General features: G+C 37.5%; 11 protein-coding genes, 9 long non-coding RNA genes and 24 other non-coding genes across 44 annotated transcripts; 32 read left to right on the top strand and 12 right to left on the bottom strand.

Annotated features, from left to right (window-relative positions):
- Positions 1-4949: 4949 nt before the first annotated feature.
- On the bottom strand, positions 4950-5023 carry Trnan-guu. Its single transcript has one exon. It is a non-coding gene; the product is annotated as a tRNA-Asn (tRNA).
- A 1232-nt stretch (positions 5024-6255) lies between these two features.
- Trnak-cuu lies at positions 6256-6328 on the top strand. The gene has a single exon. It is a non-coding gene; the product is annotated as a tRNA-Lys (tRNA).
- Positions 6329-7094: 766 nt separating this feature from the next.
- LOC124193994 lies at positions 7095-30194 on the top strand. The gene is made up of 3 exons (XM_046587998.1): positions 7095-7387; positions 29711-29809; positions 29877-30194. The coding sequence occupies exons 1-3, from the start codon at positions 7238-7240 to the stop codon at positions 30192-30194; spliced, it is 567 nt and encodes a 188-aa protein (XP_046443954.1). The 5' UTR covers positions 7095-7237.
- Trnan-guu lies at positions 20730-20803 on the bottom strand. Its single transcript has one exon. It is a non-coding gene; the product is annotated as a tRNA-Asn (tRNA).
- Trnak-cuu lies at positions 22165-22237 on the top strand. The gene has a single exon. It is a non-coding gene; the product is annotated as a tRNA-Lys (tRNA).
- Positions 27121-27194, bottom strand: Trnan-guu. The gene has a single exon. It is a non-coding gene; the product is annotated as a tRNA-Asn (tRNA).
- Positions 28498-28570, top strand: Trnak-cuu. The gene has a single exon. It is a non-coding gene; the product is annotated as a tRNA-Lys (tRNA).
- Positions 30195-30468: 274 nt separating the features above from the next.
- On the top strand, positions 30469-31068 carry LOC124194006. Its single transcript, XR_006874558.1, has 3 exons — positions 30469-30565; positions 30633-30741; positions 30807-31068. It is a non-coding gene; the product is annotated as an uncharacterized LOC124194006 (long non-coding RNA).
- Positions 31069-31625: 557 nt separating this feature from the next.
- On the top strand, positions 31626-32001 carry LOC124194022. The gene is made up of 3 exons (XR_006874565.1): positions 31626-31700; positions 31759-31916; positions 31978-32001. It is a non-coding gene; the product is annotated as an uncharacterized LOC124194022 (long non-coding RNA).
- Positions 32002-33450: 1449 nt separating this feature from the next.
- On the bottom strand, positions 33451-33524 carry Trnan-guu. Its single transcript has one exon. It is a non-coding gene; the product is annotated as a tRNA-Asn (tRNA).
- A 1303-nt stretch (positions 33525-34827) lies between these two features.
- Trnak-cuu lies at positions 34828-34900 on the top strand. The gene has a single exon. It is a non-coding gene; the product is annotated as a tRNA-Lys (tRNA).
- Positions 34901-35689: 789 nt separating this feature from the next.
- On the top strand, positions 35690-36524 carry LOC124193986. The gene is made up of 3 exons (XM_046587972.1): positions 35690-35977; positions 36041-36139; positions 36207-36524. The coding sequence occupies exons 1-3, from the start codon at positions 35750-35752 to the stop codon at positions 36522-36524; spliced, it is 645 nt and encodes a 214-aa protein (XP_046443928.1). The 5' UTR covers positions 35690-35749.
- A 274-nt stretch (positions 36525-36798) lies between these two features.
- Positions 36799-37392, top strand: LOC124194024. Its single transcript, XR_006874566.1, has 3 exons — positions 36799-36895; positions 36963-37071; positions 37137-37392. It is a non-coding gene; the product is annotated as an uncharacterized LOC124194024 (long non-coding RNA).
- A 570-nt stretch (positions 37393-37962) lies between these two features.
- LOC124194025 lies at positions 37963-38331 on the top strand. The gene is made up of 3 exons (XR_006874567.1): positions 37963-38030; positions 38089-38246; positions 38308-38331. It is a non-coding gene; the product is annotated as an uncharacterized LOC124194025 (long non-coding RNA).
- A 1449-nt stretch (positions 38332-39780) lies between these two features.
- On the bottom strand, positions 39781-39854 carry Trnan-auu. Its single transcript has one exon. It is a non-coding gene; the product is annotated as a tRNA-Asn (tRNA).
- Positions 39855-41136: 1282 nt separating this feature from the next.
- On the top strand, positions 41137-41209 carry Trnak-cuu. The gene has a single exon. It is a non-coding gene; the product is annotated as a tRNA-Lys (tRNA).
- Positions 41210-45901: 4692 nt separating this feature from the next.
- Positions 45902-45978, top strand: Trnak-cuu. Its single transcript has one exon. It is a non-coding gene; the product is annotated as a tRNA-Lys (tRNA).
- Positions 45979-46758: 780 nt separating this feature from the next.
- On the top strand, positions 46759-47528 carry LOC124193984. Its single transcript, XM_046587971.1, has 3 exons — positions 46759-47050; positions 47114-47212; positions 47283-47528. The coding sequence occupies exons 1-3, from the start codon at positions 46823-46825 to the stop codon at positions 47526-47528; spliced, it is 573 nt and encodes a 190-aa protein (XP_046443927.1). The 5' UTR covers positions 46759-46822.
- A 323-nt stretch (positions 47529-47851) lies between these two features.
- Positions 47852-48468, top strand: LOC124193672. Its single transcript, XR_006874392.1, has 3 exons — positions 47852-47971; positions 48039-48147; positions 48213-48468. It is a non-coding gene; the product is annotated as an uncharacterized LOC124193672 (long non-coding RNA).
- A 518-nt stretch (positions 48469-48986) lies between these two features.
- Positions 48987-49408, top strand: LOC124193673. The gene is made up of 3 exons (XR_006874393.1): positions 48987-49107; positions 49166-49323; positions 49385-49408. It is a non-coding gene; the product is annotated as an uncharacterized LOC124193673 (long non-coding RNA).
- A 2076-nt stretch (positions 49409-51484) lies between these two features.
- Trnav-aac lies at positions 51485-51557 on the top strand. The gene has a single exon. It is a non-coding gene; the product is annotated as a tRNA-Val (tRNA).
- Positions 51558-57197: 5640 nt separating this feature from the next.
- Trnan-guu lies at positions 57198-57271 on the bottom strand. The gene has a single exon. It is a non-coding gene; the product is annotated as a tRNA-Asn (tRNA).
- Positions 57272-58589: 1318 nt separating this feature from the next.
- On the top strand, positions 58590-58663 carry Trnak-cuu. Its single transcript has one exon. It is a non-coding gene; the product is annotated as a tRNA-Lys (tRNA).
- Positions 58664-59450: 787 nt separating this feature from the next.
- Positions 59451-60275, top strand: LOC124193983. Its single transcript, XM_046587970.1, has 4 exons — positions 59451-59740; positions 59804-59902; positions 59970-60130; positions 60272-60275. The coding sequence occupies exons 1-4, from the start codon at positions 59513-59515 to the stop codon at positions 60273-60275; spliced, it is 492 nt and encodes a 163-aa protein (XP_046443926.1). The 5' UTR covers positions 59451-59512.
- A 177-nt stretch (positions 60276-60452) lies between these two features.
- On the top strand, positions 60453-61249 carry LOC124193939. The gene is made up of 3 exons (XR_006874545.1): positions 60453-60660; positions 60728-60836; positions 60902-61249. It is a non-coding gene; the product is annotated as an uncharacterized LOC124193939 (long non-coding RNA).
- Positions 61250-61701: 452 nt separating this feature from the next.
- LOC124194031 lies at positions 61702-62096 on the top strand. The gene is made up of 3 exons (XR_006874568.1): positions 61702-61795; positions 61854-62011; positions 62073-62096. It is a non-coding gene; the product is annotated as an uncharacterized LOC124194031 (long non-coding RNA).
- Positions 62097-63546: 1450 nt separating this feature from the next.
- On the bottom strand, positions 63547-63620 carry Trnan-guu. Its single transcript has one exon. It is a non-coding gene; the product is annotated as a tRNA-Asn (tRNA).
- A 1307-nt stretch (positions 63621-64927) lies between these two features.
- Positions 64928-65000, top strand: Trnak-cuu. Its single transcript has one exon. It is a non-coding gene; the product is annotated as a tRNA-Lys (tRNA).
- A 783-nt stretch (positions 65001-65783) lies between these two features.
- On the top strand, positions 65784-66553 carry LOC124193982. The gene is made up of 3 exons (XM_046587969.1): positions 65784-66078; positions 66142-66240; positions 66308-66553. The coding sequence occupies exons 1-3, from the start codon at positions 65851-65853 to the stop codon at positions 66551-66553; spliced, it is 573 nt and encodes a 190-aa protein (XP_046443925.1). The 5' UTR covers positions 65784-65850.
- A 1506-nt stretch (positions 66554-68059) lies between these two features.
- LOC124193752 lies at positions 68060-68435 on the top strand. Its single transcript, XR_006874442.1, has 3 exons — positions 68060-68134; positions 68193-68350; positions 68412-68435. It is a non-coding gene; the product is annotated as an uncharacterized LOC124193752 (long non-coding RNA).
- A 2660-nt stretch (positions 68436-71095) lies between these two features.
- On the bottom strand, positions 71096-71169 carry Trnan-guu. Its single transcript has one exon. It is a non-coding gene; the product is annotated as a tRNA-Asn (tRNA).
- Positions 71170-71963: 794 nt separating this feature from the next.
- LOC124193981 lies at positions 71964-72737 on the top strand. The gene is made up of 3 exons (XM_046587968.1): positions 71964-72262; positions 72326-72424; positions 72492-72737. The coding sequence occupies exons 1-3, from the start codon at positions 72035-72037 to the stop codon at positions 72735-72737; spliced, it is 573 nt and encodes a 190-aa protein (XP_046443924.1). The 5' UTR covers positions 71964-72034.
- A 1216-nt stretch (positions 72738-73953) lies between these two features.
- LOC124193980 lies at positions 73954-74805 on the top strand. The gene is made up of 4 exons (XM_046587967.1): positions 73954-74050; positions 74109-74266; positions 74328-74565; positions 74630-74805. Exons 2-4 carry the CDS (start codon positions 74111-74113, stop codon positions 74803-74805), a joined length of 570 nt encoding a protein of 189 aa, XP_046443923.1. The 5' UTR covers positions 73954-74050; positions 74109-74110.
- A 1453-nt stretch (positions 74806-76258) lies between these two features.
- On the top strand, positions 76259-76331 carry Trnak-cuu. Its single transcript has one exon. It is a non-coding gene; the product is annotated as a tRNA-Lys (tRNA).
- A 936-nt stretch (positions 76332-77267) lies between these two features.
- Positions 77268-78032, bottom strand: LOC124193979. Its single transcript, XM_046587966.1, has one exon. The coding sequence runs from the start codon at positions 78030-78032 to the stop codon at positions 77268-77270; it is 765 nt and encodes a 254-aa protein (XP_046443922.1).
- A 305-nt stretch (positions 78033-78337) lies between these two features.
- On the bottom strand, positions 78338-80317 carry LOC124193978. The gene has a single exon (XM_046587964.1). The coding sequence runs from the start codon at positions 80315-80317 to the stop codon at positions 78338-78340; it is 1980 nt and encodes a 659-aa protein (XP_046443920.1).
- A 573-nt stretch (positions 80318-80890) lies between these two features.
- On the top strand, positions 80891-80963 carry Trnak-uuu. Its single transcript has one exon. It is a non-coding gene; the product is annotated as a tRNA-Lys (tRNA).
- Positions 80964-88280: 7317 nt separating this feature from the next.
- On the top strand, positions 88281-90627 carry LOC124193579. Its single transcript, XM_046587479.1, has 5 exons — positions 88281-89315; positions 89532-89678; positions 89737-89894; positions 89955-90192; positions 90257-90627. The coding sequence occupies exons 3-5, from the start codon at positions 89739-89741 to the stop codon at positions 90427-90429; spliced, it is 567 nt and encodes a 188-aa protein (XP_046443435.1). The 5' UTR covers positions 88281-89315; positions 89532-89678; positions 89737-89738; the 3' UTR covers positions 90430-90627.
- Positions 90628-92050: 1423 nt separating this feature from the next.
- Trnav-aac lies at positions 92051-92123 on the top strand. Its single transcript has one exon. It is a non-coding gene; the product is annotated as a tRNA-Val (tRNA).
- A 513-nt stretch (positions 92124-92636) lies between these two features.
- Trnan-guu lies at positions 92637-92710 on the bottom strand. Its single transcript has one exon. It is a non-coding gene; the product is annotated as a tRNA-Asn (tRNA).
- Positions 92711-94026: 1316 nt separating this feature from the next.
- On the top strand, positions 94027-94099 carry Trnak-cuu. Its single transcript has one exon. It is a non-coding gene; the product is annotated as a tRNA-Lys (tRNA).
- Positions 94100-110052: 15953 nt separating this feature from the next.
- Trnan-auu lies at positions 110053-110126 on the bottom strand. The gene has a single exon. It is a non-coding gene; the product is annotated as a tRNA-Asn (tRNA).
- A 384-nt stretch (positions 110127-110510) lies between these two features.
- Trnak-cuu lies at positions 110511-110583 on the top strand. The gene has a single exon. It is a non-coding gene; the product is annotated as a tRNA-Lys (tRNA).
- Positions 110584-111358: 775 nt separating this feature from the next.
- LOC124193976 lies at positions 111359-112197 on the top strand. The gene is made up of 4 exons (XM_046587963.1): positions 111359-111662; positions 111726-111824; positions 111892-112115; positions 112194-112197. The coding sequence occupies exons 1-4, from the start codon at positions 111435-111437 to the stop codon at positions 112195-112197; spliced, it is 555 nt and encodes a 184-aa protein (XP_046443919.1). The 5' UTR covers positions 111359-111434.
- Positions 112198-122418: the final 10221 nt, after the last annotated feature.

The following is a 122418-nucleotide window of genomic DNA, read 5'->3' as shown; positions in this document are numbered from 1 at the left end:
TGTGACTTCCAAGGGCCAACCAATATGTAATAGACAGGTAGACCAACAAAAATGGGAAGATAAGGCTTTAAAAACTCCCCAAAAAAGCTTCCCGGTTTAGGGAGTTGACGAATCGAGCAAATCAGAATTTTCCTCTTTCAAGAGATCCTTTTGCTGGGCATTGTGGTGCAAAAACGGTTTTTATTGGATATAAATTAAACAAAAGGCGTGATAACTTGTAGCTTCTCCACCGAAAACTATTCATAGGGAAATTAAGAATATTTTTAGAAGAATAGCCCTTTTGAATTTTTACAACATTTTAGCTGCCAGTCTCTGCATTTGCATGAAAAGTATAACCTGTTTTTATGTGTATTGGCGTTTAGGATATAGCATTGCTTATCCAATTTCTGGTATCTGATATTTTCGAATATTTCCGTGAAATGAACGGAGAAAAGAAGAGAAAGAAAGAGGGACAGGGAAAACCAGCCTGTATATACTTCCATGACAGCTTTAATTATGGAATCGTGTTCTAGAAAATTATAACTGTATTTTTACATTATTATTTTGTCATTTTATTGTTGCATATAATATATTATCAATCATAAGGAATGCTTTCACTATTGTATTTCGTGGGGAAAAGAAATCTAGTGTACATGAAAATTAATATCAAATTAAAAAACACAACAAGTTCCTCTAAAACTAATTCGCATTCCTTATGTTTAATTATACTTTTAACGAGTCCCCAGTCAAATCCGGGGAACTTTTGTCCTGCGTAAAGTCGGACTGTTTTGCTATTCGCTTTTCTGTAGCTTAATCATCTGTCCGTAATAGATTTTATCGTGGGAATCTGCCCAGTGACTACCTTATTGAAGATTTCGTCATCACTGCGATGCTATAGACATCTGGTTGTGATGCTGGTTGTTGCGTCATCAAAGATTGCGTCATCACGGCGACGACATCTGATGGTGATTTGTTTTGGCATGTTTGGGCAAGTTCCATATATAATAAAAGCTTTTGGGGGAGGAGCCTGTGTTGACACATTATCCGTGACAGACACAGGCTCCTCCCCCAAAAGCTTGTTCTTTTATTATATTTGGATAAACGTTCCCATGTTTAAAATCTGAACCGTTAAAATAATTTTTTATTAATTTTTTAAAACTAATGAACACGACGTGATTTGAACACGCAACCTTCTGATCTGGAGTCAGACGCACTACCGTTGCGCCACGCAGTCATACACATATGATAGCAGATCAAATGGATAAAACAAATTTTAGGGGTGGGAAATGTCAAATCGTATTTTTAAAAAAACATTTTTCTTTTATTTCCAGTGAACTCGTACTAATCCTCAACTCATCGCTAAAAAACAGAGAATATAACCAAGAGCTTGTATCACATTTTCCATGTGAATTTTTCTCAAAACTGTTGATCAAAAGCGGTAAATACCATCGTAAATTGGGTAGGGGAGAGTGGGACGATCTGGCGTTCGGGTCGGTAGGCTCAATTGATTTCTTGATGCGTTAGAATTGCAATAAAATATTTAAAAAATTAGGAGATGTAGATGTTAGTAATGCGCATCTTAAAACCAAATTTCATGGTAGTACGACGAATGGTTAAGGAATGAAAAGTAAAATCAATTTTTCATCTTAAAATTGGGTCGTCCTACTTTGACTTTCGAATCAAGTATCGGCTTTCCCGATTACTTTAAAATTATAAAATAATATGGAAAATACTCTTCGTTATCTCTTCTTTAAGCCTGTTTAGTTTGTTTAATATTCACAATAGTTTAAATAAGAGATATTCAATAATATACTAAGACCCCTTTGTTGGGAGCGCATCGGCCACACAGTGTCGGGGCTTTTTGCTCACATAAAATTGCATATGATAGCAGTAAAATTATTTGTGTTCGACTTTTTTCGTGTTTTTAGTCAACTAACATACTTATTTTTTAATTGATATTCCGTTGGGGAGTTGCATTATTGTTTTTTTTTTTAAATTTTAAGTTTCTACTGTCAGTCAACGGTTTTTCCGTAAGAAATACAGGGGCCGAGACACCCTGGTGGTGTGAGCAAGTGAGCAAGTATCTGGGGCGGGTTTGCTCTCTTTTTTTTTTTTTAAATCGGCAATAACCTAGTCTTAATTTATTTAGATCGGATTGAAAAAATCACCATTTAGAGCAGGAAGGATTCTCTTTGGATCTAAATCCGTTAGAAAATAATGGAATGGAAGCTAAGAGAAAAAAGAGTGAGCCAGTCGCCCCACTCTCCCCTATACGAGCCTAAACAGATGAGTTTTGAGTTTGACTCGAAAGATTTAACGAAGGGTTTTCCATGGATGAAATTTTTTGATGAGGGAGATACGACCCATATGTTGCAAGTATAGGGAGCAGGGAGCTGCGTGTGGAACCCCCGATTCCATAAATATCTTGTTTTGTTTGATCCCTTTTTGCTGATCGTGAACGAGTGATGATCTGCGATCAAGATCAAGAACCAGATAGAAATTCTGTGGTCCATTTTGATCAACGTTGGTGAAGATATGCAGTAGTATTAGTAGTAAAGTAGTAAGTAGTAATTAAATCTATTTTGAGTTAAGAAATTATTGCAGAATTTAAGGATTAATTCCTTCTCACAGTGTAACTGAAGGCACGTCCATCAGGAATTTTTCATTTTTTTTAAAGAAAATTGAACAATAAACGAAAAAAGAAAATGCATTTGTGAAGTTTTTTATTTTCTTAATAATGTAATTTCAGACAGTGATAAGTCAGAAATCTCATAGGGAGATTACGACATTTTGGAAGATCTTAATGACGAAGTTTGTGTTTACATTTAAATTGGTGATCTAATTGAAAAAAAAATCAAAAGAGCAAGAAACATGACGTTGGATTCTTTCGAGGAATAGAACATTGCACTCACTAATAAAATGTATTGTGATGTACGATTGGAGAATCTTTTGAAAATTCACCAATTTCTCTTTCGAAAATGTTAAGGTCAAGAGAATGCTAAAGACAATTTTTCTTCATTTTTAAGAATGTCTATGGCCTTAGTGAAGCTCCCATGATTCTAAAATATATATTACAACATAAAACCTTCTTTTGCTTTGTTTAATTTTCCAATGTTTTAATGAAGAAAGTTTGTTGTTAACTTTTCGTTTTTATATTCAATATAGCGTCGTAGAATGAGTTCTAGAGAGTAGCATATTGTACTGTAAGGCGTTTTCGATGAGCACAAAGTCGCGCTAACTTTGAAGAACGATTCAAGATATTTGGGCCGGTCAAGTTTATTGACTACAAAAGTCAAAAGAATATATGTAATTTTCATTTACGACTCAGTGAAACTATACTGTGGAAAAAATAGGCTAAATGAAAGAAATAATATTTGTCTAGACTGTCTTTTACTTGTATATACTTGTTTCTGTCTCATAGTACGCGTCATCAGGAATTAATATATTCTCGCCTGACCAATGCTTCAGTTGAGTTTCAAAAGCAAGGGATGGTAATAAAACGGGTCGAGAAAACAGTGAAATTATTAGATCGGTCGAAGTCAGACACAGTTATAAAAACTAGAATTTTATTGCAAGGGTATCGCAGTACAACACGAAATAGATTCTCAGCATGTCCTTAATAAAGCCCCTTGGGCACCTTCGTCATTTAAAGTTAGCTTAAGTTTAGTTGAATACAGTGTTAAGAACTTTAGGAAATGTTTCATTTTCAGAAAGTCCTGTAATGAAAGAATGGCCTATTACCATCACGGCCTACATACTGGCTATATATCCCTCTGTAGCCGAATGGATCCAGCCTTTCCAATCCCCTTTCTCTGACTCATCATAGCCAGGACCGAAAGTAGTAAAATGTTCCACTTTACAAAGCTTGTTTCCACCGTTTAAAACTTACAATTCAGTCTAGTTACTATTGTTTACTTAGAAAATGGTGCCATCTATGTTTTAAATGTTGAAATGCTGAAAATTTTTTCAAACCGACGTTTACTTTTTAAAAAGCAAATAAAAGATAAGAATGTCACATTGGTTCATGTTTAAAGCATAAAAACGATGCAAACCATCGTTCGTTACATTTGCCATAATGTAAATCTACCAGTTTTAGCTTGGATAATGATTAATTCATCATTACTGACCATTTTCATTTTCCACGATTCCTATTGGTTGAAAAAAAATCCCATCGTCAATAAAACTAGGTAGATGACATTGGAATAGAACATAAATGTAAGCCTGGCTAGCTCAGTCGGAAGAACATGGGACTCTTAATCTTAGAGTCGAGGGTTCGAGCCCCCCGATGGGCGTTACATATTTGCAAATATTGTAGATTTAATTTAGATGTTGGGAGACCATCGTTATTATTTTGTAGCTATTTCAGAAAAATTGTTTATTGGCATGAAGTTTCCATAGTGTAGTGGTTATCACGTCGGCTTAACACGCTGAAGGACCTCAGTTTGATCCTTGGTGGAAACGGGTAAGTATTTTTTTAGAAAGACTATCAATCAGATGCATATTTTGCAATTTTGCAAAGGCCATATTCCTTGTGAATCAAATCTACAATCTGACAATCTGAAAATATTCGCAATGCTGTATCCGGAAGAATTCAACAGACAAGGGGGATCAATGGCGACTGCGGTTGTTGTGCAGGTGATATAGCCCTTAAGAGACTTTCTTCTTTAGCCAATCGACAATGCCCTTTGGTTTTAGGAATGTGGGAAATGACTTGCGCTGGATGGGGAAGAAGTCCATAAACATCAGCAAAGGGGAATCTATGATAGATTACACCTGAACCTGGAACAGTAGCTCCACAAGAAAATGAACATGATGCGTGTGCACCCTACGCTGCAAATGTTCAGTAGATTCAACAATCATCAGCTAAAGAAGCCATATCGTGAGTGTGCACTCTACAATGCAAGCTTTAGTCGGGTATAAAGTCATGAGAATAAGAGTTTAAAATAGAGCAATAGATTTCAATCACCATGAGCCCCTGGGTGGGATCGAACAACCAGCCTTCCGGTTAACAGCCGAACGCGCTAGTCGATTGCGCTACAGAGGCATGCTAATTGGCTAACGACACCCATTAGGAAAGCAAAAAATACATTTTTGTGCAGCTGCTGTGCTGTGCTGTGCTGTTCTTCTTGTTTCTATTTCATAAACATCACGGATGATTTTATGAATTCATTGATTCAATTAACTTTTAATGGTGTATTGGACATTGATTCACATATCCTGTAAGAATAAATCGCTTTGAATAAGCGAAACAGTAAAGATATCAAATTCAAATTCATTGAAGTGGTGTTTCCCAGCTCATCAAAGCAGTATTTTTGATTTTTCTTCAACGCCAATGCAAGATATGACTTATAAGGAGTTATCTTGTCAATTATTCATGTGTGAGCGAAAAAGAAATGAACAACTATATTTTTACCTAAAAAGTATCATTTTTGGAAATTTACTTCAACTCCGTAGGTTGACTAGTCTGCTAAGAACTATCAATAATAGCTAAATAACGATAGCCGAGAATCGAACTCGGGTCATTTGCTTGGAAGGCAACTATGCTTACCACTATACCACCATCACTTGATATAAGTGAACGTCATCACTTTCGTATTGTCACATCTTTTTAAATTACAAAAAATCGACCAGTATTACCACTTAGTGACCTTGTATAGTGGTACATTAAGCATTCTCTATCACTATATCAAAGCAACCTCTCTAATTATGTTGCAAAGCGAGCACATCATATGTACCTAAATTCCTTTTCCCTACTGATGTGGCATATATTAAAACTCTTTTCTCCACTGGCTCGCGTCACTGGCTCATTGCACTGGAAGAAGGAAGAAATCCATAAACACCATAGGGGAATCTATGATAGCAGCCGAACGCGCAAGCCAATTGCGACACAGATGCATGCTGATTGGCTAACGACACCCATTAGGAAAGAAAACATTACATTTTTACTAAGGCCAACACTAATAAAATCTTGCAGTTGACTTCCGGTATGCCATAGTGAAGAGGCTATCACGTCGTCTTCACAAGCTGAAAATCCTCAGTTCGTTCCTAGGTGGAAGCATCAGAAACGCTATGGGAATAAATAATATCCGAGGAAAAGAAAACAAAAAATATTAATAGTAGTGTATCTCATCTAGACGATTAGAAGTATAAGGCAACTGTGAACTCCCCACAAAGAACCAAACAATAATCATAAAACTTCGTTCACGGCTAGTGGACAGTACAAAATGTGGCCAATTAAAACTTGATTGATAACATTGGAATAAACCCTAAATTCAGGCTTGGCTAGCTCAGTCGGTAGAGCATGAGACTCTTAATCTCAGGGTCGGGGGTTCGAGCCCCCTGTTGGGCGTTACATATTTGCAAATATTGTAGATTTAATTTAGATGTTAGGAGACCATCGTTAGTATTTTGTACAAATTTCAGAAAAATTCAGTGTTGACAGTAAGTTTCCATAGTTTCGGTCTAACACGCTCAAGGACCTCAGTTCGATTCTAGGTGGAAACAGATGAGTATTTTTTAGAAAGACTGTCAATCAGATGCATATTCTGCATTTTTGCAAGGGCCATATTCCTTCCCGTACGAAAATGCTCGCTGCCCAAATTAGCTACCAGCTATCTACTAGCTAGTCCTAGATAGGGGAGTTTTTAGTTAGATCAGTTTAGCTATCCCTATCTAGAATTACCTTAACATATGTAAGCTAGAGCTATTTTAAGTATGAAATTGGATAGCTTATAGTTGTTTAGCCGCTTCATTACTTCGTTTAGCTTAGATATGTGAGTTGTGCAAACACAGTTATGTTATAGCAGAGAAAAAGCTAATCATATTTCGATTTTCCATATACGAAAATTTTAGCCGATTGGCAACTGACCGTTAGCTATCGTGATGTATCTATATATTTTTATTTGGTCGAGTGAATAATATATACACATACATAGTTGATAATAGAAACTTAGGTCTTTATAATCATCGTAGACGGATATTTTTATATAAAATTTAAAAAAAAGAAAGAAAGAAAGAATTTTAAATATTTGAAGGGACTTACTAACAACCTTTTTATATATATACGCCCTTATAACCTGGCACCATTGTTTGAAATGTGAAACAGCACATAAATCTCGTCTGCAAATTTTTTCACTTTCATATGTCATCATCTAATATTTGAGTTTTTTAAAGCGTGAATACGTCTAAAAGAAATGCCTGTGACACCGGTCTTTTACATAAGAAAACCGTTAAAAGACGAATAAAAAATGAATTGTTAATGGAGGAAAAAGTAAAAGAGTTAAGAGTGATTGCAGCAAATGAGTTGTTGCAGTCAAATTGTGACGCCCTTGCCAGCCCACCAACACATTTGCTAGCGTCATCGTCGGTGATTCGGTCTCCACAACCTTCAACAAGTTCAAACTCTGAGGTAATTATCATTAAATGAGAAAACGGATTTCCAATAATAATCACTGATAATCATATGCTGCAGTCCTTCAAAAACCTATTTTACCAAAATAGAGATGGTAATCCAGTGTCTCAAGTGGTTCAATTAAACCATGGGGAGGTTTTCAGTGAAGACACAAGTGAGGCATTATACATTTTGCACAAAGTTTATTTTAAAGTATAATAAATATGGTTTTTACTTTTCGAAATAGATTGAAAATTATTATTCGGCAGTCAATGCCAGCAACATCGAACCTCAGCAACATCAAGCATACTCAGCATACTTCAAGATCAATATGACAGTTATTCTGACGATTCTGCTATTTCTGATACTCAAGATGATGAGGTTTTTACTTGCAAATCACTCACTCATCATCAGTCTGTGTACTGTGTGTTTGTTTCAAATATGTGGTCAATTAAAATGTTTCGAGGACTACAGAAATACATGTATCGAAGATTTTTTCCATGAAATATATCTTTCTTCCATATTTTTTCTACTTGACTTGACTTATTATGAATTGACAGATGATTTTAAATACTGAAAAAAACACACATTTTCACCACAGTTTTACATGTTGATTTATTAGTTTACACTTGGCAACATCTATGATGGTGTGATCTTTTTCCCGCCCAAGTCTTACAGCATTCGTAAGTCAAGCACGACGAATCCTGTCCAAGACCTTATGTGCTTTTTTAGTCATATTAAGCAATTTGTTTCAAAGATGACCAACAATAGTTCAAAACAACCCTTCTGGACTTTATATTCTGGTCACTGCTTCTGATGGAGTTTTTATAACATCTCCTAGTTCGTTTTTCAGACCGAAACTTCCTTTACCAATAAGTGAAACTAAAGAAGACTGTGAAACTCTGCTTAATTCCTGGATAGCAAGTAAAAAGGCGGTTGCCTTTAGGTAAATGTTAGAAGTATTGTTACAGTAACTGATTCTTTAAAACATCAACCCCTTTCTTCAAACATAGATGGAATTCTACCTCCAAGACGGAGTGGAACCTTTTTAGTTATTCGAAGGATTTCACTGATGGTGATAGAAGCACATTTTTAAGTCTGGTGTTGTAAACTGCTTTTCTGGTATGACATTTACATCAACAATTTCCTACTCTTTACTATTGTTTGGTTTTTGTCACAATTTACAGAGAGTTCGAAAGAAATTTCAGCTGAAAGGAACAAGCTTCTACTAGAACTTCATGGCAAAGAGTTGTTGAAGACAACTGTAGGAAAAAGAACAAACAGTTATCCAACATCAAAGTGTCCCACACCAGGAATAATGAAAAGTCCAAGACAGTCTGTTAACGTTCCTTCTGTTCAACAATCAAAAGAGGTTTCTGCAGTCAAACAGAAAACAGTGCCTGTCAAGTCAAAATCAACTTCTCTGGCTAAACCAAAGGCAGCAGTTCCCTCGGCAGTTCCATTCCAACAAAAGGCTATTGAATCACTGGTGCCAGAAAAACAGGGTAAAAAAAGAAAATCAGAATACCCTGAAAGTTCTGGTAAATTTGATCCACTTTAATTATCTGCCAAAATAATTTTACATTCTCACTTGATTGTTTAATAGACTCAAACTTCTGAAGAAGAAAAGGAAAAGGATGATGACTTTTTTGGAAGTATACACTCAACTTCATCACAATCAAGGCAGGTAGCAGATGTGTCTCCTAGTAATGAACATCAAAAAGAAACAAAGGTTCATAAGGATCAAGTTCAAGATCAAGATCAAGATTTTCATCATAAGTGAGAAAGAAAACTCGAGTGATCTGCCTTCTGGTAGTGACAATGTTCCAAATCTTGATTGCAAAGATATTATTATTGAAGAACTAAAAAAAGTAAGTGCGTTATTATATTTATTTTTGTCATGACAATTCCTTTCTATTCACTTAACAATTTCCTTCCTTGTGATTTATTCAGGAAAATGAATCATTGAGGGAAAAAAATCGGGTTTTAGAAGAAAAGGTTACTGACTTCAATACCATTGCATCTAAAGAATTTGAAAATATCGAGCTAAGAGAAAAAATTGAAGGTTTGGAGAAAGAAGAGCCGATAGTTCTTGTCCGAGGTATAATTTATATATTTTCAAATTTAGCGTGTGAATAAATGACCTGATATATTTATAGAGATGAAGGAAACACTTGAGGGAATGAAAATTCTCGTTGAGATCATATCATCACCAGCAGTGCACAGTCAACTAAATGTACAACCTCCAGGTTTTGGTGTTCCATCGCAATATTTAAGTAGTCCATCGTCAAGTTCTTGCCACATCGGTGCAAAATTGGTAATAGATTAAAAAAAAATAGTAAAAGGGCTTTATTTCTTAAATGCTTATTGTTAGTGTAGGTAAAACTATGGGGAGAAGTTTTCATCTGCGAATCTGTGCCTAAAAAAGTGAAAACAATCTTGAAGTCTAGTGGTCAGACAGAGTTTTCTCGGAATCGCGCAGTTACTGTCATCTTGGAAAATTTATTTTCACCTGAGCAACTGGCAAATATGTCACTGTCAGGCAGAAAAAGTCCAGGAATTCCTGACGCTATTCCAAAACCGAAAATTCCGGACAAAACCAAGAGGCTATTCACAGTAAGAAACCAAACAAGTTTATAGAGATTTACGATGTATTATAAATAACAATTTTATTTATTAGATTTCATGCAAGCAGCATGGGGCGAGGCATTTTCAATCGAGGATGAAAAAGGGAGCGTTACGACTATGGCTGTTCTATCAACCACCCAAATCGATAAGGCAATTGGAGCAAGGTTATTGGCCTGTCACACCCACCTAAAAAAGAAGAAAAATCCACAATCTCAGGAAGACCATGAATAGAAGATATCGCCTCTCACCAGTCTCGAAATCTTCTTTACTATTTTGTTTTTTATTTTTCACGATTTGTTTTTGTGTTACTCTGTTAAAATGTTATCTATTACATTTTAAGAGAGTATGTGCTGCTGTGTTTTTAAACATGCCTTGTTAAACATCAAACATCTGTTCAGATGTTTGATGAAAATACAAAGACTGCGCCGTCGTATAATCCTTGCCATTCAGGATGTTCACGAAAATTAACATCTAATCCATACTACAAGAATAAAATATACGGCAAAATTAAAAGCTTAGCAAAAAAAATTAAATTGAAAGTACTTGGGACTGAGAATAATTTGATGCCATTTTCCATGCACGAGGTGTTACAATATTTTTGAAAGACAGGCAGATGTGACTTGTGATGATGAAGAAAATCAGAGTGTGCTGGTGTGAATATGCAATATGGGCAATAGCTATCAGCAATGCGTGCACATTTTTGTCGTTCATTCCTAAATATCTTCCAAGAGCAAATAATGTAATTATCAAATTGTTTTGTTACAAGTAATCGATACGTAATCGATTGGTAAAGTATTTTTCGTAAACAAAACAACTTGTTTTTCTTTTTCAATTGCATAAATTTAGGTAAAAGACTCAAGCAATAAATTATATCTGAAATACCTAATACTCCAAAATAATGTTATTTATTAATTAGTCAGGATGTATACTGATTCGGAAATTGAAAATATCTTAATTGCTGGTGGATATTCATGCCGACACAGAAAACGGCCTTTAAAAGATTTAGGGCCAAGTTACTAATCTAAACTCAAACGGAAGGCCAATGAATTCATGGCTCTCTGGGTATCAAAAGGAGTTCCTACAAAAAATTGGAATATTATTAAAAATTGCAAGGATTTAGTGAAAAAATATGGTCTCTATAAAGCAATTTCCGACAGGAATGTCACCCAGAGTGCTGCAGAATTAGTGAGTCAATCAGTACAAGTTATCTAGTCACTTATTTAGCATCTCACCATCGATCTCTTGCAGTTGACTCTTCCCGAAGATGAGAATGAAGTAGAATCCCACCAGAACACACCAATACTAGATTGGACAGACTCAGTAAGATGCAACTTGCATATTGTTTTGAACCCGTATTAAATTCTCACATTCAATTATATTCAAAAGGTTCGCGAGCCAACCATTGAAAACGATGTACAAGACTCTGAAACTGACTCTGAAACTGGGGAAAACGATTTAAGTCCAATTAATGGTACTCAGTCGTATCAAAAACGAAATCTGCCTCTGCTTGCCTTATTGCAACATTTTGCAGTTTATACAAATCAAAATCATAGCGACATGACATATCTCTTGATGCTATTGAAACTATATGAACCAGAAGAAAACTATTCTACATTACCAAATACAGCTAAAGAATTAATAAAAATTGATGGATTTGATTGGCCATCAAATGACCAACAACAATCATCCCCAAAACTGCCTCCAGCAAGTCCGGTCGGCGATGACAAATATTTACATTTCGGTTTAGAAAGCGCTCTTAGCGGAACATCTCCTGGCATCGTATACCGCGATGCTGATTTGTTTCAATTTGTCAACGTATATGTTGATGAACCAGCATCTGCTGATCATGAAAAGAGTACGTTTTATTGTATTGCCTAAAATATTCTTGCTCCTAATAATACAATTAATTTTTTATTATTGCCAGATTGAAGCATTTGACCCACTTTTTACAGCAAACTTAGCCCAAAAACCATTATTAACTAAAAATCGTAGCCCAGTTCTGGAACATGATTTGCCTCACTATGAAGTAGATGTCTTTATTGATGAATAAAAACCATTTCGGGCCAAAGATGCTGCTTTCGTCACTCCTATACTTGGGAGAATTCATTCCATTCGACCGAACTCGGAATCTAATGAAGGTACAAGAGAACTTGAAGAGACATCTCCCTTTATTATTGGATTTTATTGTGGCGAAGGCAAGCCCAATGATATTGATAGTTTTCTAAACCCAACAATCGACGAATTTATTCGTCTTTCTCCTGAAACTGAAGAATCTAGTTTGCAAAGCAAACGATTCTTCACTGCCTCCCTTCGTTGCGTTATTTCCGACACCCCAATGCACTCTTATCTGAAGCAGTCTAAAGGGCACTCGGGATACTGGGCTTGCGATCGTTGTATTCAAAAGGGTGAAAAATTCGGCGATAGTAAAGTAATCGTAATGCGGAATGTTAATGCTCCCCTGCGAAATGACGTTGATTTCCTAAGCTATCACGTGAATGATTTTTCTGATGATGACCATCTTGATCCCAATCTTATTAGTCGTTTCGTTCGCCTTAATTTCCCCATGGTAACAGGATTTGTCATAGACCCCATGCATACAATGATTGAAGGAGCCTTTGGTCGTAGATTAGTTGGGTTTGCTTCCGTGCCAAGTGAAGGGAAATTAAACAAGACGGAACTAGCTGAGGTTAATACTCGAATCGCTGTTTACAAATCTTGGAAGGTAAATGATTTTGACAGGCACGTGGAGAACTTGAGTGGTTGTGGCAACTATAAAATGCATGTTAAGAGGCAATTTCTGTTCTACCACCTTTACCCGGTATTTGAAGGGATTCTACCTGGTTTTGACCTTGACCACATCATGATGCTTCAATTTTCAATGTTACTCTTGGGATCTTTTGAGTCTCAACCAGTTCCTCAATCGAATACTATTAAGGCTCAACAGATTTTAAATATGTATGCCGTAGGAGGTAGGACTATCAGAAAGGGATATCCCTTGTCGCTTTGTGAGCCCCCAAATTAATCACATAACCCAGGATGTCGCCAAGTACAAATGCGGCGTGGAGAAAATAAGCGCATTTCAATACGAAAGTTTTCTATTTTTTTTTTCGTAGGGCGTTAAGAAGCGGAAATTTGCCAATAGAACAGATTCGTAACAGGCTAGTAGAAAAAATGAAATATCAGCTTCCAACAACTGCTTCGGGCGTAATAATTGACAAAAAAGTTCGGCTTCTGTTGGAAGCTAAAAGAAGGTGAAATGCATGTACCCCCATTCAATATCTTCACAAAGGTGGAAAATGTCCCAAAAAGTTAGTTTTTTTTTAATTTTAACCGAATAAATTAATTAACCGAAAACCAGACAATGTGTGTGCAATGTCTAATGGTGAAATTATAGTATGTACAGATTTCTTGCATGATGATATCAATTATTCACGCTCAGTAATCTTTGGTCGAAAATTTCTTTGTTTATAACCTGTATTGTGAAACCCTACCTCTCCTCTGACAACGGTATTTATCTTGTTTCAAATCTGTCCGAATTTATTGAAAAGTGGCAAATAACCAGTGTTACTGCTAAAATCCAAGTGTTCCCGCGAAGACCTCAGGGTAAACCAAATCTTGGAGATGAAAATCAAGAGTGGCATTAAGGCATACAATAAAAAAAAATAATTTACTTTTTATGTGTTTTTAAACATGTTTAAATGTACACATGAATAAGTAATAAAATTTGTTTGAATTGATTTGTTTTCTGTTTGGATAGTATAGTGCATAACTACTATCTTTTTCATACATGAAACGAGTGTGTGCGCTGAGAAACGGTCGAAGAAAAACAGTAAAGTAGTTTTGTCTTGGAAAATACGCGGGAAAGCATTCTAAGTTGGCATTTTTGAAATCTATATAATGTACATGTTTTACAAAGACGAGAGGGCTAAGGTGCATCTGCATTTCTGTAGTTAATGGAAAAACCAAAGTAGAGTTAGTAAAATTAGTCATATGTATCGGTGTAGTGGTTAGTGCACAGCGTTTCTGCTTCCCAAACAAAATTTTTTTTTGTCAAAAACCGTTGAACAAGCTGCCCATCTAACAATAATCGGCGGTTGCGAAGGTTACTATCAGTTACTTCGTAAGAAGCGTACCTCAACTTATAAGTTGCGCTTTCCGTTACGCATGGTATAAGTAGCGCTAAGTAGCCCTCTTTTGAACGAGTGTATGTTAATATCTTAAAGTATTTATTACCACATTTGCCATTAAACTTTCAAAATTTTATTCGTCTTTTTCACATCAATAAAAACGCAAAAGTGAACGGTTTCCCAACAGTTAAAATATTCATTTTTTTCCTATTTTTTTCCAAACTAAATGGTTCTTGGACAGAAAGATTCTGCTCGGGCGCGTGGTGTTAACCAACAGCTAACTAAAACGGAGCTTATATGGATGTTAACCCACCGCTTACTTTGAACCTATTTCTATGAAATAAAATATTTCCTTGATTACAAAGTAATTGGAATTACGTGCATTAGTGAATGAAATAGAAAAATGTAGTGAAGTGAGTTTCAAAAGCTATGTTTTTGAAAAGGGTACATTTTGCTTTACATATCATTGCATTCGTGCGAGCCTGATAGAACAATTATGTTTAAATAGACAAAATTGGATGGGCAAGTATAAGACAAGCATTAACTCTTTAGTTCCCGGTAGGGTTCTCTAACCGCTACCCAGATAGCACACTGCAGTCCCATAGACGTCCGAAATACGTCACTTTGAGACGTCTGAGATGTACTTGGCACATAGCAGATTCCCAAGTTTACATTCCAAGGACGTCTTTTACGTATGGCCAATGTCCGCTTCGACGAGATCTCATAGCGATCCTTATCCCGTCCCATTGGATGGACTTTAGACGTACTTGGTACGGAAAAAGGATCTCAAGATGTCATGAATAATAAATCTTTTTCTGGACTCTGAATTTCGTTCCTTTTTTCTTTCCTCTTCTTTTTCTTATGAGTGTTTGCTGTGCCGACAATTTTTCACGAACGCTGATCCGGATATCCGGTTCGGACGACAAGTTTATTTGTCAAAGTATGCAAAGGGTTACCGGAAACACTACATAAATCTACAGCGTACTAACAGCATTGTTGTAGAAATATGAATCCTGGACAGGGGATCGAACCCGGATCGTCGTGGTGAGAAGCCAGTACTATACAGATGGGCCACGAATTCATGTATATAAATTCGAAGATAAAGGTAATAATAAGATTTTAGAATCAAACTTTGCCGCGAAATGACAAAGACAGTTTCTCCGAAATTTTCTAAGTGTCGAGAAGGAGCCAAAAAATAAAAACGGGACGCATCAGAGACTTCTACGAGAGGGAGTAAAAAATGACGTATCCGACAAGATGAAAAATGAGTAACGTATTCAAATAAGGGCTCGCAATGGGACATCTTAGAGATTCCCCTGTGCCCACCGCACCAGCCGCACGGCTTTGGTCCCGCCTTGGGACAAAAATTCCTATCTGGGTATTCAATTACCGCCTACAAAATCTTGCACAAGATGCTCTTGAGTCTCATTTAGCTGGCTTTTAAAAACTCCGGAAGAATATAGAATTAAAGAAATTATTTGAAAAGGAGGTGCTACTAATGTTCATGATGCATTCACGTGATCAACAAAATCTATAATCGATACTTTTTAACAACATATAAGATAAACTTGTTTTCACTTACGTAGATCGTTACAGCATACGTTTTGATTTCCGGCTGTGACTTCCAAGGGCCAACCAATATGTAATAGACAGGTAGACCAACAAAAATGGGAAGATAAGGCTTTAAAAACTCCCCCAAAAAGCTTCCCGGTTTAGGGAGTTGACGAATCGAGCAAATCAGAATTTTCCTCTTTCAAGAGATCCTTTTGCTGGGCATTGTGGTGCAAAAACGGTTTTTATTGGATATAAATTAAACAAAAGGCGTGATAACTTGTAGCTTCTCCACCGAAAACTATTCATAGGGAAATTAAGAATATTTTTAGAAGAATAGCCCTTTTGAATTTTTACAACATTTTAGCTGCCAGTCTCTGCATTTGCATGAAAAGTATAACCTGTTTTTATGTGTATTGGCGTTTAGGATATAGCATTGCTTATCCAATTTCTGGTATCTGATATTTTCGAATATTTCCGTGAAATGAACGGAGAAAAGAAGAGAAAGAAAGAGGGACAGGGAAAACCAGCCTGTATATACTTCCATGACAGCTTTAATTATGGAATCGTGTTCTAGAAAATTATAACTGTATTTTTACATTATTATTTTGTCATTTTATTGTTGCATATAATATATTATCAATCATAAGGAATGCTTTCACTATTGTATTTCGTGGGGAAAAGAAATCTAGTGTACATGAAAATTAATATCAAATTAAAAAACACAACAAGTTCCTCTAAAACTAATTCGCATTCCTTATGTTTAATTATACTTTTAACGAGTCCCCAGTCAAATCCGGGGAACTTTTGTCCTGCGTAAAGTCGGACTGTTTTGCTATTCGCTTTTCTGTAGCTTAATCATCTGTCCGTAATAGATTTTATCGTGGGAATCTGCCCAGTGACTACCTTATTGAAGATTTCGTCATCACTGCGATGCTATAGACATCTGGTTGTGATGCTGGTTGTTGCGTCATCAAAGATTGCGTCATCACGGCGACGACATCTGATGGTGATTTGTTTTGGCATGTTTGGGCAAGTTCCATATATAATAAAAGCTTTTGGGGGAGGAGCCTGTGTTGACACATTATCCGTGACAGACACAGGCTCCTCCCCCAAAAGCTTGTTCTTTTATTATATTTGGATAAACGTTCCCATGTTTAAAATCTGAACCGTTAAAATAATTTTTTATTAATTTTTTAAAACTAATGAACACGACGTGATTTGAACACGCAACCTTCTGATCTGGAGTCAGACGCGCTACCGTTGCGCCACGCAGTCATACACATATGATAGCAGATCAAATGGATAAAACAAATTTTAGGGGTGGGAAATGTCAAATCGTATTTTTAAAAAACATTTTTCTTTTATTTCCAGTGAACTCGTACTAATCCTCAACTCATCGCTAAAGAACAGAGAATATAACCAAGAGCTTGTATCACATTTTCCATGTGAATTTTTCTCAAAACTGTTGATCAAAAGCGGTAAATACCATCGTAAATTGGGTAGGGGAGAGTGGGACGATCTGGCGTTCGGGTCGGTAGGCTCAATTGATTTCTTGATGCGTTAGAATTGCAATAAAATATTCAAAAAATTAGGAGATGTAGATGTTAGTAATGCGCATCTTAAAACCAAATTTCATGGTAGTACGACGAATGGTTAAGGAATGAAAAGTAAAATCAATTTTTCATCTTAAAATTGGGTCGTCCTACTTTGACTTTCGAATCAAGTATCGGCTTTCCCGATTACTTTAAAATTATAAAATAATATGGAAAATACTCTTCGTTATCTCTTCTTTAAGCCTGTTTAGTTTGTTTAATATTCACAATAGTTTAAATAAGAGATATTCAATAATATACTAAGACCCCTTTGTTGGGAGCGCATCGGCCACACAGTGTCGGGGCTTTTTGCTCACATAAAATTGCATATGATAGCAGTAAAATTATTTGTGTTCGACTTTTTTCGTGTTTTTAGTCAACTAACATACTTATTTAAGCTTTTTAATTGATATTCCGTTGGGGAGTTACATTATTGTTTTTTTTTTTTTAATTTTAAGTTTCTACTGTCAGTCAACGGGTTTTCCGTAAGAAATACAGGGGCCGAGACACCCTGGTGGTGTGAGCAAGTGAGCAAGTATCTGGGGCGGGTTTGCTCTCTTTTTTTTTTTTAAATCGGCAATAACCTAGTCTTAATTTATTTAGATCGGATTGAAAAAATCACCATTTAGAGCAGGAAGGATTCTCTTTGGATCTAAATACGTTAGAAAATAATGGAATGGAAGCTAAGAGAAAAAAGAGTGAGCCAGTCGCCCCACTCTCCCCTATACGAGTCTAAACAGATGAGTTTTGAGTTTGACTCGAAAGATTTAACGAAGGGTTTTCCATGGATGAAATTTTTTGATGAGGGAGATACGACCCATATGTTGCAAGTATAGGGAGCAGGGAGCTGCGTGTGGAACCCCCGATTCCATAAATATCTTGTTTTGTTTGATCCCTTTTTGCTGATCGTGAACGAGTGATGATCTGCGATCAAGATCAAGAACCAGATAGAACTTCTGTGGTCCATTTTGATCAACGTTGGTGAAGATATGCAGTAGTAGTAGTAGTAAAGTAGTAAGTAGTAATTAAATCTATTTTGAGTTAAGAAATTATTGCTGAATTTAAGGATTAATTCCTTCTCACAGTGTAACTGAAGGCACGTCCATCAGGAATTTTTCATTTTTTTTAAAGAAAATTGAACAATTAACGAAAAAAGAAAATGCATTTGTGAAGTTTTTTATTTTCTCAATAATGTAATTTCAGCCAGTGATAAGTCAGAAATCTCATAGGGAGATTACGACATTTTGGAAGATCTTAATGACGAAGTTTGTGTTTACATTTAAATTGGTGATCTAATTGAAAAAAAATCAAAAGAGCAAGAAACATGACGTTGGATTCTTTCGAGGAATAGAACATTGCACTCACTAATAAAATGTATTGTGATGTACGATTGGAGAATCTTTTGAAAATTCACCAATTTCTCTTTCGAAAATGTTAAGGTCAAGAGAATGATAAAGACTATTTTTCTTCATTTTTAAGAATGTCTACGGCCTTAGTGAAGCTCCCATGATTCTAAAATATATATTACAACATAAAACCTTCTTTTGCTTTGTTTAATTTTCCAATGTTTTAATGAAGAAAGTTTGTTGTTAACTTTTCGTTTTTATATTCAATATAGCGACGTAGAATGAGTTCTAGAGAGTAGCATATTGTACTGTAACTTACGTCATCGAAAACGCCTTACAGTCTGTAAGGCGTTTTCGATGAGCACAAAGTCGCGCTAACTTTGAAGAACGATTCAAGATATTTGGGCCGGTCAAGTTTATTGACTACAAAAGTCAAAAGAATATATGTAATTTTCATTTACGACTCAGTGAAACTATACCGTGGAAAAAATAGGCTAAATGAAAGAAATAATATTTGTCTAGACTGTCTTTTACTTGTATATACTTGTTTCTGTCTCATAGTACGCGTCATCAGGAATTAATATATTCTCGCCTGACCAATGCTTCAGTTGAGTTTCAAAAGCAAGGGATGGTAATAAAACGGGTCGAGAAAACAGTGAAATTATTAGATCGGTCGAAGTCAGACACAGTTATAAAAACTAGAATTTTATTGCAAGGGTATCGCAGTACAACACGAAATAGATTCTCAGCATGTCCTTAATAGAGCCCCTTGGGCACCTTCGTCATTTAAAGTTAGCTTAAGTTTAGTTGAATACAGTGTTAAGAACTTTAGGAAATGTTTCATTTTCAGAAAGTCCTGTAATGAAAGAATGGCCTATTACCATCACGGCCTACATACTGGCTATATATCCCTCTGTAGCCGAATGGATCCAGCCTTTCCAATCCCCTTTCTCTGACTCATCATAGCCAGGACCGAAAGTAGTAAAATGTTCCACTTTCCAAAGCTTGTTTCCACCGTTTGAAACTTACAATTCAGTCTAGTTACTATTGTTTACTTAGAAAATGGTACCATCTATGTTTGAAATGTTGAAATGCTGAAAATTTTTTCAAAATGTCCGACGTTTACTTTTTAAAAAGCAAATAAAAGATATGAATGTCACATTGGTTCATGTTTAAAGCATAAAAACGATGCAAACCATCGTTCGTTACATTTGCCATAATGTAAATCTACCAGTTTTAGCTTGGATAATGATAATTCATCATTACTGACCATTTTTATTTTCCACGATTCCTATTGGTTGAAAAAAAAATCCCATCGTCAATAAAACTTGGTTGATGGCATTGGAATAGAACATATATGTAAGCCTGGCTAGTTCAGTCGGAAGAACATGGGACTCTTAATCTTAGAGTCGGGGGTTCGAGCCCCCCGATGGGCGTTACATATTTGCAAATATTGTAGATTTAATTAAGATGTTGGGAGACCATCGTTATTATTTTGTAGTCATTTCAGAAAAATTCTTTATTGGCATGAAGTTTCCATAGTGCGGTGGTTCTCACATCGGCCTAACACGCTGAAGGACCTCAGTTTGATCCTGGTTGGAAACGGGGAAGTATTTTTTTAGAAAGACTATCAATCAGATGCATATTTTTCATTTTTGCAAAGGCCATATTCCTTGTGAATGAAATTTACACTCTGACAATCTGAAAAATTCGCAATGCTGTATCCGGAAGAAGTCAACAGACAGGGGGGATCAATGGCGACTGCGGTTGTTGTGCAGGTGATATAGCCCTTAAGAGACTTTCTTCTTTAGCCAATCGACATTGCCCTTTGGTTTTAGGAATGTGGGAAATGACTTGCGCTGGATGGGGAAGAAGTCCATAAACATCAGCAGAGGGGAATCAATGATAGATTACACCTGAACCTGGAACAGTAGCTCCACAAGAAAATGAACATGATGCGTGTGCACCCTACGCTGTAAATGTTCAGTAGATTCAACAATCATCAGCTAAAGAAGCCATATCGTGAGTGTGCACTCTACAATGCAAGCTTTAGTCGGGTATAAAGTCATGAGAAGAAGAGTTTAAAATAGAGCAATAGATTTCATTCACCATGCGCCCCTGGGTGGGATGAAACCACCAGCCTTCCGGTTAACAGCCGAACGCGCTAGCCAATTGCGCCACAGAGGCATGCTAATTGGCTAACGACAACCATTAGGAAAGCAAAAAATACATTTTTGTGCAGCTGCTGTGCTGTGCTGTGCTGTGCTGTGCTGTTCTTCTTGTTTGTATTTCATAAACATCACGGATGTTTTTATGAATTCATTGATTCAATTAACTTTTAATGGTGTATTGGACATTGATTCACATATCCTGTAAGAATAAATCGCTTTGAATAAGCGAAACAGTAAATATATCAAATTCAAATTCATTGAAGTGGTGTTTCCCAGCTCATCAGTATTTTTGATTTTTCTTCAACGCCAATGCAAGATATGACTTATAAGGAGTTATCTTGTCAATTATTCATGTGTGAGCGAAAAAGAAATGAACAACTATATTTTTACCTAAAAAGTATCATTTTTGAAAATTGACTTCAACTCCGTAGGTTGACTTGTCTGCTAAGAACTATCAATAATAGCAAAATAACGATACCCGAGAATCGAACTCGGGTCAATTGCTTGGAAGGCAACTATGCTTACCACTATACCACCATCACTTGATAAAAGTGAACGTCATCACTTTCGTATTGTCACATCTTTTTAAATTACTGAAAATCGACCAGTATTACCACTTAGTGACCTTGTTTAGTGGTACATTAAGCATTCTCTATCACTATATCAAAGCAACCTCTCTAATTATGTTGCAAAGCGATGATCATGTAAATTCAGATAACGATATGGTTGTCAGGAGTTGACGCCTTAGACCGCTCGGCCATCCTGACCACATCATATGTACCTAAATTCCTTTTCCCTACTGATGTGGCATATATTAAAACTCTTTTCTGCACTGGCTCGCGTCACTGGCTCATTGCACTGGAAGAGGGAAGAAATCCATAAACACCAGAGGGGAATCTATGATAGCAGCCGAACGCGCAAGCCAATTGCGACCCAGATGCATGCTGATTGACTAACGACACCCATTAGGAAAGCAAACATTACGTTTTTACTAATACCAAAAATAATAAAATCTTGCAGTTGACTTCCGGTATGCCATAGTGTAGAGGTTATCACGTCGTCTTCGTAAGCTGAAAATCCTCAGTTCGTTCCTAGGTGGAAGCATCAGAAAAGCTATGGGAATAAATAATATCCGAGGAAAAGTAAAAATAAAATATTAATAGTAGCGTATCTCATCTAGACGATTAGAAGTATAAGGCAACTGTGAACTCGCCACAAAGAACCAAATAATCATCATAAAACTTCGTTCACGGCTAGTGGACAGTACAAAATATGGTCAATTAAAACTTGATTGATAACATTGGAATAGAGTGTAATATCAGGCCTGGCTAGCAATTAAAACTTGATTGATAACATTGGAATAGAGTGTAATATCAGGCCTGGCTAGCTCAGTCGGTAGAGCATGAGACTCTTAATCCCAGGGTCGGGGGTTCGAGCCCCCCGTTGGGCGTTACATATTTGCAAATATTGTAGATTTACTTTAGATGTTGGGAGACCATCGTTAGTATTTTGTAGTCATTTCAGAAAAATTCAGTGTTGACAGTAAGTTTCCATAGTTTAGTGGTTATCACGTCGGTCTATCACGCTCAAGGACCTCAGTTCGATCCTAATTGGAAACAGATAAGTAGTTTTTAGAAAGACTGTCAATCAGATGCATATTCTGCATTTTTGCAAAGGCCATTTTCCTTCCCGTACGAAAATTCTCGCTGCCCAAAATAGCTACCAGCTATCTACTAGCTAGTCCTAGACAGGGGAGTTTTTAGTTAGATAAGTTTAGCTTTCCCTATCTAGAATTAACTCAACATATGTAAGCTAGAGCTATTTTAAGTATGAAATTGGATAGCTTATAGTTGTTTAGCCGCTTCATTACTTCGTTTAGCTTAGATATGTGAGTTGTGCAAACACAGTTATGTTATAGCAGAGAAAAAGCTAATAATATTTCGATTTTCCATATACGAAAATTTTAGCCGATTGGCAACTGACCGTTAGCTATCGTGATGTATCTATATATTTTTATTTGGTTGAGTGAATAATATATACACATACATAGTTGATAATATAAACTTATGTCTTTATAATCATCGTAGACGGATATTTTTATATAAAATTTAAAAAAAAAGAAAGAAAGAAAGAATTTTAAATATTTGAAGGGACTTACTAACAACCTTTTTATATATATACGCCCTAATAATAAGCTTGGCAACATTGTTTGAAATGTCAAACAGCACATAAATCTCGTCTGCAAATTTTTTCACTTTCATATGTCATTATCCAATATTTGAGTTTTTTAAAGCGTGAATATGTCTAAAAGAAATGCCTGTGACACCGGTCTTTTACATAAGAAAACCGTTAAAAGACGAATAAAAAATGAATTGTTAATGGAGAAAAAAGTAAAAGAGTTAAGAGTGATTGCAGCAAATGAGTTGTTGCAGTCAAATTGTGACGCCCTTGCCAGCCCACCAACACATTTGCTAGCGTCATCGTCGGTGATTCGGTCTTTACAACCTTCAACAAGTTCAAACTCTGAGGTAATTATCATTAAATGAGAAAACGGATTTCCAATAATAATCACTGATAATCATATGCTGCAGTCTGTCAAAAACCTATTTTACCAAAATAGAGATGGTAATCCAGTGTCTCAAGTGGTTCAATTAAACCATGGGGAGGTTTTCAGTGAAGACACAAGCGAGGTATTATACATTTTGCACAAAGTTTATTTTAAAGTATAATAAATATGGTTTTTACTTTTCGAAATAGATTGAAAATTATTATTCAGCAGTCAATGCCAGCAACATCGAACATCACCAACATGGGTTACTTCAAGATCAACATCACAGTAATTCTGACGATTCTGCTATTTCTGATACTCAAGATGATGAGGTTTTTACTTGCAAATCACTCACTCATCATCAGTCTGTGTACTGTGTGTTTGTTTCAATTATGTGGTCAATGAAAATGTTTCGAGGACTACAGAAATACATGTATCGAAGATTTTTTCCATGAAATATATCTTTCTTCCATATTTTTCTACTTGACTTCACTTATTATGAATTGACAGATGATTTTAAATACTGAAAAAAAACACACGATTTCACCACAGTTTTACATGTTGATTTATTAGGTTACACTTGGCAACATCAATGATGGTGTGATCTTTTTCTCGCCCAAGTCTTACAGCATTCGTAAGTCAAGCACGACGAATCCTGTCCAAGACCTTATGTGCTTTTTTAGTCATATTTAGCGATTTGTTTCAAAGATGACCAACAATATAGTTCAAAACAACCCTTCTGGACTTTATATTCTGGTCACTGCTTCTGATGGAGTTTTTATAACATCTCCTAGTTCGTTTTTCAGACCGAAACTTCCTTTACCAATAAGTGAAACTAAAGAAGACTGTGAAACTCTGCTTAATTCCTGGATAGCAAGTAAAAAGGCGGTTGCCTTTAGGTAAATGTTAGAAGTATTGTTACAGTAACTGATTCTTTAAAACATCAACCCCTTTCTTCAAACATAGATGGAATTCTACCTCCAAGACGGAGTGGAACCTTTTTAGTTATTCGAAGGATTTCACTGATGGTGATGGAAGCACATTTTTAAGTCTGGTGTTGTAAACTGCTTTTCTGGTATGACATTTACATCAACAATTTCCTACTCTTTACTATTGTTTGGTTTTTGTGACAATTTACAGAGAGTTCGAAAGCAATTTCAGCTGAAAGGAACAAGCTTCTACTAGAACTTCATGGCAAAGAGTTGTTGAAGACAACTGTAGGAAAAAGAACAAACAGTTATCCAACATCAAAGTGGCCCACACCAGGAATAATGAAAAGTCCAAGAAAGTCTGTTAACGTTCCTTCTGTTCAACAATCAAAAGAGGTTTCTGCAGTCAAACAGAAAACAGTGCCTGTCAAGTCAAAATCAACTTCTCTGGCTAAACCAAAGGCAGCAGTTCCCTCGGCAGTTCCATTCCAACAAAAGGCTATTGAATCACTGGTGCCAGAAAAACAGGGTGTAAAAAGAAAATTAGAATACCCTGAAAGTTCTGGTAAATTTGATCCACTTTAATTATCTGCCAAAATAATTTTACATTCTCACTTGATTGTTTAATAGACTCAAACTTTGAAGAAGAAAAGGAAAAGGATGATGACTTTTTTGGAAGTATACACTCAACTTCATCACAATCAAGGCAGATAGCAGATGTGTCTCCTAGTAATGAACATCAAAAAGAAACAAAGGTTCATAAGGATCAAGTCTTTGTCATCATAAGTGAGAAAGAAAACCCGGGTGCTCTGCCTTCTGGTATTGACAATGTTCCAAATCTTTATTGCAAAGATATTATTATCGAAGAACTAAAAAAAGTAAGTGCGTTATTATATTTATTTTTGTCATGACAATTCCTTTCTATTCACTTAACAATTTCCTTCCTTGTGATTTATTCAGAAAAATGAATCATTGAGGGAAAAAAATTGGGTTTTAGAAGAAAAGTTACTGACTACAATACCATTGCATATAAAGAATTTGAAAATATTGAGCTAAGAGAAAAAATTGAAGGTTTGGAGAAAGAAGAGCCGATAGTTCTTGTCCGAGGTATAATTTATATATTTTCAAATTTTGCGTGTGTATAAATGACCTTATATATTTATAGAGATGAAGGAAACACTTGAGGGAATGAAAAGTCTCGTTGGGATCATATCATCACCAGCAGTGCGCAGTCAACTAAATGTACAACCTCCAGGTTTTGGTGTTCCATCGCAATATTTAAGTAGTCCATCGTCAAGTTCTTGCCACATCGGTGCAAAATTGGCAATAGATTTTAAAAAATAGTAAAAGGGCTTTATTTCTTAAATGCTTATTGTTAGTGTAGGTAAAACTATGGGGAGAAGTTTTCATCTGCGAATCTGTGCCTAAAAAAGTGAAAACAATCTTGAAGTCTAGTGGTCAGACAGAGTTTTCTCGGAATCGCGCAGTTACTGTCATCTTGGAAAATTTATTTTCACCTGAGCAACTGGCAAATATGTCACTGTCAGGCAGAAAAAGTCCAGGAATTCCTGACGCTATTCCAAAACCGAAAATTCCGGACAAAATCCAAGAGGCTATTCACAGTAAGAAACCAAACAAGTTTATAGAGATTTACGATGTATTATAAATAACAATTTTATTTATTAGATTTCATGCAAGCAGCATGGGACGAGGCATTTTCAATCAAGGATGAAAAAGGGAGCGTTACGACTATGGCTGTTCTATCAACCACCCAAATCGATAAGGCAATTGGAGCAAGGTTATTGGCCTGTCACACCCACCTAAAAAAGAAGAAAAATCCATAATCTCAGGAAGACCATGAATAGAAGATATCGCCTCTCACCAGTCTCGAAACCTTCTTTACTTTTTTTTTTATTTTCACGATTTGTTTTTGTGTTACTCTCTTAAAATGTTATCTATTACATTTTAAGAGAGTATGTGCTGCTGTGTTTTTAAACATGCCTTGTTAAACATCAAACATCTGTTCAGATGTTTGATGAAAATACAAAGACGAGAGAAAATATTTTTATTTATTTATTTAAATTAATTTTATTAAAATATAGGTGTATTAGGCATAAATATATTTCCGGTAAAATAAACCATTTTTAATATGCTACAAATGAGCTTAAATTCAACTGTCTAAAAGTCCATTTTTAGCTCGAAAGAAAAAGCTAGGGAAATCTTAATTAAAAATACGTTGGAACTTTTCAACTAGAAGTCAGCTGTAGACAACCTAATTTTTAATGGCTTTTAGCTGTTTTTGTCCAGTGGGAAAAGGGACAAAAAAACTTCACTGTAAGCTTGGCATGATAAGCTGATAGCCCCCGCGTTGTAAGCTAACGGTCAGCTACAAACAGGCTGAAATTTTCGTACGGGTTGTGAATGAAATCTACACTCTGACAATCTGAAAATATTCGCAGTGCTGTATCCGGAAGAAGTCAACAGACAGGGCGGATCAATGGCGACTGCGGTTGCTGTGCAGGTGATATAGCCCTTAAGAGACTTTCTTCTTTAGCCAATCGACAATGCCCTTTGGTTTTAGGAATGTAGGAAATGACTTGCGCTGGATGGGGAAGAAGTCCATAAACATCAGCAGAGGGGAATCTATGATAGATTACACCTGAACCTGGAACAGTAGCTCCACAAGAAAATTAACATGATGCGTGTGCACCCTACGCTGCAAATGTTCAGTAGATTCAACAATCATCAGCTAAAGAAGCCATATCGTGAGTGTGCACTCTACAATGCAAGCTTTAGTCGGGTATAAAGTCATGAGAAGAAGAGTTTAAAATAGGGCAATAGATTTCAATCACCATGCGCCCCTGGGAGGGATCGAACCACCAGCCTTCCGGTTAACAGCCGAACGCGCTAGCCAATTGCGCCACAGAGGCATGCTGATTAGCTAACGACACCCATTAGGAAAGCAAAGAATACATTTTTGTGCAACTGCTGTGCTGTGCTGTGCTGGGCTGTTCTTCTTGTTTCTATTTCATAAACATCACGGATGTTTTTATGAATTCATTGATTTAATTAACTTTTCATGGTGTATTGGACCTTGATTCACATATCCTGTAAGAATAAATCGCTTTGAATAAGCGAAACAGTAAAGATATCAAATTCAAATTCATTGAAGTGGTGTTTTCCAGCTTATCAAAGCAGTATTTTTGATTTTTCTTCAACGCCAATGCAAGATATGACTTATAAGGAGTTATCTTGTCAATTATTCATGTGTGAGCGAAAAAGAAATGAACAACTATATTTTTACCTAAAAAGTATCATTCTTGAAAATTGACTTCAACTCCGTAGGTTGACTAGTCTGCTAAGAACTATAATTAATAGCTAAATAACGATAGCCGAGAATCGAACTCGGGTCATTTGCATGGAAGGCAACTATGCTAAGCACTATGCCACCATCACTTGATATGCGTGAGCGTCATCACTTTCGTATTGTCACATCTTTTTAAATTACAGAAAATGGACCAGTATTACCACTTGGTGACCTGGTATAGTGGTACATTAAGCATTCTCTATCACTATATCAAAGCAACCTCTCTAATTATGGTGCAAAGCGATGATCATTTAAATTCAGATAACGATATGGTTGTCAGGAGTTGACGCCTTAGCCTTGGCCATCCTGACCACATCATATGTACCTAAATTCCTTTTCACTACTGATGTGGCATATATTAAAACTTTTTTCTCCACTGGCTCGCGTCACTGGCTCATTGCACTGGAAGAGAGAAGAAATCCATAAACACCAAAGGGGAATCTATGATAGCAGCCGAACGCGCAAGCCAATTGCGACACAGATAAATGCTGATTAACTAACGACACCCATTAGGAAAGCAAACATTACGTTTTTACTACGTCCAAAAATAATAAAATCTTACAGTTGACTTCCGGTATGCCATAGGGTAGAGGTTATCACGTCGTCTTCGTAAGCTGAAAACCCTCAGTTCGTTCCTAGGTGGAAGCATCAGAAACGCTATGGGAATAAATAATATCCGAGGAAAAGTAAAAAAAAAGTATTAATAGTAGTGTATCCCATCTAGACGATTAGAAGTATAAGGCAACTGTGAACTCCTCACAAAGAACCAAACAATCATCATAAAACTTCGTTCACGGCTAGTGGACAGTACTAAATATGGTCAATTAAAACTTGATTGATAACATTGGAATAGACCCTAATTTCAGGCCTGGCTAGCTCAGTCGGTAGAGCATGAGACTCTTAATCTCAGGGTCGGGGGTTCGAGCCCCCTGTTGGGCGTTACATATTTGCAAATATTGTAGATTTAATTTAGATGTTGGGAGACCATCGTTAGTATTTTGTAGTTATTTCAGAAAAATTCAGTGTTGACAGAAAGTTTCCATAGTTTAGTGGTTTTCACGTCGGTCTAACACGCTCAAGGACGTCAGTTCGATCCTAGGTGGAAACAGATAAGTATTTTTTAGAAAGACTGTCAATCAGATGCATATTCTGCATTTTTGCAAAGGCCATATTCCTTCCCGTACGAAAATGCTCGCTGCCCAAAATAGCTACCAGCTATCTACTAGCTAGTCCTAGATAGGGGAGTTTTTAGTTAGATAAGTTTAGCTTTCCCTATCTAGAATTAACTTAACATATGTAAGCTAGAGCTATTTAAGTATGAAATTGGATAGCTTATAGTTGTTTAGCCGCTTCATTACTTCGTTTAGCTTAGATATGTGAGTTGTGCAAACACAGTTATGTTATAGCAGAGAAAAAGCTAATCATATTTCGATTTTCCGTATACGAAAATTTTAGCCGATTGGCAACTGACCGTTAGCTATCGTGATGTATCTATATATTTTTATTTGGTTGAGTGAATAATATATACACATACATAGTTGATAATATAAACTTATGTCTTTATAATCATCGTAGACGGATATTTTTATATAAAATTAAAAAAAAAATAAAGAAAGAAAGAATTTTAAATATTTTAAGGGACTTACTAACAACCTTTTTATATATATACGCCCTAATAATAAGCCTGGCACCATTGTTTGAAATGTCAAACAGCACAAAAATCTCGTCTGCAAATTTTTTCACTTTCATATGTCATCATCCAATATTTGAGTTTTTTAAAGCGTGAATATGTCTAAAAGAAATGCCTGTGACACCGGTCTTTTACATAAGAAAACCGTTAAAAGACGAATAAAAAATGAATTGTTAATGGATGAAAAAGTAAAAGAGTTAAGAGTGATTGCAGCAAATGAGTTGTTGCAGTCAAATTGTGACGCCCTTGCCAGCCCACCAACACATTTGCTAGCGTCATCGTCGGTGATTCGGTCTTTACAACCTTCAACAAGTTCAAACTCTGAGGTAATTATCATTAAATGAGAAAACGGATTTCCAATAATAATCACTGATAATCATATGCTGCAGTCCGTCAAAAACCTATTTTACCAAAATAGAGATGGTAATCCAGTGTCTCAAGTGGTTCAATTAAACCATGGGGAGGTTTTCAGTGAAGACACAAGCGAGGTATTATACATTTTGCACAAAGTTTATTTTAAAGTATAATAAATATGGTTTTTACTTTTCGAAATAGATTGAAAATTATTATTCAGAAGTCAATGCAGGCAACATCGAACATCACCAACATGGGTTACTTCAAGATCAACATCACAGTAATTCTGACGATTCTGCTATTTCTGATACTCAAGATGATGAGGCTTTTACTTGCAAAACACTCACTCATCATCAGTCTGTGTACTGTGTGTTTGTTTCAATTATGTGGTCAATGAAAATGTTTCGAGGACTACAGAAATACATGTATCGAAGATTTTTCCATGAAATATATCTTTCTTCCATATTTTTTCTACTTGACTTCACTTATTATGAATTGACAGATGATTTTAAATACTGAAAAAAACAAACATTTTCACCACAGTTTTACATGTTGATTTATTAGTTTACACTTGGCAACATCAATGATGGTGTGATCTTTTTCCCGCCCAAGTCTTACAGCATTCGTAAGTCAAGCACGACGAATCCTGTCCAAGACCTTATGTGCTTTTTTAGTCATATTTAGCAATTTTTTTCAAAGATGACCAACAATATAGTTCAAAACAACCCTTTTGGACTTTATATTCTGGTCACTGCTTCTGATGGAGTTTTTATAACATCTCTTAGTTCGTTTTTCAGACCGAAACTTCCTTTACCAATAAGTGAAACTAAAGAAGACTGTGAAACTCTGCTTAATTCCTGGATAGCAAGTAAAAAGGCGGTTGCCTTTAGGTAAATGTTAGAAGTATTGTTACAGTAACTGATTCTTTAAAACATCAACCTCTTTCTTCAAACATAGATGGAATTCTACCTCCAAGACGGAGTGGAACCTTTTTAGTTATTCGAAGGATTTCACTGATGGTGATGGAAGCACATTTTTAAGTCTGGTGTTGTAAACTGCTTTTCTGGTATGACATTTACATCAACAATTTCCTACTCTTTACTATTGTTTGGTTTTTGTCACAATTTACAGAGAGTTCGAAAGAAATTTCAGCTGAAAGGAACAAGCTTCTACTAGAACTTCATGGCAAAGAGTTGTTGAAGACAACTGTAGGAAAAAGAACAAACAGTTATCCAACATCAAAGTGTCCCACACCAGGAATAATGAAAAGTCCAAGAAAGTCTGTTAACGTTCCTTCTGTTCAACAATCAAAAGAGGTTTCTGCAGTCAAACAGAAAACAGTGCCTGTCAAGTCAAAATCAACTTCTCTGGCTAAACCAAAGGCAGCAGTTCCCTCGGCAGTTCCGTTCCAACAAAAGGCTATTGAATCACTGGTGCCAGAAAAACAGGGTGTAAAAAGAAAATTAGAATACCCTGAAAGTTCTGGTAAATTTGATCCACTTTAATTATCTGCCAAAATAATTTTACATTCTCACTTGATTGTTTAATAGACTCAAACTTTGAAGAAGAAAAGGAAAAGGATGATGACTTTTTTGGAAGTATACACTCAACTTCATCACAATCAAGGCAGATAGCAGATGTGTCTCCTAGTAATGAACATCAAAAAGAAACAAAGGTTCATAAGGATCAAGTCTTTGTCATCATAAGTGAGAAAGAAAACTCGGGTGCTCTGCCTTCTGGTAGTGACAATGTTCCAAATCTTGATTGCAAAGATATTATTCGAAGAACTAAAAAAAGTAAGTGCGTTATTATATTTATTTTTTTCATGACAATTCCTTTCTATTCACTTAACAATTTCCTTCCTTGTGATTTATTCAGGAAAATGAATCATTGAGGGAAAAAAATCGGGTTTTAGAAGAAAAGTTACTGACTACAATACCATTGCATCTAACGAATTTGAAAATATTGAGCTAAGAGAAAAAATTGAAGGTTTGGAGAAAGAAGAGCCGATAGTTCTTGTCCGAGGTATAATTTATATATTTTCAAATTTTGCGTGTGTATAAATGACCTTATATATTTATAGAGATGAAGGAAACACTTGAGGGAATGAAAAGTCTCGTTGGGATCATATCATCACCAGCAGTGCACAGTCAACTAAATGTACAACCTCCAGGTTTTGGTGTTCCATCGCAATATTTAAGTAGTCCATCGTCAAGTTCTTGCCACATCGGTGCAAAATTGGTAATAGATTTAAAAAAATAGTAAAAGGGCTTTATTTCTTAAATGCTTATTGTTAGTGTAGGTAAAACTATGGGGAGAAGTTTTCATCTGCGAAACTGTGCCTAAACAAGTGAAAACAATCTTGAAGTCTAGTGGTTAGACAGAGTTTTCTCGGAATCGCGCAGTTACTGTCATCTTGGAAAATTTATTTTCACCTGAGCAACTGGCAAATATGTCACTGTCAGGCAGAAAAAGTCCAGGAATTCCTGACGCTATTCCAAAACCGAAAATTCCGGACAAAATCCAAGAGGCTATTCACAGTAAGAAACCAAACAAGTTTATAGAGATTTACGATGTATTATAAATAACAATTTTATTTATTAGATTTCATGCAAGCAGCATGGGACGAAGCATTTTCAATCAAGGATGAAAAAGGGAGCGTTACGACTATGGCTGTTCTATCAACCACCCAAATCGATAAGGCAATTGGAACAAGGTTATTGGCCTGTCACACCCACCTAAAAAAGAAGAAAAATCCACAATCTCAGGAAGACCATGAATAGAAGATATCGCCTCTCACCAGTCTCGAAACCTTCTTTACTTTTTTTTTTGTTTTTCACGATTTGTTTTTGTGTTACTCTCTTAAAATGTTATCTATTACATTTTAAGAGAGTATGTGCTGCTGTGTTTTTAAACATGCCTTGTTAAACATCAAACATCTGTTCAGATGTTTCATGAAAATACAAAGACGAGAGAAAATATTTTGATTTATTTATTTAAGTTAATTTTATTAAAATATAGGTGTATTAGGCATAAATATATTTCCGGTAAAATAATTCATTTTTAATATGCTACAAATGAGCTTAAATTCAACTGTCTAAAAGTCCATTTTTAGCTCGAAAGAAAAAGCTAGGGAAATCTTAATTAAAAATACGTTGGAACTTTTCAACTAGAAGTCAGCTGTAGACAACCTAATTTGTAATGGCTTTTAGCTGTTTTTGTCCAGTGGGAAAAGGGACAAAAAAACCTCACTGTAAGCTTGGCATGATAAGCTAATAGCCCCCGCGTTGTAAGCTAACGGTCAGCTACAAACAGGCTGAAATTTTCGTACGGGTTGTGAATGAAATCTACACTCTGACAATCTGAAAATATTCGCAATGCAGTATCCGGAAGAAGTCAACAGACAGGGGGGATCAATGGCGACTGCGGTTGTTGTGCAGGTGATATAGCCCTTAAGAGACTTTCTTCTTTAGCCAATCGACAATGCCCTTTGGTTTTAGGAATGTGGGAAATGACTTGCGCTGGATGGGGAAGAAGTCCATAAACATCAGCAGAGGGGAATCTATGATAGATTACACCTGAACCTGGAACAGTAGCTCCACAAGAAAATTAACATGATGCGTGTGCACCCTACGCTGCAAATGTTCAGTAGATTCAACAATCATCAGCTAAAGAAGCCATATCGTGAGTGTGCACTCTACAATGCAAGCTTTAGTCGGGTATAAACTCATGAGAAGAAGAGTTTAAAATAGGGCAATAGATTTCAATCACCATGCGCCCCTGGGAGGGATCGAACCACCAGCCTTCCGGTTAACAGCCGAACGCGCTAGCCAATTGCGCCACAGAGGCATGCTGATTAGCTAACGACACCCATTAGGAAAGCAAAGAATACATTTTTGTGCAACTGCTGTGCTGTGCTGTGCTGGGCTGTTCTTCTTGTTTCTATTTCATAAACATCACGGATGTTTTTATGAATTCATTGATTTAATTAACTTTTCATGGTGTATTGGACCTTGATTCACATATCCTGTAAGAATAAATCGCTTTGAATAAGCGAAACAGTAAAGATATCAAATTCAAATTCATTGAAGTGGTGTTTTCCAGCTTATCAAAGCAGTATTTTTGATTTTTCTTCAACGCCAATGCAAGATATGACTTATAAGGAGTTATCTTGTCAATTATTCATGTGTGAGCGAAAAAGAAATGAACAACTATATTTTTACCTAAAAAGTATCATTCTTGAAAATTGACTTCAACTCCGTAGGTTGACTAGTCTGCTAAGAACTATAATTAATAGCTAAATAACGATAGCCGAGAATCGAACTCGGGTCATTTGCATGGAAGGCAACTATGCTAAGCACTATGCCACCATCACTTGATATGCGTGAGCGTCATCACTTTCGTATTGTCACATCTTTTTAAATTACAGAAAATGGACCAGTATTACCACTTGGTGACCTGGTATAGTGGTACATTAAGCATTCTCTATCACTATATCAAAGCAACCTCTCTAATTATGGTGCAAAGCGATGATCATTTAAATTCAGATAACGATATGGTTGTCAGGAGTTGACGCCTTAGCCTTGGCCATCCTGACCACATCATATGTACCTAAATTCCTTTTCACTACTGATGTGGCATATATTAAAACTTTTTTCTCCACTGGCTCGCGTCACTGGCTCATTGCACTGGAAGAGAGAAGAAATCCATAAACACCAAAGGGGAATCTATGATAGCAGCCGAACGCGCAAGCCAATTGCGACACAGATAAATGCTGATTAACTAACGACACCCATTAGGAAAGCAAACATTACGTTTTTACTACGTCCAAAAATAATAAAATCTTACAGTTGACTTCCGGTATGCCATAGGGTAGAGGTTATCACGTCGTCTTCGTAAGCTGAAAACCCTCAGTTCGTTCCTAGGTGGAAGCATCAGAAACGCTATGGGAATAAATAATATCCGAGGAAAAGTAAAAAAAAAGTATTAATAGTAGTGTATCCCATCTAGACGATTAGAAGTATAAGGCAACTGTGAACTCCTCACAAAGAACCAAACAATCATCATAAAACTTCGTTCACGGCTAGTGGACAGTACAAAATATGGTCAATTAAAACTTGATTGATAACATTGGAATAGACCCTAATTTCAGGCCTGGCTAGCTCAGTCGGTTGAGCATGAGACTCTTAATCTCAGGGTCGGGGGTTCGAGCCCCCTGTTGGGCGTTACATATTTGCAAATATTGTAGATTTAATTTAGATGTTGGGAGACCATCGTTAGTATTTTGTAGTTATTTCAGAAAAATTCAGTGTTGACAGAAAGTTTCCATAGTTTAGTGGTTATCACGTCGGTCTAACACGCTCAAGGACGTCAGTTCGATCCTAGGTGGAAACAGATAAGTATTTTTTAGAAAGACTGTCAATCAGATGCATATTCTGCATTTTTGCAAAGGCCATATTCCTTCCCGTACGAAAATGCTCGCTGCCCAAAATAGCTACCAGCTATCTACTAGCTAGTCCTAGATAGGGGAGTTTTTAGTTAGATAAGTTTAGCTTTCCCTATCTAGAATTAACTTAACATATGTAAGCTAGAGCTATTTAAGTATGAAATTGGATAGCTTATAGTTGTTTAGCCGCTTCATTACTTCGTTTAGCTTAGATATGTGAGTTGTGCAAACACAGTTATGTTATAGCAGAGAAAAAGCTAATCATATTTCGATTTTCCGTATACGAAAATTTTAGCCGATTGGCAACTGACCGTTAGCTATCGTGATGTATCTATATATTTTTATTTGGTTGAGTGAATAATATATACACATACATAGTTGATAATATAAACTTATGTCTTTATAATCATCGTAGACGGATATTTTTATATAAAATTAAAAAAAAAATAAAGAAAGAAAGAATTTTAAATATTTTAAGGGACTTACTAACAACCTTTTTATATATATACGCCCTAATAATAAGCCTGGCACCATTGTTTGAAATGTCAAACAGCACAAAAATCTCGTCTGCAAATTTTTTCACTTTCATATGTCATCATCCAATATTTGAGTTTTTTAAAGCGTGAATATGTCTAAAAGAAATGCCTGTGACACCGGTCTTTTACATAAGAAAACCGTTAAAAGACGAATAAAAAATGAATTGTTAATGGATGAAAAAGTAAAAGAGTTAAGAGTGATTGCAGCAAATGAGTTGTTGCAGTCAAATTGTGACGCCCTTGCCAGCCCACCAACACATTTGCTAGCGTCATCGTCGGTGATTCGGTCTTTACAACCTTCAACAAGTTCAAACTCTGAGGTAATTATCATTAAATGAGAAAACGGATTTCCAATAATAATCACTGATAATCATATGCTGCAGTCCGTCAAAAACCTATTTTACCAAAATAGAGATGGTAATCCAGTGTCTCAAGTGGTTCAATTAAACCATGGGGAGGTTTTCAGTGAAGACACAAGCGAGGTATTATACATTTTGCACAAAGTTTATTTTAAAGTATAATAAATATGGTTTTTACTTTTCGAAATAGATTGAAAATTATTATTCAGAAGTCAATGCAGGCAACATCGAACATCACCAACATGGGTTACTTCAAGATCAACATCACAGTAATTCTGACGATTCTGCTATTTCTGATACTCAAGATGATGAGGCTTTTACTTGCAAAACACTCACTCATCATCAGTCTGTGTACTGTGTGTTTGTTTCAATTATGTGGTCAATGAAAATGTTTCGAGGACTACAGAAATACATGTATCGAAGATTTTTCCATGAAATATATCTTTCTTCCATATTTTTTCTACTTGACTTCACTTATTATGAATTGACAGATGATTTTAAATACTGAAAAAAACAAACATTTTCACCACAGTTTTACATGTTGATTTATTAGTTTACACTTGGCAACATCAATGATGGTGTGATCTTTTTCCCGCCCAAGTCTTACAGCATTCGTAAGTCAAGCACGACGAATCCTGTCCAAGACCTTATGTGCTTTTTTAGTCATATTTAGCAATTTTTTTCAAAGATGACCAACAATATAGTTCAAAACAACCCTTTTGGACTTTATATTCTGGTCACTGCTTCTGATGGAGTTTTTATAACATCTCTTAGTTCGTTTTTCAGACCGAAACTTCCTTTACCAATAAGTGAAACTAAAGAAGACTGTGAAACTCTGCTTAATTCCTGGATAGCAAGTAAAAAGGCGGTTGCCTTTAGGTAAATGTTAGAAGTATTGTTACAGTAACTGATTCTTTAAAACATCAACCTCTTTCTTCAAACATAGATGGAATTCTACCTCCAAGACGGAGTGGAACCTTTTTAGTTATTCGAAGGATTTCACTGATGGTGATGGAAGCACATTTTTAAGTCTGGTGTTGTAAACTGCTTTTCTGGTATGACATTTACATCAACAATTTCCTACTCTTTACTATTGTTTGGTTTTTGTCACAATTTACAGAGAGTTCGAAAGAAATTTCAGCTGAAAGGAACAAGCTTCTACTAGAACTTCATGGCAAAGAGTTGTTGAAGACAACTGTAGGAAAAAGAACAAACAGTTATCCAACATCAAAGTGTCCCACACCAGGAATAATGAAAAGTCCAAGAAAGTCTGTTAACGTTCCTTCTGTTCAACAATCAAAAGAGGTTTCTGCAGTCAAACAGAAAACAGTGCCTGTCAAGTCAAAATCAACTTCTCTGGCTAAACCAAAGGCAGCAGTTCCCTCGGCAGTTCCGTTCCAACAAAAGGCTATTGAATCACTGGTGCCAGAAAAACAGGGTGTAAAAAGAAAATTAGAATACCCTGAAAGTTCTGGTAAATTTGATCCACTTTAATTATCTGCCAAAATAATTTTACATTCTCACTTGATTGTTTAATAGACTCAAACTTTGAAGAAGAAAAGGAAAAGGATGATGACTTTTTTGGAAGTATACACTCAACTTCATCACAATCAAGGCAGATAGCAGATGTGTCTCCTAGTAATGAACATCAAAAAGAAACAAAGGTTCATAAGGATCAAGTCTTTGTCATCATAAGTGAGAAAGAAAACTCGGGTGCTCTGCCTTCTGGTAGTGATAATGTTCCAAATCTTGATTGCAAAGATATTATTCGAAGAACTAAAAAAAGTAAGTGCGTTATTATATTTATTTTTTTCATGACAATTCCTTTCTATTCACTTAACAATTTCCTTCCTTGTGATTTATTCAGGAAAATGAATCATTGAGGAAAAAAAATCGGGTTTTAGAAGAAAAGTTACTGACTACAATACCATTGCATATAAAGAATTTGAAAATATTGAGCTAAGAGAAAAAATTGAAGGTTTGGAGAAAGAAGAGCCGATAGTTCTTGTCCGAGGTATAATTTATATATTTTCAAATTTTGCGTGTGTATAAATGACCTTATATATTTATAGAGATGAAGGAAACACTTGAGGGAATGAAAAGTCTCGTTGGGATCATATCATCACCAGCAGTGCACAGTCAACTAAATGTACAACCTCCAGGTTTTGGTGTTCCATCGCAATATTTAAGTAGTCCATCGTCAAGTTCTTGCCACATCGGTGCAAAATTGGTAATAGATTTAAAAAAATAGTAAAAGGGCTTTATTTCTTAAATGCTTATTGTTAGTGTAGGTAAAACTATGGGGAGAAGTTTTCATCTGCGAAACTGTGCCTAAACAAGTGAAAACAATCTTGAAGTCTAGTGGTCAGACAGAGTTTTCTCGGAATCGCGCAGTTACTGTCATCTTGGAAAATTTATTTTCACCTGAGCAACTGGCAAATATGTCACTGTCAGGCAGAAAAAGTCCAGGAATTCCTGACGCTATTCCAAAACCGAAAATTCCGGACAAAATCCGAGAGGCTATTCACAGTAAGAAACCAAACAAGTTTATAGAGATTTACGATGTATTATAAATAACAATTTTATTTATTAGATTTCATGCAAGCAGCATGGGACGAGGCATTTTCAATCAAGGATGAAAAAGGGAGCGTTACGACTATGGCTGTTCTATCAACCACCCAAATCGATAAGGCAATTGGAACAAGGTTATTGGCCTGTCACACCCACCTAAAAAAGAAGAAAAATCCACAATCTCAGGAAGACCATGAATAGAAGATATCGCCTCTCACCAGTCTCGAAACCTTCTTTACTTTTTTTTTTGTTTTTCACGATTTGTTTTTGTGTTACTCTCTTAAAATGTTATCTATTACATTTTAAGAGAGTATGTGCTGCTGTGTTTTTAAACATGCCTTGTTAAACATCAAACATCTGTTCAGATGTTTCATGAAAATACAAAGACGAGAGAAAATATTTTGATTTATTTATTTAAGTTAATTTTATTAAAATATAGGTGTATTAGGCATAAATATATTTCCGGTAAAATAATTCATTTTTAATATGCTACAAATGAGCTTAAATTCAACTGTCTAAAAGTCCATTTTTAGCTCGAAAGAAAAAGCTAGGGAAATCTTAATTAAAAATACGTTGGAACTTTTCAACTAGAAGTCAGCTGTAGACAACCTAATTTGTAATGGCTTTTAGCTGTTTTTGTCCAGTGGGAAAAGGGACAAAAAAACCTCACTGTAAGCTTGGCATGATAAGCTAATAGCCCCCGCGTTGTAAGCTAACGGTCAGCTACAAACAGGCTGAAATTTTCGTACGGGTTGTGAATGAAATCTACACTCTGACAATCTGAAAATATTCGCAATGCAGTATCCGGAAGAAGTCAACAGACAGGGGGGATCAATGGCGACTGCGGTTGTTGTGCAGGTGATATAGCCCTTAAGAGACTTTCTTCTTTAGCCAATCGACAATGCCCTTTGGTTTTAGGAATGTGGGAAATGACTTGCGCTGGATGGGGAAGAAGTCCATAAACATCAGCAGAGGGGAATCTATGATAGATTACACCTGAACCTGGAACAGTAGCTCCAAAAGAAAATTAACATGATGCGTGTGCACCCTACGCTGCAAATGTTCAGTACATTCAACAATCATCAGCTAAAGAAGCCATATCGTGAGTGTGCACTCTACAATGCAAGCTTTAGTCGGGTATAAAGTCATGAGAAAAAGAGTTTAAAATAGAGCAATAGATTTCAATCACCATGCGCGCCTGGGTGGGATCGAACCACCAGCCTTCCGGTTAATAGCCGAACGCGATAGCCAATTGCGCCACAGAGGCATGCTAATTAGCTAACGACACCCATTAGGAAAGCAAAAAATACATTTTTGTGCAGCTGCTGTGCTGTGCTGTGCTGTGCTGTGCTGTTCTTCTTGTTTCTATTTCATAAACATCACGGATGTTTTTATGAATTCATTGATTCAATTAACTTTTAATGGTGTATTGGACATTGATCCACATATCCTGTAAGAATAAATCGCTTTGAATAAGCGAAACGGTAAAGATATCAAATTCAAATTCATTGAAGTGGTGTTTCCCAGCTTATCAAAGCAGTATTTTTGATTTTTCTTCAACGCCAATTCAAGATATGACTTACAAGGAGTTATTTTGTCAATTATTCATGTGTGAGCGAAAAAGAAATGAACAACTAAATTTTTACCTAAAAAGTATCATTTTTGAAAATTGACTTCAACTCCGTAGGTTGACTAGTCTGCTAAGAACTATAATTAATAGCTAAATAACGATAGCCGAGAATCGAACTCGGGTCAATTGCATGGAAGGCAACTATGCTAACCACTATACTACCATCACTTGATATAAGTGAGCGTCATCACTTTCGTATTGTAGCATCTTTTTAAATTACAGAAAATCGACCAGTATTACCACTTGGTGACCTGGTATAGTGGGTACATTAAGCATTCTCTATCACTATATCAAAGCAACCTCTCTAATTATGGTGCAAAGCGATGATTCAGATAACGATATGGTTGTCAGGAGTTGACGCCTTAGCCTTGGCCATCCTGACCACATCATATGTACCTAAATTCCTTTTCACTACTGATGTGGCATATATTAAAACTTTTTTCTCCACAGCTCGCGTCACTGGCTCATTGCACTGGAAGAGGGAAGAAATCCATAAACACCAAAGGAGAATCTATGATAGCAGCCGAACGCGCAAGCCAATTGCGACACAGATGCATGCTGATTAACTAACGACACCCATTAGGAAAGCAAACATTACGTTTTTACTACGGCCAAAAATAATAAAATCTTGCAGTTGACTTCCGGTATGCCATAGTGTAGAGGTTATATGAAAATCCTCAGTTTGTTCCTAGGTGGAAGCATCAGAAACGCTATGGGAATAAATAATATCCGAGGAAAAGTAAAAAAAAAATATTAATAGTAGTGTATCTCATCTAGACGATTAGAAGTATAAGGCAACTGTGAACTCCCCACAAAGAACCAAACAATCATCATAAAACTTCGTTCACGGCTAGTGGACAGTACAAAATATGGTCAATTAAAACTTGATTGATAACATTGGAATAGACCCTAATTTCAGGACTGGCTAGCTCAGTCGGTAGAGCATGAGACTCTTAATCTCAGGGTCGGGGGTTCGAGCCCCCCGTTGGGCGTTACATATTTGCAAATATTGTAGATTTATTTTATATGTTGGGAGACCATCGTTAGTATTTTGTAGTCATTTCAGAAAAATTCAGTGTTGACGGTAATTTTCCATAGTTTAGTGGTTATCACGTCGGTCTAACACGCTCATGGACCTCAGTTCGATCCTAGGTGGAAACAGATAAGTATTTTTTAGAAAGACTGTCAATCAGATGCATATTCTGCATTTTTGCAAAGGCCATATTCCTTCCCGTACGAAAATGCTCGCTGCCCAAAATAGCTACCAGCTATCTACTAGCTAGTCCTAGATAGGTGAGTTTTTAGTTAGATAAGTTTAGCTTTCCCTATCTAGAATTAACTTAACATATGTAAGCTAGAGCTATTTTAAGTATGAAATTGGATAGCTTATAGTTGTTTAGCCGCTTCATTACTTCGTTTAGCTTAGATATGTGAGTTGTGCAAACACAGTAATGTTATAGCAGAGAAAAAGCTAATAATATTTCGATTTTCCATATACGAAAATTTTAGCCGATTGGCAACTGACCGTTAGCTATCGTGATGTATCTATATTTTTTTATTTGGTTGAGTGAATAATATATACACATACATAGTTGATAATATAAACTTATGTCTTTATAATCATCGTAGACGGATATTTTTATATAAAATTAAAAAAAAAATAAAGAAAGAAAGAATTTTAAATATTTTAAGGGACTTACTAACAACCTTTTTATATATATACGCCCTAATAATAAGCCTGGCACCATTGTTTGAAATGTCAAACAGCACAAAAATCTCGTCTGCAAATTTTTTCACTTTCATATGTCATCATCCAATATTTGAGTTTTTTAAAGCGTGAATATGTCTAAAAGAAATGCCTGTGACACCGGTAATAATAATAATAATAATGTATTTCACTTAATATAGCGCCTTTTCCATTAACATGATCAAAGGCGCTTTCTTTCCCGACGAGCACGTTGATCAATTACATCTCTAAATGCAACAGTTATTAAATGGGTCTTCAGGCGAGAGCGGAACTGGGCTAGGGAAGACGCAATACGGACATTCTGAGGAAGAGAATTCCAAAGCTGGGGAGCATACGTCTTGAAGGACCGGCAGCCATAAGTATTGGTACGGGACTTCATTGAAATTAGTCTATCACAGGCCAAGCGAGAGGAGACAGGTAGACGGAGGAGGGACGACAAGTAACGAGGAGCCAGACAGTGTAGACAACGATACGTGAGCAGCGTAATTTTGAAATCAATTCGAAATGCAATAGGGAGCCAATGGAGATCGAGGAGAATAGGAGAAATCGGGTCGCACTTTTTCGCGCCTTTAATGAGACGAGCCGCTGCATTCTGGACACGCTGGAGACGATCTGGTGATGACTTCGGCAGTCCCACTAGGAGAGAGTTGCAGTAGTCTAGTTGAGTGATGACAAAGGCATGAATAAGTTGAGCAAGTGCGGACTCGGTGAGGAATTTTCTTATTTGAGAAATTCTCCTCAAATGGTAGAAAGCCTTCTTGCAAGCCGAACGAACTTGAGCATCCATGGTGAGGTGCGAGTCAAGTATCACACCAAGACTTCTCACTGTAGAGACCGGTCGAATATCAGCGTCGCCAACAGTCAGGAAATAAGGAACAGGTTCAACACCCACATGCTTGGAGTACACCAACATGACTTCAGTCTTCGAGTCGTTGTATTTGATCATGTTTTGCGCACCCCATCTCCTCGTTTCAGCTATGCAGGCAGATAGAGAAGAAAAAGCTCGCCGTTGATCAGCACCATCTTTGGAGATCCGAAATGATACATATTTCTGGTCGTCATCGGCATACTGATGATCAGAGATACCATAGCTGGTAGATATTTCATGGATCGGGGTGGTGTATAGGATATACAGGACAGGACCGAGAACAGACCCTTGAGGAACACCAGAGGGGAGAAGAACAGCAGATGAAAATTGGCCTGACACACTGACAGATTGACGCCGATCCGAAAGGTAAGATTGAAACCATGCTAGCGTGGGGCCATAAATACCAAATTTAGCAGAAAGCCGAGCAATAAGGATCTGATGGTCAACAAGGTCAAAAGCAGCACTCTGATCAAGGAAGGCAACAACAGTAGCTACATCTTTTTCGTCAGCAGAAACAAGTAAATCATTACAGACTTTCAAAAGAGCAGTTTCAGTAGAGTGAAACGGCCTGTAGGCCGACTGCACGGGGACGAAGAGAGACTCAGATTCAGTTTCCAGATAATCATGAAGTTGTCTAACGACAACACGCTCAATAATTTTGGACAAAAAAGAAAGATTAGATACAGGCCGATAGTTGTTTAGGACATCAGGGTTCAGATTAGGCTTCTTCAACAATGGTGTCACGACAGCAAGTTTCATATCATCAGGGAAGACACCCAGCGAGAGGGACAGATTCACCAGTTTAGTTATAGGTGTGACAAGAATTTCAGCAACCTTCTTCAACAGAAATGTCGAAATGGGATCCAGGGGCGAAGACTTAGTTGGGCAGCGAGTAATCAAAGAAAGAACATCAGCACTCGTTACTGGGGCAAACTTTGTGAAAGAACGAGAAGTCATTGGTTGTTCGGTTACCGAAGTCGATCCAAAGACGTCTAGGCTCGTCCTGATGTCATGAATTTTCTTCAGAAAAAAGTCACCAAATTTCTCAAGAAGAGCAGGTAGATCAGTATGCGATGGAAGGCGAAGAGCAGGCTTCATCAAAAGAAACGAGTCAACAATCTTGAATAACGACTTCTTTCCGGTTTGCTCAGTAATCTTGGAATTGAGAAAATCCACTTTCGCAGAAGATATAAGGGATCTCAATTTGCTCAGAGCATGATGCAAAATCTCCTTGTCAATAGTCAGACTTGTAGCTTTCCAACGTCTCTCCAGCCTCCTAACTTCTTTACGAGTAGAGGCAATTTCTTGATTATTCCAGGGGTTGTCAGGCCGAATAGTGAATACTCTTTTTTGTAGTGGTGCATGTTTATCCAGTACCTCAGTTAAGCCAGCGTTGTACAAGTCTAGAAGGCGAGCGATGTCATCAGTTTCATCGGTGAGCAGAGGAAGGCAGAGAAGATCAGTAGCAAACCTATCCATGTCGATAGCTTTTAAGTTTCTGAGTGAGACAGTTTTCTTGGGTCGAACAGGGCGACTGGCATTGGCAAGCCAATGAACGGCATAGTGATCACTCAAAGGATCAAACACATCACAGTTTAGAACCAAACTATCCGCCGACCTTGAAATCACCAAGTCGAGCGTGTGGCCACTAATGTGAGTAGGGCCACTAACATGCTGAAGCAGATCACAAGATTCCAGAAAGGAAAGGAACTTTTGACACACTAGGTTAGACTTGGTGTCAACATGGATGTTGAAATCACCAACGATCAACAGCTTTGAGGGAGTAGGAAGAAGCAGCTCAAGCAAGTCAGCAAACTCAGTCAAAAATAGACTAGGGCTGAGTGAGGGAGAGCGATATATCACCACCAAGCATATCGTATTGCCATTCACAGAAAGAGATGCAGGAAGATATTCAAAAGACGCAGGCTTGAAGTCAACATTAAGGCCGTTTACACGAATCGAGTCACGAAAAAGTAGGGCGATTCCTCCCCCTCTTCCACTAGCTCTCGGGCAATGTATCGCTGAGTAACCAGCTGGGCACACGTCACGAAGTATAACGTCACCAATGTCTTCATTCAGCCAAGTCTCGGTGATAGCTAATAGATCTAGACCAGTAACAGTAATATGGTAATTGAACAAGTGTTTGTTGCTGACAAGAGATCTGGCGTTGGCGAGGCCGCAGAAAAGGAATCTTGATCTAGCTCTAGCAATCTTTGCTGATTTACCTCCCCTCATGCCACGACGCGAAGATGGGACAGCAGCAATGTAAAGAGATCTGATGCAAATCACTCACTCATCATCAGTCTGTGTACTGTGTGTTTGTTTCAAATATGTGGTCAATGAAAATGTTTCGAGGACTACAGAAATACATGTATCGAAGATTTTTTCCATGAAATATATCTTTCTTCCATATATTTCTACTTGACTTCACTTATTATGAATTGACAGATGATTTTAAATACTGCAAAAAAACACAAATTTTCACCACAGTTTTACATGTTGATTTATTAGTTTACACTTGGCAACATCTATGATGGTGTGATCTTTTTCCCGCCCAAGTCTTACAGCATTCGTAAGTCAAGCACGACGAATCCTGTCCAAGACCTTATGTGCTTTTTTAGTCATATTTAGCAATTTGTTTCAAAGATGACCAACAATATAGTTCAAAACAACCCTTCTGGACTTTATATTCTGGTCACTGCTTCTGATGGAGTTTTTATAACATCTCCTAGTTCGTTTTTCAGACCGAAACTTCCTTTACCAATAAGTGAAACTAAAGAAGACTGTGAAACTCTGCTTAATTCCTGGATAGCAAGTAAAAAGGCGGTTGCCTTTAGGTAAATGTATGCATCCGAAACGCTATGGGAATAAATAATATCCGAGGAAAAGTAAAAAAAAAAAGATTAATAGTAGTGTATCTCATCTAGACGATTAGAAGTATAAGGCAACTGTGAACTCCCCACAAAGAACAAAACAATCATCATAAAACTTCGTTCACGGCTAGTGGACAGTACAAAATATGGTCAATTAAAACCTGATTGATAACATTGGAATAGACCTTAATTTCAGGCCTGGCTAGCTCAGTCGGTAGAGCATGAGACTCTTAATCTCAGGGTCGGGGGTTCGAGCCCCCCGTTGGGGTTACATATTTCCAAATATTGTAGAATTAATTTAGATGTTGGGAGACCATCGTTAGTATTTTGTAGTCATTTCAGAAAAATTCAGTGTTGACGGTAATTTTCCATAGTTTAGTGGTTATCACGTCGGTCTAACACGCTCATGGACCTCAGTTCGATCCTAGGTGGAAACAGATAAGTATTTTTTAGAAAGACTGTCAATCAGATGCATATTTTGCATTTTTGCAAGGGCCATATTCCTTCCCGTACGAAAATGCTCGCTGCCCAAAATAGCTACCAGCTATCTACTAGCTAGTCCTAGATAGGGGAGTTTTTAGTTAGATAAGTTTAGCTTTCCCTATCTAGAATTAACTTAACATATGTAAGCTAGAGCTATTTTAAGTATGAAATAGGATAGCTTATGGTTGTTTAGCCGCTTCATTACTTCGTTTAGCTTAGATATGTGAGTTGTGCAAACACAGTTATGTTATAGCAGAGAAAAAGCTAATCATATTTCGATTTTCCGTATACGAAAATTTTAGCCGATTGGCAACTGACCGTTAGCTATCGTGATGTATCTATATATTTTTATTTGGTTGAGTGAATAATATATACACATACATAGTTGATAATATAAACTTATGTCTTTATAATCATCGTAGACGGATATTTTTATATAAAATTAAAAAATAAAAAATAAAGAAAGAATTTTTAATATTTGAAGGGACTTACTAACAACCTTTTTATATATATACGCCCTAATAATAAGCCTGGCACCATTGTTTGAAATGTCAAACAGCACAAAAATCTCGTCTGCAAATTTTTTCACTTTCATATGTCATCATCCAATATTTGAGTTTTTTAAAGCGTGAATATGTCTCAAAGAAATGCCTGTGACACCGGTCTTTTACATAAGAAAACCGTTAAAAGACGAATAAAAAATGAATTGTTAATGGATGAAAAGGTAAAAGAGTTAAGAGTAATTGCAGCAAATGAGTTGTTGCAGTCAAATTGTGACGCCCTTGCCAGCCCACCAACACATTTGCTAGCGTCATCGTCGGTGATTCGGTCTTTACAACCTTCAAAAAGTTCAAACTCTGAGGTAATTATCATTAAATGAGAAAACGGATTTCCAATAATAATCACTGATAATCATATGCTGCAGTCCGTCAAAAACCTATTTTACCAAAATAGAGATGGTAATCCAGTGTCTCAAGTGGTTCAATTAAACCATGGGGAGGTTTTCAGTGAAGACACAAGCGAGGTATTATACATTTTGCACAAAGTTTATTTTAAAGTATAATAAATATGGTTTTTACTTTTCGAAATAATAGATTGAAAATTATTATTCAGCAGTCAATGCCAGCAACATCGAACATAACCAACATGGGTTACTTCAAGATCAACATCACAGTAATTCTGACGATTCTGCTATTTCTGATACTCAAGATGATGAGGTTTTTACTTGCAAAACACTCACTCATCATCAGTCTGTGTACTGTGTGTTTGTTTCAATTATGTTGTCAATGAAAATGTTTCGAGGACTACAGAAATACATGTATCGAAGATTTTTTCCATGAAATATATCTTTCTTCCATATTTTTTTTACTTGACTTCACTTATTATGAATTGACAGATGATTTTAAATACTGAAAAAACACACATTTTCACCACAGTTTTACATGTTGATTTATTAGTTTACACTTGGCAACATCAATGATGGTGTGATCTTTTCCCCGCCCAAGTCTTACAGCATTCGTAAGTCAAGCACGACGAATCCTGTCCAAGACCTTATGTGCTTTTTTAGTCATATTTAGCAATTTGTTTCAAAGATGACCAACAATATAGTTCAAAACAACCCTTCTGGACTTTATATTCTGGTCACTGTTTCTGATGGAGTTTTTATAACATCTCCTAGTTCGTTTTTCAGACCGAAACTTCCTTTACCAATAAGTGAAACTAAAGAAGACTGTGAAACTCTGCTTAATTCCTGGATAGCAAGTAAAAAGGCGGTTGCCTTTAGGTAAATGTTAGAAGTATTGTTACAGTAACTGATTCTTTAAAACATCAACCTCTTTCTTCAAACATAGATGGAATTCTACCTCCAAGACGGAGTGGAACCTTTTTAGTTATTCGAAGGATTTCACTGATGGTGATGGAAGCACATTTTTAAGTCTGGTGTTGTAAACTGCTTTTCTGGTATGACATTTACATAAACAATTTCCTACTTTTTACTATTGTTTGGTTTTTGTCACAATTTACAGAGAGTTCGAAAGAAATTTCAGCTGAAAGGAACAAGCTTCTACTAGAACTTCATGGCAAAGAGTTGTTGAAGACAACTGTAGGAAAAAGAACAAACAGTTATCCAACATCAAAGTGTCCCACACCAGGAATAATGAAAAGTCCAAGAAAGTCTGTTAACGTTCCTTCTGTTCAACAATCAAAAGAGGTTTCTGCAGTCAAACAGAAAACAGTGCCTGTCAAGTCAAAATCAACTTCTCTGGCTAAACCAAAGGCAGCAGTTCCCTCGGCAGTTCCATTCCAACAAAAGGCTATTGAATCACTGGTGCCAGAAAAACAGGGTGTAAAAAGAAAATTAGAATACCCTGAAAGTTCTGGTAAATTTGATCCACTTTAATTATCTGCCAAAATAATTTTACATTCTCACTTGATTGTTTAATAGACTCAAACTTTGAAGAAGAAAAGGAAAAGGATGATGACTTTTTTGGAAGTATACACTCAACTTCATCACAATCAAGGCAGATAGCAGATGTGTCTCCTAGTAATGAACATCAAAAAGAAACAAAGGTTCATAAGGATCAAGTCTTTGTCATCATAAGTGAGAAAGAAAACTCGGGTGCTCTGCCTTCTGGTAGTGACAATGTTCCAAATCTTGATTGCAAAGATATTATTCGAAGAACTAAAAAAAGTAAGTGCGTTATTATATTTATTTTTTTAAATGACAATTCCTTTCTATTCACTTAACAATTTCCTTCCTTGTGATTTATTCAGGAAAATGAATCATTGAGGGAAAAAAATCGGGTTTTAGAAGAAAAGTTACTGACTACAATACCATTGCATCTAACGAATTTGAAAATATTGAGCTAAGAGAAAAAATTGAAGGTTTGGAGAAAGAAGAGCCGATAGTTCTTGTCCGAGGTATAATTTATATATTTTCAAATTTTGCGTGTGTATAAATGACCTTATATATTTATAGAGATGAAGGAAACACTTGAGGGAATGAAAAGTCTCGTTGGGATCATATCATCACCAGCAGTGCACAGTCAACTAAATGTACAACCTCCAGGTTTTGGTGTTCCATCGCAATATTTAAGTAGTCCATCGTCAAGTTCTTGCCACATCGGTGCAAAATTGGTAATAGATTTAAAAAAATAGTAAAAGGGCTTTATTTCTTAAATGCTTATTGTTAGTGTAGGTAAAACTATGGGGAGAAGTTTTCATCTGCGAAACTGTGCCTAAACAAGTGAAAACAATCTTGAAGTCTAGTGGTCAGACAGAGTTTTCTCGGAATCGCGCAGTTACTGTCATCTTGGAAAATTTATTTTCACCTGAGCAACTGGCAAATATGTCACTGTCAGGCAGAAAAAGTCCAGGAATTCCTGACGCTATTCCAAAACCGAAAATTCCGGACAAAATCCAAGAGGCTATTCACAGTAAGAAACCAAACAAGTTTATAGAGATTTACGATGTATTATAAATAACAATTTTATTTATTAGATTTCATGCAAGCAGCATGGGACGAGGCATTTTCAATCAAGGATGAAAAAGGGAGCGTTACGACTATGGCTGTTCTATCAACCACCCAAATCGATAAGGCAATTGGAGCAAGGTTATTGGCCTGTCACACCCACCTAAAAAAGAAGAAAAATCCACAATCTCAGGAAGACCATGAATAGAAGATATCGCCTCTCACCAGTCTCGAAATCTTCTTTACTATTTTTTTTTATTTTTCACGATTTGTTTTTGTGTTACTCTCTTAAAATGTTATCTATTACATTTTAAGAGAGTATGTGCTGCTGTGTTTTTAAACATGCCTTGTTAAACATCAAACATCTGTTCAGATGTTTGATGAAAATACAAAGACGAGAGAAAATATTTTGATTTATTTATTTAAGTTAATTTTTTTTTAAATATAGGTGTATTAGGCATAAATATATTTCCGGTAAAATAAACCATTTTTAATATGCTACAAATGAGCTTAAATTGAACTGTCTAAAAGTCCATTTTTAGCTCGAAAGAAAAAGCTAAGGAAATCTGAATTAAAAATACGTTGGAACTTTTCAACTAGAAGTCAGCTGTAGACAACCTAATTTTTAATGGCTTTTAGCTGTTTTTGTCCAGTGAGAAAAGGGACAAAAAAACCTCACTGTAAGCTTGGCATGATAAGCTAATAGCCCCCGTGTTGTAAGCTAACGGCCAGCTACAAACAGGCTGAAATTTTCGTACGGGTTGTGAATGAAATCTACACTCCGAAAATCTGAAAATATTCGCATTGCTGTATCCGGAAGAAGTCAACAGACAGGGGGATCAATGGCGACTGCGGTTGCTGTGCAGGTGATATAGCCCTTAAGAGACTTTCTTCTTTAGCCAATTGACAATGCCCTTTGGTTTTAGGAATGTGGGAAATGACTTGCGCTGGATGGGGAAGAAGTCCATAAACATCAGCAGAGGGAATCTATGATAGATTACACCTGAACCTGGAACAGTAGCTCAACAAAAAAAATAAACATGATGCGTGTGCACCCTACGCTGCAAATGTTCAGTAGATTCAACAATCATCAGCTAAAGAAGCCATATCGTGAGTGTGCACTCTACAATGCAAGCTTAAGTCGGGTATAAAGTCATGAGAAGAAGAGTATAAAATAAAGCAATAGATTTCAATCACCATGCGTCCCTGGGTGTGATCGATCCACCAGCCTTTCGGTTAACAGCCGAACGCGCTAGCCAATTGCGTCACAGAGGCATGCTGATTGGCTAACGACACCCATTAGGAAAGAAAACATTACATTTTTACTAAGGCCATTACTAATAAAATCTTGCAGATGACTACCGGTATGCCATAGTGAAAAGGCTATCACGTCGTCTTCGCAAGCTGAAAATCCTCTGTTCGTTCCTAGGTGGAAACATCAGAAAAGCTATGGGAATAAATAATATCCGAGGAAAAGTAAAAAAACAAAAATAGTTATAGTATTGTATCTCATCTAGACGATTAGAAGTATTGGGCAACTGTGAACTCCCCACAAACAACCAATCAATCATCATAAAAGTTCGTTCACGGCTAGCGGACAGGACGAAATGTCGTCAATAAAACTTGGTTGATGACATTGGAATAGAGCAAAAATTCAAGCCTGGCTAGCTCAGTCGGTAGAGCATGAGACTCTTAATCTCAGGGTCTGGGGTTCGAGCCCAACGATGGGTGTTACATAATTGCTAACATTGCAGATTTCATTTAGATTTTGGGAGACTATCGTTAGTATTTTGTAGATATTTCAGAAAAATTCAATGTTGGCATGAAGTTTCCATAGTGTAGTGGTTATCACGTCGGCCTAACACGCTGAAGGTCCTCAGTTCGATCCTGGGTGGAAACATTGAAGTATTTTTTTAGAAAGACTATCAATCAGATGCATATCCCTGAGGTATATTTATCCCTGAGGGATATTTATATACGAAGGTCCTTAACAATATAGGGTGTGGGGTATAGGGGGTAGGGTAGTAGTAGCTAGTAGTGAAATTCAGAGGGTTTAATGTCCATTTTGTAATCCTTTATACGTTTCTTCCCTGAATGACCAATCGTCATCAAATTTTGTACATAATTCTGTCAAAATTTGATACATTGCGTAACTGGGTTTTCATTTGTTTTTATTACTGTTTTAGAAATTTAATTTGCGTATTTGTTACCTAACTGGTTGCCGAATCCTAGTTAGTGAATTCGCTTTTTTTGCGTAACCTTCCAACTGTCAGTGCATGCTCAGCAGTGTAAACAAAAAGAAAAAAAGTTTGGATCTTCTCTAGCAAGACAAGTTTTCTGCTATGGGAGTGGAGAGTATTAATTATTTGATTTGGTTTTTATGTTCGATTTCAATTTCGTCTTTATTCTTCTTTTTACTTTGTATTTTCCCACTCTTATTTTTTTAACCCTTTTTGTTTTATTATTACCTCTTTTTTTTACTATTTTTTATCTTGATTTTAATAAATTTGGTTGTCCAAGTACAATTTCTATGCCTCCTTTTTTAACAGTTAGTCATCAACCAAGAAGTTGAGGAACATTTTAAAAATGTTAGATTATATTCATTTTGAAGCTCTGGGTCATCTTTCCCTTCTTCCTCTGTCCTCTCCTCGGTCATCAAGATCTTCTTGCGGTCGTGAAGAGTTACCACCGATCTTCCACTTCCATTTACCTTCGAAAGCTTATTAAAAGGAATTTTTCAAAAATTACAAAATTAGTTTTCCTTTCCGACTTGATCGAGATTCGAACCGCGAACCATGCGAATGGCAGCCTGGGTTGATGACCATCATTGTTATATTATTGGAAGGAAAAAAATGGGTATGATGGTAGCTCGCTATCTATTAGCCATGTCTCATGTATGCAACATGTGACCGCATGATATAATTGTATTGTTACTATAGTAATAAGTGTTACTTTAACTTAATCTAAACATGAAGTGTGACGTGGGGGGCGAAGCGAAGCCTCCGCCACACCTAAGTCGCACCACTCATAATATTGACAGATTATTAGTCAATTAGTTAATAAGACTTAAATCATTTAAGAGAATAAAGGGAAACAGAATTTTTGAAACATAATAGTATGTATACTATTTACTTTATACTATTGAACCTTGATTTTCTGTCTAATTAACGTTTAAAAAAATTCCCGAAGGACATTACCGAAGGAATCTTGTCCCTGAGGTATATTTATATACGAAGGTCCTTAACAATATAGGGTGTGGGGTATAGGGGGTAGGATAGTAGTAGCTAGTGGTGAAATTCAGAGGGTTGAATGTCAATTTTGTAATCCTTTATACGTTTCTTCCCTGAATGACCAATCTTCACCAAATTTTGTACATAATTCTGTCAAAATTTAATACATTGCGTAACGGGGTTTTCATTTGTTTTCCTTACTGTTTTTTAAATTTAATTTGCGTATTTGTTACCTAGCTGGTTGCCGAATCCTAGTTAGTGAATTCGCTTTTTTGCGTAACCTTCCAACTGTCATTGCATGCTCAGTGTAAACAAAAAGAAAAAAAAAGTTTGGATTTTCCCTAGCAAGACAAGTTTTCTGCTATGGGAGTGGAGAGTATTAATTATTTGATTTGGTTTTTATGTTCGATTTCGATTTCGTCTTTATTCTTCTTTTTACTTTGTATTTTCCCACTCTTATTTTTTTAACCCTTTTTGTTTTATTATTACCTCTTTTTGTTTACTATTTTTTATCTTGATTTTAATAAATTTGGTTGTCCAAGTACAATTTCTATGCCTCCTTTTTTAACAGTTAGTCATCAACCAAGAAGTTGAGGAACATTTTAAAAATGTTAGATTATATTCATTTTGAAGCTCTGGGTCATCTTTCCCTTCTTCCTCTGTCCTCTCCTCGGTCATCAAGATCTTCTTGCGGTCGTGAAGAGTTACCACCGATCTTCCACTTCCATTTACCTTCGAAAGCTTATTAAAAGGAATTTTTCAAAAATTACAAAATTAGTTTTCCTTTCCGACTTGATCGAGATTCGAACCGCGAACCATGCGAATGGCAGCCTGGGTTGATGACCATCATTGTTATATTATTGGAAGGAAAAAAATGGGTATGATGGTAGCTCGCTATCTATTAGCCATGTCTCATGTATGCAACATGTGACCGCATGATATAATTGTATTGTTACTATAGTAATAAGTGTTACTTTAACTTAATCTAAACATGAAGTGTGACGTGGGGGGCGAAGCGAAGCCTCCGCCACACCTAAGTCGCACCACTCATAATATTGACAGATTATTAGTCAATTAGTTAATAAGACTTAAATCATTTAAGAGAATAAAGGGAAACAGAATTTTTGAAACATAATAGTATGTATACTATTTACTTTATACTATTGAACCTTGATTTTCTGTCTAATTAACGTTTAAAAAAATTCCCGAAGGACATTACCGAAGGAATCTTGTCCCTGAGGTATATTTATATACGAAGGTCCTTAACAATATAGGGTGTGGGGTATAGGGGGTAGGATAGTAGTAGCTAGTGGTGAAATTCAGAGGGTTGAATGTCCATTTTGTAATCCTTTATACGTTTCTTCCCTGAATGACCAATCTTCACCAAATTTTGTACATAATTCTGTCAAAATTTAATACATTGCGTAACGGGGTTTTCATTTGTTTTCCTTACTGTTTTTTAAATTTAATTTGCGTATTTGTTACCTAGCTGGTTGCCGAATCCTAGTTAGTGAATTCGCTTTTTTGCGTAACCTTCCAACTGTCATTGCATGCTCAGTGTAAACAAAAAGAAAAAAAAAGTTTGGATTTTCCCTAGCAAGACAAGTTTTCTGCTATGGGAGTGGAGAGTATTAATTATTTGATTTGGTTTTTATGTTCGATTTCGATTTCGTCTTTATTCTTCTTTTTACTTTGTATTTTCCCACTCTTATTTTTTTAACCCTTTTTGTTTTATTATTACCTCTTTTTGTTTACTATTTTTTATCTTGATTTTAATAAATTTGGTTGTCCAAGTAAAATTTCCATGCCTCCTTTTTTAACAGTAAGTCATCAACCAAGAAGTTGAGGAACATTTTAAAAATGTTAGATTATATTCATTTTGAAGCTCTGGGTCATCTCTCCCTTCTTCCTCTGTCCTCTTCTCGGTCATCAAGATCTTCTTGCGGTCGTGAAGAGTTACCACCAATCTTCCACTTCCATTTACCTCCGAAAGCTTATTAAGAGGAATTTTTCAAAAATTACAAACTTAGTTTTCCTTTCCGACTTGATCGAGATTGGAACTCCGAACCATGCGAATGGCTGTCTGAGCTGATGACCATTAGACCATCATTGTTATATCATTGGAAGGGAAAAAATGGGTATGATGGTAGCTCGCTATCTATAAGCCAAGACTCATGTGATGTAACATGTGACCGCATGATATAATTGTATTGTTACTATAGTAATAACTGTTACTTTAACTTAATATAAACATTAAGTGCGACGTGGGGTGGCGGGGCGAAGCCTCAGCCACACCTAAGTCGCACCACTCATAATATTGACAGATTATTAGTCAATTAGTTAATAAGAATCAAATAATTTAAGAAAATAAAGGGAAACAGAATTTTCCAAACATAATAGTATGTATACTATTTACTTTCTACTATTTAACCTTGATTTTCTGTCTCTTTAACGTTTAAAAAAATTCCCGAAGGACATTACCGAAGGAATCTTGTATACGAAGGTCCTTAACAATATAGGGTGTGGGGTATAGGGGGTAGGGTAGTAGTAGCTAGTAGTGAAATTCAGAGGGTTTAATGTCCATTTAGTTATCCTTTATACGTTTCTTCCCTGAATGACCAATCGTCACCAAATTTTGTACATAATTCTGTCAAAATTTGATACATGGCGTAACGGGGTTTTCATTTGTTTTTATTATTTTTTGTTTTAAATTTAATTTGCGTATTTGATACCTAGCTGGTTGATAGGCAGTGAATTCGCTTTTGTTTGCTTAACCTTCCAAATGTCAGTGCAGTGAGCGCTCAGCAGTGTAAACAAAAAGAAAAAAAGTTTGAATCTTCCCTAGCAAGACAAGTTTTGATGATATGATATTGATATTTTGATGATATTTGATTTGATTCTTATTGTTCTTGTTCGATTTCGTCTTTATTGTTCTTATTATTGCCTCTTTTTATTTACTGTTTTTAATAAATGATGATCTTGATTTTAATAAATTTTTTGATCAAGTAAAATTTCTATTCCCTTTTTTTTAACAGTTAGTCATCAACCAAGAAGTTGAGGAACATTTTAAAAATGTTTGTTCATACTCATTTTGAAGCTCTGGGTCATCTTTCTCTTCTTCCCTTGTCCTCTCCACAGTCATCAAGATCTTTTGGTGGTCGTGAAGAGTTACCACCGATCTTCCACTTCCATTTACCTCCGAAAGTTTTTTAAGTGTAATTTTTCAAAATTACAAATTTGAATTTCCTCAATGACTTCATCGAGATTCGAACCTCGAACCATATGAGTGGCAGCCCGGGTTGCTAACCATTGGACCAACATTTACATAAGGTCTAAGGGAAAGCGTGGTCCGGTTGGTGTGTACACCGAACAATGTTACGAAAGACGAAGTAAAGCTATGGTAATATCGCTAGCGACGCTACCATCGGTATCGATTTCGGAACCGGTCGTAAAACGCTTAGGTTATATGCCTGAATTAAGATTTTTTCAGTGGTGGTTTAATCTAACTGCTATAAGAGCACATCCATTTCTCTATAGTTTATATGTAACTAATAATTTTTCCAATTTCATGTTACTATAGTAATAAATGTTGCTATAACTTAATCTAAACATGAAGTGCGACGTGGGGTGGCGGGGCGAAGCCTCCGCCACACCTAAGTCGCACCACTCATAATATTAACAGATTATTAGTCAATTAGTTATAAAGAATCAATTATGAAAGAGAATAAAGGGAAACAGAATTTTCCAAACGTTATAGTATGTATTAATCTACCATAAGCTTTATTTTCTGTCTCTTTAACGTTTAAAACAATTACCGAAGGATATTACCGAATAAATCTTGTTTTGCAATTTTGCAAAGGCCATATTCCTTGTGAATGAAATCTACAATCTGACAATCTGAAAATATTCGCAATGCTGTATCCGGAAGAATTCAACAGACAGGGGGGATCAATGGCGACTGCGGTTGTTGTGCAGGTGATATAGCCCTTAAGAGACTTTCTTCTTTAGTCAATCGACAATGCCCTTTGGTTTTAGGAATGTGGGAAATGACTTGCGCTGGATGGGGAAGAAGTCCATAAACATCAGCAGAGGGGAATCTATGATAGATTACACCTGAACCTGGAACAGTAGCTCCACAAGAAAATGAACATGATGCGTGTGCACCCTACGCTGCAAATGTTCAGTAGATTCAACAATCATCAGCTAAAGAAGCCATATCGTGAGTGTGCACTCTACAATGCAAGCTTTAGTCGGGTATAAACTCATGAGAAGAAGAGTTTAAAATAGGGCAATAGACTTTAATCACCATGCGCCCCTGGGAGGGATCGAACCACCAGCCTTCCGGTTAACAGCCGAACGCGCTAGCCAATTGCGCCACAGAGGCATGCTGATTAGCTAACGACACCCATTAGGAAAGCAAAGAATACATTTTTGTGCAACTGTTGTGCTGTGCTGTGCTGTGCTGGGCTGTGCTGGGCTGTTCTTCTTGTTTCTATTTCATAAACATCACGAATGTTTTTATGAATTCATTGATTTAATTAACTTTTAATGGTGTATTGGACCTTGATTCACATATCCTGTAAGAATAAATCGCTTTGAATAAGCGAAACAGTAAAGATATCAAATTCAAATTCATTGAAGTGGTGTTTCCCAGTTTATCAAAGCAGTATTTTTGATTTTTCTTCAACGCCAATGCAAGATATGACTTATAAGGAGTTATCTTGTCAATTATTCATGTGTGAGCGAAAAATAAATGAACATATATATTTTTACCTAAAAAGTATCATTCTTGAAAATTGACTTCAACTCCGTAGGTTGACTAGTCTGCTAAGAACTATAATTAATAGCTAAATAACGATAGCCGAGAATTGAACTCGGGTCATTTGCATGGAAGGCAACTATGCTAAGCACTATGCCACCATCACTTGATATGAGTGAGCGTCATCACTTTCGTATTGTCACATCTTTTTAAATTACAGATAATCGACCAGTATTACCACTTGGTGACCTGGTATAGTGGTACATTAAGCATTCTCTATCACTATATCAAAGCAACCTCTCTAATTATGGTGCAAAGCGATGATCATGTAAATTCAGATAACGATATGGTTGTCAGGAGTTGACGCCTTAGCCTTGGCCATCCTGACAACATCATATGTACCTAAATTCCTTTTCACTACTGATGTGGCATATATTAAAACTTTTTTCTCCACTGGCTCGCGTCACTGGCTCATTGCACTGGAAGAGAGAAGAAATCCATAAACACCAAAGGGGAATCTATGATAGCAGCCGAACGCGCAAGCCAATTGCGACACAGATAAATGCTGATTAACTAACGACACCCATTAGGAAAGCAAACATTACGTTTTTACTACGTCCAAAAATAATAAAATCTTGCAGTTGACTTCCGGTATGCCATAGGGTAGAGGTTATCACGTCGTCTTCGTAAGCTGAAAATCCTCAGTTCGTTTCTAGGTGGAAGCATCAGAAACGCTATGGGAATAAATAATATCCGAGGAAAAGTAAAAAAAAAAGTATTAATAGTAGTGTATCCCATCTAGACGATTAGAAGTATAAGGCAACTGTGAACTCCTCACAAAGAACCAAACAATCATCATAAAACTTCGTTCACGGCTAGTGGACAGTACAAAATATGGTCAATTAAAACTTGATTGATAACATTGGAATAGACTCTAATTTTAGCCCTGGCTAGCTCAGTCGGTAGAGCATGAGACTCTTAATCTCAGGGTCGGGGGTTCGAGCCCCCTGTTGGGCGTTACATATTTGCAAATATTGTAGATTTAATTATGATGTTGGGAGACAATCGTTAGTATTTTGTAGTTATTTCAGAAAAATTCAGTATTGACAATAAGTTTCCATAGTTTAGTGGTTATCACGTCGGTCTAACACGCTCAAGGACGTCAGTTCGATCCTAGGTGGAAACAGATAAGTATTTTTTAGAAAGACTGTCAATCAGATGCATATTCTGCATTTTTGCAAAGGCCATATTCCTTCCCGTACGAAAATGCTCGCTGCCCAAAATAGCTACCAGCTATCTACTAGCTAGTCCTAGATAGGGGAGTTTTTAGTTAGATAAGTTTAGCTTTCCCTATCTAGAATTAACTTAACATATGTAAGCTAGAGCTATTTAAGTATGAAATTGGATAGCTTATAGTTGTTTAGCCGCTTCATTACTTCGTTTAGCTTAGATATGTGAGTTGTGCAAACACAGTTATGTTATAGCAGAGAAAAAGCTAATCATATTTCGATTTTCCGTATACGAAAATTTTAGCCGATTGGCAACTGACCGTTAGCTATCGTGATGTATCTATATATTTTTATTTGGTTGAGTGAATAATATATACACATACATAGTTGATAATATAAACTTATGTCTTTATAATCATCGTAGACGGATATTTTTATATAAAATTAAAAAAAAAATAAATAAAGAAAGAATTTTAAATATTTGAAGGGACTTACTAACAACCTTTTTATATATATACGCCCTAATAATAAGCCTGGCACCATTGTTTGAAATGTCAAACAGCACAAACATCTCGTCTGCAAATTTTTTCACTTTCATATGTCATCATCCAATATTTGAGTTTTTTAAAGCGTGAATATGTCTAAAAGAAATGCCTGTGACACCGGTCTTTTACATAAGAAAACCGTTAAAAGACGAATAAAAAATGAATTGTTAATGGATGAAAAAGTAAAAGAGTTAAGAGTGATTGCAGCAAATGAGTTGTTGCAGTCAAATTGTGACGCCCTTGCCAGCCCACCAACACATTTGCTAGCGTCATCGTCGGTGATTCGGTCTTTACAACCTTCAACAAGTTCAAACTCTGAGGTAATTATCATTAAATGAGAAAACGGATTTCCAATAATAATCACTGATAATCATATGCTGCAGTCCGTCAAAAACCTATTTTACCAAAATAGAGATGGTAATCCAGTGTCTCAAGTGGTTCAATTAAACCATGGGGAGGTTTTCAGTGAAGACACAAGCGAGGTATTATACATTTTGCACAAAGTTTATTTTAAAGTATAATAAATATGGTTTTTACTTTTCGAAATAGATTGAAAATTATTATTCAGCAGTCAATGCAGGCAACATCGAACATCACCAACATGGGTTAATTCAAGATCAACATCACAGTAATTCTGACGATTCTGCTATTTCTGATACTCAAGATGATGAGGCTTTTACTTGCAAAACACTCACTCATCATCAGTCTGTGTACTGTGTGTTTGTTTCAATTATTTGGTCAATGAAAATGTTTCGAGGACTACAGAAATACATGTATCGAAGATTTTTTCCATGAAATATATCTTTCTTCCATATTTTTTCTACTTGACTTCACTTATTATGAATTGACAGATGATTTTAAATACTGAAAAAAAACAAACATTTTCACCACAGTTTTACATGTTGATTTATTAGTTTACACTTGGCAACATCAATGATGGTGTGATATTTTTCCCGCCCAAGTCTTACAGCATTCGTAAGTCAAGCACGACGAATCCTGTCCAAGACCTTATGTGCTTTTTTATTCATATTTAGCAATTTGTTTCAAAGATGACCAACAATATAGTTCAAAACAACCCTTCTGGACTTTATATTCTGGTCACTGCTTCTGATGGAGTTTTTATAACATCTCCTAGTTCGTTTTTCAGACCGAAACTTCCTTTACCAATAAGTGAAACTAAAGAAGACTGTGAAACTCTGCTTAATTCCTGGATAGCAAGTAAAAAGGCGGTTGCCTTTAGGTAAATGTTAGAAGTATTGTTACAGTAACTGATTCTTTAAAACATCAACCCCTTTCTTCAAACATAGATGGAATTCTACCTCCAAGACGGAGTGGAACCTTTTTAGTTATTCGAAGGATTTCACTGATGGTGATGGAAGCACATTTTTAAGTCTGGTGTTGTAAACTGCTTTTCTGGTATGACATTTACATAAACAATTTCCTACTTTTTACTATTGTTTGGTTTTTGTCACAATTTACAGAGAGTTCGAAAGAAATTTCAGCTGAAAGGAACAAGCTTCTACTAGAACTTCATGGCAAAGAGTTGTTGAAGACAACTGTAGGAAAAAGAACAAACAGTTATCCAACATCAAAGTGTCCCACACCAGGAATAATGAAAAGTCCAAGAAAGTATGTTAACGTTCCTTCTGTTCAACAATCAAAAGAGGTTTCTGCAGTCAAACAGAAAACAGTGCCTGTCAAGTCAAAATCAACTTCTCTGGCTAAACCAAAGGCAGCAGTTCCCTCGGCAGTTCCATTCCAACAAAAGGCTATTGAATCACTGGTGCCAGAAAAACAGGGTGTAAAAAGAAAATTAGAATACCCTGAAAGTTCTGGTAAATTTGATCCACTTTAATTATCTGCCAAAATAATTTTACATTCTCACTTGATTGTTTAATAGACTCAAACTTTGAAGAAGAAAAGGAAAAGGATGATGACTTTTTTGGAAGTATACACTCAACTTCATCACAATCAAGGCAGATAGCAGATGTGTCTCCTAGTAATGAACATCAAAAAGAAACAAAGGTTCATAAGGATCAAGTCTTTGTCATCATAAGTGAGAAAGAAAACTCGGGTGCTCTGCCTTCTGGTAGTGACAATGTTCCAAATCTTGATTGCAAAGATATTATTCGAAGAACTAAAAAAAGTAAGTGCGTTATTATATTTATTTTTTTCATGACAATTCCTTTCTATTCACTTAACAATTTCCTTCCTTGTGATTTATTCAGGAAAATGAATCATTGAGGGAAAAAAATCGGGTTTTAGAAGAAAAGTTACTGACTACAATACCATTGCATCTAACGAATTTGAAAATATTGAGCTAAGAGAAAAAATTGAAGGTTTGGAGAAAGAAGAGCCGATAGTTCTTGTCCGAGGTATAATTTATATATTTTCAAATTTTGCGTGTGTATAAATGACCTTATATATTTATAGAGATGAAGGAAACACTTGAGGGAATGAAAAGTCTCGTTGGGATCATATCATCACCAGCAGTGCACAGTCAACTAAATGTACAACCTCCAGGTTTTGGTGTTCCATCGCAATATTTAAGTAGTCCATCGTCAAGTTCTTGCCACATCGGTGCAAAATTGGTAATAGATTTAAAAAAATAGTAAAAGGGCTTTATTTCTTAAATGCTTATTGTTAGTGTAGGTAAAACTATGGGGAGAAGTTTTCATCTGCGAAACTGTGCCTAAACAAGTGAAAACAATCTTGAAGTCTAGTGGTTAGACAGAGTTTTCTCGGAATCGCGCAGTTACTGTCATCTTGGAAAATTTATTTTCACCTGAGCAACTGGCAAATATGTCACTGTCAGGCAGAAAAAGTCCAGGAATTCCTGACGCTATTCCAAAACCGAAAATTCCGGACAAAATCCAAGAGGCTATTCACAGTAAGAAACCAAACAAGTTTATAGAGATTTACGATGTATTATAAATAACAATTTTATTTATTAGATTTCATGCAAGCAGCATGGGACGAAGCATTTTCAATCAAGGATGAAAAAGGGAGCGTTACGACTATGGCTGTTCTATCAACCACCCAAATCGATAAGGCAATTGGAACAAGGTTATTGGCCTGTCACACCCACCTAAAAAAGAAGAAAAATCCACAATCTCAGGAAGACCATGAATAGAAGATATCGCCTCTCACCAGTCTCGAAATGTTCTTTACTTTATTTTTTTATTTTTCACGATTTGTTTTTGTGTTACTCTCTTAAAATGTTATCTATTACATTTTAAGAGAGTATGTGCTGCTGTGATTTTAAACATGCCTTGTTAAACATCAAACATCTGTTCAGATGTTTGATGAAAATACAAAGACGAGAGAAAATATTTTGATTTATTTATTTAAGTTAATTTTATTAAAATATAGGTGTATTAGGCATAAATATATTTCCGGTAATATAATTCATTTTTAATATGCTACAAATGAGCTTAGATTCAACTGTCTAAAAGTCCATTTTTAGCTCGAAAGAAAAAGCTAGGGAAATCTTAATTAAAAATACGTTGGAGCTTTTCAACTAGAAGTCAGCTGTAGACAACCTAATTTTTAATGGCTTTTAGCTGTTTTTGTCCAGTGGGAAAAGGGACAAAAAAACCTCACTGTAAGCTTGGCATGATAAGCTAATAGCCCCCGCGTTGTAAGCTAACGGGCAGCTACAAACATGCTGAAATTTTCGTACGGGTTGTGAATGAAATCTACACTCTGACAATCTGAAAATATTCGCAATGCAGTATCCGGAAGAAGTCAACAGACAGGGGGGATCAATGGCGACTGCGGTTGTTGTGCAGGTGATATAGCCCTTAAGAGACTTTCTTCTTTAGCCAATCGACATTGCCCTTTGGTTTTAGGAATGTGGGAAATGACTTGCGCTGGATGGGGAAGAAGTCCATAAACATCAGCAGAGGGGAATCTATGATAGATTACACCTGAACCTGGAACAGTAGCTCCACAAGAAAATGAACATGATGCGTGTGCACCCTACGCTGCAAATGTTCAGTAGATTCAACAATCATCAGATAAAGAAGCTATATCGTGAGTGTGCACTCTACAATGCAAGCTTTAGTCGGGTATAAAGTCATGAGAAGAAGAATTTAAAATGCAGCAATAGATTTCAATCACCATGCGCCCCTGGGTGGGATCGAACCACCAGCCTTCCGGTTAACAGCCGAACGCGCTAGCCAATTGCGCCACAGAGGCATGCTCATTAGCTAACGACACCCATTAGGAAAGCAAAAAATACTTTTTTGTGCAGCTGCTGTGCTGTCTGTGCTGTGCTGTGCTGTTCTTCTTGTTTCTATTTCATAAACATCACGGATGTTTTTATGAATTCATTGATTCAATTAACTTTTAATGGTGTATTGGACATTGATTCACATATCCTGTAAGAATAAATCGCTTTGAATAAGCGAAACAGTAAAGATATCAAATTCAAATTCATTGAAGTGGTGTTTCCCAGCTTATCAAAGCAGTATTTTTGATTTTTCTTCAACGCCAATGCAAGATATGACTTATAAGGAGTTATCTTGTCAATTATTTATGTGTGAGCGAAAAAGAAATGAACAACTATATTTTTACCTAAAAAGTATCATTCTTGAAAATTGACTTCAACTCCGTAGGTTGACTAGTCTGCTAAGAACTATAATTAATAGCTAAATAACGATAGCCGAGAATCGAACTCGGGTCATTTGCATGGAAGGCAACTATGCTAAGCACTATGCCACCATCACTTGATATGAGTGAGCGTCATCACTTTCGTATTGTCACATCTTTTTAAATTACAGAAAATCGACCAGTATTACCACTTGGTGACCTGGTATAGTGGTACATTAAGCATTCTCTATCACTATATCAAAGCAACCTCTCTAATTATGGTGCAAAGCGATGATCATGTAAATTCAGATAACGATATGGTTGTCAGGAGTTGACGCCTTAGCCTTGGCCATCCTGACCACATCATATGTACCTAAATTCCTTTTCACTACTGATGTGGCATATATTAAAACTTTTTTCTCCACTGGCTCGCGTCACTGGCTCATTGCACTGGAAGAGAGAAGAAATCCATAAACACCAAAGGGGAATCTATGATAGCAGCCGAACGCGCAAGCCAATTGCGACACAGATAAATGCTGATTAACTAACGACACCCATTAGGAAAGCAAACATTACGTTTTTACTACGTCCAAAAATAATAAAATCTTGCAGTTGACTTCCGGTATGCCATAGGGTAGAGGTTATCACGTCGTCTTCGTAAGCTGAAAATCCTCAGTTCGTTCCTAGGTGGAAGCATCAGAAACGCTATGGGAATAAATAATATCCGAGGAAAAGTAAAAAAAAAGTATTAATAGTAGTGTATCCCATCTAGACGATTAGAAGTATAAGGCAACTGTGAACTCCTCACAAAGAACCAAACAATCATCATAAAACTTCGTTCACGGCTACTGGACAGTACAAAATATGGTCAATTAAAACTTGATTGATAACATTGGAATAGACCCTAAATTCAGGCCTGGCTAGCTCAGTCGGTAGAGCATGAGACTCTTAATCTCAGGGTCGGGGGTTCGAGCCCCCTGTTGGGCGTTACATATTTGCAAATATTGTAGATTTAATTATGATGTTGGGAGACAATCGTTAGTATTTTGTAGTTATTTCAGAAAAATTCAGTGTTGACAGTAAGTTTCCATAGTTTAGTGGTTATCACGTCGGTCTAACACGCTCAAGGACGTCAGTTCGATCCTAGGAGGAAACAGATAAGTATTTTTTAGAAAGACTGTCAATCAGATGCATATTCTGCATTTTTGCAAAGGCCATATTCCTTCCCGTACGAAAATGCTCGCTGCCCAAAATAGCTACCAGCTATCTACTAGCTAGTCCTAGATAGGGGAGTTTTTAGTTAGATAAGTTTAGCTTTCCCTATCTAGAATTAACTTAACATATGTAAGCTAGAGCTATTTAAGTATGAAATTGGATAGCTTATAGTTGTTTAGCCGCTTCATTACTTCGTTTAGCTTAGATATGTGAGTTGTGCAAACACAGTTATGTTATAGCAGAGAAAAAGCTAATCATATTTCGATTTTCCGTATACGAAAATTTTAGCCGATTGGCAACTGACCGTTAGCTATCGTGATGTATCTATATATTTTTATTTGGTTGAGTGAATAATATATACACATACATAGTTGATAATATAAACTTATGTCTTTATAATCATCGTAGACGGATATTTTTATATAAAATTTAAAAAAAAAATAAAGAAAGAAAGAATTTTAAATATTTGAAGGGACTTACTAACAACCTTTTTATATATATACGCCCTAATAATAAGCCTGGCACCATTGTTTGAAATGTCAAACAGCACAAAAATCTCGTCTGCAAATTTTTTCACTTTCATATGTCATCATCCAATATTTGAGTTTTTTAAAGCGTGAATATGTCTAAAAGAAATGCCTGTGACACCGGTCTTTTACATAAGAAAACCGTTAAAAGACGAATAAAAAATGAATTGTTAATGGATGAAAAAGTAAAAGAGTTAAGAGTGATTGCAGCAAATGAGTTGTTGCAGTCAAATTGTGACGCCCTTGCCAGCCCACCAACACATTTGCTAGCGTCATCGTCGGTGATTCGGTCTTTACAACCTTCAACAAGTTCAAACTCTGAGGTAATTATCATTAAATGAGAAAACGGATTTCCAATAATAATCACTGATAATCATATGCTGCAGTCCGTCAAAAACCTATTTTACCAAAATAGAGATGGTAATCCAGTGTCTCAAGTGGTTCAATTAAACCATGGGGAGGTTTTCAGTGAAGACACAAGCGAGGTATTATACATTTTGCACAAAGTTTATTTTAAAGTATAATAAATATGGTTTTTACTTTTCGAAATAGATTGAAAATTATTATTCAGCAGTCAATGCCAGCAACATCGAATATCACCAACATGGGTTACTTCAAGATCAACATCACAGTAATTCTGACGATTCTGCTATTTCTGATACTCAAGATGATGAGGTTTTTACTTGCAAATCACTCACTCATCATCAGTCTGTGTACTGTGTGTTTGTTTCAATTATGTGGTCAATGAAAATGTTTCGAGGACTACAGAAATACATGTATCGAAGATTTTTTCCATGAAATATATCTTTCTTCCATATTTTTTCTACTTGACTTCACTTATTATGAATTGACAGATGATTTTAAATACTGAAAAAAACACACATTTTCACCACGGTTTTACATGTTGATTTATTAGTTTACACTTGGCAACATCAATGATGGTGTGATCTTTTTCCCGCCCAAGTCTTACAGCATTCGTAAGTCAAGCACGACGAATCCTGTCCAAGACCTTATGTGCTTTTTTAGTCATATTTAGCAATTTGTTTCAAAGATGACCAACAATATAGTTCAAAACAACCCTTCTGGACTTTATATTCTGGTCACTGCTTCTGATGGAGTTTTTATAACATCTCCTAGTTCGTTTTTCAGACCGAAACTTCCTTTACCAATAAGTGAAACTAAAGAAGACTGTGAAACTCTACTGAATTCCAGGATAGCAAGTAAAAAGGCGGTTGCCTTTAGGTAAATGTTAGAAGTATTGTTACAGTAACTGATTCTTTAAAACATCCACCCCTTTCTTCAAACATAGATGGAATTCTACCTCCAAGACGGAGTGGAACCTTTTTAGTTATTCGAAGGATTTCACTGATGGTGATAGAAGCACATTTTTAAGTCTGGTGTTGTAAACTGCTTTTCTGGTATGACATTTACATCAACAATTTCCTACTCTTTACTTTTGTTTGGTTTTTGTCACAATTTACAGAGAGTTCGAAAGAAATTTCAGATGAAAGGAACAAGCTTCTACTAGAACTTCATGGCAAAGAGTTGTTGAAGACAACTGTAGGAAAAAGAACAAACAGTTATCCAACATCAAAGTGTCCCACACCAGGAATAATGAAAAGTCCAAGAAAGTCTGTTAACGTTCCTTCTGTTCAACAATCAAAAGAGGTTTCTGCAGTCAAACAGAAAACAGTGCCTGTCAAGTCAAAATCAACTTCTCTGGCTAAACCAAAGGCAGCAGTTCCCTCGGCAGTTCCATTCCAACAAAAGGCTATTGAATCACTGGTGCCAGAAAAACAGGGTGTAAAAAGAAAATTAGAATACACTGTAAGTTCTGGTAAATTTGATCCGCTTTAATTATCTGCCAAAATAATTTTACATTCTCACTTGATTGTTTAATAGACTCAAACTTTGAAGAAGAAAAGGAAAAGGATGATGACTTTTTTGGAAGTATACACTCAACTTCATCACAATCAAGGCAGATAGCAGATGTGTCTCCTAGTAATGAACATCAAAAAGAAACAAAGGTTCATAAGGATCAAGTCTTTGTCATCATAAGTGAGAAAGAAAACTCGGGTGCTCTGCCTTCTGGTAGTGACAATGTTCCAAATCTTTATTGCAAAGATATTATTATCGAAGAACTAAAAAAAGTAAGTGCGTTATTATATTTATTTTTGTCATGACAATTCCTTTCTATTCACTTAACAATTTCCTTCCTTGTGATTTATTCAGGAAAATGAATCATTGAGGGACAAAAATCGGGTTTTAGAAGAAAAGTTACTGACTACAATACCATTGCATCTAACGAATTTGAAAATATTGAGCTAAGAGAAAAAATTGAAGGTTTGGAGAAAGAAGAGCCGATAGTTCTTGTCCGAGGTATAATTTCTATATTTTCAAATTTTGCGTGTGTATAAATGACCTTATATATTTATAGAGATGAAGGAAACACTTGAGGGAATGAAAAGTCTCGTTGGGATCATATCATCACCAGCAGTGCACAGTCAACTAAATGTACAACCTCCAGGTTTTGGTGTTCCATCGCAATATTTAAGTAGTCCATCGTCAAGTTCTTGCCACATCGGTGCAAAATTGGTAATAGATTTAAAAAAATAGTAAAAGGGCTTTATTTCTTAAATGCTTATTGTTAGTGTAGGTAAAACTATGGGGAGAAGTTTTCATCTGCGAAACTGTGCCTAAACAAGTGAAAACAATCTTGAAGTCTAGTGGTTAGACAGAGTTTTCTCGGAATCGCGCAGTTACTGTCATCTTGGAAAATTTATTTTCACCTGAGCAACTGGCAAATATGTCACTGTCAGGCAGAAAAAGTCCAGGAATTCCTGACGCTATTCCAAAACCGAAAATTCCGGACAAAATCCAAGAGGCTATTCACAGTAAGAAACCAAACAAGTTTATAGAGATTTACGATGTATTATAAATAACAATTTTATTTATTAGATTTCATGCAAGCAGCATGGGACGAGGCATTTTCAATCAAGGATGAAAAAGGGAGCGTTACGACTATGGCTGTTCTATCAACCACCCAAATCGATAAGGCAATTGGAACAAGGTTATTGGCCTGTCACACCCACCTAAAAAAGAAGAAAAATCCACAATCTCAGGAAGACCATGAATAGAAGATATCGCCTCTCACCAGTCTCGAAATCGTCTTTACTATTTATTTTTTATTTTTCACGATTTGTTTTTGTGTTACTCTCTTAAAATGTTATCTATTACATTTTAAGAGAGTATGTGCTGCTGTGTTTTTAAACATGCCTTGTTAAACATCAAACATCTGTTCAGATGTTTGATGAAAATACAAAGACGAGAGAAAATATTTTGATTTATTTATTTAAGTTAATTTTATTAAAATATAGGTGTATTAGGCATAAATATATTTCCGGTAAAATAATTCATTTTTAATATGCTACAAATGAGCTTAAATTCAACTGTCTAAAAGTCCATTTTTAGCTCGAAAGGAAAGCTAGGGAAATCTTAATTAAAAATACGTTGGAACTTTTCAACTAGAAGTCAGCTGTAGACAACCTAATTTTTAATGGCTTTTAGCTGTTTTTGTCCAGTGGGAAAAGGGACAAAAAACCTCACTGTAAGCTTGGCATGATAAGCTAATAGCCCCCGCGTTGTAAGCTAACGGTCAGCTACAAACAGGCTGAAATTTTCGTACGGGTTGTGAATGAAATCTACACTCTGACAATCTGAAAATATTCGCATTGCTGTATCTGGAAGAAGTCAACAGACAGGGGGGATCAATGGCGACTGCGGTTGCTGTGCAGGTGATATAGCCCTTAAGAGACTTTCTTCTTTAGCCAATTGACAATGCCCTTTGGTCTTAGGAATGTGGGAAATGACTTGCGCTGGATGGGGAAGAAGTCCATAAACATCAGCAGAGGGAATCTATGATAGATTACACCTGAACCTGGAACAGTAGCTCAACAAGAAAATAAACATGATGCGTGTGCACCCTACGCTGCAAATGTTCAGTAGATTCAACAATCATCAGCTAAAGAAGCCATATCGTGAGTGTGCACTCTACAATGCAAGCTTTAGTCGGGTATAAAGTCATGAGAAGAAGAGTTTAAAATAGAGCAATAGATTTCAATCACCATGCGCGCCTGGGTGAAATCGAACCACCAGCCTTCCGGTTAATAGCCGAACGCGATAGCCAATTGCAAAACAGAGGCATGCTGATTGGCTAACGACACCCATTAGGAAAGTGAACATTACATTTTTACTAAGGCCAACACTAATAAAATCTTGCAGTTGACTTCCGGTATGCCATAGTGAAGAGGCTATCACGTCGTCTTCACAAGCTGAAAATCCTCAGTTCGTTCCTAGGTGGAAGCATCAGAAAAGCTATGGGAATAAATAATATCCGAGGAAAAGTAAAAAAAAACAAATAGTTATAGTAGTGTATCTCATCTAGACGATTAGAAGTATTGGGCAACTGTGAACTCCCCACAAACAACCAAACAATCATCATAAAAGTTCGTTCACGGCTAGCGGACAGGACAAAATGTCGTCAATAAAACTTGGTTGAAGACATTGGAATAGAGCACAAATTCAAGCCTGGCTAGTTCAGTCGGTAGAGCATGAGACTCTTAATCTCAGGCTCTGGGGTTCGAGCCTAACGATGGGTGTTACGTACTTGCAAACATTGTAGATTTCATTTAGATGTTGGGAGACCATCGTTAGTATTTTGTAGCTATTTCAGAAAAATTCAATGTCGGCATGAAGTTTCCATAGTGTGGTGGTTATCATGTCGGCCTAACACGCTGAAGGTCTTCAGTTCGATCCTGGGTGGAAACAAAGAAGTATTTTTTTAGAAAGACTATCAATCAGATGCATATTTTGCAATTTTGCAAAGGCCATATTCCTTGTGAATGAAATCTACAATCTGACAATCTGAAAATATTCGCAATGCTGTATCCGGAAGAATTCAAAAGACGGGGGGGGGGGATAAATGGCGACTGCGGTTGTTGTGCAGGTGATATAGCCCTTAAGAGACTTTCTTCTTTAGCCAATCGACTTTGCCCTTTGGTTTTAGGAATGTGGGAAATGACTTGCGCTGGATGGGGAAGAAGTCCATAAACATCAGCAGAGGGGAATCTATGATAGATTACACCTGAACCTGGAACAGTAGCTCCACAAGAAAATGAACATGATGCGTGTGCACCCTACGCTGTAAATGTTCAGTAGATTCAACAATCATCAGATAAAGAAGCTATATCGTGAGTGTGCACTCTACAATGCAAGCTTTAGTCGGGTATAAAGTCATGAGAAGAAGATTTTAAAATGCAGCAATAGATTTCAATCACCATGCGCCCCTGGGTGGGATCGAACCACCAGCCTTCCGGTTAACAGCCGAACGCGCTAGCCAATTGCGCCACAGAGGCATGCTAATTAGCTAACGACACCCATTAGGAAAGCAAACATTACGTTTTTACTACGGCCAAAAATAATAATAATTTGTAGTCATTTCAGAAAAATTCAGTGTTGACGGTAATTTTCCATAGTTTAGTGGTTATCACGTCGGTCTAACACGCTCATGGACCTCAGTTCGATCCTAGGTGGAAACAGATAATTATTTTTTTAGAAAGACTGTCAATCAGATGCATATTCTGCATTTTTGCAAAGGCCATATTCCTTCCCGTACGAAAATGCTCGCTGCCCAAAATAGCTACCAGCTATCTACTAGCTAGTCCTAGATAGGGGAGTTTTTAGTTAGATAAGTTTAGCTTTCCCTATCTAGAATTAACTTAACATATGTAAGCTAGAGCTATTTTAAGTTTGAAATTGGATAGCTTATAGTTGTTTAGCCGCTTCATTACTTCGTTTAGCTTAGATATGTGAGTTGTGCAAACACAGTTATGTTATAGCAGAGAAAAAGCTAATAATATTTCGATTTTCCATATACGAAAATTTTAGCCGATTGGCAACTGACCGTTAGCTATCGTGATGTATCTATATTTTTTTATTTGGTTGAGTGAATAATATATACACATACATAGTTGATAATATAAACTTATGTCTTTATAATCATCGTAGACGGATATTTTTATATAAAATTAAAAAAAAAATAAAGAAAGAAAGAATTTTAAATATTTTAAGGGACTTACTAACAACCTTTTTATATATATACGCCCTAATAATAAGCCTGGCACCATTGTTTGAAATGTCAAACAGCACATAAATCTCGTCTGCAAATTTTTTCACTTTCATATGTCATCATCCAATATTTGAGTTTTTTAAAGCGTGAATATGTCTAAAAGAAATGCCTGTGACACCGGTCTTTTACATAAGAAAACCGTTAAAAGACGAATAAAAAATGAATTGTTATTGGATGAAAAAGTAAAAGAGTTAAGAGTGATTGCAGCAAATGAGTTGTTGCAGTCAAATTGTGACGGCCTTGCCAGCCCACCAACACATTTGCTAGCGTCATCGTCGGTGATTCGGTCTCCACAACCTTCAACAAGTTCAAACTCTGAGGTAATTATCATTAAATGAGAAAACGGATTTCCAATAATAATCACTGATAATCATATGCTGCAGTCCGTCAAAAACCTATGTTGCCAAAATAGAGATGGTAATCCAGTGTCTCAAGTGGTTCAATTAAACCATGGGGAGGTTTTCAGTGAAGACACAAGCGAGGTATTATACATTTTGCACAAAGTTTATTTTAAAGTATAATAAATATGGTTTTTACTTTTCGAAATAGATTGAAAATTATTATTCAGCAGTCAATGCCAGCAACATCGAACATCAGCAACATGGGTTACTTCAAGATCAACATCACAGTAATTCTGACGATTCTGCTATTTCTGATACTCAAGATGATGAGGTTTTTACTTGCAAATCACTCACTCATCATCAGTCTGTGTACTGTGTGTTTGTTTCAAATATGTGGTCAATGAAAATGTTTCGAGGACTACAGAAATACATGTATCGAAGATTTTTCCCATGAAATATATCTTTCTTCCATATATTTCTACTTGACTTCACTTATTATGAATTGACAGATGATTTTAAATACTGCAAAAAAACACAAATTTTCACCACAGTTTTACATGTTGATTTATTAGTTTACACTTGGCAACATCTATGATGGTGTGATCTTTTTCCCGCCCAAGTCTTACAGCATTTGTAAGTCAAGCACGACGAATCCTGTCAAAGACCTTATGTGCTTTTTTAGTCATATTTAGCAATTTGTTTCAAAGATGACCAACAATAAAGTTCAAAACAACCCTTCTGGATTTTATATTCTGGTCACTGCTTCTGATGGAGTTTTTATGACATCTCCTAGTTCGTTTTTCAGACCGAAACTTCCTTTACCAATAAGTGAAACTGAAGAAGACTGTGAAACTCTGCTTAATTCCTGGATAGCAAGTAAAAAGGCGATTGCCTTTAGGAAAATGTTAGAAGTATTGTTACAGTAACTGATTCTTTAAAACATCAACCCCTTTCTTCAAACATAGATGGAATTCTACCTCCAAGACGGAGTGGAACCTTTTTAGTTATTCGAAGGATTTCACCGATGGTGATGGACAGCACATTTTTAAGTCTGGTGTTGTAAACTGCTTTTCTGGTATGACATTTACATCAACGATTTCCTACTCTTTACTATTGTTTGGTTTTTGTCACAATTTACAGAGAGTTCGAAAGAAATTTCAGCTGAAAGGAACAAGCTTCTACTAGAACTTAATGGCAAAGAGTTGTTGAAGACAACTGTAGGAAAAAGAACATACAGTTATCCAACATCAAAGTGGCCCACACCAGGAATAATGAAAAGTCCAAGAAAGTGTGTTAACGTTCCTTCTGTTCAACAATCAAAAGAGTTTTCTGCAGTCAAACAGAAAACAGTGCCTGTCAAGTCAAAATCAACTTCTCTGGCTAAACCAAAGGCAGCAGTTCCCTCGGCAGTTCCATTCCAACAAAAGGCTATTGAATCACTGGTGCCAGAAAAACAGGGTGTAATAAGAAAATTAGAATACCCTGAAAGTTCTGGTAAATTTGATCCACTTTAATTATCTGCCAAAATAATTTTACATTCTCACTTGATTGTTTAATAGACTCAAACTTTGAAGAAGAAAAGGAAAAGGATGATGACTTTTTTGGAAGTATACACTCAACTTCATCACAATCAAGGCAGATTAAGTTACTCAAGGCAGATTTAAGTTACTGACTACAATACCATTGCATCTAAAGAATTTGAAAATATTGAGCTAAGAGAAAAAATTGAAGGTTTGGAGAAAGAAGAGCCGATAGTTCTTGTCCGAGGTATAATTTATATATTTTCAAATTTTGCGTGTGTATAAATGACCTTATATATTTATAGAGATGAAGGAAACACTTGAGGGAATGAAAAGTCTCGTTGGGATCATATCATCACCAGCAGTGCACAGTCAACTAAATGTACAACCTCCAGGTTTTGGTGTTCCATCGCAATATTTAAGTAGTCCATCGTCAAGTTCTTGCCACATCGGTGCAAAATTGGTAATAGATTTTAAAAAATAGTAAAAGGGCTTTATTTCTTAAATGCTTATTGTTAGTGTAGGTAAAACTATGGGGAGAAGTTTTCATCTGCGAATCTGTGCCTAAAAAAGTGAAAACAATCTTGAAGTCTAGTGGTCAGACAGAGTTTTCTCGGAATCGCGCAGTTACTGTCATCTTGGAAAATTTATTTTCACCTGAGCAACTGGCAAATATGTCACTGTCAGGCAGAAAAAGTCCAGGAATTCCTGACGCTATTCCAAAACCGAAAATTCCGGACAAAATCCAAGAGGCTATTCACAGTAAGAAACCAAACAAGTTTATAGAGATTTACGATGTATTATAAATAACAATTTTATTTATTAGATTTCATGCAAGCAGCATGGGACGAGGCATTTTCAATCAAGGATGAAAAAGGGAGCGTTACAACTATGGCTGTTCTATCAACCACCCAAATCGATAAGGCAATTGGAGCAAGGTTTATTGGCCTGTCACACCCACCTAAAAAAGAAGAAAAATCCACAATCTCAGGAAGACCATGAATAGAAGATATCGCCTCTCACCAGTCTCGAAACTTTCTTTACTTTTTTTTTTATTTTTCACGATTTGTTTTTGTGTTACTCTCTTAAAATGTTATCTATTACATTTTAAGAGTGTATGTGCTGCTGTGTTTTTAAACATGCCTTGTTAAACATCAAACATCTGTTCAGATGTTTGATGAAAATACAAAGACGAGAGAAAATATTTTGATTTATTTATTTAAGTTAATTTTATTAAAATATAGGTGTATTAGGCATAAATATATTTCCGGTAAAATAATTCATTTTTAATATGCTACAAATGAGCTTAAATTCAACTGTCTAAAAGTCCATTTTTAGCTCGAAAGAAAAAGCTAGGGAAATCTTAATTAAAAATACGTTGGAACTTTTCAACTAGAAGTCAGCTGTAGACAACCTAATTTGTAATGGCTTTTAGCTGTTTTTGTCCAGTGGGAAAAGGGACAAAAAAACCTAACTGTAAGCTTGGCATGATAAGCTAATAGCCCCCGCGTTGTAAGCTAACGGTCAGCTACAAACAGGCTGAAATTTTCGTACGGGTTGTGAATGAAATCTACACTCTGACAATCTGAAAATATTCGCAATGCAGTATCCGGAAGAAGTCAGCAGACAGGGGGGATCAATGGCGACTGCGGTTGTTGTGTAGGTGATATAGCCCTTAAGAGACTTTCTTCTTTAGCCAATCGACAATGCCCTTTGGTTTTAGGAATGTGGGAAATGACTTGCGCTGGATGGGGAAGAAGTCCATAAACATCAGCAGAGGGGAATCTATGATAGATTACACCTGAACCTGGAACAGTAGCTCCACAAGAAAATGAACATGATGCGTGTGCACCCTACGCTGCAAATTTTCAGTAGATTCAACAATCATCAGCTAAAGAAGCCATATCGTGAGTGTGCACTCTACAATGCAAGCTTTAGTCGGGTATAAAGTAATGAGAAGAAGAGTTTAAAATAGAGCAATAGATTTCAATCACCATGCGCGCCTGGGTGAAATCGAACCACCAGCCTTCCGGTTAATAGCCGAAAGCGATAGCCAATTGCGCCACAGAGGCATGCTGATTGGCTAACGACACCCATTAGGAAAGAAAACATTACATTTTTACTAAGGCCAACACTAATAAAATCTTGCAGTTGACTTCCGGTATGCCATAGTGTAGAGGTTATCACGTCGTCTTCGTAAGCTGAAAATCCTCAGTTTGTTCCTAGGTGGAAGCATCAGAAACGCTATGGGAATAAATAATATCCGAGGAAAAGTAAAAAAAAAAAATATTAATAGTAGTGTATCTCATCTAGACGATTAGAAGTATAAGGCAACTGTGAACTCCCCACAAAGAACCAAACAATCATCATAAAACTTCGTTCACGGCTAGTGGACAGTACAAAATATGGTCAATTAAAACTTGATTGATAACATTGGAATAGACCCTAATTTCGGGCCTGGCTAGCTCAGTCGGTAGAGCATGAGACTCTTAATCTCAGGGTCGGGGGTTCGAGCCCCCCGTTGGGCGTTACATATTTGCAAATATTGTAGATTTAATTTAGATGTTGGGAGACCATCGTTAGTATTTTTTAGTCATTTCAGAAAAATTCAGTGTTGACGGTAATTTTCCATAGTTTAGTGGTTATCACGTCGGTCTAACACGCTCATGGACCTCAGTTCGATCCTAGGTGGAAACAGATAAGTATTTTTTAGAAAGACTGTCAATCAGATGCATATTCTGCATTTTTGCAAAGGCCATATTCCTTCCCGTACGAAAATGCTCGCTGCCCAAAATAGCTACCAGCTATCTACTAGCTAGTCCTAGATAGGGGAGTTTTTAGTTAGATAAGTTTAGCTTTCCCTATCTAGAATTAACTTGACATATGTAAGCTAGAGCTATTTTAAGTATGAAATTGGATGGCTTATAGTTGTTTAGCCGCTTCATTACTTCGTTTAGCTTAGATATGTGAGTTGTGCAAACACAGTAATGTTATAGCAGAGAAAAAGCTAATAATATTTCGATTTTCCATATACGAAAATTTTAGCCGATTGGCAACTGACCGTTAGCTATCGTGATGTATCTATATTTTTTTATTTGGTTGAGTGAATAATATATACACATACATAGTTGATAATATAAACTTATGTCTTTATAATCATCGTAGACGGATATTTTTATATAAAATTAAAAAAAAAATAAAGAAAGAAAGAATTTTAAATATTTTAAGGGACTTACTAACAACCTTTTTATATATATACGCCCTAATAATAAGCCTGGCACCATTGTTTGAAATGTCAAACAGCACAAAAATTTCGTCTGCAAATTTTTTCACTTTCATATGTCATCATCCAATATTCGAGTTTTTTAAAGCGTGAATATGTCTAAAAGAAATGCCTGTGACACTTGTAATAATAATAATAATAATGTATTTCACTTAATATAGCGCCTTTTCCATTAACATGATCAAAGGCGCTTTCTTTCCCGACGAGCACGTTGATCAATTACATCTCTAAATGCAACAGTTATTAAATGGGTCTTCAGGCGAGAGCGGAACTGGGCTAGGGAAGACGCAATACGGACATTCTGAGGAAGAGAATTCCAAAGCTGGGGAGCATACGTCTTGAAGGAGCGGCAGCCATAAGTATTGGTACGGGACTTCATTGAAATTAGTCTATCACAGGCCAAGCGAGAGGAGACAGGTAGACGGAGGAGGGACGACAAGTAACGAGGAGCCAGACAGTGTAGACAACAATACGTGAGCAGCGTAATTTTGAAATCAATTCGAAATGCAATAGGGAGCCAATGGAGATCTAGGAGAATAGGAGAAATCGGGTCGCACTTTTTCGCGCCTTTGATGAGACGAGCCGCTGCATTCTGGACACGCTGGAGACGATCTGGTGATGACTTCGGCAGTCCCACTAGGAGAGAGTTGCAGTAGTCTAGTTGAGTGATGACAAAGGCATGAATAAGTTGAGTAAGTGCGGACTCGGTGAGGAATTTTCTTATTTGAGAAATTCTCCTCAAATGGTAGAAAGCCTTCTTGCAAGCCGAACGAACTTGAGCATCCATGGTGAGGTGCGAGTCAAGTATCACACCAAGACTTCTCACTGTAGAGACCGGTCGAATATCAGCGTCGCCAACAGTCAGGAAATAAGGAGCAGGTTCAACACCCACATGCTTGGAGTACACCAACATGACTTCAGTCTTCGAGTCGTTGTATTTGATCATGTTTTGCGCACCCCATCTCCTCGTTTCAGCTATGCAGGCAGATAGAGAAGAAAAAGCTCGCCGTTGATCAGCACCATCTTTGGAGATCCGAAATGATACATATTTCTGGTCGTCATCGGCATACTGATGATCAGAGATACCATAGCTGGTAGATATTTCATGGATCGGGGTGGTGTATAGGATATACAGGACAGGACCGAGAACAGACCCTTGAGGAACACCAGAGGGGAGAAGAACAGCAGATGAAAATTGGCCTGACACACTGACAGATTGACGCCGATCCGAAAGGTAAGATTGAAACCATGCTAGCGTGGGGCCACAAATACCAAATTTAGCAGAAAGCCGAGCAATAAGGATCTGATGGTCAACAGGTCAAAAGCAGCACTCTGATCAAGGAAGGCAACAACAGTAGCTACATCTTTTTCGTCAGCAGAAACAAGTAAATCATTACAGACTTTCAAAAGAGCAGTTTCAGTAGAGTGAAACGGCCTGTAGGCCGACTGCACGGGGACGAAGAGAGACTCAGATTCAGTTTCCAGATAATCATGAAGTTGTCTAACGACAACACGCTCAATAATTTTGGACAAAAAAGAAAGATTAGATACAGGCCGATAGTTGTTTAGGACATCAGGGTTCAGATTAGGCTTCTTCAACAATGGTGTCACGACAGCAAGTTTCATATCATCAGGGAAGACACCCAGCGAGAGGGACAGATTCACCAGTTTAGTTATAGGTGTGACAAGAATTTCAGCAACCTTCTTCAACAGAAATGTCGGAATGGGATCCAGGGGCGAAGACTTAGTTGGGCAGCGAGTAATCAAAGAAAGAACATCAGCACTCGTTACTGGGGCAAACTTTGTGAAAGAACGAGAAGTCATTGGTTGTTCGGTTACCGAAGTCGATCCAAAGACGTCTAGGCTCGTCCTGATGTCATGAATTTTCTTCAGAAAAAAGTCACCAAATTTCTCAAGAAGAGCAGGTAGATCAGTATGCGATGGAAGGCGAAGAGCAGGCTTCATCAAAAGAAACGAGTCAACAATCTTGAATAACGACTTCTTTCCGGTTTGCTCAGTAATCTTGGAATTGAGAAAATTCACTTTCGCAGAAGATATAAGGGATCTCAATTTGCTCAGAGCATGATGCAAAATCTCCTTGTCAATAGTCAGACTTGTAGCTTTCCAACGTCTCTCCAGCCTCCTAACTTCTTTACGAGTAGAGGCAATTTCTTGATTATTCCAGGGGTTGTCAGGCCGAATAGTGAATACTCTTTTTTGTAGTGGTGCATGTTTATCCAGTACCTCAGTTAAGCCAGCGTTGTACAAGTCTAGAAGGCGAGCGATGTCATCAGTTTCATCGGTGAGCAGAGGAAGGCAGAGAAGATCAGTAGCAAACCTATCCATGTCGATAGCTTTTAAGTTTCTGAGTGAGACAGTTTTCTTGGGTCGAACAGGGCGACTGGCATTGGCAAGCCAATGAACGGCATAGTGATCACTCAAAGGATCAAACACATCACAGTTTAGAACCAAACTATCCACCGACCTTGAAATCACCAAGTCGAGCGTGTGGCCACTAATGTGAGTAGGGCCACTAACATGCTGAAGCAGATCACAAGATTCCAGAAAGGAAAGGAACTTTTGGCACACTAGGTTAGACTTGGTGTCAACATGGATGTTGAAATCACCAACGATCAACAGCTTTGAGGGAGTAGGAAGAAGCAGCTCAAGCAAGTCAGCAAACTCAGTCAAAAATAGACTAGGGCTGAGTGAGGGAGAGCGATATATCACCACCAAGCATATCGTATTGCCATTCACAGAAAGAGATGCAGGAAGATATTCAAAAGACGCAGGCTTGAAGTCAACATTAAGGCCGTTTACACGAATCGAGTCACGAAAAAGTAGGGCGATTCCTCCCCCTCTTCCACTAGCTCTCGGGCAATGTATCGCTGAGTAACCAGCTGGGCACACGTCACGAAGTATAACGTCACCAATGTCTTCATTCAGCCAAGTCTCGGTGATAGCTAATAGATCTAGACCAGTAACAGTAATATGGTAATTGAACAAGTGTTTGTTGCTGACAAGAGATCTGGCGTTGGCGAGGCCGCAGAAAAGGAATCTTGATCTAGCTCTAGCAATCTTTGCTGATTTACCTCCCCTCATGCCACGACGCGAAGATGGGACAGCAGCAATGTAAAGAGATCTGACGACCCGAAGCATTGTGCTCGAAAGACGCTGGGGCACCAGGGAAGAGAAGCGAAGAGAGTAGAACAGCTGATTCAAAATCGCCATGGGGCATAAAGGCAAAACATTGAATGACACCTTCACACTAGAACTGTAGAGGAGATGAAATTCCAATTTCACGCCGTAGAAAGAAAATCACGATATGCAGCACAGCAAACAGTATATTCAAGGTGAAAGACACACTGTGAAACTATAAAAACTTAGAGAATAAACTGAAAATGTCTGGAGCTCAATTTGGTGCTGCCACTTCGGGCGCGACTCAGCAGACACCGGTCTTTTACATAAGAAAACCGTTAAAAGACGAATAAAAAATGAATTGTTATTGGATGAAAAAGTAAAAGAGTTAAGAGTGATTGCAGCAAATGAGTTGTTGCAGTCAAATTGTGACGGCCTTGCCAGCCCACCAACACATTTGCTAACGTCATCGTCGGTGATTCGGTCTCCACAACCTTCTAGATCTCTCTAGACATCTCATCTAGACGATTAGAAGTATAAGGCAACTGTGAACTCCCCACAAAGAACCAAACAATCATGATAAAACTTCGTTCACGGCTAGTGGACAGTACAAAATATGGTCAATTAAAACTTGATTGATAACATTGGAATAGACCCTAAATTCAGGCCTGGCTAGCTCAGTCGGTAGAGCATGAGGCTTTTAATCTCAGGGTCGGGGGTTCGAGCCCCCCGTTGGGCGTTACATATTTGCAAATATTGTAGATTTAATTTAGATGTTGGGAGACCATCGTTAGTATTTTGTAGTCATTTCAGAAAAATTCAGTGTTGACGGTAATCTTCCATAGTTTAGTGGTTATCACGTCGGTCTAACACGCTCAAGGACCTCAGTTCGATCCTAGGTGGAAACAGATAAGTATTTTTTTAGAAAGACTGTCAATCAGATGCATATTCTGCATTTTTGCAAAGGCCATATTCCTTCCCGTACGAAAATGCTCGCTGCCCAAAATAGCTACCAGCTATCTACTAGCTAGTCCTAGATAGGGGAGTTTTTAGTTAGATAAGTTTAGCTTTCCCTATCTAGAATTAACTTAACATATGTAAGCTAGAGCTATTTTAAGTTTGAAATTGGATAGCTTATAGTTGTTTAGCCGCTTCATTACTTCGTTTAGCTTAGATATGTGAGTTGTGCAAACACAGTTATGTTATAGCAGAGAAAAAGCTAATAATATTTCGATTTTCCATATACGAAAATTTTAGCCGATTGGCAACTGACAATTAGCTATCGTGATGTATCTATATTTTTTTATTTGGTTGAGTGAATAATATATACACATACATAGTTGATAATATAAACTTATGTCTTTATAATCATCGTAGACGGATATTTTTATATAAAATTAAAAAAAAATAAAGAAAGAAAGAATTTTAAATATTTTAAGGGACTTACTAACAACCTTTTTATATATATACGCCCTAATAATAAGCCTGGCACCATTGTTTGAAATGTCAAACAGCACATAAATCTCGTCTGCAAATTTTTTCACTTTCATATGTCATCATCCAATATTTGAGTTTTTTAAAGCGTGAATATGTCTAAAAGAAATGCCTGTGACACCGGTCTTTTACATAAGAAAACCGTTAAAAGACGAATAAAAAATGAATTGTTATTGGATGAAAAAGTAAAAGAGTTAAGAGTGATTGCAGCAAATGAGTTGTTGCAGTGAAATTGTGACGGCCTTGCCAGCCCACCAACACATTTGCTAGCGTCATCGTCGGTGATTCGGTCTCCACAACCTTCAACAAGTTCAAACTCTGAGGTAATTATCATTAAATGAGAAAACGGATTTCCAATAATAATCACTGATAATCATATGCTGCAGTCCGTCAAAAACCTATGTTGCCAAAATAGAGATGGTAATCCAGTGTCTCAAGTGGTTCAATTAAACCATGGGGAGGTTTTCAGTGAAGGCACAAGCGAGGTATTATACATTTTGCACAAAGTTTATTTTAAAGTATAATAAATATGGTTTTTACTTTTCGAAATAGATTGAAAATTATTATTCAGCAGTCAATGCCAGCAACATCGAACATCAGCAACATGGGTTACTTCAAGATCAACATCACAGTAATTCTGACGATTCTGCTATTTCTGATACTCAAGATGATGAGGTTTTTACTTGCAAATCACTCACTCATCATCAGTCTGTGTACTGTGTGTTTGTTTCAAATATGTGGTCAATGAAAATGTTTCGAGGACTACATAAATACATGTATCGAAGATTTTTCCCATGAAATATATCTTTCTTCCATATATTTCTACTTGACTTCACTTATTATGAATTGACAGATGATTTTAAATACTGCAAAAAAACACAAATTTTCACCACAGTTTTACATGTTGATTTATTAGTTTACACTTGGCAACATCTATGATGGTGTGATCTTTTTCCCGCCCAAGTCTTACAGCATTCGTAAGTCAAGCACGACGAATCCTGTCAAAGACCTTATGTGCTTTTTTAGTCATATTTAGCAATTTGTTTCAAAGATGACCAACAATAAAGTTCAAAACAACCCTTCTGGATTTTATATTCTGGTCACTGCTTCTGATGGAGTTTTTATGACATCTCCTAGTTCGTTTTTCAGACCGAAACTTCCTTTACCAATAAGTGAAACTGAAGAAGACTGTGAAACTCTGCTTAATTCCTGGATAGCAAGTAAAAAGGCGGTTGCCTTTAGGAAAATGTTAGAAGTATTGTTACAGTAACTGATTCTTTAAAACATCAACCCCTTTCTTCAAACATAGATGGAATTCTACCTCCAAGACGGAGTGGAACCTTTTTAGTTATTCGAAGGATTTCACCGATGGTGATGGACAGCACATTTTTAAGTCTGGTGTTGTAAACTGCTTTTCTGGTATGACATTTACATCAACGATTTCCTACTCTTTACTATTGTTTGGTTTTTGTCACAATTTACAGAGAGTTCGAAAGAAATTTCAGCTGAAAGGAACAAGCTTCTACTAGAACTTAATGGCAAAGAGTTGTTGAAGACAACTGTAGGAAAAAGAACATACAGTTATCCAACATCAAAGTGGCCCACACCAGGAATAATGAAAAGTCCAAGAAAGTGTGTTAACGTTCCTTCTGTTCAACAATCAAAAGAGTTTTCTGCAGTCAAACAGAAAACAGTGCCTGTCAAGTCAAAATCAACTTCTCTGGCTAAACCAAAGGCAGCAGTTCCCTCGGCAGTTCCATTCCAACAAAAGGCTATTGAATCACTGGTGCCAGAAAAACAGGGTGTAATAAGAAAATTAGAATACCCTGAAAGTTCTGGTAAATTTGATCCACTTTAATTATCTGCCAAAATAATTTTACATTCTCACTTGATTGTTTAATAGACTCAAACTTTGAAGAAGAAAAGGAAAAGGATGATGACTTTTTTGGAAGTATACACTCAACTTCATCACAATCAAAGCAGATAGCAGATGTGTCTCCTAGTAATGAACATCAAAAAGAAACAAAGGTTCATAAGGATCAAGTCTTTGTCATCATAAGTGAGAAAGAAAACTCGGGTGCTCTGCCTTCTGGTAGTGACAATGTTCCAAATCTTTATTGCAAAGATATTATTATCGAAGAACTAAAAAAAGTAAGTGCGTTATTATATTTATTTTTGTTGGATGTAAGCAAACACAATATAGGTGGCAGCACATACAGGAGTGGTGGCAGCACAAGCGGGAGTTCTCTCGGCCTTCCACCTTGACTGTACAGTGCTCTCCTTTGTCACTTTCTCTTTCTCTCCGTCTGCTAAAACACGCGGTTATACGTTAACTTGTCTCCCTGTTTTTTGTATCAAGAAATCTGGTCTAAGTATTTCTTTTCTGTGTTCCAAACCTCGTTGTATCGAGACTCGTGAGTTATTCTTTTGTTCATCCGAGTTAATTAGACTCAGGTAATTATCTCTGTAATCCTGTCTCATGTATTGCATATTCAATGTACACATTTCGACATGCATTTATCAGATGTATTTTGCCTGTACAGTCAATACAGAAGCCTGTGTTGATTCAAACACAGAAGCCTAGTAAAACCCTTGTCTATTCTTTACAGGTTATGGGCCCAGTGCACACCTTCCAAAGACAAGATGGCAAATTCACCAACTAGAGAAGTCAGCCATGTGATCAAATTCAACGGCAAGAATTTTCCCCTCTGGAAATTTGGATGTTGGCTCAAGCTTGAGCAACATGACCTCGTGCACATTGTAAATGGAAATGAAACACTTCCAGAACAGGTATACATTTTTCACAAAGCACACAATGTCTGTCATTTGAGATTATCCCTACTCGTATCAACCCAAGGTGGAGACTTGAGGAGCATCACATGTTGCATGTTCATGGCAAGTCGTACCATCACCCATATCCATCTTCCTTATCTCCCCAATGCAGCATTGCACGTGTAGCTTTTAAACAAATTACAATACTGTCGATATTCATGAACCTTTTTTTTTCGTTCAGGAACTGAATGATGAAGGAGAAGTAGCTAACTACATGGCGATAAGCGACTGGATGAGAAGAGATGTCCTCGCACGCAATTATCTCGTTGCAACGATCGAGCCTCAACAGCAAAGAACGCTTATCAACTGCAGAACTGCTTTCGAGATGTGGACTCGTCTTTCTGCACAGCACCTTCAGAACGCTGCGGAGAATCAGCACGTGCTACAACACAGATTCTACGAGTATCAGTACAACCCGAGCCATGATGTGATGTCCCACATCACTGAAATCGAGACCCTGGCATCACAATTGAGTGACGTGGGCGCGCCCATGACTGATATTCAGATCATGACAAAAATAATATGCACGCTCCCACCGAGCTATCGCAACTTTTCAACCATATGGGACAGTGTACCAGTAAACGAACGCACGATGCCACTCCTCACATCGCGGTTGCTGAAAGAAGAATCCAACACTTTGCGCTGGTCAAGAGGTCAACAAGACGCGGCCGATACCTCATTCTTCGCCCAGAATTATCCAAACACCTATGCACCAAATCCGCGTGAATCAAGAGGTGGTCGAGCGAATCGAGGGAGAGGCGATAGAGGAAGAGGCGGCCACCGGAGCAATGGTTCAGCAAGATACCGGCCATACGTGAATTGCACATATTGCAAAAAAGATTGGCACACGCATGAAGAATGCCGAAAACGTAAACGAGATGATTTAGCCAAATCAAACGACACCGGAGCCGCAGTGACTGATTTTCTCTCGATGAACAGAATGTCTTTGAAACAGATGTCGGATCGACCAAATCAAGACAAATCAGAAGCCAATCAAGACCACAGCTTTATATCCAACTCCACCTGCTTCATAGCGCGACGCTCTCAAGATTGGTTTGCCGATTCCGGCGCCACGCAGCATATGTCCGATCAACGAGAATTCTTCAAAGAATTCACAGCCGTGGAACCCAACACGTGGTTCGTGAAGGGTATAGGCGGGTCTCAACTCCAAGTACACGGTCAAGGCAGTATTGAATTCACGGCACTTGTAGATGGAACTAAACGGACAATCAAAATCGAAACGGTCTTATTTGTGCCCGATCTTGGAGTCAATTTGCTCTCCATAGCTGCAGTTACAGAAGTCGGCGTTTCAGTACACTTTATTGAATCCAACGTGAGCTTCAATCAAAATGATACCGTCGTGATGGTCGGCGAGCGCATCGGCAGGACACTTTACCACTTGGCCATCACAGTTGACCCACCTTGTGACTGGGCATGCTTCACGATACCTGCCCCGCCGTCTATCGACGTTTGGCACCAACGACTAGCGCACACAAGCACCAAGAAGATACGCAAGATGGCGTCTCTACAAATGGTAAATGGTCTTATTCTACCCATTGATGATGTATCACGCATTCATCCCTGCACAGGCTGTATGTCAGGGAAAATGGAGCGCTCAAAATTCAAATCAGGAAGAACGAGAGCGATACAAGTTGGTCAGCTCATACATTCTGATGTATGTGGGCCTATGCACGTGGCCACGCCTAGAGGATCAAGATATTTTGTTCTATTTTCTGATGATTTTAGTGGTTACCGAAGTGTCTATTTTCTTAAACAGAAATCAGAAGTAGCTGACTCCTTCCGTGAGTACGTGAATCATCTGCGAACCGAGACTGGCCAAATGGTTCACACGCTGAGAGCCGACAACGGTGGAGAGTTTATAGGACATCAATTCAAAGAATGGCTATCCAACCATGGAATCAAACTAGAGACGTCGGCGCCACACACCCCAGAACAAAATGGTGTATCTGAACGAGCTAATAGAACCATAATGGAAGCTGCCCGATGCCTCATCCATGCCAAGAACGTTCCCCTGGAACTTTGGGGAGAGGCCATTGCCTGCGCCGTTTACACGCTTAACCGTGTGTCCACCAAGACGGCCCCCAACACTCCATACCAAAACTGGTTTGGCACAAAGCCAGATGTCTCCAATTTAAGGATTTTTGGTTCCACTGCGTACATTCACGTACCTAAGGCAGAAAGAAGAAAACTGGACTCGAAGAGTGTCACCTGCCATTTCGTCGGGTATTGCGCCACACAAAAGGCCTACCGATTCTGGGACCCAATCACAAGAAAAATCAGGGTCAGTCGTGACGTAATCTTCAACGAACAAGCCTTTGACACACCAAGACAAGACCCAACATCTGATAATGATTTTGCAGCGAGACGTCTTCTTTTAGGCCCACTAGCCAGCGCACCCAAAGAAGCTATGCCAGAAAACGTTGTCGACACCACGCCTTCTCCGCCGTACAACGAAAATAATCTTCCAGATTCAATCTTGCTTCCAGAGTCTCCTATTATTGATCCTGTTCCACCAACACCTATTGTAGACTATCCACCTTCCGTATCTCCCGCTCCAGAAGCCAATCCTCCGTCGCCTAATATTCATTTACAGGACGATGTCAACACCAACGCTCCGAACAATCACGTTCGCCATTCCAAATATCCTCTTCGAATCCGTAAGCCGAAAAGACGATGGGATGAATCACTTCTTTCAGCAGTCGAATCATGTGAGCCCAAGACCTATATGGATGCCATGACCTCACCTGATCACCTGCATTGGAAGCAAGCAATCCAGGAAGAACATGATTCCCTTTTACGCAATCAAACTTGGACTTTAAAGCCACTGCCACCTGGCGGATCTTTAATCAAATGCCGATGGGTCCTCACAATCAAGCCGGGCGTACGTGGCACTGAACCCCGCTACAAGGCAAGATTAGTTGCCAAGGGGTATTCTCAGCGTTATGGAATAGACTACGAAGAAACCTTCGCTCCAGTGGCAAAACAGGACACACTTAGGTTAATCCTGTCATTCGTCGCAGTCTACGATCTCGAAATGCGGCAGCTGGACATCAAAACAGCTTTTCTCTACGGTGAACTGGAGGAGGAATTATATCTGGAGCAACCGGAAGGCTTCGTTACTGCTGGACAAGAAAACTTGGTATGCCATCTACACAAATGCCTTTACGGTTTGAAGCAGGCATCGCGTGTATGGAATCGACATTTTGATGCTTTTCTCCGCAAGTTTGGTCTCATCCCAAGTGAATCTGATCCCTGTCTCTACCATCGCCACCACAAGGAGGAGTTCACCATGGTCATCATATGGGTGGACGATGGCCTGGTTTGTAGTAACAGCAGCAAAGCAATATCTGATATAATTAATTATCTTGCAGACCACTTCGAAATGAGATCATCTGAGGCCAACCACTTTGTAGGCCTATCGATCTTCAGAAACCGAAAAGAAAAAACGCTCTACCTGTCGCAGCCGGAATACACTGAAAAAATCTTGCAACGTTTCCACATGGACGGATGCCATCCTGTTAGTCTACCAGCCACTCCTGGAGCTTTCCTGAATAAAGAAGAAAATCTCAAGAAAACGATCCAAGTTCCCTTCAAAGAGGCCATTGGATCACTCATGTATTTGATGCTGTCATCGCGCCCAGACATCGCTTTTGCTTTGAATCAAGCTTCACAATTCTGTGAAAATCCACAAGCGGCACACTGGGCAGCCGTTAAGAAAATCTTCTCGTATCTACAAGGCACAAAAAACTACGGTCTACGCTATGGTCCCTCATTGGTCGCTCCTGTTGGTTACTCGGATTCAGATTATGCTGGAGACATCAACACCCGACAATCAACTTCAGGTTTCATCTTTCTTCTGAACGAGGGCCCCATAGCCTGGAGCAGCCGTCGTCAGAACTGTGTTGCCCTCTCCACCACTGAAGCAGAGTATGTGGCTGCTTGTGAAGCAGCCAAGGAAAGTGTGTGGTTGCGGCGTCTTCTACTTGAAATAATCCCTGATTGGAAACAACCACTACCTTTGCTCTGTGATAACATTTCTTCAATTGAACTCACTAGGAGCCCCAAATTCCATCAGCGAACCAAACACATCGACGTCCGTTTCCATTTTATCAGAGCCCAGCAAGAAGCAAAAGAAATCGACGTGAAGTACACTCCAACTACTGAACAGCTCGCAGATCCTTTCACCAAGCCATTACCGAACCCTCGCTTCTCTATTTTACGCAAGGCGATTGGTGTAGTGCCAGTTCCCGATTTATAATATTTTTCTTTTTAGAGAGAGAGCAAACACACCATCGGAGAAACGCTGATAATTTTTATTTTTTCATCATGTAGAAATTCAAACATTTATTTTATTTTTCCATACAACCCTCTCTGTCTTTCTCTCCTCTTAAAAAAAAAAACACAACTACAACAACAACAAATCTCTAGATTTAACTATCGCACCTGTACGTATGTTTGAGGAGGAGTGTTGGATGTAAGCAAACACAATATAGGTGGCAGCACATACAGGAGTGGTGGCAGCACAAGCGGGAGTTCTCTCGGCCTTCCACCTTGACTGTACAGTGCTCTCCTTTGTCACTTTCTCTTTCTCTCCGTCTGCTAAAACACGCGGTTATACGTTAACTTGTCTCCCTGTTTTTTGTATCAAGAAATCTGGTCTAAGTATTTCTTTTCTGTGTTCCAAACCTCGTTGTATCGAGACTCGTGAGTTATTCTTTTGTTCATCCGAGTTAATTAGACTCAGGTAATTATCTCTGTAATCCTGTCTCATGTATTGCATATTCAATGTACACATTTCGACATGCATTTATCAGATGTATTTTGCCTGTACAGTCAATACAGAAGCCTGTGTTGATTCAAACACAGAAGCCTAGTAAAACCCTTGTCTATTCTTTACAATTTTTGTCATGACAATTCCTTTCTATTCACTTAACAATTTCCTTCCTTGTGATTTATTCAGGAAAATGAATCATTGAGGGAAAAAAAACGGATTTTAGAAGAAAAGTTACTGACTACAATACCATTGCATCAAACGAATTTGAAAATATTGAGCTAAGAGAAAAAATTGAAGGTTTGGAGAAAGAAGAGCCGATAGTTCTTGTCCGAGGTATAATTTATATATTTTCAAATTTTGCGTGTGTATAAATGACCTTAAATATTTATAGAGATGAAGGAAACACTTGAGGGAATGAAAAGTCTCGTTGGGATCATATCATCACCAGCAGTGCACAGTCAACTAAATGTACAACCTCCAGGTTTTGGTGTTCCATCGCAATATTTAAGTAGTCCATCGTCAAGTTCTTGCCACATCGGTGCAAAATTGGTAATAGTTTTAAAAAATAGTAAAAGGGCTTTATTTCTTAAATGCTTATTGTTAGTGTAGGTAAAACTATGGGGAGAAGTTTTCATCTGCGAATCTGTGCCTAAAAAAGTGAAAACAATCTTGAAGTCTAGTGGTCAGACAGAGTTTTCTCGGAATCGCGCAGTTACTGTCATCTTGGAAAATTTATTTTCACCTGAGCAACTGGCAAATATGTCACTGTCAGGCAGAAAAAGTCCAGGAATTCCTGACGCTATTCCAAAACCGAAAATTCCGGACAAAATCCAAGAGGCTATTCACAGTAAGAAACCAAACAAGTTTATAGAGATTTACGATGTATTATAAATAACAATTTTATTTATTAGATTTCATGCAAGCAGCATGGGACGAGGCATTTTCAATCAAGGATGAAAAAGGGAGCGTTACGACTATGGCTGTTCTATCAACCACCCAAATCGATAAGGCAATTGGAGCAAGGTTATTGGCCTGTCACACCCACCTAAAAAAGAAGAAAAATCCACAATCAGACCATGAATAGAAGATATCGCCTCTCACCAGTCTCGAAACTTTCTTTACTTTTTTTTTTATTTTTCACGATTTGTTTTTGTGTTACTTTCTTAAAATGTTATCTATTACATTTTAAGAGAGTATGTGCTGCTGTGTTTTTAAACATGCCTTGTTAAACATCAAACATCTGTTCAGATGTTTGATGAAAATACAAAGACGAGAGAAAATATTTTGATTTATTTATTTAAGTTAATTTTATTAAAATATAGGTGTATTAGGCATAAATATATTTCCGGTAAAATAATTCATTTTTAATATGCTACAAATTAGCTTAAATTCAACTGTCTAAAAACCCATTTTTAGCTCGAAAGAAAAAGCTAGGGAAATCTTAATTAAAAATACGTTGGAACTTTTCAACTAGAAGTCAGCTGTAGACAACCTAATTTTTAATGGCTTTTAGCTGTTTTTGTCCAGTGGGAAAAGGGACAAAAAAACCTCACTGTAAGCTTGGCATGATAAGCTAATAGCCCCCGCGTTGTAAGCTAACGGTCAGCTACAAACAGGCTGAAATTTTCGTACGGGTTGTGAATGAAATCTACACTCTGACAATCTGAAAATATTCGCAATGCAGTATCCGGAAGAAGTCAACAGACAGGGGGGATCAATGGCGACTGCGGTTGTTGTGCAGGTGATATAGCCCTTAAGAGACTTTCTTCTTTAGCCAATCGACAATGCCCTTTGGTTTTAGGAATGTGGGAAATGACTTGCGCTGGATGGGGAAGAAGTCCATAAACATCAGCAGAGGGGAATCTATGATAGATTACACCTGAACCTGGAACAGTAGCTCCACAAGAAAATTAACATGATGCGTGTGCACCCTACGCTGCAAATTTTCACTAGATTCAACAATCATCAGCTAAAGAAGCCATATCGTGAGTGTGCACTCTACAATGCAAGCTTTAGTCGGGTATAAAGTCATGAGAAAAAGAGTTTAAAATAGAGCAATAGATTTCAATCACCATGCGCGCCTGGGGTGGGATCGAACCACCAGCCTTCCGGTTAATAGCCGAACGCAATAGCCAATTGCGCCACAGAGGCATGCTGATTGGCTAACGACACCCATTAGGAAAGAAAACATTACATTTTTACTAAGGCCAACACTAATAAAATCTTGCAGTTGACTTCCGGTATGCCATAGTGAAGAGGCTATCACGTCGTCTTCACAAGCTGAAAATCCTCAGTTCGTTCCTAGGTGGAAGCATCAGAAAAGCTATGGGAATAAATAATATCCGAGGAAAAGTAAAAAAAAAAACAAATAGTTATAGTAGTGTATCTCATCTAGACGATTAGAAGTATTGGGCAACTGTGAACTCCCCACAAACAACCAAACAATCATCATAAAAGTTCGTTCACGGCTAGCGGACAGGACAAAATATCATCAATAAAACTTGGTTGAAGACATTGGAATAGAGCACAAATTCAAGCCTGGCTAGTTCAGTCGGTAGAGCATGAGACTCTTAATCTCAGGGTTTGGGGTTCGAGCCCAACGATTGGTGTTACGTACTTGCAAACATTGTAGATTTCATTTAGATGTTGGGAGACCATCGTTAGTCATTTGTAGCTATTTCAGAAAAATTCAATGTCGGCATGAAGTTTCCATAGTGTAGTGGTTATCACGTCGGCCTAACACGCTGAAGGTCCTCAGTTCGATCCTGGGTGGAAACAAGGAAGTATTTTTTTAGAAAGACTATCAATCAGATGCATATTTTGCAATTTTGCAAAGGCCATATTCCTTGTGAATGAAATCTACAATCTGACAATCTGAAAATATTCGCAATGCTGTATCCGGAAGAATTCAGCAGACAGGGGGGGGGGATAAATGGCGACTGCGGTTGTTGTGCAGGTGATATAGCCCTTAAGAGACTTTCTTCTTTAGCCAATCGACATTGCCCTTTGGTTTTAGGAATGTGGGAAATGACTTGCGCTGGATGAGGAAGAAGTCCATAAACATCAGCAGAGGGGAATCTATGATAGATTACACCTGAACCTGGAACAGTAGCTCCACAAGAAAATGAACATGATGCGTGTGCACCCTACGCTGTAAATGTTCAGTAGATTCAATAATCATCAGATAAAGAAGCTATATCGTGAGTGTGCACTCTACAATGCAAGCTTTAGTCGGGTATAAAGTCATGAGAAGAAGATTTTAAAATGCAGCAATAGATTTCAATCACCATGCGCCCCTGGGTGGGATCGAACCACCAGCCTTCCGGGTAACAGCCGAACGCGCTAGCCAATTGCGCCACAGAGGCATGCTAATTAGCTAACGACACCCATTAGGAAAGCAAAAAATACATTTTTGTGCAGCTGCTGTGCTGTCTGTGCTGTGCTGTGCTGTTCTTCTTGTTTCTATTTCATAAACATCACGGATGTTTTTATGAATTCATTGATTCAATTAACTTTTAATGGTGTATTGGACATTAATTCACATATCCTGTAAGAATAAATCGCTTTGAATAAGCGAAACGGTAAAGATATCAAATTCAAATTCATTGAAGTGGTGTTTCCCAGCTTATCAAAGCAGTATTTTTGATTTTTCTTCAACGCCAATGCAAGATATGACTTACGAGGAGTTATCTTGTCAATTATTCATGTGTGAGCGAAAAAGAAATGAACAACTAAATTTTTACCTAAAAAGTATCATTTTTGAAAATTGACTTCAACTCCGTAGGTTGACTAGACTGCTAAGAACTATCAATAATAGCTAAATAACGAGAGCCGAGAATCGAACTCGGGTCAATTGCATGGAAGGCAACTATGCTAACCACTATACCACCATCACTTGATATAAGTGAGCGTCATCACTTTCGTATTGTCACATCTTTTTAAATTACAGAAAATTGACCAGTATTACCACTTGGTGACCTGGTATAGTGGGTACATTAAGCATTCTCTATCACTATATCAAAGCAACCTCTCTAATTATGGTGCAAAGCGATGATCATGTAAATTCAGATAACGATATGGTTGTCAGGAGTTGACGCCTTAGCCTTGGCCATCCTGACCACATCATATGTACCTAAATTCCTTTTCACTACTGATGTGGCATATATTAAAACTTTTTTCTCCACTGGCTCGCGTCACTGGCTTATTGCACTGGAAGAGGGAAGAAATCCATAAACACCAGAGGAGAATCTATGATAGCAGCCGAACGCGCAAGCCAATTGCGACACAGATGCATGCTGATTGACTAACGACACCCATTAGGAAAGCAAACAATACGTTTTTACTACGGCCAAAAATAATAAAATCTTGCAGTTGACTTCCGGTATCCCATAGTGTAGAGGTTATCACGTCGTCTTCGTAAACTGAAAATCCTCAGTTTGTTCCTAGGTGGAAGCATCAGAAACGCTATGGGAATAAATAATATCCGAGGAAAAGTAAAAAAAAAATATTAATAGTAGTGTATCTCATCTAGACGATTAGAAGTATAAGGCAACTGTGAATTCCCCACAAAGAACCAAACAATCATCATAAAACTTCGTTCACGGCTAGTGGACAGTACAAAATATGGTCAATTCAAACTTGATTGATAACATTGGAATAGACCCTTTTTTTAGGCTTTTAGGCCTGGCTAGCTCAGTCGGTAGAGCATGAGACTCTTAATCTCAGGGTCGGGGGTTCGAGCCCCCCGTTGGGCGTTACATATTTGCAAATATTGTAGATTTAATTTAGATGTTGGGAGACCATCGTTAGTATTTTGTAGTCATTTCAGAAAAATTCAGTGTTGACGGTAATTTTCCATAGTTTAGTGGTTATCACGTCGGTCTAACACGCTCATGGACCTCAGTTCGATCCTAGGTGGAAACAGATAAGTATTTTTTAGAAAGACTGTCAATCAGATGCATATTCTGCATTTTTGCAAAGGCCATATTCCTTCCCGTACGAAAATGCTCGCTGCCCAAAATAGCTACCAGCTATCTACTAGCTAGTCCTAGATAGGGGAGTTTTTAGTTAGATAAGTTTAGCTTTCCCTATCTAGAATTAACTTAACATATGTAAGCTAGAGCTATTTTAAGTATGAAATTGGATAGCTTATAGTTGTTTAGCCGCTTCATTACTTCGTTTAGCTTAGATATGTGAGTTGTGCAAACACAGTAATGTTATAGCAGAGAAAAAGCTAATAATATTTCGATTTTCCATATACGAAAATTTTAGCCGATTGGCAACTGACCGTTAGCTATCGTGATGTATCTATATTTTTTTATTTGGTTGAGTGAATAATATATACACATACATAGTTGATAATATAAACTTATGTCTTTATAATCATCGTAGACGGATATTTTTATATAAAATTAAAAAAAAATAAAGAAAGAAAGAATTTTAAATATTTTAAGGGACTTACTAACAACCTTTTTATATATATACGCCCTAATAATAAGCCTGGCACCATTGTTTGAAATTTCAAACAGCACATAAATCTCGTCTGCAAATTTTTTCACTTTCATATGTCATCATCCAATATTTGAGTTTTTTAAGGTGTGAATATGTCTAAAAGAAATGCCTGTGACACCGGTAATAATAATAATAATAATGTATTTCACTTAATATAGCGCCTTTTCCATTAACATGATCAAAGGCGCTTTCTTTCCCGACGAGCACGTTGATCAATTACATCTCTAAATGCAACAGTTATTAAATGGGTCTTCAGGCGAGAGCGGAACTGGGCTAGGGAAGACGCAATACGGACATTCTGAGGAAGAGAATTCCAAAGCTGGGGAGCATACGTCTTGAAGGACCGGCAGCCATAAGTATTGGTACGGGACTTCATTGAAATTAGTCTATCACAGGCCAAGCGAGAGGAGACAGGTAGACGGAGGAGGGACGACAAGTAACGAGGAGCCAGACAGTGTAGACAACGATACGTGAGCAGCGCAATTTTGAAATCAATTCGAAATGCAATAGGGAGCCAATGGAGATCGAGGAGAATAGGAGAAATCAGGTCGCACTTTTTCGCGCCTTTGATGAGACGAGCCGCTGCATTCTGGACACGCTGGAGACGATCTAGTGATGACTTCGGCAGTCCCACTAGGAGAGAGTTGCAGTAGTCTAGTTGAGTGATGACAAAGGCATGAATAAGTTGAGCAAGTGCGGACTCGGTGAGGAATTTACTTATTTGAGAAATTCTCCTCAAATGGTAGAAAGCCTTCTTGCAAGCCGAACGAACTTGAGCATCCATGGTGAGGTGCGAGTCAAGTATCACACCAAGACTTCTCACTGTAGAGACCGGTCGAATATCAGCGTCGCCAACAGTCAGGAAATAAGGAGCAGGTTCAACACCCACATGCTTGGAGTACACCAACATGACTTCAGTCTTCGAGTCGTTGTATTTGATCATGTTTTGCGCACCCCATCTCCTCGTTTCAGCTATGCAGGCAGATAGAGAAGAAAAAGCTCGCCGTTGATCAGCACCATCTTTGGAGATCCGAAATGATACATATTTCTGGTCGTCATCGGCATACTGATGATCAGAGATACCATAGCTGGTAGATATTTCATGGATCGGGGTGGTGTATAGGATATACAGGACAGGACCGAGAACAGACCCTTGAGGAACACCAGAGGGGAGAAGAACAGCAGATGAAAATTGGCCTGACACACTGACAGATTGACGCCGATCCGAAAGGTAAGATTGAAACCATGCTAGCGTGGGGCCACAAATACCAAATTTAGCAGAAAGCCGAGCAATAAGGATCTGATGGTCAACAAAGTCAAAAGCAGCACTCTGATCAAGGAAGGCAACAACAGTAGCTACATCTTTTTCGTCAGCAGAAACAAGTAAATCATTACAGACTTTCAAAAGAGCAGTTTCAGTAGAGTGAAACGGCCTGTAGGCCGACTGCACGGGGACGAAGAGAGACTCAGATTCAGTTTCCAGATAATCATGAAGTTGTCTAACGACAACACGCTCAATAATTTTGGACAAAAAAGAAAGATTAGATACAGGCCGATAGTTGTTTAGGACATCAGGGTTCAGATTAGGCTTCTTCAACAATGGTGTCACGACAGCAAGTTTCATATCATCAGGGAAGACACCCAGCGAGAGGGACAGATTCACCAGTTTAGTTATAGGTGTGACAAGAATTTCAGCAACCTTCTTCAACAGAAATGTCGGAATGGGATCCAGGGGCGAAGACTTAGTTGGGCAGCGAGTAATCAAAGAAAGAACATCAGCACTCGTTACTGGGGCAAACTTTGTGAAAGAACGAGAAGTCATTGGTTGTTCGGTTACCGAAGTCGATCCAAAGACGTCTAGGCTCGTCCTGATGTCATGAATTTTCTTCAGAAAAAAGTCACCAAATTTCTCAAGAAGAGCAGGTAGATCAGTATGCGATGGAAGGCGAAGAGCAGGCTTCATCAAAAGAAACGAGTCAACAATCTTGAATAACGACTTCTTTCCGGTTTGCTCAGTAATCTTGGAATTGAGAAAATCCACTTTCGCAGAAGATATAAGGGATCTCAATTTGCTCAGAGCTTGATGCAAAATCCCCTTGTCAATAGTCAGACTTGTAGCTTTCCAACGTCTCTCCAGCCTCCTAACTTCTTTACGAGTAGAGGCAATTTCTTGATTATTCCAGGGGTTGTCAGGCCGAATAGTGAATACTCTTTTTTGTAGTGGTGCATGTTTATCCAGTACCTCAGTTAAGCCAGCGTTGTACAAGTCTAGAAGGCGAGCGATGTCATCAGTTTCATCGGTGAGCAGAGGAAGGCAGAGAAGATCAGTAGCAAACCTATCCATGTCGATAGCTTTTAAGTTTCTGAGTGAGACAGTTTTCTTGGGTCGAACAGGGCGACTGGCATTGGCAAGCCAATGAACGGCATAGTGATCACTCAAAGGATCAAACACATCACAGTTTAGAACCAAACTATCCACCGACCTTGAAATCACCAAGTCGAGCGTGTGGCCACTAATGTGAGTAGGGCCACTAACATGCTGAAGCAGATCACAAGATTCCAGAAAGGAAAGGAACTTTTGGCACACTAGGTTAGACTTGGTGTCAACATGGATGTTGAAATCACCAACGATCAACAGCTTTGAGGGAGTAGGAAGAAGCAGCTCAAGCAAGTCAGCAAACTCAGTCAAAAATAGACTAGGGCTGAGTGAGGGAGAGCGATATATCACCACCAAGCATATCGTATTGCCATTCACAGAAAGAGATGCAGGAAGATATTCAAAAGACGCAGGCTTGAAGTCAACATTAAGGCCGTTTACACGAATCGAGTCACGAAAAAGTAGGGCGATTCCTCCCCCTCTTCCACTAGCTCTCGGGCAATGTATCGCTGAGTAACCAGCTGGGCACACGTCACGAAGTATAACGTCACCAATGTCTTCATTCAGCCAAGTCTCGGTGATAGCTAATAGATCTATACCAGTAACAGTAATATGGTAATTGAACAAGTGTTTGTTGCTGACAAGAGATCTGGCGTTGGCGAGGCCGCAGAAAAGGAATCTTGATCTAGCTCTAGCAATCTTTGCTGATTTACCTCCCCTCATGCCACGACGCGAAGATGGGACAGCAGCAATGTTGAGAGATCTGACGACCCGAAGCATTGTGCTCGAAAGACGCTGGGGCACCAGGGAAGAGAAGCAAAGAGAGTAGAACAGCTGATTCAAAATCGCCATGGGGCATAAAGGCAAAACATTGAATGACACCTTCACACTAGAACTGTAGAGGAGATGAAATTCCAATTTCACGCCGTAGAAAGAAAATCACGATATGCAGCACAGCAAACAGTATATTCAAGGTGAAAGACACACTGTGAAACTATAAAAACATAGAGAATAAACTGAAAATGTCGGGAGCTCAATTTGGTGCTGCCACTTCGGGCGCGACTCAGCAGACACCGGTCTTTTACATAAGAAAACCGTTAAAAGACGAATAAAAAATGAATTGTTATTGGATGAAAAAGTAAAAGAGTTAAGAGTGATTGCAGCAAATGAGTTGTTGCAGTCAAATTGTGACGGCCTTGCCAGCCCACCAACACATTTGCTAGCGTCATCGTCGGTGATTCGGTCTCCACAACCTTCAACAAGTTCAAACTCTGAGGTAATTATCATTAAATGAGAAAACGGATTTCCAATAATAATCACTGGTGATGGTTGGACGATCACAATATAAACTCACACTGAAGTTACACTTATACTAACACTAACACAAACACAAACACAAAGTAGATTATAAGGAAACTTTATTTACCACTTGTTAGGGAGTAAACTGCCGGAATCACTCTGCCGGGATGAGGCAGAGCGTGGGCTTTTTATACTTGGGGTTAGTTATTGCAACATAGATAAAGACACGTATACAGTTGCACCATCACCAGGATGTGGTGGTGCAAGAAGAGAAAGATGTTTGTCGGATGGCGCAATTAACATTGCACCATCTGAAGCAACCTTAGTATCAAGGTTGAAAGCGCCTTGTCATAAAAGTCTGACGGCTTTCACCTTGAGAGGCATCGCTCCCGCCTCGCTACATTCCTCCCTTACCCGAAGAAATTCTGGGTAGGAGGGTGAAACAAAACCCAATAATTGAACAAGCATAATTGATAGCATATATTGTATAGAGAAAGCGATTGACTAATACATAATTGACAAAATTTTATACCAACACCAAAACGAGTAAATGTGAAATAAGTATAATAAACGAGATAAAATATAAAAGAAACAATTAGATTGGGTTATGGGGATTGATGATGGTGTCATTTGAGTCTTCATCAGTATCCGCATAGGGTACTAATGATTCCCAACGACAAGGCACCATTTGGTCCGAGTTTTCTTCTTCACCTGCTTCCTCTCTTTCTTCATAAATTTCTTCTTCCTCTTCGTCCACGATCTCTCCTTCTTCCAGTTCCTCTCTTTCTTCATAAATTTCTTCTTCCTCTTCGTCTACGATTTCTCCTTCTTCTTGTTCTTCCTCCATTGCTGCGTGTCTTTCCGGGCTCCTTTCGTCCTCAATTTTAAATCATGAGTATATGCTAGTTGATTTGGAGTCGTCTTCTAATTTGAAAGTTGTTGCTGTAGATGTTTGAGTGATTGTAGCCTTTCCTTGTGTGAGAAGCCGCGGTGTGTGTGCGATGCGATCTGCATCGGCCACATCCCAGATTAAAGTCATGTGGTTATGCGTGTGTACACCATCTGAGATGTTAGCTCTTCCCAATGGAGTGTCGATCAAATCGTTTTCTTCTTGTAGAATTATAGTTTCTTCCACCATGCAGTTCAATACTTGAGTCGATATAGTGCGCATCCACGCACCACTTTCTGATGGTTCCGGCACGAACAGCCATTTTCCGTCGGCAAATTTCATCGGCATTTCTTCACAACGTTTGGTTTGTGTCATGATCTTACATTCGGCTTCCGTTGTGTCGACTGCACGTTTGTCGGGCAATAACCGCGCACTTTCAATCCATCTTTTCTATCGGTCCAAACAGCGTAGTCTGCGTTGCGTTCAGTCGGGCGGCGAATTGGCTGACAAAGTTCGTCATCGATTCGGAGATGTTCTCGTCTTATTGGATCCTTGCAGTTACAAATTGTAGTCTTGAAGGCGACCGCGTAGACGCTCAGCAGTAGAAGGATATAGATAGTCATCCTTAACATTTTGTTTTGAAAGTGGCGATACATCGGCTGAATGGCGCCGTCTGGGTGGAATTATTGTATAGTCAACTCCACCATGTTGTTAATCTTCTTTGTATTTTTGTGGCGAAATGGTGGCTGTCGCTCCAGTTCGGTTTTAATATTCGAAAGTTTGTGTCTCTTTTTTTAATAGTTTAAATGGGGGGAGAGAAAGAAAAATGAATGATAGAAATCGAAAATATGCTTGTATTGTGGGGGAATGTGTAGAATGGAGGTTTTTTTTTTTACTTTACTTGAAAAATGGAGGGCATTATGATAAATTTAGGTTAACTTTTACTTTTAATATGATTGAATTTTATATGGGAAAGTTTTAGTTTATATCTATTTGCTCGTGCTGGTTATTTACGGAAGGAGAGAAAATTTACAATAACTGCTATATGGGCGGGGTGATTCTTACTTTTAGCGCTAGATGGCGTATGCGTTCACTTTCTTGTGAAAATTCGGTTTGAGCGATGCTTTCACTTTCGTTAAGGTATGCATATTGCCAGCGGGGTCATTGACTCATTTTGTTTATTTATTTTTTTAAATTGTATAGAGTTTGTAAAAATGATGTTGAAGAATATTTTACTTTTACTTTTCTAATCAGATATGCTTTTGTAAGGTAAGTTGGAGATTTTTAGGAAGAATTTTACTAATCTCTTGTTTGTCTTTCAAGTTTAGAGAATAATTGATCAGTAGGCCTATGCCTGAAAACGACTGAAAACCAAATAGGGTTACTTTTTTTTATCGAATTGATTCGTGTTAGTTCGGTTGTATTTTTTTTTTTTTTTTTTGTGTTTAGCTATTGATCGGTGTTTTTAATTCAGTTACTGTCCGCCCGGATTTATTTTATGCACTTCGATTGAATTGTGCTTATTTTGCTCTTTTTATTTTATGTTCTTATTTCGTCATTCTCGCCGCATTTATATTCCGTATTCAGCCCATTTAAAGTTTGACACAAATATGGAAGAGAAAACAACACGACATGGGAATATTCTATTTATGGTTTGTTTTGTTTTTTTAAAAAATCAAACTACTAAAAAGCGAAAGAAAGAAAAGGGAAAACAAATAGTGACAGAAATTTTAAAGAAACAACGCTGTTTATTGAAAAATGCTGTTTGTTTCCATCTATGTGGGAAAACATAAACTTATTACTAATGTTATACATTTAATTTCTACGCCTTAAATTGTATCTATGATTTACTATAATAGGGGTCTGCATATTAGTGTCAGAAATTGATGCGCTTAGAATTGTATCTGGTTGGGGTTGCTGCTGTTTAGGTTTTCGTCCTCTACGTTTAGGATTACACTTGGGTTAGGTATATATATATTTTTTTTATTTCAGGTGTACCCCAAATTTTAGCTATTATAGGGGTGGTATCTGAAACAAATACTTCATTTGGATTTTCTGTTTCCAACTTAATCCTATTTACATGTACAACAAATTTGGCCTTGGATAATGGATTGGCTAATATCTAAAAAATTATCTCAGAAGTTATTTAGTTAGTTATTAGTTATTTATATAGAAGTTATTTCCCAGACACCATGTAGGGTCTTATCCATCTATTACTAAATTTTTCTGTTGTTACATATGCTTTTAAAAGAACGTGATCATTGATTTTTAATTTCACTAATTTACTCCCTTGATCATAAGATTGCTTCTGCTTTACTTGCGCTTTTTCTAATTTTCCTTTTGAATAATCTAGAGCTTTTCACCAAAGTCTTTCGTAGTCATCGTCGTCTTCAAAGACTTGAAAGTCTTGCGTTATCGCAATGTCATTGGGTATAGTTGGATTACGTTTAAAGAATAGATTAAATGGACAACTATCGATGCTTGAGTGTTGCGAAGTGTTATAAGCGAATGTAACAAAGTCGAGGTACATATCCCAAGACTCTGGTTCTTCGTTAACATAGCAAGCAAGCATATCGCATAGTGTGCGATTAAATCTTTCTACAAAAATATCTGTTTGTGGGTGGTAACTAGTGGTCTTGATCTGCTTGATTTTAAATAACACACAGATATGAGAGATAAGTTTTGAAAGAAAATTGGTACCTTGATCGGTTAGTACTCTTTCTGGTGGACCATATTTAGTATAAACTTTCTTTACTAAGTGTTCAGCTATCGTATAAGCTTTTTGATTCTCCATTGGAATGGTCATAACAAATCTACTTGCATAATCAGACAGAACTAATATATATTTGTTTCCATTACTACTTTCCGTGACCGGTCCAACTATATCCATTGCAATCTGTTCCCAAACTTTGGTTACAGGTGGCAAAGGTTTAAGTGGTGCTTTAATTGAGCCGTAGGCTTTTCGTTTAGCACATGTGATGCAATTGCTCACATATGCTTTAACGTCGTTGCCTAGTCCGGGCCAAAGGTATTGGCGTTTAATTCTCGCTAAGCTCTTTGCAACTTTTAAATGCCCTGCTAACATGTGGTCATGATTCATCTTTAGTATTTCTTCTATCTTTTCTTTTGGTACTACAATTTTTCCGTCATAGGTTACGAGTAAACCTGCATTATCAAATTGAAATTCTTGTTTGTCGTTTTCGCATTCACTAATTATTCGAATTATTTCTTTGCAATATTTGTCGTTACGTTGCGCTGTTATCCAATCGTTTTGCATTATTTCGGGTTTTATATAGCGCCTATTACTGGGAGTGGTTGTCTATTTAAACCATCTGCATTTTGATTCTCCTGGCCAGGACGGTGTATAAGTGTCATATTATATGCCTGCATTTCGTACGCCCAACGTGCTAATCTTCCGTGTGGGTCCTTTTTCTTCATCAATGTTTCTAACGGTTTATGATCTGTAAATACTCTAAAAGTTCTACCATAAAGATATGGTCTGAAATGCTCTAATGCATGTACAATGGCTAAACATTCTTTTTCTGAAATATTCCAAATACGTTCTCGTTCGTCTAAATGTCGCGAAGTGTATGCTATTACTACTTCGTGTTCTCCGTGTATGGTTTCTGGATCCGTTTCTGAGGGCGGTGTATACTGTATCTGCGCTAATACTTCACCAATCCCGTATCCTGAGGCGTCCACGTAGACTAGAAATTCCCATGGTAAAATCTGGATACCTCAGAAGTGGATTGCTGGTTAGGCAATGTTTGATACGTTGAAAGGCGTCCCTTTCTTTCTCGCCCCATACCCATTTACTATCTTTTTTCGTTAGTTCTGTCAAAAAAATGAGCTATTTCCGCGTACTCGCGTACGAATTTGCGATAATAATTAGCCAAACCTAAAAAGGACGATAATTGCTTAACGTTCAACGGTTCAGGGTAGTTTAGTATGGAACGTTTTTTTTTCCGTCGTCGGGATGAAATCCACTAGGTACTTTATCTTTGTCTTAAAGAAGTCACATTTACTTATCTTAAGTTTAAGATTCTCTTGTGTTAGCAGGTCGAATACTATCCGCAAGTGTCGAATATGTTCATCCATCGTTTTACTAAAAACGATGATGTCGTCCAAATAAACAAGTACAAATTCATACAAGACATCTTTAAATAAGGTGTTCATTTCCCTCTGGAAAGTAGTACTCGGAGCATTGCACAAACCAAAAGGCATGCAGTTGAACTCGTAAAGTCCATACGCGCATATGAAAGCAAATTTTGTATTTATGCTTTTCTTCTATTTCGATTTGCCAATATCCACTGAGCAAATCCAAAGTTGAAAAATATTTTGCGCCGTGAAGGCTATCGATAATCAACTTAATATTGGGAATTGGATATCTGTCTCTAACTGTTACATTGTTTAGCGGGCGATAGTCGACACAAAACCTCATTTGACCTTCTTCCTTCTTCGTTACGAGCAAGATAGGACAGGCAAATGGGCTGGTACTTGGTCTGATGATATTATTTCTTAACATATCCTCAATCTGTTTTTTTTTTTTTTTTTCACTACTAATCCCAGTATCTTTGAAGTGCCTCTCATGGGCATAACATCTGGTAATTGCGTGGTATGAATTGAATGTTTAATCGATTTCGCTTTACCCAACTCATTAATATTTTCGGTGAAAAGGGAAAAATAACTAAGCAACAGGTTTTTCAAATTTTCTTTCTGTTCCACTGGGACTCCTGCTAAATCGAGCTGTGGAGGTGTGGCTATACTGATTGAACATATTGATAAAGGAGGTATGATCAAGTTTCTTAATTCATTCTCATGTGTATAACTAATACTACGTTCACTGGGGTTAATAACAATCTTGTTAGCTGCGAAGAAATCATAGCCTAAAATACAACCTCCATCTAGATCTGTTATAACATAAAATAGGTGAATAAATGGGTGTCTACGAGCTAATCTAATGCTTAATTTATATCTACCAATAGGTTTAACTACTACTACTGAAACTGTTCTAAATAACTGTACGTTTGGGTCAGACAATTTTAATTCTTTAATATCATTATACGGTATGCATATTAACAAACGGTGTGCTAAGAAGCTTGCAGCTGCACTGGTATCTATTAATGCTTGTGTCTTAAGGTTACTAAATGTTACTGGTATTCTCATTAGCTGAGCTACATTAGCTATAATTGGTAATTTATGTACATTGGTGTGGTTAAAAGTCCTATGGTCGCTGTTCGATATTTAGACCTACTAGTTTTTCAAGTTTGGAAAGCTTCTTTTTCTGTCTTTGAAGCTCTACGTCTTGCTCGTCTTCGTGAGTCGAAATACCTGCAATTGTTGCTTTCAGACTTTTCTCTTCATTCTGCTCCATTCTATTTACTATAGTTTCTGCTGCATAAACTATCTCGCAAACATCTTCATAATGGCTATTTACGTCAATTCTGGTCCACACGGCCTGTACTATTTTTGGTAACAAGCCTTTTAACAATATCTTTTGTTTTGCTTCTCCTCTAATTTTCCTAAGGGATCTAGCCAGAACTACGGCTTCAGGAGGTGCAATTGTTTCATCAAGAACGATTTCTTTTCCATGAATAATGTCATACAAATGATTAAGTTTTGAAACATAAGTTTGGGTACTCTGATCAGGCATCTGTTTTAGTTCATTTAATTGTTTCTTAAGGTTCTCGATCTCTGTTTCCGTTAAAAATCTGCTAATGATAGCTTTCTCCCACGCATCGTAATCTTCTTTATCCGCAGCGTGATCTATGTAGTCACTGTGCCAATCCGCGGCATCACCTCTTAATCTATCTGAAAAAATATTTAATTTTATCCTTTGCGTTCCATCCTGCGCTTTGCGCTACTCTTTTGGCGTCTTTTAACCAATTATTTATAAGTTGATCTCCTCTTTTCCCTTTGTAAACTGGAATTGATTTTCGTTCATCCTGTGAGTATAGTTCACGGAGATGACTTTTAGTCAATGGAACATTGTTTGGATCGGGGGAAGGTGCTCTAGGGCCTTGCTGTTGGTTTAAAGAAATTTGTATAGGAGCGGTCGGCGGTGTTGGAGGAGTCGAAGTCATGTTTGGAGGTTGAGTGATTTTGTGCTGTTTGCTGTGCTAACTGTTGTTGTAACGTAGCTATATCTCAAGTCTATATAATCAAGTTTAACCCTTTGTTCATTTGCCTTAAAGAATCTAATGATAATTCTTTACTGGCGACGTCTTGTTGTAATTTTAATTAACTCGTTCCACTGCGATAAAGAAAAATCTTTCTCTAATGGGTAAAATATTTTGTGGAAGGGATCTGGTGTAACTGTTTTCTTCTAAGTCTATCTCCCCTATCAGGGACTCGTTTAAAGCAGCATAAGATGTATTTTTAGAAGGTAACGTAGGAGTCGTCATTCACTTACCGCTTTGGTGTTTCACTCCTTCCTCGATGATTGTTGAAAAAAGGTCGGATGTTCGAAGCCATGCTGGCACGTTCACCAATTTGTGATGGTTGGACGATCACAATATAAACTCACACTGAAGTTACACTTATACTAACACTAACACAAACACAAACACAAAGTAGATTATAAGGAAACTTTATTTACCACTTGTTAGGGAGTACACTGCCGGAATCACTCTGCCGGGATGAGGCAGAGCGTGGGCTTTTTATACTTGGGGTTAGTTATTGCAACATAGATAAAGACACGTATACAGTTGCACCATCACCAGGATGTGGTGGTGCAAAAAGAGAAAGATGTTTGTCGGATGGCGCAATTAACATTGCACCATCTGAAGCAACCTAAGTATCAAGGTTGAAAGCGCCTTGTCATAAAAGGCTGACGGCTTTCACCTTGAGAGGCATCGCTCCCGCCTCGCTACACACTGATAATCATATGCTGCAGTCCGTCAAAAACCTATGTTGCCAAAATAGAGATGGTAATCCAGTGTCTCAAGTGGTTCAATTAAACCATGGGGAGGTTTTCAGTGAAGACACAAGCGAGGTATTATACATTTTGCACAAAGTTTATTTTAAAGTATAATAAATATGGTTTTTACTTTTCGAAATAGATTGAAAATTATTATTCAGCAGTCAATGCCAGCAACATCGAACATCAACAACATGGGTTACTTCAAGATCAACATCACAGTAATTCTGACGATTCTGCTATTTCTGATACTCAAGATGATGAGGTTTTTACTTGCAAATCACTCACTCATCATCAGTCTGTGTACTGTGTGTTTGTTTCAAATATGTGGTCAATGAAAATGTTTCGAGGACTACAGAAATACATGTATCGAAGATTTTTTCCATGAAATATATCTTTCTTCCATATATTTCTACTTGACTTCACTTATTATGAATTGACAGATGATTTTAAATACTGCAAAAAAACACAAATTTTCACCACAGTTTTACATGTTGATTTATTAGTTTACACTTGGCAACATCTATGATGGTGTGATCTTTTTCCCGCCCAAGTCTTACAGCATTCGTAAGTCAAGCACGACGAATCCTGTCCAAGACCTTATGTGCTTTTTTAGTCATATTTAGCAATTTGTTTCAAAGATGACCAACAATATAGTTCAAAACAACCCTTCTGGACTTTATATTCTGGTCACTGCTTCTGATGGAGTTTTTATAACATCTCCTAGTTCGTTTTTCAGACCGAAACTTCCTTTACCAATAAGTGAAACTAAAGAAGACTGTGAAACTCTGCTTAATTCCTGGATAGCAAGTAAAAAGACGGTTGCCTTTAGGTAAATGTTAGAAGTATTGTTACAGTAACTGATTCTTTAAAACATCAACCCCTTTCTTCAAACATAGATGGAATTCTACCTCCAAGACGGAGTGGAACCTTTTTAGTTATTCGAAGGATTTCACTGATGGTGATGGAAGCACATTTTTAAGTCTGGTGTTGTAAACTGCTTTTCTGGTATGACAATTACATCAACAATTTCCTACTCTTTACTATTGTTTGGTTTTTGTCACAATTTACAGAGAGTTCGAAAGAAATTTCAGCTGAAAGGAACAAGCTTCTACTAGAACTTCATGGCAAAGAGTTGTTGAAGACAACTGTAGGAAAAAGAACAAACAGTTATCCAACATCAAAGTGTCCCACACCAGGAATAATGAAAAGTCTAAGAAAGTCTGTTAACGTTCCTTCTGTTCAACAATCAAAAGAGGTTTCTGCAGTCAAACAGAAAACAGTGCCTGTCAAGTCAAAATCAACTTCTCTGGCTAAACCAAAGGCAGCAGTTCCCTCGGCAGTTCCATTCCAACAAAAGGCTATTGAATCACTGGTGCCATAAAAACAGGGTGTAAAAAGAAAATTAGAATACCCTGAAAGTTCTGGTAAATTTGGTCCACTTTAATTATCTGCCAAAATAATTTTACATTCTCACTTGATTGTTTAATAGACTCAAACTTTGAAGAAGAAAAGGAAAAGGATGATGACTTTTTTGGAAGTATACACTCAACTTCATCACAATCAAGGCAGATAGCAGATGTGTCTCCTAGTAATGAACATCAAAAAGAAACAAAGGTTCATAAGGATCAAGTCTTTGTCATCATAAGTGAGAAAGAAAACTCGGGTGCTCTGCCTTCTGGTAGTGACAATGTTCCAAATCTTGATTGCAAAGATATTATTATCGAAGAATTAAAAAAAGTAAGTGCGTTATTATATTTATTTTTGTCATGACAATTCCTTTCTATTCACTTAACAATTTCCTTCCTTGTGATTTATTCAGGAAAATGAATCATTGAGGGAAAAAAATCGGGTTTTAGAAGAAAAGTTACTGACTACAATACCATTGCATCTAACGAATTTGAAAATATTGAGCTAAGAGAAAAAATTGAAGGTTTGGAGAAAGAAGAGCCGATAGTTCTTGTCCGAGGTATAATTTATATATTTTCAAATTTTGCGTGTGTATAAATGACCTTATATATTTATAGAGATGAAGGAAACACTTGAGGGAATGAAAAGTCTCGTTGGGATCATATCATCACCAGCAGTGCACAGTCAACTAAATGTACAACCTCCATGTTTTGGTGTTCCATCGCAATATTTAAGTAGTCCATCGTCAAGTTCTTGCCACATCGGTGCAAAATTGGTAATAGATTTTAAAAAATAGTAAAAGGGCTTTATTTCTTAAATGCTTATTGTTAGTGTAGGTAAAACTATGGGGAGAAGTTTTCATCTGCGAATCTGTGCCTAAAAAAGTGAAAACAATCTTGAAGTCTAGTGGTCAGACAGAGTTTTCTCGGAATCGCGCAGTTACTGTCATCTTGGAAAATTTATTTTCACCTGAGCAACTGGCAAATATGTCACTGTCAGGCAGAAAAAGTCCAGGAATTCCTGACGCTATTCCAAAACCGAAAATTCCGGACAAAATCCAAGAGGCTATTACAGTAAGAAACCAAACAAGTTTATAGAGATTTACGATGTATTATAAATAACAATTTTATTTATTAGATTTCATGCAAGCAGCATGGGACGAGGCATTTTCAATCAAGGATGAAAAAGGGAGCGTTACGACTATGGCTGTTCTATCAACCACCCAAATCGATAAGGCAATTGGAGCAAGGTTATTGGCCTGTCACACCCACCTAAAAAAGAAGAAAAATCCACAATCAGACCATGAATAGAAGATATCGCCTCTCACCAGTCTCGAAACTTTCTTTACTTTTTTTTTTATTTTTCACGATTTGTTTTTGTGTTACTCTCTTAAAATGTTATCTATTACATTTTAAGAGAGTATGTGCTGCTGTGTTTTTAAACATGCCTTGTTAAACATCAAACATCTGTTCAGATGTTTGATGAAAATACAAAGACGAGAGAAAATATTTTGATTTATTTATTTAAGTTAATTTTATTAAAATATAGGTGTATTAGGCATAAATATATTTCCGGTAAAATAATTCATTTTTAATATGCTACAAATGAGCTTAAATTCAACTGTCTAAAAGTCCATTTTTAGCTCGAAAGAAAAAGCTAGGGAAATCTTAATTAAAAATACATTGGAACTTTTCAACTAGAAGTCAGCTGTAGACAACATAATTTTTAATGGCTTTTAGCTGTTTTTGTCCAGTGGGAAAAGGGACAAAAAAACCTCACTGTAAGCTTGGCATGATAAGCTAATAGCCCCCGCGTTGTAAGCTAACGGTCAGCTACAAACAGGCTGAAATTTTCGTACGGGTTGTGAATGAAATCTACACTCTGACAATCTGAAAATATTCGCAATGCAGTATCCGGAAGAAGTCAACAGAGAGGGGGGATCAATGGCGACTTCGGTTGTTGTGCAGGTGATATAGCCCTTAAGAGACTTTCTTCTTTAGCCAATCGACAATGCCCTTTGGTTTTAGGAATGTGGGAAATGACTTGCGCTGGATGGGGAAGAAGTCCATAAACATCAGCAGAGGGGAATCTATGATAGATTACACCTGAACCTGGAACAGTAGCTCCACAAGAAAATTAACATGATGCGTGTGCACCCTACGCTGCAAATGTTCAGTAGATTCAACAATCATCAGCTAAAGAAGCCATATCGTGAGTGTGCACTCTACAATGCAAGCTTTAGTCGGGTATAAAGTCATGAGAAGAAGAGTTTAAAATAGAGCAATAGATTTCAATCACCATGCGCGCCTGGGTGGGATCGAACCACCAGCCTTCCGGTTAATAGCCGAACGCGATAGCCAATTGCGCCACAGAGGCATGCTGATTGGCTAACGACTTCCATTAGGAAAGAAAACATTACATTTTTACTAAGGCCAACACTAATAAAATCTTGCAGTTGACTTCCGGTATGTCATAGTGAAGAGGCTATCACGTCGTCTTCACAAGCAGAAAATCCTCATTTCGTTCCTAGGTGAAAGCATCAGAAAAGCTATGGAAATAAATAATATCCAAGGAAAAGTAAAAAAAAATAAATAGTTATAGTAGTGTATCTCATCTAGACGATTAGAAGTATAAGGCAACTGTGAACTCCCCACAAAGAACCAAACAATCATCAAAAAACTTCGTTCACGGCTAGTGGACAGCACAAAATATGGTCAATTAAAACTCGATTCATAACATTGGAATAGACCCTTAATTCAGGCCTGGCTAGCTCAGTCGGTAGAGCATGAGACTCTTAATCTCAGGGTCGGGGGTTCGAGCCCCCCGTTGGGCGTTACATATTTGCAAATATAGTAGATTTAATTTAGATGTTGGGAGACCATCGTTAGTATTTTGTAGTCATTTCAGAAAAATTCAGTGTTGACAGTAATTTTCCATAGTTTAGTGGTTATCACGTCGGTCTAACACGCTCAAGGACCTCAGTTCGATCCTAGGTGGAAACAGATGAGTATTTTTTAGAAAGACTGTCAATCAGATGCATATTCTGCATTTTTGCAAAGGCCATATTCCTTCCCGTACGAAAATGCTCGCTGCCCAAAATAGCTACCAGCTATCTACTAGCTAGTCCTAGATAGGGGAGTTTTTAGTTAGATAAGTTTAGCTTTCCTTATCTAGAATTAACTTAACATATGTAAGCTAGAGCTATTTTAAGTATGAAATTGGATAGCTTATAGTTGTTTAGCCGCTTCATTACTTCGTTTAGCTTAGATATGTGAGTTGTGCAAACACAGTAATGTTATAGCAGAGAAAAAGCTAATAATATTTCGATTTTCCGTATACGAAAATTTTAGCCGATTGGCAACTGACCGTTAGCTATCGTGATGTATCTATATATTTTTATTTGGTTGAGTGAATAATATATACACATACATAGTTGATAATATAAACTTATGTCTTTATAATCATCGTAGACGGATATTTTTATATAAAATTTAAAAAAAAAATAAAGAAAGAAAGAATTTTAAATATTTGAAGGGACTTACTAACAACCTTTTTATATATATACGCCCTAATAATAAGCCTGGCACCATTGTTTGAAATGTCAAACAGCACAAAAATCTCGTCTGCAAATTTTTTCACTTTCATATGTCATCATCCAATATTTGAGTTTTTTTAAGCGTGAATATGTCTAAAAGAAATGCCTGTGACACCGGTCTTTTACATAAGAAAACCGTTAAAAGACGAATAAAAAATGAATTGTTAATGGATGAAAAAGTAAAAGAGTTAAGAGTGATTGCAGCAAAGGAGTTGTTGCAGTCAAATTGTGACGGCCTTGCCAGCCCACCAACACATTTGCTAGCGTCATCGTCGGTGATTTGGCCTTTACAACCTTCAACAAGTTCAAACTCTGAGGTAATTATCATTAAATGAGAAAACGGATTTCCAATAATAATCACTGATATTCATATGCTGCAGTCCGTCAAAAACCTATGTTGCCAAAATAGAGATGGTAATCCAGTGTCTCAAGTGGTTCAATTAAACCATGGGGAGGTTTTCAGTGAAGACACAAGCGAGGTATTATACATTTTGCACAAAGTTTATTTTAAAGTATAATAAATATGGTTTTTACTTTTCAAAATAGATAGAAAATTATTATTCAGCAGTCAATGCCAGCAACATCGAACATCAACAACATGGGTTACTTCAAGATCAACATCACAGTAATTCTGACGATTCTGCTATTTCTGATACTCAAGATGATGAGGTTTTTACTTGCAAATCACTCACTCATCATCAGTCTGTGTACTGTGTGTTTGTTTCAAATATGTGGTTAATGAAAATGTTTCGAGGACTACAGAAATACATGTATCGAAGATTTTTTCCATGAAATATATCTTTCTTCCATATTTTTTCTACTTGACTTTACTTATTATGAATTGACAGATAATTTTAAATACTGAAAAAACACACATTTTCACCACAGTTTTACATGTTGATTTATTAGTTTACACTTGGCAACATCTATGATGGTGTGATCTTTTTCCCACCCAAGTCTTACAGCATTCGTAAGTCAAGCCATGGCATACTTAACTAGTAGGCCGGCGTTCGAGCTATATCCCCTTAGTGTAACTTTTTCCCCCTATCCCATTCTTTAAACCTGGACGGTACTGTACACAGCACTCTAGCGGTCAGATTTCCATTAAGGGTAGTAAATATCCATTCAGGCATGATCTGACCGCTAGAGGTGCTATAGTGTAAGTTTGAGATTTCCTAATGGTTTGTCTTATAGTATTATAGGTAAGGAATCGTAAAGTGGATAATCACTTTTCACACATGTCAAATGTGACGAATGTCTTGACGTCAATAAAATCATTGCATTAAAAAAATAACGAAAATTACTAAATCTGGCAGCGGTGACCAAAAGAACAAAAGTGAGGAGGAAATGAACGAAATAACAGGGCACAAAAAAATTCCGAAACTGGTGGCAATACTAATCCAAAACCAGGCTATTTGGAAATTCGGTGTAGCTGACCCAGTTTGCTTCACCAAAATCCATGATTCCGGTTTATGTGTAAGTACCTAAAGCCCCTAAATGCAGCAATAAATGAGGAATGGCAATCAAAATTTGTGAAATTAACTCAATGTAAATTATAAGTGATGCAATGTAAAATATAATTCATTTTTCTAAATGAAATATGCTTATGTAATGGTAAATAAGACACTCAGAAATTGTGTAAGTGCATTACCAAATGTGATGATGGTGCTCTAAAATTTGGTTTATTTTGTCAAACTTTTTACTGATTCCCAGTCAGAAGAGGCCCATAGTCAGTTATGTTCAGTGATTATGTTCAAACTTTTAGTTGAGTGTACGATATTCAAAAAGCATTGGATTCAACACACAGCAAGTTCAAAATGAACTTGTCACGGAAACTATTTGGATTTTCTCCGTCAACGAATGATGCACATTACGAAAAAAAATTTACGACGATTAAACAAACGAGCTGTTTGAAAAGTACGTAGTATCGTCGTATTTTTTTCGACGAAAAATAGAGGCGGCGAAGAATGGATAAACATACGTCGAATAGACGGATATTAGACCAGCTGTGCTTGCCAGCTGGCTTTCAAAAATAAAATCGCTGTTCGGATTTGTTTTGTACCATACTGTACAGCAGCCTGTTTGTCGACCAGTGTCTGAAGATGTCCAATCAAACACGATAGCAAATAGCAGATTTAAAAGCTGCTAATCATCTAAAAAGTTAAAAGCAGTGTCGCATTGAGCAACACTGGTATTCCCAAAAGTTAACCCACATAACACAGGGCAGTCCCACGGATGTTCGACAGATGTCGTACTCGGACCTTCAAAACATCCGTCGAACATCCACTGGACCGCCAGACATCCGCACAGGAGGGCGTTTAGAGGTCGGAAAAACGTTAGAAGACCTACCCAAATCGGCGCCGACGGACATCCCAGGTTCATTATTACGGATATTAATATGACGTTCCTGGGCTTTGATTTCGCGTTTAGAAATAAATATTTATTTCCTGTCTCTAACACATCCTCTTACATTTCTTTTATATTTCCTTCTTTATTCCAAATTTAATTTCTTACTGAAAAGTTATTTTCACTGATAGAAGATTTGACTCTACCGGGATTCGAACCCGGACCGACTGGGTGGAATCCCAGCGCTTTACCGACAAGCCATTAATAAGATATCGAAATTAAGTCAGTCTAGGGAAATTCATATATAATAAAACAGCAAGCTTTTGGGGGAGGCGCCTGTGTCTGTCACGGACATTTTGGGGGGAGGAGCCTGTGTCTGTGTCAACACAGGCTCCTCCCCCAAAATGGAACATGCCCAAACATGCCCATCACCACCAGATGTCGTCGCCGTGATGACGCAATCTTTGATGACGCAACAACCAGCATCACCACCAGATGTCTCGCCGTGATGACGAAATCTTATAGTAAGGTACTGGGCAGATTTCTCACGATAAATTCTTTTACGGGCAGATGATTAATCTACAGAAAAGCGAATAGAAAAACAGTCCAACTTTACGCTAGACCAAAATTCCCCGGATTCAAACGGGGCTCAGGTTACTCGTATTCTTATAAGTCTTTGAAATCAGCCTTCGTTCGCAATAAAGGCACATTTTCATGAGAATCCGAATAATTCTTTTTTTAAATTTCAACAGTGAAACGTTTACGAAATCAATTAAACTAACGAGTCTGATGTGATATCTTTATTGCTTGAAATTTTTATGTTAAACTTATTTCGTTAATGAACTCATTTTAAAAAACAATCCGATTACGCAAATTTAATGTTATTTTTAACTTTAGTTTAAAAAATAAAGTTTCTTCTCATCCATATCATGTCTGAAGGCAAACAAAATTTCGAAATAATTTTTCTACCTAAAGGAATTTTTAAAATCGCGCCTTTGCGGCTGATATTTTTTTGTTAAAACAAGTAAAAATTCAACGTCTTCAAAGAAAATTACTTTACGTGATTAAATATCTATACTTGGATGTATTACGGATGTCAATAGGATGTTGTTTTTGCTCATCCCAGGGACAGCCAATACGTATAGCATTGGACATCCATTTTACATCCCGTACGGGACATGGCTGTCAATCGGATATGCGGCTCTCATTCAGACATCCGACGGATGAAGTGTGCTATGTGGGAAGGCTTTTCACATACTGGCTTTTCCGGTCTCCATCAGTGAAATACCTAACATCACTGTTTTATTGAATGAGAAAATGATACAAAATAAAAGCTGATTTAAACTTACTAAAACAATTTAAAACCCCAAAGTACTGCGACATCCACAAGAAGAGGCGGAATATTCTCAAATGAAATTCGATTTTGTTGTTTCAATTTTCTCTAATCTGCTTTCACTTCTTGACGTTGGCAGGTTTTATTAAACAATGATATTTGATCCATGTCTTTTCCAGCAGCGCCCATAATTGCAGTTTGCATTACGGTATGAGTAGGAATACTTAAACCTGATGCATTAGCTACTTGTGCAGTCACTTTGGAAAGGCTTTAGGCTGGGATTGTCAATCAAATTTTTTTTTTATTAGCTTTTTTACAAAAAAGTAATCTTATTAACAAAGTGCCAATTAAAGCAAGTTATACACTAAAGCCTTGAAGTGCTAAAAGTGCATTGATGATGGCTCTTTCTTCGTCTGATTCTAGAAAAATATTGCTAGCCGTGCACAACTCAGGGAGATGTTGCTTTTTTTCCCCAAAACAATCGATGCGTTTCACAAAATTTCCATCCATGCACCATTGTAACGTTACTGCTGCAACCATGTAAAGAGTCCTTTTGAGATTTTTTTGCAACTTTAATGTTTTTTAACTTACCCGGCCAAACGTTTTTCAGCAATTTCTCATCCCAATACTTAGTTAGACTTTAAAATACTGTCACGTTCAGTTTGATTCACTAATGCTCTTGTTTATAGGGCGAGCGCTAGATGGCCTCGCGTCGACCTGACTTTCTCCTTTAACCCCTTTTTCCCTAGCAGATCTTGGCTACCTGATGCGTCGGACGGTCGCAACTATTCTCCTGTCTGAGTTCGTTTAGTTCCCCGTGTGTTTGCTTGTGTGTAGGCTGTGTTGGTGTGCTTGTGTGCGTGTGTGTAAGTTAGTATTAGACCCACTAGGGGCATCATTGGCTTAGTTTAAGTGTAACTAGCGTAGGGCCAATGGTGAAAGCCACCAGATTGACTGTGCCGGTGTCGTTGGCCAGCGACTTGGTGCCTTTTATTGATTGTGTTCAAACGACAAGTGTGCCGAACTGATTGCCCGTGACAATGGTGGAGATGCAGAGTACGGCCGCACTTGTTGTTTGAGAACATTTGATTTTGATTTTGTGCGATTGTGCGTTTAATTTTTGTGAAAATTTGGTGTTCGTGTCGGAAAAGTCGCAGCGTCTCATCGTCGACGTTTTGGTTACGTCGCGTCGTCCAACGTTTTGCTACTATTTTTGATTTGGTCACGTATCGTTTCAATTTATTTGTTTGACGAGTTAATTGATTCTTGCTTAATTTTAGATTGATTTTTGAGCATTTTGGATTACTTTTCTTGGACTCAATTTTGGTCCATACGTTGGAGTGGCGTGAGTGATGAGTCACGCGCCTACTGGATTTTCCTATACGTCATGTTGACGTTGCTGCTGTGTTTGTGTTGATATCACAGGCTATTGGTTTTTAATAACGTTTATAAAGATTTTCAATTTAATTCTTTTGTTTTCTTCAGAGACCCAAGGTTATTTTGTGATAGTTTTGGATTGGATATTTCCATTGAATTCCTTACGTTGATAATGCGTGTTGATGAGTCACACGGTCAACAGATTTTTCCCCTTGCGTTTTGTTGACGTTGGTGCTGAGCTGAAGCGGGCACTATTTGGTTTTCATAAATTACTTTGTGATTCTGATTTTAATTTTGTTTTCCTTTTTGATTTAGACTGGTCTCGATTGTGGTCTTATTCCTGGATGGTGGTGATTTGTGTGAGACTTTGTGCGAACCAGACTCAAAGGCTTGTAAGTTGTGTCCCCTAACCCTCATAGCTTTTTCTTACAGGTACTTGAGGATTGATAGCTGTTTTGATTTGGAGAGAGAGAGCATTGGCTCATGTTTGTTTGTGAGTCTTTGACTCTTTTCTTGTTGACGGCCACTTGTTTAATGCCTTCCCCCCCCCACCACCAAGACTTATTGGTTGCGAGATGCTCTCTATTCTTGATTCGTTGAATGAATGGTTGATTCGTTTGATGTGCCATTGGATGGGCAAGGTGGAGATTTGAAGAAGGAAGGGTGTGTCGTGTTGTGAAGACATTGTCAGGTGTCAATTGGTCTTTTATTTGTTCTGTCTGAGTCCTTTTTGTTTGTGCTCATTGTGCTTTGCTGAATTGTTTCTGTGATTGTGAGTGAGAGCGCGGAAAACGGAGCGCTGGAGAGGTTTGAGAGGGCACGGAAAACGGAGCGCTGGAGAGGTTGAGAGGGCGTGGAAAACGGAGCGCTGGAAGGGTGTGTGCGAATACGGAGCACAAGGATGGAAGGATGTGTGCGAATACGGAGCACAAGGAATGGAAGAGTGTGTGCGAATACGGAGCACAAGGAATGGAAGAGTGTGTGCGAATACGGAGCACAAGGAACGGAAGAGCGATGTGTCATTTGCTTTGTCGTGTGTATTTGGCTTGTTTGATTTGTGTTGTTGTGTCGTGAGCAGGATGGACCGTCACGACATGACAGGAGTGTATGTTGTTTTGTTTTGTCGTGAAGAGGTTGGACCGTCACGACAGGTGCGAGATTGTGTCGTGAAGAGGTTGGACCGTCACGATAGGAGTGAAAGAGTGTGCTTTCACTGTGTGAATCGATTCAGGCTAGAGTTGGTTGGAAGATGGTTTCTTCCCTCCAGGAGTGTTTGAAAGCTTCCGAGAAGTTGTGTGTGTCGAGATAGAGTCGGTTAAGAGTGCACTTAGTTGTAAGTTACTCCTAAGTTAGCGTAGAATAACGACTAAGAATAAGAGTAAGGTTAAGAGTAAACTAAGATTAAGAATTTAAGACTAAGACGTATTGGTTTTGATCTGGAATCCTTTTCTTTTGTTGTGTGTGTACGGATGGTGTGAATGATGTGATTGCTGTGAATGTTCTAATGATTTAATGATCGGGACGATCATTCTCCGTGGAGGGGAGAAATGTCACGTTCAGTCTGATTCACTAATGCTCTTGTTTATAGGGCGAGCGCTAGATGGCCTCGCGTCGACCTGACTTTCTCCTTTAACCCCTTTTTCCCTAGCAGATCTTGGCTACCTGTTGCGTCAGACGGTCGCAACTATTCTCCTGTCTGAGTTCGTTTAGTTCCCCGTGTGTTTGCTTGTGTGTAGGCTGTGTTGGTGTGCTTGTGTGCGTGTGTGTAAGTGAGTGTTAGACCCACTAGGGGCATCATTGGCTTAGTTTAAGTGTAACTAGCGTAGGGCCAATGGTGAAAGCCACCAGATTGACTGTGCCGGTGTCGTTGGCCAGCGACTTGGTGCCTTTTATTGATTGTGTTCAAACGACAAGTGTGCCGAACTGATTGCCCGTGACAATACAAATAAAAATAAAAAATAGGACACCCTAGTGTTACCTTGTTCCATAAATACGAAATTTAAGCAAATTTCGTAAGCGCCTTTAAGTATTCTATTTCTGTTTCTTGTCCGATCAAATATTCCAAAACGTCAACATACCAAGATTGAATCTTTTGTTCTGTCAACTTGAGTTTTTTTTTTCAATTTCAACTTCGCATTCGAAAAAATTGTTCCAGCATAAAAAGGCAGGCACGTCGGTTAGCAAATTTTGTAGTACTTTTTTTTCATCAGAACACTATAAAAATATTGCTAGCCATGCACAACTCAGGGAGATGTTTTTTCCACAAAAAATCGATGCGTTTCACTTAATTTCCGTTAATGAACCATTATGGTGAGAGGAATCACAGGGCATTCCCAAAACTCCGAAAATCGTTGGATCACAATAGTTATATACGCGTCTGTCATGATTAACGTACTTTTGACAGTTAAAAGCCATGTAGGTAGGTCTTTTCGATTAAACAATAACCCTGAATCAAATCCCACCAATTACTTGTCGTATATAAATCTTGAAACGTCTGGATAAGTCACGAGATCTTTGATGTTTTTCGTGTCGTCTGCAATTTCTTGCAGATTGTAGTTTACATCTTGAGTTAGAACAATGTGACGACATGCTGCTCTGTGCAAATTCCTAAATTGTTCTATATCATGGGGGTTGCTTACTAACTGTTCAAACAAATTTTTAGTCCCCATTAAAAGCTCTTTGTGGTACTCATTTGAAAGAAATCCCTGCTGGCTTGCCTTAATCTTTGCCTTAGTAGAATTAAGTTAGGGCAAGGTTTTCAATTATTTCCTTTTCAAATTTGGCATTCCATGAGAATGAGGCTTAGCAAGGCTTTCATCACCCATATTCACGATTAGAACAAATTGGGGAATCTCTGAGTGCTGAAAAACTTTACGCTTAAAACCCACATCTGTCGACAGTCCTTTCCCAATGATATATAAAAATGATGATTTTTTTATCTTAAATTCACGGCCTTGGACTTTGATAGTGTATTTATAGGAACTGTTTTGTCTCCAATGCCACCCGTCATCCCTCCAGTCTAGATAACCATCCAAAGCATCGAATAAATATATCACTAGACTGACAGCCTGTGCTCTGTCTCGATAATTGTTTCAAGCACCTTATATTTCCTGAGATCCAGGTACTGGCTCGAAAATGAATGATCATTATCGCATAGTGGGTATAGTGACCATTTGGAAAAGAGGATATTCTTATTGGTCTTCGGTTTAAACTCACATACCGGAGTTTTGAAATCATGAAAAATAGGAAGTCGCCTCAGGATTTTTTTCCCGAAATCACTGAAAACAGTGAGGATACCCGTAGAATAAATTCTATGGCCATTTCTCGTTGGTTTTCATCTACACTGAAGAGTTCGAATATAAGTAATTGTGGGTTTGTGGCCTAGTTTGTTCAGTGGAAATCTGAGAAGAAGTTTGTGTTTATTGTTCATTTTGGTTCAAATCCCAAGAAATGCATTTTGAAAATTATTTTGAAAATCGATCCAGGGCTGTCGCAATTTTTTTAAAATCGTTAATTACACTGAAAATACTGGGCCAATTATATATTTAATGGATTTTTCACGCTATCATTATACCACCATTATTTAAGTGTTCACCTGGAAAACCATCAAAACATTTCAGAAATTGCCACAGGAGTCATACAATGGGTGATCCCTAAAAAGAGAGGAACTTCAATGTTCAATGTTTTAAGCAATCACAACCTTGCTGGAACCCCTGCGGACAAAACTAACTCTTTTGGGCACGTAACTACAGAAAAGCCATATCTAGCTTTACAAATTAAATCTCTCAGGGAAATAATACGGTCTGTTGGTTTGGACGCTCAACTGAGCATGGCTTTTTGAAGATTTTTCCTTTTTCATGGAAAGAAAAGAAACGTAATTGTTGTTGAGGTTGGTATCTTTGTTGTTTTTCCGACTTTATTGGTTTTCTTGGCGTTGGTTATGACGAAGCTGATCAATGTGGTGATTTTGAGGTTGGAAATGACGGTTATGTTGTGGTTGATGGTGAAATTTTGGTTGATTTTGATGGTTAGGAAGTATGGTATCTGTTAGGGAGTATGGTGTGTTGTGGTATCCAGATGGGTTGGCAATTAGCCGCTGTCTTGGGGATCTTGGCAGGGCATGGGAATTTAATGTTAAAGTTATCCTCCTGCCGCCCCAGCCATGACCTTGAATAGGGGCTTGCTATGACTGGAATTCTAAAATCAAAGTATATAAAGAGGACGATTAGGTCAGTAAGGAAATAATTACTCTTGTTAAAGACCAGGAAATGTGAACCTTTGCATTATATTGAATCGGTACACAAACCTAGTATGAAAACGAGGATCAAAGGCTTTCAAACCCTTTTGAATCTCTCTCTCTGTTACATTTTTTCACAAAGGTTAGAATTTGAATTATATATTGCAAGAAGCAGCGGTTGTTATTTTGGGGAAATCCATTTCCAGTTAAGTTTCGTTCTTTTGCGAAATCTGCCGCAAATAATTTGATTAATTCTGTTGGTCATGGCTCATGACATACGGACACTGAGGTGCGTAGTTTGAATATTCTTGTGACATGGCATGAGACGAATGTTACGTTTCTATTTTAAAATTTAATTTTACAAAAACAATAATACGATTAATGCAATTTTGCGCTGGTTGAGGTGGTCATTGTCGAAACACGCCCGTTTTCGCCATAGAAGAAAAAGAGAAAAAAAAAGAAAAAGGAAACAACAGTTCTAACTTGTGTTAGAGTTTTATGACCGATAAAGGGTTGCCTGACTGTGAGTTGGCTTTGAAGTTTTCTGTATTGATTTTTCAGGGAAATATATGTAGATTAGTTTGTAGTTTAGTTCTGTGTAATAAGTGAAATGAAAGTTTGTATACGAAAGAGAAGTTGGACAAATGCAAATATAATGGACATTTCTTGGTTGGGATGTCATCTGAGAATGGCTTTTTGAAGGTTTTCTTTCCTTTTTAGTAAATGTGGCGAAATTGATGTTGACATCGTGTCTTTGTTGTTGTTGAGGTAGTTGGGGTTCTTTACGTAGGTCATGACGACGTTGATCAATCCGGCGATGTTTAAGTTGAGAATGGCGGCCATGTTCTGGTTGATGGTTAATTCGTGGTTGATTTTGATGGTTAGAATGAGTTTGTGTAATATGTCTTGCAGGTGGGTCGGCTATTAGTCGCGGGCTTGGAGCTCTTGGTAGCACAAGGAAAAGTAATGTAAAAACTACCCTCCTGACGTCCAGGCCAGGACCTTGAATAGGGGCTTGCTATGAAGGGATATACAAAAGATAAGTAAATAAAAAGAATTAAGGTAAGCAAGGAAATAATAACCACCGTGGGCATGTAGGTGCTTCGCCGATTTGGCGTCTGCCTATCAGATTGATACGTTCGGGCCATTGGCGCTAACGGTATTCCCTCCGATAAGCATACCACGCCACCAGTGCATTACGCGTTAGTCGTTAGACCATGGTCTACCTGCAAAACTAGGCCATGCTTGCAAAGAAATGGGGAAGGATCATGCTATGATCTTCATGCTGTCTTCTTCATGCTGTCTTCTTCATGCTTGTCTTTTATTTACATTAGCTTGTTGTTTTTAGTAGGTGGCTATGTCTTCGATGTAAACCACCAGGAACTTTCTGTGTTGCAATGTCTGCCTGACCTTTTTTTTGTGTGGTAGGCAAATCCTGAACAAAAGCTGTGTTTTGTATTGATTTTCTCACGTTTCAAGAAAGTTCCCTTGATGATATTTTCCTGACAGACCTGTTTCCCCAACTGATTCTTCAACGCTTTTTCTTAAAAAGTGTATACGTCTATAGCTGATGTTTCTTCTTTGAAATTTGGAAGGTCATCAACGTTGCTGACGACATATATAGGGAAAAACATGTTTAGCTCCTCGTTCAGTTGGAAATTCATTCCTGTTTGTGGTCGAGCCGCTACATCCAGTTTGTTTTTCTATACTAAACAAATTCTTAATTCAAGACATTTCACAATCCGCAACATCACCAAGCACCTGCGTAGCGCATCGTCGG

The sequence above is a fragment of the Daphnia pulex genome, chromosome 5, assembly GCF_021134715.1.
Source record: "Daphnia pulex isolate KAP4 chromosome 5, ASM2113471v1".
NCBI classification, from domain to species: Eukaryota; Metazoa; Arthropoda; class Branchiopoda; order Diplostraca; family Daphniidae; genus Daphnia; species Daphnia pulex.
The sequence above is the reverse complement of the archived record's forward strand: the minus strand, read 5'-3'. Positions and strand labels throughout refer to the sequence as shown.

Bases quoted from the DNA above. Each gene is read 5' to 3' on its own strand.
- LOC124193994 (XM_046587998.1), top strand. From the start codon at position 7,238: ATGGAGGAAAAAGTAAAAGAGTTAAGAGTGATTGCAGCAAATGAGTTG. The intron at 7,388-29,710 runs GTAATTATCATT...CATATGCTGCAG, and splicing joins CAACAAGTTCAAACTCTGAG to TCCGTCAAAAACCTATTTTA. The intron at 29,810-29,876 runs GTATTATACATT...TTTTCGAAATAG, and splicing joins TCAGTGAAGACACAAGCGAG to ATTGAAAATTATTATTCAGA.
- LOC124193986 (XM_046587972.1), top strand. From the start codon at position 35,750: ATGTCTAAAAGAAATGCCTGTGACACCGGTCTTTTACATAAGAAAACC. The intron at 35,978-36,040 runs GTAATTATCATT...CATATGCTGCAG, and splicing joins CAACAAGTTCAAACTCTGAG to TCCGTCAAAAACCTATTTTA. The intron at 36,140-36,206 runs GTATTATACATT...TTTTCGAAATAG, and splicing joins TCAGTGAAGACACAAGCGAG to ATTGAAAATTATTATTCAGA.
- LOC124193984 (XM_046587971.1), top strand. From the start codon at position 46,823: ATGTCTCAAAGAAATGCCTGTGACACCGGTCTTTTACATAAGAAAACC. The intron at 47,051-47,113 runs GTAATTATCATT...CATATGCTGCAG, and splicing joins CAAAAAGTTCAAACTCTGAG to TCCGTCAAAAACCTATTTTA. The intron at 47,213-47,282 runs GTATTATACATT...TCGAAATAATAG, and splicing joins TCAGTGAAGACACAAGCGAG to ATTGAAAATTATTATTCAGC.
- LOC124193983 (XM_046587970.1), top strand. From the start codon at position 59,513: ATGTCTAAAAGAAATGCCTGTGACACCGGTCTTTTACATAAGAAAACC. The intron at 59,741-59,803 runs GTAATTATCATT...CATATGCTGCAG, and splicing joins CAACAAGTTCAAACTCTGAG to TCCGTCAAAAACCTATTTTA. The intron at 59,903-59,969 runs GTATTATACATT...TTTTCGAAATAG, and splicing joins TCAGTGAAGACACAAGCGAG to ATTGAAAATTATTATTCAGC.
- LOC124193982 (XM_046587969.1), top strand. From the start codon at position 65,851: ATGTCTAAAAGAAATGCCTGTGACACCGGTCTTTTACATAAGAAAACC. The intron at 66,079-66,141 runs GTAATTATCATT...CATATGCTGCAG, and splicing joins CAACAAGTTCAAACTCTGAG to TCCGTCAAAAACCTATTTTA. The intron at 66,241-66,307 runs GTATTATACATT...TTTTCGAAATAG, and splicing joins TCAGTGAAGACACAAGCGAG to ATTGAAAATTATTATTCAGC.
- LOC124193981 (XM_046587968.1), top strand. From the start codon at position 72,035: ATGTCTAAAAGAAATGCCTGTGACACCGGTCTTTTACATAAGAAAACC. The intron at 72,263-72,325 runs GTAATTATCATT...CATATGCTGCAG, and splicing joins CAACAAGTTCAAACTCTGAG to TCCGTCAAAAACCTATGTTG. The intron at 72,425-72,491 runs GTATTATACATT...TTTTCGAAATAG, and splicing joins TCAGTGAAGACACAAGCGAG to ATTGAAAATTATTATTCAGC.
- LOC124193980 (XM_046587967.1), top strand. From the start codon at position 74,111: ATGAAGGAAACACTTGAGGGAATGAAAAGTCTCGTTGGGATCATATCA. The intron at 74,267-74,327 runs GTAATAGATTTT...TTGTTAGTGTAG, and splicing joins GCCACATCGGTGCAAAATTG to GTAAAACTATGGGGAGAAGT. The intron at 74,566-74,629 runs GTAAGAAACCAA...TTTATTTATTAG, and splicing joins AATCCAAGAGGCTATTCACA to ATTTCATGCAAGCAGCATGG.
- LOC124193979 (XM_046587966.1), bottom strand. From the start codon at position 78,032: ATGATCAAATACAACGACTCGAAGACTGAAGTCATGTTGGTGTACTCC.
- LOC124193978 (XM_046587964.1), bottom strand. From the start codon at position 80,317: ATGGCGATTTTGAATCAGCTGTTCTACTCTCTTCGCTTCTCTTCCCTG.
- LOC124193579 (XM_046587479.1), top strand. From the start codon at position 89,739: ATGAAGGAAACACTTGAGGGAATGAAAAGTCTCGTTGGGATCATATCA. The intron at 89,895-89,954 runs GTAATAGTTTTA...TTGTTAGTGTAG, and splicing joins GCCACATCGGTGCAAAATTG to GTAAAACTATGGGGAGAAGT. The intron at 90,193-90,256 runs GTAAGAAACCAA...TTTATTTATTAG, and splicing joins AATCCAAGAGGCTATTCACA to ATTTCATGCAAGCAGCATGG.
- LOC124193976 (XM_046587963.1), top strand. From the start codon at position 111,435: ATGTCTAAAAGAAATGCCTGTGACACCGGTCTTTTACATAAGAAAACC. The intron at 111,663-111,725 runs GTAATTATCATT...CATATGCTGCAG, and splicing joins CAACAAGTTCAAACTCTGAG to TCCGTCAAAAACCTATGTTG. The intron at 111,825-111,891 runs GTATTATACATT...TTTTCAAAATAG, and splicing joins TCAGTGAAGACACAAGCGAG to ATAGAAAATTATTATTCAGC.